This window comes from Nuphar pumila, chromosome 5 (genome assembly GCF_984573655.1).
Source record: "Nuphar pumila chromosome 5, dmNupPumi1.hap1.1, whole genome shotgun sequence".
Taxonomy (NCBI): Eukaryota; Viridiplantae; Streptophyta; class Magnoliopsida; order Nymphaeales; family Nymphaeaceae; genus Nuphar; species Nuphar pumila.
Window position 1 is genome coordinate 115,874,153 of NC_143253.1, and position 144,179 is coordinate 116,018,331.

At 37.8% G+C, this 144,179-nt stretch overlaps 2 protein-coding genes across 4 annotated transcripts; one reads left to right on the forward strand and one right to left on the reverse strand.

Annotated features, from left to right (window-relative positions):
- Positions 1 to 47,273: 47,273 nt before the first annotated feature.
- Positions 47,274 to 61,745, forward strand: LOC149838273 (aldehyde dehydrogenase family 3 member H1-like). 2 transcript variants are annotated; one of them, XM_090006481.1, is made up of 11 exons: positions 47,274 to 47,625; positions 51,417 to 51,485; positions 51,583 to 51,679; positions 58,116 to 58,322; positions 58,935 to 59,050; positions 59,768 to 59,872; positions 59,980 to 60,152; positions 60,231 to 60,321; positions 61,046 to 61,195; positions 61,292 to 61,352; positions 61,429 to 61,667. In XM_090006481.1, exons 1-11 carry the CDS (start codon positions 47,392 to 47,394, stop codon positions 61,455 to 61,457), a joined length of 1,332 nt encoding a protein of 443 aa, XP_089862607.1. In that variant the 5' UTR covers positions 47,274 to 47,391; the 3' UTR covers positions 61,458 to 61,667. The 2 variants fall into 2 exon arrangements, with proteins under 2 accessions (XP_089862607.1, XP_089862606.1); XM_090006480.1 differs by having other exon boundaries at positions 61,292 to 61,745.
- Positions 61,746 to 63,480: 1,735 nt separating this feature from the next.
- LOC149838274 (uncharacterized) lies at positions 63,481 to 107,703 on the reverse strand. Of its 2 annotated transcripts, none has more exons than XM_090006482.1 (4): positions 107,600 to 107,703; positions 105,688 to 106,920; positions 66,934 to 67,008; positions 63,481 to 63,753 (listed from the first exon to the last, which is right to left on the reverse strand). In XM_090006482.1, exons 2-4 carry the CDS (start codon positions 106,585 to 106,587, stop codon positions 63,637 to 63,639), a joined length of 1,092 nt encoding a protein of 363 aa, XP_089862608.1. In that variant the 5' UTR covers positions 106,588 to 106,920; positions 107,600 to 107,703; the 3' UTR covers positions 63,481 to 63,636. The 2 variants fall into 2 exon arrangements, with proteins under 2 accessions (XP_089862608.1, XP_089862609.1); XM_090006483.1 differs by lacking the exon at positions 107,600 to 107,703 and having other exon boundaries at positions 105,688 to 106,216; positions 106,313 to 106,705.
- Positions 107,704 to 144,179: the final 36,476 nt, after the last annotated feature.

Genomic DNA, 144,179 nt, shown 5'->3' on the forward strand with positions numbered 1-144,179 from the left:
ACCAAAAACTTGATTTTTCTCACTCTAGAACCAGCCACACTACCAATTTCGAAATTGAACAAGGCCCATCACCCCTTGGTCTACCTCCCTAGTTAAGGGCTTAGGTTGCATGGGAAGAGCCACAATAAAGAGACCTCGGCCTTCCCAAGCTTTGCACCAAAAACGAGTGTGCAAGCCTAGATTTTGTCAAATGCTAATAACTCCACCAACAGTCCATTTTTGACTTTGGGCTGATCAACATGAATTCAAATGAGGTTCAAGATGGACCACACTAAAGTGGTGCCACCTAGGACCCCCCCCATGAAGACGGATCAAGATCCGGATCCAAATAGGCTATGAATTGGATCCTGCATCAACACCAAGAGAGAAGCGAATTTGCGAAAAAATAAAAACTATCTTTGGACCCCATACACCCTCTAGTACCACAAAAAGATCCTACAGGGTACCAGAACTATCCGAATCCGTAGAATCCGGCTCCTAAAAAAAAATACATGAAATAACTATTGATAAAGTAAAATCCAAAAATATGATTCCGTAATGGAATCAAAGCAATAAAAGGATCACGATGAACATCAACTAACTAGGAGATCCACTAGGACCACGAATGTCCTGCAAGCGTGTGGATCGCTTTGGGTAGCGATGTCCGGAACGGGTCTGAATATTTGGATTGAGATCCAAATCCGCTTCTGTCTCTAGATGCTCTGCATCATCCCCCCCAGGTTCAAAAGGCTTCGTCCTCGAAGTCGACTCCTCCCCTTCAGCATCACCACTGTACCGCTCCAACTGTTTGACGTTGAACACATTCGAAGTTTTGAATTGAGGCGGCAATTGAACCCTGTAAGCATTAGAATTAATGATGTCAGTAACTGCACAAGGACCAATGCGCTTAGGCGCCAACTTACCATGCAACTCAGAAAGTAAACGTTCTTTAGTAAGAGTAACCCATACCAGATCTCCAAGTTCAAACAATACCTGTCGATGCTTCTTATCATAGCTTGTTTTATACTTACTGATGTTGTCTTGAAGATTCAAATGTACTTGTTCATGAATATCTTGCAACAAAGAAACACGATTTTGAACAGAATTTAAAACAGGACCAACAATACGAATAGGAGCTAAGTCAACAGGAGAACATGGATTAAAACCATACAAAATAGTAAAAGGGCTAAATCCAGTAGAACGATTCACAAATTTATTGAAAGCAAATTCAGCTTGTGCAATTATTTGAGTCCATGACATAGGTTTATCATTAATTAAAGCTCGCAACAAATTTCCTAAAGACCGATTAACAACTTCAGTTTGACCATCGGTTTGAGGATGATGGACAGTGCTAAATTGTAGATTGGTTCCTAACTTTTTTCATAATTGACGCCAAAAATGACCTACAAATTTAACATCTCTATCAGAAGTGAAAGTTTTTGGAATGCCATGCAATTTATAGAAATTTTTAAAAAACAAATCCGCAATATAAGATGCATCCATGGTTTTTCTACACGGAATGAAACGAGCCATTTTTGTGTATCGGTCGACGACCACAAAGACAGAATCAAGACCATGAGAGGTCTTAGGTAATCCTAAAACGAAATCCATGGTTATATCTTGCCAAGGTTTTTCAGGAATAGGCAACGGCAAATACAACCCAGCATTTGTGACATTTCCTTTCGCGACATGACATGTATGACATTTTTCCACGAATCTATTCACTTCCTTTCGCATATGGGGCCAAAAATATGTTGAAGACACTAAATGCATTGTCTTGTCTCGACCAAAATGTCCCTCATTATGTATCTCAGAAATCAAACGTTGCCTCAGGGAACAGTCTGGGATACAAAGTAAATTGCCTTTAAATAAAAACCCATCAACCAGTGAGAAATTGTCATGAGGATGACTTGTCACTTCATTAATAATTTTTGAGAAATAGCTATCTGACTCATATAATGACGCAAATTCCTCAAAACCCCAAACAGATGATTTCATGGTAGACAGGAGAATAGTGTTCCTACTTAAGGCATCAGCGACAACATTGTCATTTTCTGCCTTATGTTTCAGAACGAATGTGAACTCTTGCAGATATTCTACCCATTTGGCTCTACGGGCATTCAACTTATACTGACCATTGATGTATTTGAGAGCCTCGTGGTCAGTATGGAGAATAAATTCTCGATGCACCAAATAATGCCTCCAGTGCATTAATGCTCTGACGATAGCATAGAATTCCTTATCATAGGTACTATACTTCAATTTGGCTTCATTCAGTTTCTCACTAAAATAAGCCACAGGTTTACCTTCTTGACTCAACACAGCACCTATACCTACACCGGATGCATCACATGACAACTCGAATGCAAGATTAAAATTAGGTAATACTAATACCGATGTCGAACATAGATAGGATTTCAAACGCTCAAATGATTGTTGAGCCTCCGGATTCCATTGAAAGGTCTTACCTTTAATACAATCGGTCAACGGAGCAGCAATACTACTAAAATGCGGAATGAACCTCCTATAGAAGGAAGCTAACCCATGAAAGCTACGCACGGCAGTAATGGAGTTAGGCACAGGCCAATCTCGAATCGACTCGACTTTCGAAGGGTCAACAGATATACCTGACGTCGAGACCACGTAACCAAAAAATAAAACTTCAGTAGCCCAAAAGACACACTTATCGATAGATGCATAAAATTGTTCCTTTCTGAGGATATCGAAAACTAAACGTAAGTGTTCTAGATGTTCAGGTTCGGTTCGACTATATATGAGAATGTCATCAAAATAAACGACCAGGAATTTACTGATGTAAGGTCGAAAAATTTGATTCATGATTCTCATGAAGGTAGATGGAGCATTGGATAGACCAAATGGCATTACGAGCCATTCATAGAGACCATCACGAGTTTTAAATGCGGTTTTCCATTCATCACCAGGCCTAACTCGTATTTGATGATATCCGCTACGCAAATCTAACTTAGAAAATATCTTTGAACCAGTCAATTGGTCCAACAGATCATCCAATCTCGAAATCGGAAACCTATACTTGATGGTTATCTTATTGATAGCTCGACTATCAATGCACATCCGCCACGTTCCATTCTTCTTGGGAACAAGAAGAGCAGGAACCGCACATGGACTAAGACTTTCACGAATGTGACCCTTAGTCAACAATTCTTCAACCTGTCTACGAAGCTCTTCATACTCCGTAGGACTCATGCGATAATGCGGAGCATGTGGCAATACTGCGCCAGGGTGTAGATCAATATGATGTTGGACTTCCCGCAGATGGGGTAATCCGTCCGGTAATTCATTGGGAAAGACTTCACGGAATTCCTCTAAAAGGGGTGTGACTAGGATCTATGGTGTCAGACTTTGACTCACCACGCGATGAATCAGAATCAACAGAGAACAAGAAGTAACACATGCTAGATTGACTCATAACCTCTTGGAGCTCGTGTCTAGCAATAAAAGCACTTGAAAGTTTAACTTTTGAAGGAGCAAGTTTGGATGAAGTGGGGTGAGAAATTTGAGTGGAAACTGGAGTACGAGAAGATGAAGCAGATGACGAAGATGAAGACAAAGGTGGTAGATCCTTGGATGGCTTTAAATGGATCTTCCGCCCCTCGAATGTGAACGAGTATGAGTTGGATCAACCATTATGAATAACGGAATGGTCATACTGCCATGGTCTTCCAAGTATGATATGACTAGCATCCATGGGAAGCACATCACACCATACTTGATCGAAATAGGTGTTTCCAATCGAAAATTTGACCAAGCATTGCCGGTTGACACGGACATCAACACTCTTTTGGAGCCAAGACATCTGATACGGACGGGGATGAGTCTTACAACTCAAACCTAGCTTAGTCATGGCTTCAACTGAAATGACATTCTCACAGCAACCTGAGTCTATGATGAACCGACACACTTTCCCATTAATGGTGCAAGCAAACTCAAATATGTGAGTTCTTAGCCATCGATCACTCATTTCTTGCCTCGGGGCCAAACAAACTCGCCTCGTGATGAGTGCTTCACCTCGATCAGGTAGCAATATATCCTCTTCCACAAACTCTTCTTCTGGTTCTTCTTCAAAGGATTCAATCTCTGGGTCATAAATGGGATCGAACTCAGGATTGAATTGAAATCCTCTTCTTCATGAATTCCTTTAACGAATAGGGCTTTGCCACGACATTCAATGGACTTATGACCGGGTTTTCCACAAGTATAGCACTTGATGGGAGCGCTCGAACTAGTGGTTCTAATCTGGTTTCCTATTGGACCATTCCGACTCGCAACCCTAGGTAGATTTGAAGCATTGGGGTGACGGTAGGGTGGGACAACTTTTGCACTGGGGACCGTAGGAGCCTGCGCTACGGGTCTAGTCACAGGACTAGGCCTAACCAAGGTCTTTCTCTGGGTAGACCTCTCCCATTGACGTGCCTTTTGATGTGCTTCAGACACAGTCCAGCACTCTACGAAGTTCAACATATCTTGTAATTGGAAGTCCAGTCCTCCAATATACTTTGAAACTAATTGTTCTTCACTCTCACGAATGTCGTTTCGTGCCACAAGATCATGAAATTCTTCGGTGTATTGATCCACCGATCTAGTTCCTTGTTTAAGACTTTGATATTTTTGATATAGCTCACGATGATAGTTTAACGGCAAGAACTAAGCACGAAGCTTTTGCTCCATATGCTACCAACGCTCAATCGGAGCTCGGCCCTTATGTCTGCGTGTCTGCTTGAGCTGACGCCACCAAGCTGCAGCTCGACCCTTTAATTTGAGGGATATTAATCCCACACAACGATCTTCAGGTACCTCCTTAAACTCAAGGATTTCGCGAACTTCGCTAATCCAATCCAGGAATTCCTCGGGAGTTCCAGTTCCCTTAAATCCTGGGATATCAAAACGTAAGCCTGAATCCCAATGGGATCTTCGTGGTTGTAGATTATCTCTTCTTTCTGGACTTCGTCGATGTGACTCAAAGTCATCATCAGAATCATACGATTGGGTTTCTCGATTCTCTCGAGAACTATGCGAACTCCTTTCCTCACGCCGATCGTTAAATCTAACATTCTCGGCCATTTGACGAGTTAAATCTTCAACTCAGCGATTAGCCTTAGCCAGTTGTCTTTGCAAATCTCGCACCTCATATCGATGGTCACGATCATCGTTTCCCCTATTAAAATTAGTTTGACCTCGACCGCCCATTCGACCCACCATGGTGATTGGTACCTAATTTGTTTTTTTAACTTTCCACAACATAGGGAATCGTGTCGGATTGAAAAATCCAACAACCTGCTTTGATACCAAAATGATGCAATGCTACGGTGGACTCGGTACACACCGATCCAAGATCCAAACGCATGCGAAAGCTGAAATGATATAGAGTCCAGACAGAACTCTGAAAACTGATTTTCGGGATCTGTGCGATCTATTTCGACAAAGGAGATCCAAATGAAAGTTGTGCGTGATTCGCACAACTTTCCAACGAATCCAAAAATACTAAATTCGGAGCAAGAACGACCGCTCCACAGACTAGACACCGGGACTGCTAAACAAGTCCAATACAAATTATCAAAATTCAGGGGTAGACTGTTTGAAGGGAATTTTGACCCTTTAAATGTTAGAGTTTGGACAAACTCACAACTGACAAAATGAAGGTCAGATCCAGACCTTTCCAGAACACTAAAGATCGCAATTTTTGGAATTTTCTACAGTCCTTTACTAATTTTTGAATTTCGGAATGATATGAGTTATTGATTCAGAAAATAAAATTCAAAGATTCGACAGTAGCAGAAAAGATCAATAATTTTGAGGCAACTAAGCAACGATTCAATCAAAACCAAAAACATGAAAGTTGTAGGTCTGGATTATAACTTTCCACATAATTAAAAAAATCGAAATTTCATTCAGGGAATCTCCAGATAATCAGAAAATACTGAACACTATTAAGTTGGTTCTGTAGCAGAAATGTAACAGGGGACTTCTGTCAGTCCGACAACTTGACAGACAATTTCAGAGGTTCAAACGGACGCATCTCAGAAACCTTTCAACTACAAAGTTGTATGAAATTGTTTTAGCTTTCCAGGAAGCTAAAAAACACGAAAATCCGTTCAGTATTCAGTCTGATACGGGTGTTTTATCAGAGACTCCTCTGTTATCTCGTAACAGCGTTTTGGTCTTTTTGGTAGTGACCGAGTTCATTCACACACAACAATAATCCGAAAGAACTTAAGACCAAAGAAGACAAATTTTAATATAAAACTCCTCTAAGCATGTATTTGCAACTCTCTAATGATTCAATACAACTTAGCAACAATAAAACATGAACAATCGCAAGCAAATGCGAATCAAAGTAGTAAAGGACAAGAACGAAGAACCAATGTTGATATCCGGGCTGAAATCGATAATGGTCGTCGTTGGGAAGCAACCGATGTCACAAGATAAACCACGAACAGTAGGGATGGATTACCAACCACCACGATCAAACTTAGAACAGCCACCACGAATAGAACCTCTTCACAAGAGCACCTTCCACACAAAAACGAAGTTCGGTTTTTTCTTTCACACCAAGATAGCTTTCTTTTTAGCACCAACCACACCAAAAACTTAATTTTTCTCACTCTAGAACCAGCCACACTACCAATTTCGAAATTGAACAAGGCCCCTCACCCCTTGGTCTACCTCCCTAGTTAAGGGCTTAGGTTGCTTGGGAAGAGCCACAATAAAGAAACCTTGGCCTTCCCAAGCTTTGCACCAAAAACGAGTGTGCAAGCCTAGATTTTGTCAAATGCTAATAACTCTACCAACAATCCATTTTTGACTTTGGGCTGGTCAACATGAATTCAAATGAGGTTCAAGATGGACCACACTAAAGTGGTGCCACCTAGGACCCCCCCCCCCATGAAGATGGATCAAGATCCGAATCCAAATAGGCTGTGAACTGGATCCTGCACCAACACCAAGAGAGAAGCGAATTTGTGAAAAAATAAAAACTACCCTTGGACCCCATACACCCTCTAGTACCACAAAAAGATCTTACAGGGTACCAGAACTATCCGAATCCATAGAATCCGGCTCCTAAAAAAAATAAAAAAAAATACATGAAATAACTATTGATAAAGTAAAATCCAAAAATATGATTCCGTAATGGAATCAAAGCAATAAAAGGATCACGATGAACATCAACTAACTAGGAGATCTACTAGGACCACGAATGTCCTGCAAGCGTGTGGATCGCCTTGGGTAGCGATATCCGGAATAGGTCTGGATATTTGGATTGAGATCCAAATCCGCTTTTGTCTCTAGATGCTCTGCATCAGTTTTGTGTTGCACTCCTTCTTACAGTCTTTACTTTGCCATCGCGCTTTGCGCCCAGGCTCTTGCTTTTGCATGTGTTGTTACTGCCTTGCTATTGCAGATGAGGCTCAGGTTCCCGCTCATTGCATATACTTTTGAGGCATCCTCGTGAAGGATGCAAGAGACATCTACCACTCTCCCTTTTGCGACAAGAATTCAGTCGGGAGCGAGCGATACATCCTCATCTAAGGAGAGAGATATCTCACAAGGATCATGTCTCTTCGTATGCACAATCCTGCAGAGTTAACTTGAGATTTTAGAGAGCTACGCAAAAGCATCAAAGACTGTACAAAGCAAAGCATTTGGAAGGAGATGATTGGCTGGTTCTGTTGAGAAACTTGTATCCCGTCTATCGAGGTCGGTATCGAGTCATGTGAGGCATGTAGATACCCTGATAGCAGATGAGATTCAAGATAATCACATGTCAAATGTTGGCACAAGCTGCTGGCTGTTTCAAAAGATAAAGAATGTCAAAAGTAAAGCTTGAGAAACATTACACCTTTGTGAAATACTCCTATTGAGGTTCTTATTGAGGAACTATACGCCTTTCATTCTAGAGTACTTGTAGTCGTGCACTACACGCTAGTACTGCGATGATTGGATGATACGGTCGTGCGACCTCGAATAATGCTAAATGCACAATGGTGTAATCACATAAAATAGCCTCACATTCGCCTTCACAGGCAAGATGCTCGAGTGATTTAAAGACCACAACATAGGATAGGTCGTTAGTTAAGCAACCCCTAACGCACTCATTCGCTTCTTGTTGTCTCTCAAGGGAGAGGATGCGAAGACATCCTAAAGTAATTGTTAAGATGAGTCTTTTAAGTTAGATCTGATCCTAGGTGAAGGATGATCTGGAGGACGTGGTTGCTTACAATATGGTGGTTTGTATGGATGGCACGCAACAATACAATTTTCTGTCAAATTTCGGTTGTCCTTAATAAACTAGTGCATAAAATCTTGGTTGATGTATATGTGATTCTGTGATATGATGTCTGTTTCAGTAGTTATTTACTTCAGCTTTCCTATTTCCTATTTTTGTTTTCGTGCTTGTTCAGTTCATGAGTTCAACGTTTTGTTGATTTCATGAGTGGTACTCTCTCTCTCTCTCTCTCTCTCTCTCTGCTTAAGTCGAAGACCAAGATGCAGAGTAGTCGCCCTTCCAACTCGCTGAGAGCTAGCTTAGATCCATGACTAGTGGAGGCAAAGCTGCTCGACGACGTGGTGGTCACAGAGGGGTCAACGATACCTGCAAGCGAGGGCTACTTCTAGATCTCCATTTGGGGTGTTAAGAACACATGCATTTGTTTCATCTTCTGCTTCAGTTTTTGGTTCAACCATGGCAGCAACTTCAACTGCAGTATTTTATTCTTGTTTGACATTTGTTTGCACTCGATCGTCTGGGCTATTCAATCTCTTTCATTTTAAGTCACCTATTTTTTACCAGTGGCAAAACATATCGCTACCTTTGGTCAAACTAATCCATTCAATACACCATCAACTGCATCTGTAACAAATATGTTTACCAGCATTTCTACGCCATTCTGCTGGATTTGGTCAAACAACTGTAGGGCATATTGCTATCCTTTTCCTGATTTAAAAAAATCTAGCAAAACCTACAACTTTTTTTTTAAAAATTGTTATTGTTTTTTTTAAGCAAAGAAAAGGATGCTTTTATTGGTTTGCTAGATTTTTCTTAACTTGTTTATTTGAGATGCTTTAGGTTTATCCATTGTCCAGCTTCTCATACTTTTCTATATTTATTTGCAGCCATCACTTTCAACCGGTTCTCTGTGCATTGGACCAGCTCAGATCTCCTTTGGCAACTTTGGTCACACGAAGCTTAAAAAGTAATACACAATCTTCTGTTCAAGTTATAGGGATGCATCTTTCAATCAACCTTTGCAAAATTTTGTTTTCTGTCCTTTTTTGGTGCCAAAATGCTAAAAATTGTATATAGACTATTTGGAATCTGTCAAAAGTTTTTGTTCTTCAGTGCCTTTCGGGCAACAGCAAAACACATTGAGGCAGAGTTCTATGAATAGTTTAAGTTGGCATCCACTTTTGATTACAACTTGTTGGTTCATACATGGTGCCACTGAAATGTCTGTCATGCTGAATCTTGTGGGCCACCGATGGAGTTGCTTGTATCAAAGTGTTGAGGAGGCGATTTTGTTGTTTTTTTGTATTAAAAGCACAACATGAAGCAAGCAGACATGACGATGTTAATCAGCTTGTTTCGGGTTTTAGCCATGAATGACCATGAAGTATGATAGCAGAGCCTTTCAATTTCTTAATTACATAATTTCCAAAAATAAAAAATGTATTGGAGTTGAATCTTATTGCCCTTTTTTCATGATGATATTGCGAGAATCTCAAATGTATGAAGATGCAATTCTTGAAAAGCTTAAAACATTGGTTTTGCTTGTGCAAATTTTTGCATTGAATGAAGTTTTTCTATGCCAAGGGAAACATATTGCTCTCTCTCTCTTTTGGCGTATGTGTTCTTTGTCGGTCTGGGTCCTATGTGTTTTGTTTGCCGGTTTCAACATCGTTGATATCTTTGATTCGTCTCTCTCTCTCTCTCTCTCTCTCTCTCTCTCTCTCTCTCTCTCTCTCTCTCTCTCCAGGGTTACATGTACAGCATGTGCATTCAGCTTGGATGCGGCTGCAAATCAAGCACTATGTAGGAAATGGGTGCATGCATACTGGATATGTATATAATCATCTTCAACCCCTTTGTGAACCCATGTCTTGCTGATTTATTAAGATTTTAGCCGTATTAAAAATTTGTTCACTAAGATTTAGAAGATGGAGGACAAGTGTGTAAGTAATTTCAAATTTTAAATGATGATCTACATTTCTATCTGATTGAGCATTTGAAAGAGGACACGCTTGAGGAACTCAAGATGCCTCTCCTCTTGGAAAATCACCATCGGAACAGCTATGCATTACAAATTGATGTTTTTGTCACTATAGCAATATCAACACCCAACGGCCAGATGAAATTGAAAATTATATGCCCAAGACAACCATCAAACAGTAGTAAAACCAAAGATTTACCTATACATCAAATGCATTTTTTGAAGAATGAAAGAAATGCACACAAGCAGACTTCTGAATAAAATGTGATCTTTTGGCTTGAACATTCTTTCCGAATTTGTTGAATCACGCTCTACAGCAAATTAAAAATGACAAAAATATCACTTGAACCCATCCCCCCCAACGTGCACTTCCCAACAAGCCATATCGCCATCTCCGTTAAAGAAAATAACCATGTACTGATAATGCAAATCAACAAACACTTAATATGTAATATATGGTAAAGCAAGCTCTTCACTGTTAGTCAGCTCCATCATTCATCAACCTGACGTTGAAACTGTTAAATCTACCTCTTGAATAGTGTGATGATGCCTTGATCCATTTAGTTTCGGTTTTCATCGTAACTGCAATTTCACTGTAGCTAATACAACCATCTTATTCTATAAGAAAACTGACATCAAGGTGAAGAAAATAATCATAAGGGAAACTTTACAGGCAAGAACCTGTCAGCTTATGCTTCTCGGAGAATATCACCTGCAACATTGTAATCATATGCTCCAAATAAACACTATTTTTCTCTATTTTCTCTCTTTGACCTTCGAAGATATCACCACGACACACCCACCTCTTTAGCAGGTTGTGTGTTCTACCGTTTTATTGCTCTTTCTACATTCTCCATCTACCTCTCTAAATGTCCCCAAAGAAAAACAAAGCAACGTAACTCGCGTAAGAAAGAGGCAAACACCCCAAACGGGAAGTTGCCGATTTCTAGGGCTTGAATTCTCTTGGGTGAATTACCAAATCGGAGTTCAAGAGGTTGAATGACATTCAGGAAGCTCCAGGATTGAACAATAGTGAACAAATGTTGAGCAAGCAACCTAGGGCCTCTAAACACATCCGAGTTTTCAAGAGGCATCCCAATGCCTTGAACGGGCAGAGTAGTGGTGATGATGTTGCAAAGAAGGGATGTCGGGATGATGATGGCCACTCAAAGAAAGGGAAAATAAATTCTGAGAGCTGTGCTATGAAACCGCTGGCTGGATAAGATACACGCCGTCGGGTAAAAGTTACTGAGGGTTTAGATACTAAGGAATCCACATGTCCGAAAGTAAGCGGAATCGAGTTTTAAAAAACTAAAACATCATATTTTCATTTTCACTGGCATATGCAGCAACCCATACAGCAAAGAAAGAAAAAGAGGAGTGTTACCAGTGTATGTTCCCCCCCCCCCCCGATGATTCACTGAATCCCAAGTCTGTGTTTGGGGCTTTGAATGAGCACCACGTATACAAGCACATGGGGCTCGTATTCCCTTAAGTATCCTTTCTTGTTATTCTTCTCATAAAGTGATGGTTTGAGAAAATGACAAAAATGTCTTTCATTTAAAAAAGAAAAAACAAACAGTTCAAAAAAAGGACAAACATGTCCTCCATCCAGAAAGTCGAGCATGATGTTGACTCTTCAAAGTCTTCTTCTTCTTTCTCCGTTCAAAAAAAGGACAAACATGTCCTTCGTCTAGAAAGTTGAGGATGATGTTAACTCTTCAAACTCTTCTTCTTTTTTCTCCGTTCAAAAAAAGGACAAACATTTCCTCCATCCAGAAAGTTTATGATGGCGTTGACTTTTCAAAGTCTTCTTCTTCTTTCTCCGTTAAACACTGTAAAACCCTCTCTCTCTCTCTCTCTCTAGATAAGAAATCAAGGGAGGCAAAGAGTTCTCCCTGGAGAAGGTCATGAACATCAACCCTCTCTCTCTCTCTCTCTTCTCTCTCTACTTCTGTGCACATCCAACAGACGATCCTACATTGCTTCATCAAACATCGACTGACCTGCACACTGACTGTAGCATCGTTCAACTTGAAGAGTTGTGGAGTCTGATTCAGAGTTTTTACCCTTACAGAAGGGGGGTCTGAGGGCTCCTCCCAGCGTGGATAGCGTCATTAATTCAACTTGATGAGTTATGGAGCCTGATTTAGAGTTTTTACTCTTCAAATTTTTTTGGGGGCCTTCCAACAGCGATTTGTAGTATTTTCAGGTCTTCCCCAAATCGCTATAGCAATTTGTAGTGTCTTCCGCAAATCGCTATAGCAATTTGTGGTGTTATTCAGTAAGCAAATCGCTACCCGAATTAGGACAAACTTGTCAGGGTCATATCTCCCTAACCGAAGGTCATATTCCAAATCCGTAAAAAATTGTGTCTTCGTTATTGAGTCTAGTTTATTTCTGTAAATTTTCAACGATTTCTATTGACATTTCATTCTCCATTTTAACTAAAAACCAGACCTCTATTATTCTGTGTTATTTGAGTTGCACAACACCATTCTCGCTTTACATCCACATCTTGATTCTGGCATGCTCCTTGTTGGATTTTTCATTGATTTCTTTTAACCTTGCTTGGAACAAAAATATGTCTTTCTCACCACGATACCCTGTGCATTTTTTTACCACAACACCCGGAACCCGTGTCGGGGGGAGCCCCCGGACCCCCCTCCTGTAAGGGCAAAAACTCTAAATCAGGCTCCATAACGAATCAAGTTGAACGATGCTACCCACGTTGGGAGGAGCCCCCAAACCATCCTCCTATAAGGGCAAAAACTCTAAATCAAGCTCCACAACGAATCAAGTTGAACGATGCTATCCACGCTGGGAGAAGCCCCCAAACTCTCCTCCTATAATGACAAAAACTCTGAATCAGACTCCACAACTCATAAAGTTGAATGATGCTACCCACGTTGGGAGGAGCCTTCGGACCCCCATTTTGTAAGGGTAAAAACTCTAAATCAGACTCCACAACTCTTCAAGTTGAATGATGCTACCCACTCTGGGAGGAGCCCTCAGACCCCCTTTCTGTAAGGGTAAAAACACTGAATCAGACTCCACAACTCTTCAAGTTGAATGATGCTACCCACGCTGAGAGGAGCCCTCAGACTCCCCTTTCTGTAAGGGTAAAAACTCTGAATCAGACTCCACAACTCTTCAAGTTGAATGATGTTACCCACGTTGGGAGGAGCCCTCAGACTTCCCTTTCTGTAAGGGTAAAAACTCTGAATAAGACTCCACAACTCTTCAAGTTGAATGATGCTACCCACGTTGAGAGGAGCCCCCAGACCCCTCTCTTGTAAGGGTAAAAACTCTGAATCAGGATCTACAACTCATTTAGTTGAATGATGCTACCCACGCTGGGAGGAGCCCCCAAACCCTCCTCCTGTAAGGGTAAAAACTCTGAATCAGGCTCCACAACAGTCAATGTGCAGATCAGTCAGTGCTTGATGGAGCAATGTAGGATCTTCTACTAGATGTGCACAGAAGCAGAAAGAGAAGGGAGAGTGAGAGAGTTGATGTTCATGGCCTCCTCCAGGGGAGATTTCTTTCTCGGATAATCCTGCAGTGCAGGGACTGAGTCTTAAATAATCATTTTCGGGGCACTTAAGTCTTAACAACCACTCCTTTTCAAGAATCTTTATTTTTTTTGACACCAATGGAGGAGAGGGTACTTAAGTCTTTGCAATTGCATCAAACTTCAACGCTAATTAATGCTGACAAACATGGGGATACAAGATGCACATGCTTACATACGTGGTGCTCTTTGGGACCCCCGAACATGAGATGTAGCTAACTGCCCTGTTCGGGAGCGGGAGGGGAACATATAACCTGCTTCGCTTTTCTGCTTCAGGTCCAACTAGCCAGGGACCTACTCAGTTGGAACATTGCTAACTTTTTCTCATGTCTAGGATCCCTACCTAGGTTGAGACTTTGGTGGGATGCTTCCTATAGTCCTCTCTAGAGTGATAATTGTATAATATTTTTATCATTTTGCTCTCTTGTAAATCTATAAACTTATTTTATTTTAATAAAGTTTATTAATAGATTTATTTAAGTTTTATTCTTGGTTCTTCTTCTTGTTCTCTCAAAAAACGTATTTCTTCTTGGCCTCTCTTTCACACATGTCATCAACCTGAAAAAACCATATTTTCTCCTTCCCTTATCATTAAACCCGCATCTACCTCACGCTTCCCTATGCAATCAACCAGGAGAGACGACTCTCTCTCTTCAAAGTTGCATGCTCCTTCTACTTGTGGTGCACGCTTCTCTCTGAAGTCCTGCCTCACGTGCAACTTGTTGGAATATCTTTGGAATGATCAGATGAGAGATCTGGGGGTGAAGATCATTATGGTTGATGCAGATTATCGTTGGTTATGGTTGAATCAATCATGAAGAGCCATGAAGGGTTTAGGCCTTTGTTGTTGAAGGTCCTTCTGGTTGCCTGATTGGCATAGTTCTCTGGAACGATGCTATGATATCACTGTTCAGACCCGAGCTCTGAGGGTGGTAGGGGAGATTTACTTAATCCTTAAGATTCTCTTATGTTTTTCATTAGGCATTTACCAAAGATCAACAAAATCCATCAAACTTGGACATTTTAACTACAATCTTGTAGAGGTAGTCGACAAATCTTGAAACCAACTCCTATTGAAAGCCCCAAGGTGGGTGGGGCCTAGGCTACTAGACGGGCAGTTATGGTTTGATTCTCTTGCCCTCTACGCAAGCCAGTGCGTAGCGTAAGCCCTAAGGGCAAGGGTCCTAGCCTCAAAGTTTTATGTTGTTGGCACAATGATCGTATGTATGACAAGCTGAGCCAGTGCGGCCAGATCTTGGTGTCAGGTGTGGTTTCTTCAGGTTATAAATAAATAAAAAATGCATATTGAAAAAAAAAACTCCTCTCCTTATGACACCTAACCATTTAAAAATCATGGGCGTGGTGCTGGTGAGCAATGGGGTGAACCCATTCTCATACATTACAATATAAGATAGAAGTTAACCAACTTTTTAGTGATGTATCATGGACACTCAAACTCTATTAACAATATTTATGTTAATAATCTAAATGAAAAATTAAACCTTATTTTGTGCATGATCGTGTGGCTTATGAAGTGACCAACACTTTCATGGATTACACTTATCACTATTGCAGTCGATGAATTAGCCACCTCGATTGCCTAAGGGGGAGGGGGAGTAGGGCCTTGGCTGCTATACTGGCAGGTTCTTCGATTCACATACTTTTAAATTATTTTTTGAATCATTAGAATCTGACCTTTGATGACTCTGCTCTGACTTCTGGAAGATAGACCTCGTTCTACTTGTTCTTAGGAAGGATCAATATAAGCTTGCATCTGAGTTTGACTTTCAAAAATCTCATTTAAGTAGTTTGATAGCTCAAAAAAATCTTAAAAAAACACCGTAGTTAGCCTTGCATGTCCTAAACCTAACTCAATTTACAAATCAAAAAAATCGTATATTAATATGTAGATATTGTCATTTTATCGAAACTTGTCAGATCTAGCATTTGGGTCCTGATGCGTAACATTTTTAAAAAAATTACCTAAGCTTGATCCTAGATCTATAAATTATGAAATTTTTATCCTAAAAACGTACATCTGTTAGCTTTCAAACATAATTTACAAATCTCAAAAATTTGTCCAGATCGCTAACACTATAAGAAATCTGAGTTTTACTCGCGCATCCGAGCGATATCGCGAGTGTAAAATGCATTTTATTGGCGCAGAAAGGAGTTGCATCAAAGAAAAGTCTTACACTAGCACCGGGGGAACCCAATTTCTTATAGTATAAGATTTGATCCAATCTTTGAACCATGTTTGGACCCAGAAAATCGAATTGAACCTAGAAATAAATTAATCCCGATCTTAAAAATCTCTAAAAAAATTCTTAAAAAATATTTTTTCATACCTAATACCTCATACTAGACGACCAAACCTAGACTCAGCCTTAAACCCTATCATACCCCTCTGCACCATTTGAACCTCCCACGATACTATAGCATGACATTGTTGTGTGGTAGCTAGTCTAGCACAACATAATCGTGATTCTTGCTAACCCGTGAGGAATTTGGTGGCACCGTTTTTTGTATTGGATTCAAAATTGAATTTCCTAGCCAACTGCTTGAGCTGCAGCCTCAAATTTGGAATGTATTGTGTGCAAAATGAAAAATACTTAAAATTAGACATCCGAGCATAGACGTCAAAAGACTTCAACTCATTGATTACGTAAAGGAGTGTCGCAAATATATACTTCACGGAGGAGCATGAAAGGTGCAAGATAAACAATGCCTTGTGACAATGCAAATTCGCTTAGCGGACGAAAAGAATTGATCTAGACTGGATTATTTATTTTGCAGGTCTTTCATTATTTTTTGAGAGACCATGTGAAGATTGTCAAAAAATAAATCTAGTTGTCCATTATGTGAATCTTGCATCATTCTTCAAAGAAGGCATAGTTGAAGCACAACCCCCCAGTGCCTGTTGTGGGTGCACCAGAACATAACAAGAGCTTGCTTCAATTGTGAGTAGAATGAGTGTTGATTTGACCTTGCCAATTGTTGCCTCTAACGAGCATCAAAACTAGTGAAGGGCATCACCCATTAGACTCGTGCAACCCTACCATGTTATTGTTCTTGTGCACCACCACTTGTAAGCAGGTTGAGATGATTGTGTTTTAGTGTCTTCGTAGAAAAACTACACAATCAATATGCCCCCGTATTGTCGTAGCACCTTGCACTCGTGCACTCCTACATTGCTGCAATGCTTAGTGGCTTGCGCATCCTTGCATTGTCACTATGCCATGTGCTCATGTGTCTCTTGTCACTAATTCTCACCCTATTGTAGTTGCGGGTCATCACTACAGCAAGTTGCTGGTGAGACTACAAATAACTTGATGCACACTATGTGTTGACAGTGACATTTGATAAAAATTATAGACAATTACTTGAGCACCATCTAAGTTGCCACTTAAATGGTTAGTTCACGGCGAAAGAAAAATGTTCTACCTTTGTGTTTAATTCAGGAGAGAAGAAATATGATCAATTATAGCTCAGTTTTTAGACTTCTCGTTTTGAGGTTTAGGCGAGTTTAAGAGAGGTGGATTGTTATGGACTCTTTCTTGCTCAAGGTTTAACCAGCCAAATTCGTCCCTGAGGATCCACCCAAGAGGAGTATAGCCCCGTAGAGACTACACTCGTAGAGACTACGTAGCGGGAGTTTCTTCTTTTATCAGGACTCTCAAAGAAACCCGCTTAGCCTACAGACTTTCTCAGAATAGGACTCTGTCGAGACGCCTCCTCCTGTAATCCTCTCTAAAGTAAGAATTGCATGTATTTTTATTATTTGCCCTCTTGTAAATTTTATAAATAGATGTATCCTTAGTATATTTTAATAAAGTTTATAAATTTATTTAAAGATTTCGTTAAGCTTCGTTCTTAGTTTTTGTTTTTATTCACTGTTCATTGCTCCCAAACAGTCAAACACCGTACTCATTGTTCTTAGTTTAGTTCAATGAAGTTTACTTAAAAATTTCTCCCTCACTTCTTTTTCATATTCATCTTCAACTCCAAGAAAATGCTTTTTCCTCTTTACCTTGTTGACCCTTCGTCCACCTTACGTTTTCTCTCATGATGTGTATCTTTCTTTCTGAAGTCGTATCTCAACTGCACAGCTCGTTCTAATCCGTGGGACCATCCTTCACAAAGCTCGGGTATGTTTGAAAGTTTTAATTTAAAGGCATTTTTGCATTTGAATATCTAAAAGTTTGTGTTTTAAGGCTATTTTGGCATTGGAATCTTGTCCCTTGGATGGATTCTAATCCAACAGAACAGAAAATTGGTGTCAGCATAATCCCCGTCTCTATTAAATGTTATATTATGAGGCCTGCAAAACAACAGAAAGCCGCTCCGACGACTATTGGAAAGAACTCAAGTACCAAGACGGCCTGCTGATATCCCCTCGTCAACCCAAAAACCGACACGGAGATTTGAGAGAGGATCACGTCAAAGGCAGCATCAAAACAGTGAACAAAGTCATTGTGACCCGTTCATTTCAAGAGTTGGGACCCATCCATGTGATGGGCATGGTTTTGGATGCCGTTCATCTTGAGATCAACGTCATCCAGATATGCTAACCCGATCCCATCTCTGGAAATTTATTGGGACGACATGGTTGGTGCAATGTCTATATATGCAATGATTCCACAAGCTACAGCTAGTAGCTACCCTATGGCCGGCAGTCCCCACCTTTACCTAGTGTACAATGTACAGTGGTTCTGTGTGAAGCCATACATTGAATGGCATTTATCATACTCAATTTAGCAAAGAAATCATTTCACTATCAGAGAAACAGGTCCACAGTAAGATGGCGACCTTTTTCTTGTTTTAACTTGAATCATAATGTTGAAACAATGTACTACGGATAAATCCTTTTGCACTCAAATGATGCTCCGGTAATTGGGCTCATGTCAGCTTGTTAAAATAAATATAATAGGGAAAATACGTGGTAGTTATCAACTTAGATCCCATACCACATGACAGTGCATACTCTTGCTTGCATGAGTCTAGCCACAGAATGTTAGATCGATCTAAGTTCCATCCATGTCCTGGTCAAATATAGGTGAAGGGGATGGTCTTTAGCCCACAAAACACATGAATAATTGTGGATTTGCATCCAGTGTAGCAGTCAATTCCGTTCAGCCAAATCTGGATCCAGGAGGATCTAGAATCTATAATGCATATGTAATTTCAACAGGATCAGAACCATTTGCATGCCGTATAGAAAGGGAATCCAATTGAAATGTGCAGTTTAGATTGGGCTTGAGTCACATTGTGACGATATTGTATTGAAGACATACGTTTTGCCCCCATAACAAAGATGACCCGGATCCTGTGAATTAAGCTAGGGTGCAACATGCTCAGTCTAAGCACTTGATGGATCCTTGCAAACTCGCTAGACAAACACCTTCATTCACCTTATGTAACGCTTCAAAATTTAGAACTTGTAAACCTTTTGAAAATGGTTTAAAGGCTAGAAAATTATTTTTCTTTTCAGAGTTTATTTATAAAATCAACGGAAGTATTTCTTTAAAAGAAAAGATGACAAGTCGACAATCTTGAGCACGTTAGCTAAAAGAGCAAAAAGACAAAGGCATAACTTGCAAATATCTAGATGAAAATATTCGTATTATAAATAGTTTTTAAGTTGTACAAAAATTGGATTTTCTTAAGAAATCCGTAACAAAAACCCAAAACGATCAGGACAAGAATTGTGAGTGGTAATAGTGGATGCTGAAGACATCTCGCAATCGCGTCATCGTCTGCTAAGCACCTAATTATCACATGTACCCATAAAATAGGTTAGTTTTGTGAAAAACTAGCAGGTGTAAAAGTAGACAGAAATATCTTAAAGAAGCATAAATAATTAACTATTTGTGATGAGTAACTAAACAGATACTGAACTAACATGAGCAGTTTATTAGCATAAGTGAAAGTCTAACTAGCACATGCTGCATGATGTAACAAAACATTTAATAATGAATTGAGATCGCTGAGCATAAAACACAATTCTATGATTCATCAAGGAGAGTGCACAAGTTACTTTATGTTCCATCATTAACTAGCATGCGGGTACGCGCAGACGCGACTCGTAGAAACAACTGAGACTAGTTCGGGCGTCTATTATTCTATGTATTTTGAATAACCCGAATAGCTAGTTGAGTTCGTTCCTAAGGGGACGGTCGTTAGCCGAGAGAGGATTCCCCAAAGGCGTTCGTGGCTACGGATGCATCATACTTATGCAGAAATTCAAAAGATCTACCACGTAGGATAATATCTGGTAGTCTCATCCCCTAACTCCGATGACTGGGGACACCGAGTCTTTGCTTGTAGAATGGTTGTTAACAACCTGTCCATCGAAGTGTGTGTACCAAACCATCCTCTCTCTTGACAGACAACAAGAAAACGAATGGGTGTGTCCGGAGTTACTTAACCAACGACCCATTCTACATGCTCTGGTCTTTTGACCCAATCGAGCATCTTACCTGTGAAGGCGATAATCAATCAAGCTGTAATGTGGTTTACCAATGTGCTCATAGCACCGGTCGAGGTCGAATGACCGTCTCAACATCTGTTGTATTACTCGCATGCCATCACATGCCATGCATGTCTATGAGCATGTTATGAGGAAGGGTTCTAGGTTCTCAATAGGAGCCTCAACAACATAATTTGTAAAGATAAAATGTCATCATTCTAAACTTTTGAAATGACCAATATCATGTGCCAACTTATGGCATGTGATTTTCTCGAATCTCACATTTGTTATCGTAGTGTCAACATGTAACACTAATTTTGACACTGATAACGATAAACGGTGAATGCAGATTTTGCATGAGAAAATTACGCTCACAAGCTTGCTTGAGTCCTGGATTTTGGAAAAACTCAAGTTGCACTAAAAATACTAAACAAAGTAGAAAAACTACTACTTCTGAATGCCTGATTCAAGATGACCCACTGCGATGCTTCAAAACCAACATTATTTGCAGAACCGTATGTTTGATACAAAAGGACTCCTTTCATCCATCGAGGTTGCAAATTTTAAAGACAGAAAACAGCAAATGCGAAAGCAAAATCCTGGGCGCAAAGCGCGGCGGCAAACATAGAATAAATAATGCGAAAACAAAGGACAAGGATCGTGAAACCGCGTCCTTAAGCTAAAGACAAAAAGTAGAAAATGTGAAAGCAAAAGTCTGAGCGCAAAGCGCGGTGGCAAATTAAAGACAGAAAGCAGGAAATGCGAAAGTAAAGGCTTTGGCGCAAAGCGCGGTGGCAAATTAAAGACAGAAAGCAGGAAATATGAAAGCAAAAGCCTAGGCACAAAGCGCGGCAGCAATTTAAAGACAGAAAGCAGGAAAATGCGTAAATAAAAGACAAGGATTGCAAAACCGCGTCCTTGAGCTAAAAGCATACTTATATACTTATACGTATATAAATATATATTTTTGTTTTTTCGGTCTTTAATTATTTAAGCTAGCTCCAGTTATTTAAGTTCTTGTGCAATTTCCTCTACTTCGGGGTATTGCGAGAAAGAGGTTGTCTGCGAACGTAAGTAATTGTTTATTCGGTTTGCGAGGCACGAACGGGCTCCATTGCGTAAGCTGCAAAGGTACGTTATTAGCATGCATTTAAATAAATAGGGAAAACGACAACAAAGGACTGGGGTCTCGACTTCTTTACAAAACAAGGCAGAGATCAACGGTCCATGCTGACTTGAAACAGAACGGGGTAGGGTCCAATGACCCATGCTACCAAAGGAGACAGGTACAAGGGCCATTGGCCCTTGCCGGATATTTAAAGAAGGGCAGGGGCCATCTGTCCGTGCTGGGTTTTCAAAAAGGGAGACAGAAGTCGAAGGCTCCTGCTTAGTTTTAAAGGAAGGGAAGGGGCCATCGGCCTCTACCAGAAAGAGAAAGGGCAGAGGCCGATGGCCCCTGCCGGAAAAATGAGCAGAAAGAGGGAGCGCAGGGGCCAAAGGCCCCCTGTGGCTTTCAAAAAAGGAAGCAGGGGCCAATGGCCCCTGTCGTTCATGGAGAAAAAGGGCAAGGGCCATCGGCCTCTGCTGGTCTTTAAAAGAGGAGGGAGGGCAGGGGCCAAAGGCCCCTGTCGGGCTTGAGAAAAAATGACAGGGGCCATCGGCCCCTGCTGGATTTTAAAAGAAGAGGGGCAGGGGCCGATAGCCTCTGCCGGAAGGTAAGCAGAGAGAGAGAGACGTAGGGGCCTTTGGCCCCTGCCTTCGGCTATCGGGAAAGGAGAAGCTAGAAGAAGAGGGAAAAGGGGGGAAGAGAAGTGGCGGGAGGGCTTACCTGGGGCTGCCGAAGAGAGGGAGGTTGTCGGACTGCCTCGACGGAGAGGGGATTGCCAGTGTCGGTTCAGCGACGAGAGAGAGAGAGAGAGAGAGAGAGAGAGAGAGAGAGAGAGAGAGAGAGAGAGAGAGAGAGAGAGAGAGAGAGAGAGAGAGAGAGAGAGATGGAGTCAGGGAGGGAGAGCAGAGACAAAGGGGGAGAGACGAGAGAGAGTCGGGGGAGAGACTCAAACGCCTCTCCTCCCCCTCTCTCGCTTCTTTTGTAGAGGCCGCAGGGGGTGGGCGCCCCCCTGTATGCCACCTCTTGCCAGCCTCTGAAAGCTCATTCGATAGGCTGAGGCTGGCTCGTATATGGATCTGGGTCGGGTCTAGACCTGACCTGGGTCTGATTTTTTTTTTTTAACACTGGGTTTTACACCTTACAAAGAACTTCTGAGAATAAAATCTTCCCAAGGTATACATTAGTAAGATCACACAATAAACTCAAAAATGATGTAGATAGAGTCCAGTAGCTGCTAGACAAAATTATCCGACCCTGCAGGAGATGAAAACCTTGTGACATGATAAATAGTGGAGGTCAAGGGTTATGATTTTCTCAAAACATTCACGAATGATTAAAATATTTGTTTGCAAAACAAAATCAGTGTAGCAAAATTAATTTTCATAAACTTATTTCAATATTAATTTGCAATTAATTTCAAATTTCCTCATTGCAACACCATGTGTAGAATAATCTTTTTAACTGGATGTCTGTTTGTTCATGGTTTTATTTCTTTTAGATTACCAAAATTAGCAATAAACGTGGTAAAGATCAATGAGTGGTATACATGCCCATCCTAAAAGATCTTCTTTTGTGTATGTAATCTCTTTGTTTTTTCTTCTTCTTCTTTTGGCTAGGCCAAGGAAAAATCCCTGTCCACACATTGGCAGGCTTCCAATTGGTAAAGCCTTTGAGATTTTCCTACCTGCTATAAAGTATATCTAGTTTGGAACATGCAAAAATGGATGCCCTATGTGGGTTTCTAACTGTGGTCATCCCATGTCAAGTGATAAACCAGGGACAGTTTTCAATCTCTCAAGGGGCTATCCTAGTTTTTTTAAAGCCAAATAGGTACTGCTCCTTTTTCTTTTTATTTATTTATTTTTTTGCAGGATTATTACTTGGAGATAGGGGTGGCAAAACCTGCCACGAGGCGGGTTCGGGTTTGGCTTAAATGGGTTCGTGTCATAAACGGGTCAACCCGCCTAACCCGTTTATTAAACGAGTCGGGTTCGTGTTAGGGGTATGCCAACCCGACTGACCCGTTTAATAAATGGGTTAGGCGGGCAGGTCAACCCGTTTACCCGAACCTAACCCGCCAACTCGATCGTAAACCCGTTTACCCGACCCGACCCGCCTGCCAACCCGTCGACAAGACCCGCCAACCCAACCTGATTGCCACCCCTACTTGGAGCCTTGGAGGTGTTTGGAAATCTAAAGCCAAGGCCCTATTGCTCATGGGACATTTGATTAGCTCAGATCTCATATTCAAAGATCTGATTTGATGTGGGATCTCCAAGCGACCGCATAAGAGTTTACTACAGTCAAGTTTGGTGTTAAATGTGGCGTAGAATTATCATTTTACTTTCAATATCATATTTTAAAAAACGCACCTAAAAAAAGTCTTTGAAGGGTTAACTAGTAAATTAACTCTCTTAGCTTATTTTGGGTTGCTTATAATGTAGGTTAAATGAGTGAGTTTTTTTTTTTATTAACAGTCCAAAAAAGTAGGTGCGTTTTTAAAAAAAATAAAAAAATTAACTATTTTTTTATTAATGCATAAACTTTAGGTGCATTTTTTTGAAAACATCTCTCTCTCTCTCTATATATATATATATATATAGTGGTTGTTTACCATGAATCGGAAGCTGATGTCCCGTCTCTAAAATTAATGTGGCAATAGCCATAAATTAACATGTAAATGTTAAAAATTTGCAAAAAGAAATGTAGCCTTTGAGGGAACTAGCAACACCCAATTTTTATTTTTATTTTGCTTTTTTTATTCAGATGAGCAGCTGGATTGTCTCGTTAGAACAAAGAGCAATCCACAAAACGTGGACAACATCGAGTGCGGCATCATTAATTTCTCGGTCCAAAGTCCAAATCTTACGGCCCACGTGGGAAAATTTACGTTTTATTTCATTTTTCTCATATTAAGTGCTTTTGAAGAGTCAATTACACTTTCACCCTCAACTTTTGTTCTAATCATATATGACTTCCGATATCTTTTCTTGATTACGGAAAGAGCCCTCTTTAAAACCACAAGGGCTCCCGTCTCCGCCCACTCGTTTGGTGGGGATGATTCATGGAAAGTCATCAGGTTAAAGGGCATCATGAGTTCGAAATCCACGGGCGCGAATTCCTAAGTCGAAGCTGAATGATTCACATTAGTAGGTCGTGACCATGGTGCCGCTTAGTAAGGCCCATGCATTTGAGATGAGTAGGGTTCACTATCTCAAATGCAAATGCATGAATATGATAACTTTTGGGTTATCACTATCCAAACTGTTTTTATTTTGAGTTATTTCTATTCAAACTTTTTTCTAATTTAACCACTTTTTTTAGATATGGGAGTCGGTTAAACTAAGAGGTAAATTTTTTTACTTAGCCTAGGCATTCTACAACAACAGAAATAGGGATGGCAGTGGACCGGGGGGAAAGCGGGGCCCGCCTCGCCCCATTTGGACCGGGGATGAAGGGTATGAAACGGGGATGGAGGCGGGGACGAAGGTTAAAATCCATCCCCGTCCGTGGGTGGAGGCGGGGATGGACGTGCACTTTTCCCCGCCCCATCACGATCCCCGCCCCAACCCCGCCCCGACTACTTTTCCCCTCAATATCCCCGCCCCGTCTGATCCCCGTTTGAACCGGGGATGGAGGACATGAAACGGGGATGAAGGCGGGGGTGGAGGATAAAATCCATCCCCGCCAAGGAGGCGAAGCGGGGGTGGAGGATAAAATCTTGAGGCGGGGCGGGGTGGAGACCTTGTCCCCCGCCCCGCCCGGCCCCACTGCCATCCCTAAACAAAAAGAGTTTGAGAAAACAAACTGACCTCTACTATCGCAAGACATCCATATCACTCTCTCTTTATGCACTATCAATCTATATCACCTCTCTAAGTTGTGCGATCATTTATGGCATAATAAAGCATTCAAAAAAGCTCATTTTGTTTATGTAACAGAATATTAAGGATGTTTCCTCATAACCAAAGGCGTAGCTAGAAACAGTTAAAAAAAAATTTTAAGCCCAGCCCTGATTCCATATGAAATAGATTTTTATCCATTTTTGTAGCCCAGCTCAATCCTAGCCCAGCTCTGGCTGCATCAAATAGTTTGATTTGTCCATATGAAATAGATTTTTATTAATAATTGTAGCCATTTTTTATTTTATCTCAACAAAAAAAAATCGGGGGAGCTGCCCCCGAACCTCCGACTATCACACAAATAATTTTTTTTGCTACACCCCTGTTTGCCCCCCCCCCCCTCACATGAATACTAGCTACGCCTCTGCTCAGAACATTACAATAGGGCCATCGATTCCATGATATGGTTAGAACAACACGAAGGGTGTGATAATGGTAAGTTCGTATAACTCCAACCATATTCGCGGTGGTAAGAAGGTGGGCTGAGGGGGAGGAGGTGGAAGAGAGAGGGTGCTGTATGTTTTCCCCGAAACACAAATTCATGTGTTTCTGTGTGTACGGAGGAATATCTTGGGACCCATGATAATTCATATGCCAATGTTGCCCACGATGACTTTATAATAAAATAATATATAAAAAAAGTAGATATGCTTTTGATGAAAATGTCCTCCTGTAAGATAGATATGTGTTGGACAAAAATGTCCTCCTACTCCCCGTATATAGATTTGCATGTTCTGCCTTTGTTTTTAACTTGTCCTACAACACATGGCCGCCTTCTCGTTCCTACCTTGTATTAGATAGAAACTTTTTTCGGGTTCGTTCCTACCTCTTGGAGATAACTATAAATCGAACAATTGGTTCGATCATTGGTGGGCGTCAAAGAGGGATTTGTCAGCCATCTTTTTTTACAGTCTTCTCTTCTTCTTCATTTTCGTTAGGCAGTATAAAAAAAACAATGAAGCACAAACAATCCAACAAGTGCCATTAAAGTGTCGTGAGTACCTTTCCATGTCATCGTATTATTGTTGAAGAACGTATGTCGTCGTGAATGTCATTAAGGCGTTGTTTTGTTATTCCAGGTAGATTTTATCATTTCAACGGTTGGAAACTTAAAGACATTTATAAGACGCTGGGACCTGTTGACAAGAATGCTTGGTTACATATGCGAGCAAGAGCCTCTACCCCATCCGGTATCATCCATTCACTTAGTATATGCAATGTAACACAAATTGAGGTTATAGTAACATGTATATCGATTTGTGAGATATTGTTTCATTTGTAATATATTATGCTGAATTGTCGTATATTGATTTGTAAGATATTATGTGTTTTTTAGTGTCGATTTATGAAATACTGTTTTGGTTGTTGATATCGATTTGTAACATTATGCTGAATTATCGTATATCGATATGTAAGCTATTATGTTTTTTATAGTGATGATTTGTGAGATATTATTTTGTTTGTTAATATTGATCTGTAATATATTATGTTGAATTGTCATATATCGATTTGTAAGATATCATGTGTTTTCTATTGTAGATTTGTGAGATATTGTTTTGTTTGTTAATATCGATTTGTAATATATTATATTGAATTGTCGTATATCGATTTGTAAGATATTATGTATTTTCTATTATCGATTTGTGAGATATTGTTTTGTTTGTTAATATCGATTTGTAATATATTATGCTGAATTGTCGTATATCGATTTGTAAGATATTATGTGTTTTCTAGTGTCGATTTATGAGATATTATTTTGTTTGTTACTATCGATTTGTAATATATTATATTGAATTATCGTATATCGATTTGTACAATATTATGTGTTTTCGAGTATCGATTTATTAGATATGGTGTTGTTTGTTTATATCGATTTGTAAGCTATTATGCTTAACTAATTAATCAGTAGTCGTTGTTATATGTATCTTGAATAAATCATAGTAAACGTATGCGCTGGCTAACGCAAATTGATATTTTGCACATGACAGTGTTGAGCATATCAGCTAGTAGCAGTGAAGATGACGTATCTCAATTATTGGGAAGTCATCGAGCAATGGACATCCGTACTACCGACGCACCTAAAGAATTGAATATATGTACTAATGATGCACATGATAAGAAGGACAAGCATTGGATTCACTCTTTACTTGAATATTCTAGCAGATGAAAAGCAAGTCGATAATAAGGTAGACAATCATGACAGTGCACTTGACAAAGTTGCAGGCACCTTAAGTCTACATGATAGTACACTTGACTTTGTTCCTGTAGAGAGAATGCAGTTTAATAATAAGGAAGTTGCATATAAATTTTACAATGATTATGCCTTAAAACTTGGCTTCAGTATTAGAAGGTATTCTTGGGCAAAAAATGCACAGGGTGTCGTGGTGAGAAAGGCATATGTTTGTTCTAAGCAAGGTTGGAATTGAAGTCAAGTGAAAATTCAACAAGGAGCAAGCTAGATTCAAGATGTGATTGTTCTGCGAGAATAGTGTTAAGAAGACTTTTGAATGGGAAATATGTAGTTCGTACTTTAATCAATGATCATAACCATGAATTAGCCACTTCATTTATAACTCCTATGTTAAGGTCACATCATAAAGTAATTGAAGCACATGCTTCAATTGTTGAAATAGCTTATACCATCGGCATTACACCAAGGAAGACATATAATTTCTGCGTGCACGTAGATGATGGTCGCGAGAATATACCATTCACAACTATGGATCTAAGAAACCACTTGAGAAGGAAGAGCTCAGAAAACATGAAGAATTGAGGAATATGTTCTTTGGTTGATTGCTTAAAAAAAAAATCAAACATTGACCCTGGTTTCTTTAGTGCAATGCAACTGGATGAAGATGGGTATGCTGTGAATATGTTTTGGGCAGATTCAAAGTCAAGAATGAATTATGAATGCTTCAATGATGTGCTTGTTTTTTATACGACAATGAAGATTAATATGGAAGAGTGGCCATTTGCGAAATTTATCAGAGTGAACCATCACTCACGAAGTTGTATATTAGGTGACACTTTTTTTATGACCAGACTAAGGAAACCTTTGAGTGGTTATTTAGAGTATTTACACAGGCAATAAATGATAAACACACTGGAGCTGTATTTACAGATGATGATCATGCAATTGCAGTTTGTAGTGTCTCATGTATGGCCATATGAACATCATCGGCTATGTTTGTGGCATATCTTTCAAAATAAAGCAAAGAACATAAGACACATTTTTAATCAGAAGACAGAGTTTGATAAAAAGTTTAGACAGTGTGTACTTGAGAGCATAGACGAGGTCACCTTTATGTCTGATTGGGAGCAAATGGTTTAGATGTACGACCTTGAAGACTGTGTGTAGTTACAACATTTATATGCAGACAAAGAGAAGTGGGCATTGACATATGAAAGACAATACTTTTGTGCATATATGATAAGCACACAAAAATATGAATCTATGCATGCTACACTGAAAAAAAAAACATTGTATTCATGTTTAACAATGTTTTGTTTCATAGAACAATATGAATTATTTGTAGACGGTCTTGGACAGAATGAGCTTGAACAAAGTCTTAGACAATACTTTGGGCATGAAAATATTGACGCGACCTGCAGATCTGTATACACTAATTGTATTTGAATGAACTAAGAAGGAGGTTATACAGGTAATGAATTGCAACATAGAAGAACGTATGCAATATTGGAATATGCACAAATACCATGTTGTATGGGATGACGAAGAGTATAAAAAAAGGCAAGAAGGACATGTTACGTATAATGTTGACAACATAAAAGTTGAATGTACGTACAAAATGTTTGAATTCAAAGGTATTTTATATTGTCATGCATTAAAGGCACTTAATCAAGAGAAGATACAAGAAATACATGAGTCATATATAATGTGAAGATGGACGAGACAAGCAAAGATTGAACTGCTAGAAACAAATAAAGTCAGTCCATCTAGTGTTGATGAGAAGTGACAGATAGCCTCCTGTTACCAACAACTATGTAGGTCACTTATGTATGTTGCAGATTTGACATAAAAAAGCGAAGAAGCCTATGTATGTATGAGAAACGTGTCAAAGAAATTACCTAAAAAAGTGCAATTAATTTACCATGAGTCCATTGCAGCTCGTGAAGACCAATCTAAGAAAACGGGATTGAACAACGTAGGTAAAAATCACACTTTCCCAGACCCTTGTAAGAAGTTATGTCAAAGCGTAAACATCATCTTCGACAAGTCAAGAGTAAACGTTGTAGATTATGATGAAAATATTCACCTAGCGAAGGGTATCAAAAGGAAACCTACCTCTGCTCGCAGCTGTCGGAGGACAAGGTGTGCACTGAAATTGGTTGGCAAGAAAATGTCTAAAAAACAACCAACTCCTAAGCAACCAAACCCTTTGCATGAACAAGTATGTAATACAGTATATTGCTTCCCATGTAAATTATATTACGTGCAACCTATAAATATCTTACTTGTGTAATTTTCAAAATGCAGCAATATCATACAAATGTGCACTATAATGTTAGAACCTGCAATCCACCCGACGACTTGTTTGAGTGAAACAATGACATGAGTATAACAAGTCTTTTGGTATGTAACAATTTTGGGAGGATGTTAGCATTTCTTGTTAAACTTAATGCAGTGTCTGATATTGTTTTGTTTCATGATAGACTCTATTCAATTCAAAAGCGAGCAACACAACACAGGAATCACGTGTGGATTCTTCAGTTTCAAAATAGTTGTAGCATTTAGCTTTCATATCTTACAAATCGTTGTAATGTTTAGCATTCTATAATTCTTTGTTGTAGTTCTATAATTTTTTATTGTAAATCGATAATTCTTTGTTGGAATTCTATAATGCTTTGTTGTAATGTTATAATTCTTTGTTGTTATTCAACAATATAAATCATACTACAAATATCATAAAAATCGACACTAGAAAATACATAATATCTTACACATCGATATATAGCAATTAAGCATAATATAGTACAAATCGATATACAAAAATTCAACATAATAACTTATAAATCGATATTAACAAACAAAATCAGATTTCACAAATTGATACTCGAAAACACATGATATCTTACAAATCACAAAAGGGATTAGCGATGTATGCAGTGTACAAAGGCTTGTAATGCTTGCCCTTCATCAATGAAAATTCAATAAGCGATTAGAGACGTGTACTGTTCATAAATCGTTGTGATGTTCATTTTACGTGAATCAAAATCGCAAAAGGGATTAGTGATGTATGCAGTGAACAAAGGCTTATAATGTTCGCCCTTCGTTGACATACACATAGCCCATAAAAGCGATAAGAAAATATCGTTGACATAGATATAGCCCGTAAAAGCAAATCGTGATAGCATGTAGCCTTCATACGTCATTGTGTAAATCGCGATGGTACGTGTCATTCAATTAGACAAAGCTCATTGTCTAAAAGACAAACGTCATTGTGTAAATTGCAATGGTATAACGATTTACACAATGACGTCTATGTCGGCCACATCTGAATAAAAATTGCACTGTGCATGAGTACAAATTGTGGTAAAATTGCACGGTCAATGTTTATGCAAATCGAGTATGATTCATAAGAAATTTTTAATCAAATAAAGGTTAAAGTCCTCATTTGAATTAGAATTTTTTTACGCAGTTTTAACTAAGCTGCTAGTAAAAAATCAGGTATGATCCATAAGAAATGGGGTCTCAAACATAAGCCCAAGAAAAAAATTGGTCCGGGGGGCGCTGCTCCCCGAGCCCCCCCCCCCCCCCCCCCCCCTACGCATCGGGGGTGGGAGCCCCCGGACCCCCCTTTTGTAAGAAAAAAAAACTCTGAATCAGGATATGAAATTTGAATTATTTTCATTGAGATTAGTATAATATTACCAGCCATTTGTTATCACTACATAGATGCTTTGGCACATATTAGTTAATAAGAAATTGAGATAGAGAAAACATCTTGTTAAGCAATTCAATGAGCTCTAGAGGAAATCAAAATGAAAGGCACCTTGAGCCAAAAAATACTTTAGATGTTTAAGTTGGCCAAACAAAAGACTAGAAAGTTTTGATGTTCAAGAATAACAAGTTCAAACAGGTTTTCAAACAAAAAAAATAGTATACAAATAAGAGCTTGTGTTGAAACCGTAAACCATAAAAGCATTATGAATCACATGGGAAATAATAATTGCAAAGAACAATAGGAAAGAAAAAGGAAGAGTAAGAAAGCTAAGGTAAAACAATTATTTGATAAGTTAAGGACTTCTTTGTTACTTGGAAAGCCCCCTGAATTTTTCTAGGATGAAAAAGAATTAAATAAACTTCTCAAGGAGCAATATCAGCTCTTAAAATTCCATGCTCATTCCAATTCAAGCTTCACATACCTTAAAATGGTGTGCCTTCACTCCTCTCTAGTACATAATCTGGAAAGAATAAATTGAAAAAGGAAAATCATCTCCACATGCTCCAAAGTGTATAATACAAGAAATAGAAACAAAAAAATGCTTGATGCATCGCTAGCATCACTAAGTACCAATGGAAAATGACAAAGTGTTGCTAAGCCTCAATAAAAAAAAGAACAACTTTCTCTTATAATATGCAAAAGCTTCCTGAAGATGTTGCTTGTTCGAAGCCTACAGAAATATATGAAAGTAAACAGCTTCAGTCATGGGCTTCACAAAAACTTGAAAAATTTTGAATATGGATTTATGCACTAGGCAGAGGGAATAAAAAAGCGCAGTTTTATTTATTTCCCCACCATGATAATTCACTTCTATGACTTACCCCAGTTTTTCTTTTGACCAGGCAAGCTGGGGGACAACCACCAATTTCATTCAAACTAGATGTGTAGAGTCTTATGCCAAGTGAACAAACCATAGTTGACAAAATGAAAAAGAACAATCCTTTTTTTTTCATTTATTTGTAGCACTCCGATATTATTTCCAGAAATATTTTCTCTTTCAAAGGGGACTGGAGGCACCAAAGGAAGAAAATTTTCCAATATGCAAATCATCCAAAGCTAGAAATTGAGGGAAGTATCATTTATGAATGGAACACTTGGGGAAGTAATAGACCTGTAGACACAACGAGCAAACAGAATGATCTAGCAATAAATTCCCAATACGCAAATCACCAAAAAAGAAGAGTTCAACAGTTTTACTAGCATGTGCATTCTTCTCTGATTCAAATTCTTCTTGTAAACTTACTTATCACATAATATTTACCTTATTTTCAGCATTACCTTCAACATCACTTTGTTCATCATTCAGCACATCATCTTTCCTGACAACACTCCATGAATCATGAGGAGAATAAACATGAAGAGAAGAGCCATCAAGAGCCTACAGATACAATAAATACCATGATCATTAAGAATTTTCTTTCCATAAACCAAAAAAGATATGAAAAATCCCATTCTACTTGAATTGTTTATCAATGCATATGTTTTCCACTTCTTCTTTATGGGAGCATAAGAATATAAGTACCTTCAGCTGGTCTAGCCCTTCAACTTTCATCTCAGCTTCATGGATTTGAAAGCAAAAAATATAAGTACTTTGTTCATAGCTAAGAATATTAAAACTAGTGTGTAAGTAATCTTCTCTAACCTGCTCAATCAGATCTATAGCAAGGGCCCCGGGCACAATGACCTCATCATATTGGAATAAATATTCATGAAAGAAAGATTACAAAAGTTAAGGCTAAATATTTAACTAGGTATACATGCACATGCATCACAAGATACACCCATTCATACCTAGCTATCTTGGCAAACTCATCATCTTTTTGCCTTGTATCCTTTATTTGTTTCTGGTGTATAGTGCATATGTACATAATAGAAATGAAGATCATCAACATGTTCATCCATGTTAGCATCAATACATGAGTTCGAAACACCTAATCTTGCTTCATTCCTTCTTTGCAGCCCTTTATTCACAAGATACGAGTAAATTTGCATTCTGAAATATGTATACTCAACAAACCTATTTGAGTTTAATGCCCTTTTAACAAGGGGTGGGGCAGTGTACTTGCAATAGGAACAAGAGAGAAACTGGGGCCTATAACCAGTACAAAATAAATTGAGTTTAATGTCCGACACAAGATTCAGAAACTAAGCATTGATAGCAAGTATAAGCAAATTAAACCATTGTTGACTCAGTGGTCTATAGACTCTATACTAAAGTTTGTTGCACATCAATGCCCCCAAGGTAGCAACCTAAAAATAGAATATACATGCATGAAACCAATTGATCCCAGTAGTCTTAGCCTATGTCTTAAAACTGAGGCATCATTCAAGAATTTTGAGATGCACCAAATAAGACTACACATTAGAGTTAGCTACAGACTTGAAAACTCCACCTACACATAAAGCGACTCAATTAAAATCGGGCCAACCAACTAGTGGATGCCCATGATAGACCATGTTAAACACTCATGTTAAAAAAATGACTGTCTCCTTGCAAAAAATCCCTAAAAAAAACAAGAGCAATTTTAATTCAGACCATGGAATTAGCAGAGCAAGCAAGGAGCTGCAGTGTATTGATTCATCTAAAATGCAACAAAAAAAAAAACTTCTGTATACAGAGTGTTCAGGCATCGAAAATTTTATAACACAATGAACTAATAACGAGAAAGAAAGCATGGAAATCAATTGAAAAAACATATATATTTAGAAAGGAGCAACCAAAAGGGGAATTAGAACAAGTAAGGTTCTTACTTGCACTTTCTCCTTAAACACATTGTTCGCCCCAATCGAAACCTATGAAACACAGAAAAATATGGGGAATCAAGAAGCAAACATCAAAAACAATGAAAACCTTAATTTCAAGAGAAAAAAATGTGAACTGTTGAGAATGCCTTGAAGAACTGGCCTGCTTGACAGCCAGAAGCTTCCTAGAGTCGAGACTCATCCCCATGTAGATGCGCTCGTACGCTCCGCACCCGATGGTCTCCCCTTGCGCCGCATTCTTGTCAAGGAGGCACCTTGGTGGCGACTGCTGCAGTGGGTGTTACGACAATAAAGCCATACATGATACTTCAAGTACAAGGTTTTAATGATGAGCAAGTGAAATCAACTGCATTTCAGCTAAGGCAATGAAGACATTGAAGAATTCGATAAAGAATCTTTGAAGACTAGTGTGCAAATATTAAATTCATAAAAAGTCTTAGATTCTTGTAAGCGCCTTACTTAGAGTGCATATTTAGATTGCATTTCACCTAAAAAGTCTTTAGAAAAACTTTTCTAAAAGAACCCCTCATGAAAATCTTTTTAGAAAACTTTTTTCTTAAATTTTTGTGTTTATTAGTCGACCAATAGACTCACCAGTCGACTAATCTTTTTGCGCCATATTTTCTAAAAAGTCATTTTTGTCAAATTAGTCGACCGAAGGTTTTATCCGTCGACTGGACAAAATGTCTGTTTTCTGGAAAATTAGCAGCAGTCGACTAATGGTTTTATCAGTCGACTGAACAGAACATGTGTTTTCTGAAAAATTAGCAGCAGTCGACTAATGCTTTTATCAGTCGACCGGACAGAATGTATGTTTTTTAAAAGATTTTAGCAGCAGTCGACTGAAAGGTTTTTCAGTCTACTGATGATATTATCAGTCGACTAATTTTATCTCTAGTCGACTAAGTTTCAAAAGTTCAGATTTTCAAACGGCTCGATAAACAGATCAGTCGACCGACGATAACTGACAGTCTACTAATAACTAACTATTAGTCGACTAACTACTGTTCCAGATGACTAATTTTGCAGTTTTTCCTAAAACTTCAAAAAGGCGTGTCTTTTCATTTTTCAAACATTTTGATCATTCAAAATAGATTGTTTTGACACCCTTTCATACCCTCAACATATGGAAACTTTCAATTATAAATATGAGTGCATTTTACACTCAAAATCACTTGCTTTAAATCAAATCTAATTGAGGTACTTCTTGCTTTTCACTCCTATTCATTCAAGTATTTGTTTTCTCACTCACGTGATATTTTTCACTTCAGCTTTTCACTCAAATTCCTTTGAGAGATAGTGAATTCGTGAGTAGAGTATTTCAACAACCTCAAAAGCCAATTGCATCTCATTTGCATTCAAAAGAAAGGCTCATAGGTTGTATTGTAAGTTGTTACTTATTTCAATTTTCTGTAAAAGGAAGGACTCTTTGGTTTAAAGGAGTTGTTTGCTTTCAGTAGGTGTGTTACTGAAAGTGGGACCGGATTTGGTCTGTATGATCTTGTAGTTACACAAGGTTGATAGTGGAAATCTCAAGCAGGTTTTGCTTGGGGATGGATGTAGGTCGGGAAAGACCGAACCAGGATAAAATCTTGTGTTCCTTTGTGTGATTGCTTTTCAAATTGCAAAATCTGTTAATATTTCGCAGACGATTTTTTAAAGCACTATTCACCCCCCCTCTAGTGCCCGTTGCCTCGATCCTACTGCACTTTCATTTGGTATCAAAGCAGGTTTGCTATTTTTTTTTATTTGATCATCATCTAGCATGACAACTACAACATCTCAGCACAAAGAAGAAAGCTTCTCTGTTCGTCCTCCTCTCTTCGACGGAACAAATTATGGATACTGGAAAGTGAGAATGACAATATTCTTGCAATCCATGGATCTCGATATTTGGAGAGTTGTTTCAGAAAAATACCAAACTCCATCAACTGATTTCAGCAAATGGACCGATGAAGAAAAGAAAACGGCTTCACTGAATGCCAAGGCGATGAATGCATTATATTATGTTGTTGACAAGGTAGAGTTCAATCGCATCTCTCAATGCTCTACAGCAAATGAAATCTGACATACTCTTCTCGTGACTCACGAAGGTACGTCAAAGGTAAAGGAATCCAAAATTGCTTCTTTGGTTCATAAATTTGAATTGTTTAAAATGAAGCAAAATGAATCTATATCGGACATGGTAACAAGAATGACCGATATAACTAACACTCTGAAATCCCTTGGAAAAGAATATTCACAAGTGGATTTAGTCAGAAAGATCCTAAGGTGTTTAACTCTTGAATGGGAGAGAAAAATCACTGCTATTGAAGAGGCAAATGATTTAAACACTCTCACTCTTGAAGATTTAGTTGGTAACCTAATGGCATATGAAGTCCAACTTCAAGACAGACAAGAAGAAGAACTCAAGAAGAAATCTCTTGCTTTTAAGGCTACTTCTGACTCAGAAAATTCAGAAGAAGATGAAGATGAAGATGAAAATATTGCCCTCATTACAAGGCAATTCAGAAGATTCATCAAAAAAGGAAGATTTCAAAGAAAGGTAAAGAAAGCAGATTATTTCAATCCCATTGAAGTCAAGTGTTTTAATTGCAAAAAGACTGGACATATCAAGAAAGATTGCCCTCTTCTCAAAATCAAGCCTAAGGACCAATTCAAGAAGAAAAAGGCATTTCAAGCATGTTGGGATGATAGTGACTCCTCTTCCGATGAAGAATCAAATGAAGAAGTCACCAACATGTGTTTTGTAGCACAAGAAGATTCAGTAAGTCAATTCGATTATGATGAGTTATTAGAAGCATTTAATTATTTATATGCTAAATTTAAAAGTCTAAGTTCTAAAAACAAGGAGTTAAAAACTGAAAATTTAACTTTTGACTCTCAAAACAAAGTATTACTTCAAGAGATAGAAGATCTCAAAAAGGAAAACTCTTGCCAAACATTTGAGATAAAAGAAATTGGAATTAGAACCAATCTCTTACAAAAAGAAATAATTAGTCTAAAAGAAAAATCAAATGATCTTCTTTCTATTGTAACCAAATTTACAAATGGAAAAGAGAATCTAGAAAGACTTCTTGGTTCTCAAAGATGCACGGTTAATAAAACCGGATTGGGATATAGCTTCTTTGATACTCAAAATAGACCAAACTATGTGGTGAAAAATCAAAGACAATATTCTCAACCATTTGTTCAAAGAACTAAATTTTCTAGTAGAAATGCATCTAATCATGGAACTTATAATACTTATAAGCCTAGACATGATTATTCTAGAAATGCTAAATCTTTTTATAGAAAGAATATTTATTATCAAAGGAAACCAAAATCCAAATGGATATGGGTTCCTAAGACTAACTCTCATGGACCCGAAAATAGAAAGGGGTCAAATGTTTTGTCTTCTAATTTTGTTGTAGGTACACAAAATAAGAAGCAAATGGATATTGGACAACGGTTGTTCCAAACATATGACTGGAAGGCCGGAGTTATTTTCCACCCTCCAAAATAAGGATGGAGGAACTGTCACCTTTGGTGACAATAACAAGGGAAAAGTAATAAGTATTGGTAATATTGGTAATCCAAAATTTCCCTTGATAGAAAATGTTCTTTTAGTAGATGGTTTAATGCATAATTTATTATCTATTAGTCAATTATGTGATAAAGGTTTTCATGTTTCTTTTGAAAATAATTTATGCTTAATTTCTGATTTTCAATCTAAAAAGATCATTTTTAAAGGTAAAAGAAAGAACAATGTGTATGAACTATATCTAGATGAGTTACCCACTTTTAATGAAAAATGTCTTATTGTTTCAAATGAAATTCAATGGTTATGACACAAGAGACTTGGACATGTTAATTTTAAAATTATTTCCAAGTTATCCAAGAATGATCTTGTAAGAGGCCTACCTAGAATACCATATAAGAAAGATCACTTATGTGATGTTTGCCAAAGGGGTAAACAAATCAAAAGTTCTTTTAAAGCAAAATATATTGTTTCAACAAAACGTCCTCTTGAACTTTTACATTTAGATCTATTTGGACCATCTAGAATTCAAAGTTTGAATAGTAGCAAGTATGCTTTTGTTATAGTAGATGAATATTCTTGATTTACATGGGTGATTTTTCTAAAAAGCAAAAATGATGCTTTTTCTGAATTTTCCAAACTTTGTAGAAGAATTACAAATGAAAAATCTACATCTATAATTAAAATTCGTAGTGATCATGGTGGTGAATTTGAAAATGAATCTTTTTCAAAGTATTGTGATTTACATGGTATATCTCACAACTTTGCTTTTCCTAGAGCGGCTCTACAAAATGGAGTTGTTGAAAGAAAGAATAGAACTTTGCAAGAATGTGGTAGAACCATGCTTCAAGATAAAAATTTACCAAAATACTTTTGGGCTGAAGCAATAAATACAACATGTTATGTTTTAAACTGTGTTCTTATTCGACGAATCTTACATAAAACATGTTTTGAATTGTATTATGATCGTATACCAAAGATCTCATATTTCAAAATTTTTGGTAGTAAATGTTTTTTGTTAAATACCAAAGATAATCTTGATAAGTTTGATTCAAAATCAGATGAATCAATATTTCTTGGATACTCTTTTAAAAGTAAAGCTTATCATATTTTCAATAAAAGAACATCTTGCATCAAAGAATCTTTACATGTTGCATTTGATGAGAATTGTGAGCAGGTTATACCTCTAAGCGAAAGAGAAGAAGTAATACTTCAAGAAGAACCCTTGATAAAAAATACTTCTCAAGAAAATGTTCCTCTTCAACCGGTTTGGAAAAGTGTACGTCCATCCCCGCCTCCACCCCCGGACGGGGATGGATTTTAACCTTCGTCCCCATCTCCATCCCCGTCATCCCCGGTCCAAACGGGGCGAGGCGGGGCAAGGCCCCGCTTTCCCCCGGTCCACTGCCATCCCTAATGATGGTTGTGTTGACGTATCCATAGAGAACCCGATTCGGGCCAAACCGCAAGGACTGTTGCAAACCTCACAATCTAGTTGTAGTAGGATGCTGAATTTCAAAATGTTCTCTTGTTTTAAACCATTTTTTTTATTGTTTAGATTCATTTGGGCCTAGAACTGGCTGCAAAAATCAAGCCTTTGATGCAATCTGACATGAAATATCTGGCCAGACTGTCTTGGACTAAAGTCTGGAAAAATCACAGTACCTCTGATGCAAATCAACATTACAGATGCCAGTTAAAATTTGGTTAGGTTACCATTACGTACAAATGAGTTTTCTTTTGTTTTTTTTTTAGCTGTTTTCATTAAACTACCATTACTGATTCATAATTTAGGAAACTTGAAAACTCAACAGTCAACAATGTGTGATATTTTCTCAGCAAATAGAATCATTTTTTAGTTGAAAAAACATGATTCAAAAGCTTGTTCCTCGCATTTAGATCATACTCAGTCTATTTGTGATGTTTGATTGGATCAACACAATTTGGGCTTATGATTTCTAACTCATTTGGACAGTCAGGTTGACATGATCAAATCTTTTATATATATATATATATATATAAAGAGAGAGAGAGAGAGAGAGAGTAATGGGTAAGTGCTAAATGATATGTGATAAATGGGTTTTTCCCTTCTGATATTTTATTTACAGTTTCGACCTCATAAATGTCTTGGGCATAGCCGATTTATGAGGAATCCACACCTGGATCATGTGTTTTTTATGAAAAAAAAAATGATATTTGGAGCCTCGAAGATTTTGAAATGTTGATTTTTTAATCTTGTAAAAACTCAACCATGTGTCGGAATCGAGCACTTCAAGCGTTGATCCATATAAAATCATTGATCCAGATATGTTTTTTTGACAAATCTGACCATATGAGTATGATATGGTTGAAAACATACTAATAAACTCTTGGGTCAAAGTTTTTTTAACGCTTAGATATGATTTTACAAGGATCCAAAAGTCAAGGGTTCTAAAATTTCTTAAATCATTTATGTTATAAAATCTTACCTGCATATCAAAATACTTTAAGCAAAGAGTAATGACATTGTTTTCAACCATGGATGTCACATCTATACAGTCAATTTGCCAAAAAATATATTTAAGGTACAGATTTTGAAAAAAAGACAAGTGGTGGACCATCACTTCACACATATATATATATGCTAAGAATGACAACCTTTCACTCAAAGAAAAGTCCAAAATTAACAACAGATGATGGTCAACGACGTTCTTTCTCTAACGCTAGAGTTTTATTGTTTATATATATATATATAGAGAGAGAGAGAGAGATTTATTGTTTTTAGCAGGACACGCGGAGCTCTTATGTGTCAATGTTGTCATTACCACATAAACCCTAAGGTATCATTGGGTAGACTGTACATGTAGATGGGCGTTTCTTGATGATGATAATGACGAGCCCATGTTACTAACTTGTTTCTTAAAACAAAGTTATACATGTGAAAATTGGGATTGGACGAGACCCCTTTTCTAACTAATTAGACAGCAAGCTTTTGCCATCATGAGTGTTTTTTTGACAGTAAAAGCTGGGGTTAGGCAGGCCCCTACCAGTAATACAGTCATATGATTCGAACTTGCAACGTCCCAACACAAGGTGACGTGCACTAACTGCTCCTGCTGAGTAACCACAAATGGATTTATCATAGTTTACTTATTTTAAGACATTATAACTAATAAAATTCAACTATAAACATATTTCGATCAGGGTATCTACATCCAAATTGTTAGTTAAGAAGGCATGAATTTTCATTAGTTGAACTATGGTGGACTCATATGTACCATACACATGAGAAGGCATGCTACTTGAAATTGCATGAGGTAAGATTACACCATTTTTTGTTTTTTTAGGACAAATGAGAATTCGTTCATCATCGATGTGGTTTCTCTCTCTCTCCTTGATCGTGTTCAAACCCAGATTAATGTCAGGAAACAAGAGCTTCAATTTTCCAACATGTATGTTCTTTGCGAGAAGGCAGTAGAAGACACGACTCACCTATTTTGGTTTTGCCTGATAGTTCTAGACCTATTATTTCAAACTTGGGGTGCACCGTCTGTTCAAACTCGTTCAAGTTCTGTTATTCGGGACCTCTTGTTTGGTCCTATGAGTTTACAAAACAAAAAAAAGGGAGATTATTGTGGCGGGTATGGTTGTTTTCAGCAAGGTGGGTGATATGGACTGAAAGAAACAATATATTTTTCAGGGGCATCAAATTCAATTTTGGAAGGCTACGTCAGCGGGTTATGTCTGATGTGTATCTGGCTCTTAAATTACATAATAGAGACGGGAGGTTGGATCTACTTGTACTCTGAATTGTGCACAGTCACCATCTAGATGGTGGTTGTCTTACTCTTATGTTCCCCTCTCATCCAATATTCCGTTGGATGTATTTTGGTAATGTTGAATGATAAATGTTCTCTCTCTCTCTCTTTCTCTCTCTCTCTCTCTCTCTCTCTCTCTATATATATATATATATATATATATATATATATATATATATATGAAAGACAAGTTGGGGCTAAGCTGACCCCTACCAGTAATGCAACGATACCATAGGATTTGAACTTGCAATGTCCCAACACAAGGAGACGTGCACTAGCTGCTCCTACCAAACAAGCAGAGCCTCTCTCTCAGAGTGAGAGAGAGAGATTGATAGCTGCTCACACGTTAGGTACTAATTAAATGAGCGTGCTAAATGGGTTTTTCAGTCTTTTTTCGTTTTATTTATAAATTTTGACCATACAGAAGTGATCTATGTACTTGATTTTATAGGGATCAGGAAAAATCAAAGGTCTAGGTATTTGTAAAATTTTTAGGCTCAAAATATTATTTTTTTATCGAAAACACATGATCCAGGTGTGAATTCCTTGTAAATAGACCATGCCCAACACATTTATGGGGTCGGCACTTCAAAAAAAATACCGAAGGGCAGAAAAACCCATTTAGCATGTATCATTTAGCACTTAACCTGTGAGGTGCTACCAATATATATATATATATATGCAGAGAAAAAATAGAGAGTAATTAATGTGCAGCTCCTAAGTAGTCTTATCTTGTAATGTGTCTTAAAAGGCTTTAAAGGGCAAAGTTTTGGTATTTGATTAATCTAAACTCTTACTTAATTGAAGGCAGATATTAGATTAGGCAATTTTCATATTTAAATGTCTATTTAGAGTAACCGCTCATATTGCACCAAAACTTGGGAAAATAGAAAAACAAGGTTTCTGGTAGAATTGGTTCCAAACCATAGTTTTTAGTGAATAAGTAATGATGCATGCAGCTACATATTAGGATTAAGCAAAAATTGTATATGACTATAATTTTTAAAAATCTTTAGGACGGTTTAGGATATAAAGTATTTCGAAGCAACTCGTCACTATAATTGCTGGAATTGGGCCTGCAATGCCTGATAGCAAAAGCCAAACCCGACAAGAAATCATAACCTTAATTTTTATATGTTGCACATTAAAAAAAAATTTTAATTAGAAGTCAAGCCAAACGTGGGTCCGGGTTAAATATTTTTAAATCAAAACAGGGTTCATATACTACTTGGATCTTGTGGATCCTACTCAATTAGCTAATCGAACACATTGCATGAAGCCCAAACCTGAGTCCTATCAAACTGGGTCCGGGGTCGGTCTCAGATCACGTGGACCAGTGGAGCAAATGGTAACAGCAAACCAGTCTCTTGTTCTACTTGTCATGTCAGGCAAATTGCTTTGCACATTTATTGGATCGAGTCTTCAATCTGTTATACACTGCCGGTCCCAAGCCCGGATAAAGGAGGAGGGTTGCGGTAGGCCTGTGACAGCCAGCATAAAAACTTTGTCATATCCTATGAAAATGAACCAATATGAGAATTTCGTTGGGGCGTTCCCTACTGAGCGACGCGCTGTACTCTATAGGCCCGGAGGCAGTGATAAATGTGCAAGGGTTGCTAGGTCGTCGCCCAGAAGCGACGCGTCACACCGGCGCCCGGGTGTGGTGTCAAATAGGCAAGGGTTCCCTCACTTTGTTGGACGGGTGGGGGTAAAGAAGTTAGTCCAAGACCATAAAATTAGGTTAGCCACTTGGAACATAGGGTCTTTAACTGGTAAGTGGGTAGAGTTAGTAGATGTTATGTGTAGGAGAAAGATTGATATTTTATGTCTTCAAGAGACCAAATGGGTAGGTGAGAAAGCTAAAGTGATAGAACCTTGGGGATATAAGATTTGGTATACAGGAATAAATAGGAATAGGAATGGAGTAGGGATTGTTATGAGTCGTCAGTTTATAGATAATGTAGTTGAGGTCCGTAGGAAGGGTGATAGAATTTTACTTATTAAATTAGTATTAGGTACGGATATTATTAATATTATTAGTGTTTATGCACCTCAAGTAGGTTTAGATGATTCCATTAAGCATCAATTTTGGGAAGATTTAGATGGAGTAGTACAAGAGACATCTTATGGAGAAAAGCTTTTCATCGGCGGTGACCTTAATGGACATGTAGGCATTAGTAGGGATGGATTTGAGAATATCCATGGAGGCTATGGTATAGGAGAAAGAAATGAAAGTGGAGAAAGGATTTTAGATTTTTGTTTGTCCTATGATATGATCTTAGCAAACACTTGGTTTAGGAAGAGGGAGTCTCACCTAGTAACATTTAAAAGTGGGGTTAATACGAGTCAGATAGATTTTTTCCTACTTAGAAAGAGAGATAGGGGTTGTTGCATCGATTGTAAGGTTATACCAGGAGAAAGTGTAGCTACACAACATAGAGTCTTAATTTTAGATCTTAGAATTAGACAATGCCGCAAAAGGGATAGACATAGGATAGATCCTAGAATTAAGTGGTGGGCACTGAAAGGAGCTAAACAAGGAATGTTTGTAGAGCAGGTAGTTAAGGAAGTTGATTGGTGTCTCGAGGAGGATTCAGAATCAATGTGGAATAAGATAGCGGGTGGTATGAGAAAAGTAGCTAAGGAGGTATTGGGTGAGTCTAAAGGCGGTGCACCACTAGGTAAGGATACATCATGGTGGAACGAGGATGTCAAATTAGCTATTAAGGTTAAAAGAGAGTGTTATAGAAATCTAAGTAAGAGTCGTGATAGTGAGAATTTGGAGAAGTATATGATAGCAAAGAAGGAAGCTAAAAAAGTTGTTCGAAACGCGAGGGCTAAGGTATATAAGGAGGTTTATGACAAGTTGGATACCAAAGAAGGCGAGAAGGATATTTATAGGCTTGCAAAGATGAGAGATAGGAAATCGAAGGATTTGGGTATGGTTAGATGTATCAAAGATGAAACGCAAAGGGTTTTAGTCAAAGATGAGGAGATTAAGGAGAGATGAAAAGATTATTTTGATAAGCTATTTAATGATAGTCATGCTCAAGATCTTGGAGACTTCTCCATTCCTTTTCATGAGATAAATCGTGACTTCATGCGCAAGATTCAAAAGAAAGAAATTGCAGAGGCTTTGAAGAAAATGAAATCAAGAAGGGCAGTTGGCCCAGATGGTATACCTATCGAGGCTTGGAAATGCTTGGAAGAGAAAGGTTTAGAATGATTGACAAATCTTTTTAACTTGATTTGGTGAACAAATAAGATGCCTAATGAGTGGAGGAAGAGTACTTTGGTGCCTTTATATAAGAATAAGGGTGATATACAAGATTGCACAAACTATCGTGGTATAAAACTCATGAGTCATACTATGAAACTTTGGGAGAGGGTGATTGAGTCTAGGTTGAGGAAGGTTGTCATGATATCGGAGAATCAATTTGGTTTTATGCCTGGAAGATCAACTATGGAAGCTATACATCTTCTTAGACAACTTATTGAAAGATATAGAGAGAGGAACAAATATTTGCATATGGTTTTTATTGATTTAGAGAAGGCATACGATAGAGTACCTAGGGACGTTCTCTGGTGGACAATGATGAAGAAAGGTGTTTCTCTCAAGTACATTAGTATAATTAAAGATATGTATGAAGGAGTAGTAACCAATGTCCGCACTTGTGGAGGGGTGACAACCAATTTTCCGATAACGGTTGGGTTACATCAAGGATCTGCTTTAAGCCCTTTCCTATTTGCGATAGTGATGGATGAGCTTACGAGATCAATTCAAGAAAATGTACCGTGGTGTATGTTGTTTGCTGATGATATTGTTTTGATTGATGAGTCTAGAGCTGAGGTTAATGCTAAGTTAGAATTATGGAGACAGACATTGGAAGCTAGAGGTTTTAAGTTGAGTAAGAGTAAGACTGAATATATGGAATGTCGGTTTAGTAAGCAACGAAGTAGTGATGGGAGTGTAGTGAAGCTTGGTGAGCAAGATATACCGGTGAATGATTATTTCAAATATTTGGGATCCATCATTCAAAAGTATGGAGAAATTGATGGAGATGTAAATCATAGGATAAAGGTTGGGTGGATGAAATGGAAAAGTGCTACTGGAGTGTTGTGCGATCGTAGAATGCCATTGCGGTTGAAGGGAAAGTTTTATAGGACGACTATTAGACCCGCTTTACTATATGGTACGGAATGTTGGGCTGCCAAGAGACATCATATTCAAAAAATGAGTGTAGCTGAGATGCGGATGCTTAGATGGATGTGTGGAAATACAATAAAAGATAAGATTCGAAACGAAGAGATACGTAAGAAGGTAGATGTTGCACCCATTGAAAATAAGATGCGAGAGAATCGTTTACGGTGGTTTGGACATATTCGGCGAAGGCCTAATGATGCTCCAGTTAGAAGGTTGGAGAAATGGGAAAATATATTAGTTAAAAGAGGTCGGGGTAGGCCTAGGAAGACTTGGATGGAGATGATAGGAAAGGATATGAATGCTTTGAACCTCACCAAGGACATGGCGTTGGATAGAAATGATTGGAGGAAAAGGATTCATGTGGAAGACCCAAAATGAATTTCTTTTTTTGGTTCATATCGCTGACCCCAATTGTTTTGGGATGAAGGCGTTGTTGTTGTTGTTGTTGTTGTTAGTCTTCAATCTGTTCCAAGGATTCATTGAATGCATACACCGCTGTGAAGTGTGGAACGTGGACCACCATCATGTCGACCAGGTGCAAATGGATTTGATTTGGTCTGACCTTTCATCCAAATCCAATACATTAATTTCATTTACTTTTGCAATCTGGATCCCGATTTAGATTTCTTACTGAATATTTGTATTTGTATTTGTATTCAGATTATGATCAATCAGTATCCAACACACGTACCCAAACGGTTTGCACCGCTGCTACGAATAATGCACAGGTTGGTTGGTTAAATGGGTCAGAATCGGATCCAGGATGGTAGTTTTGAAATTTTTGGCTGTTCCGGATCCGATTCCATTCTGAATCCCCATGTATTTAGCTGTTCTATATCCGAACCGTTTGCATTTCTATTGGTTACCCCAAAAGGGCATTTTAGTCCTTCAATAATCAAGACCAAGCAGTCACTATTGGTTGCTTAAATGGGTAAGCCCTAGTTGGAAACCGTAATATGATCCAATAATGTTTTCCACAAAAACTCAAAAATTTCAACGACCTCCAGCAAGTGTGGCATGTGCCATAAAATATTTTGGTTCCCTGATTTATTTATTTGCTCCATATTTATTGAGCTTTAGAAAATAAATTAATAAAAAATCTCGTTGTCCTTTTCAGATATAAACGGCCTCTACCTTTCTACAGTCTCAATACGGTCAGGCACAAGTTCAAGAATGACGGATATATCCCATTGGTAGGTTATTTTCACACTCATCATCCAAATTGAGTTTGACTTGGGTGCAACGTTGCAAAATCTTATTGGTAAACCAGTCGAGCCCGAACATGCCCTGTTCAATTCGTTAGTCTCGTTTACCAGCCCTAACTTCAACCAACCATATATTTAGGATCCAATTGAGATTTTCCTTAGAATGTATAACCAAGGAAAAATACATATCCTATTGAACTAAATTAAGTGTGGAAGCTTGTAATTGAGTTTGAACTTGATACACTATGACTTTAAACCTACGGACGAGCACTCAACCGCCCAAGTGAGCCAAGTCAACCCTTCACCAATCTTTGACCAAAGCCATACAACCAACAATGGCATTACTTTCTCCAACACAATTTGGTCATATGCGCTGTGGAATTCAAATCTAAACCCACTTTGGTAATTTTAGTCCTACAAGCAGGGAAATGTGATAGGGACGTTACTTGTGCCAACAGACCAATAATGAAAGCAACAAATAATCCAATAAAATAAGAGGAGAAGGATTTGGTGTGTCACCGACGAGATCCTGTAAAGCCTGCTCACCAGACACACTTTTGCTCTCTGGTCTACTTCTTCTCCCCCCAATCGATATACTTTTCTTGGCTTTTTCCTGTTTGTGAGGGTTGATTGGTTGGTCGTCTTCCCAAAAAACAGAAAATGGCTCTAAACGTGGTTGCACAAGTGTCACCAGCAGCTTTTGATAGGGAGAGATGTGGGTGCTTGGTGACGGAGTTGAGGCAGAGCTTCAACAGTGGCAGGACGAGGAGCTATGAATGGAGGGCTCAGCAGCTCAAGATGATCTTGAAATTCGTCGTGGAGAAGGAGGATCAAATCATTGAGGCCCTGCACCATGACCTCCGCAAGCCCAATTTCGAGAGTCTCGTCGCTGAGGTCTCTCTCTCTCTCTCTAACTAACTAACTAAGGGTTTGTACCATGTTGGTGGATTTTTGTTTTCAGTGGTCTCTCTCTCTCTCTCTCTCTCTCTTTCTAAGGTGTTGACCTATGTTGGTGGCTTTTTATTGCTTTTTGTAATGGTTTTGGTATTAGTTAAACGATTCTGTTTCTGGCTTTTCATTGTGAGAGTAGTGGCTTTGCTTGCTCTTGGTAAGGAGTTCTCTATGTTATTGAGTACGGTCTTGTGTTTTTATCATGTGAAGGTTTCCTAAAGTGTAGTGTTTGTCGTGTTGGTTCATCTTATTTACCTTTTTTAGTGTGTTGGTTCAGCTTATGTACGGATTGGTGAATAGAGCAGGACGGTTTTTTTTAAGTGTTTCTCGTGTCTTTGACCAAGGGTTTTTCTAGACGATGGTTTTATCAGTTTGGTTCAGGTTTTTCATAATTGGTTGAATTGAGGACACGGATTTTGATTGCCGTACTGTTTTTCAAACCAAGTGATTCTTCTATACAATGGCCTTCGTCAAATTTGCTGCAATACTTCTTTTTTTTCGTTTTCTTTTGGTGAATTATGAGGTACCAGAGAAAGAGCTAACAGTTGTTGTTTTTATTTAGTTACCGTGTTTTAATTTTTTTCACTTTACTTTAGTTAGGCTCTGTTTCTTTTTTGTGCTTCTAAGTTTGTGGTTTTTGTTATGCGTGATTGTATATGGGCTCAGTGAGGGTTTTAAAGTTGTTAGCTTAAAAATATATATGTTTTACATTTGTGAATGGGTTAATATGATACCTAAATGGAACAAAAAACTGTTGTGCTTCAATTATTTGTTCATTTAATTAATTCTAGGTGGTGTCTACTGTTTGTTAGATTCATTGTTCTTTGTTGATTCGAGCTTTTGACTTTTATCTTGGACTAAGTTTTGATTAGTGTTATTAAAAACATGCCTCAAGGCGAAAAAAGCACGCATTGCCTCAAGGCGAGGGGCTTTATGCCTTGAGGCGCATGTACAAAGCGCAACATCCCCTAGGCGTGCGCCTCATACGCCTTGAGGCGCACGCCTCGAGGCGAGGCGAGGCGCACCTCAAGCCGAGGGGTACATGCCTTGAATTTTTTAGTCAAATGAGGGTCAAATCCCTCATTTGACCAAAAATTAGGGTTTTTTTATGCAGATTTAACTAAGCTGCTAGTAAAAAGAGCATTTACTACAAGGCAAGAGCAGATACAAGAGATAAAGAAAAGAAAGAATTTATACAAGGCAAGGGCGACAACCCTAAACCTAAACAAATCGGGTCTGATCCATAAGACACCGGGTCTCAAACATAAGCCCAATTTTTTTTTTCTTTCGAAGGGCGCTTCCCCCCTAAGACCCCCCGCAAGGGGCGGCCCCCATGAACCCCCACCCACTGAACGCGCAGCGGGACCTGCGCCGGGGGGAGCCCCCGGACCCCCCTTCCTGCAAGGGCAAAAACTCTGAATCAGGCTCCATAACTCATCAGTTGGACCTATGTTAAAATGAGTGGGTCCAAACCTGAATCCGACTAAGTAATGTTGGTATCAGATCAAGATTCTGGTTTAACTAGATTTTTATAAGAAAAACTATACCCAGATCCGATAAAAATTACATAAACTAGACCCAGTCCATACCTGGCAAAATAATATTTTTAATTATTTTACATTGAAAATTTGAGAATCTTAACCGAAACTCCGGTCAGACCTAGTTTGGTATAAAATTTTATAGACCATACCCAACCCATATAATAATCGGACCTCATGGGTCCAACCTGAATAATTAATCAGAATCCCTTCTTTGCAACCAAACCCTACCACTATAAGATCCAATATGTGTCAGGATCGGGTCATACCCAATCCATTGACACCCTTAGTAGCATATTCACCAATTTGCAGTCTAATAGACACTCAAAGCAACCACGTTAATGAAATCATTGAGATTAGTTGCTTCGTTTCACAGAAAATTAATATCACCTTGTCAACTTGTTCAATGTATTCAATTTCGTAGGAGCAATAATCTCTTCTAGAATGTGATGTTAAACCCTTTTAGTGGCAAAATCAACTCATGCAATTACATGCAGTCACAATATATATATATATATATATATATATATATATATATATATATATATATATATATTAACATTTGGTTGTTAATGCTAATATGCATTTCGTTGTTAATGTTAATTTTTTATTTAATGAATGTTCATATTTTATTTCTTAGATACTTACATAGATCAAGTTGTTGCATTAATGTTATTTCTACATGTTAATCTCATATTTTTTCAGTATTTATTTGAGATTTTTTTATTTCTTGTTGGTTGTTGCATCATCAATAAAGAATTTTTTTTTATTTATAATTTTAGATATTTTTTTATAGTTTTTTTAAGTTTTAAAAAAAAAACCTTTGAGGCTTACGCTTTACGCCTCACCTCAGATTTTGGTGGAGCGCCTCGCTACGCCTCGACGCTTTTCACAACACTGGTTTTGATACATACTGCTATGGCCTTCTAGTATACATTGGTTTATTAAACTTTATTATTCTGATAATTTTAATTTTCTTTTTAGTGTTTATTTTTGGAAGAACAGAGACCCAATGACCTTTTTACTTTAGTGTGTTAAATTCTTGTCTTGGTATTTGTGTTTCTGTTTTTAAATTTCCCAATAAATATTTTACTTGGAGCTGTTGTGGGCATATTCTCAGACTAAATTATGCAAGAAATTATCATAACATCAATTTTTGTAATTTTTTCTCTGACTGTTCAGATTTCTGTTCTTCTTTCAATTTAAATTTAACTAGCTCTTTAATTATGACCTTCTCTTTCTTTCATAATTAACAACTTTTTGAGGTCATTCCTGTTCAAGAGTTTCTTTCAATTATTGAAATAAGTAGCAAAGATATCCAGCACCATTTATAGTTCAATGACTTGTAGATTTCAGGAATTTCTGTTGGCATTTCAGAATAGATCACACAAAATATCATATTTCCTATTTTTATTATTCCTGACTTTGACGTTTTTTTTCAGTTTTAAATTTAACTATTTCTTTTATTATGACCTTTTCTTTCTTTAAATGTTACACCTTTTTGAAGCCATTTTTTTTTCCAAAGTTTTTTTCAGTTATTGGACTAGGCATCAAACCAGAAGTAGTTATAACCTGTATTCAAGTTATCCATGGTACCTAGGAGTCTCTTACATGAATATGAGTGCATCACTAACTGATCATTACATGGGTGTGCTGATCATATTGAAGCACCCATGTTACATAATCAAGGTTACATTCACTTTTTTTAACCCAATTTTATAATTATAGCTCTGGAAAAAGTATCTGAGTCCTGGCTGTTTACTTGAAACATAGGGTTGGCTAATTCCGTACTTGGTGGAATCAATCTCTGTTCATATAACTAACAAGAAAACAAGAAAAACCACACACATCTACATTATTCTTGTGAACAAAAAGGATCTAATCCAGCCAGCAAACATAGTGATGATAAATATGACAAACTAGTTTCTCAAATAAGCAGACACGAATGGCAATGAACATTGATGCTGTTTAAATTGTGTTGTGTTCTTATATCACTTTAAAAGCGTTGTATGCAATCATAGGAGCATGAAACTTTGGTGCCTGTTCCATAATGATATATGTTTGGCACTTGGACTTCAGGCAATATATGGTCATGTAAAACACCAAGCGGCTAAGAGTATGCAGAGATTTTGAGTATAATCTATCAGACAGTTACACCGCTATTTACTTACAAAACATGGTTGGTTCTGCATGCAGATATCTATGTTGAGATCATCATGCGAATTTATTCTCAAGGAATTGAAGAGTTGGATGAAACCAGAAAAGGTATTCAAGTTATTAGTATGAAATATCTAAGCATTTAGTGTTTCCTACTGATATTTCTTCTTTAAGATTCTATCTTAGCGTAATTTTATTTTTTCAGGCACCTGTGTCACTCGCATCTATGCCTGGATCAGCAGAAATCATCTCAGAACCACTAGGAGTTGTTCTGGTTATTTCTGCATGGAATTACCCCTTCCGTAAGTAGAATCTTATGGCCTGTATTTCATCTTTTACGACCCTTCTGTGAAGGCTCTATCATATCCAGTGATCTAAACTGGTTGTATTGTTCTGGTTACAATAGTGATTACAAGTATCTTGTTTATTTTCTCTTTTTCCTTTTGATCGGTCTAAATCTATGCCTATGATGGACTTACAAGAATACAAGGACCTGTTCATGATGCACTTCAGTTTTATTTGAAGTCTTCATCCACTTTGAAATCACTATTAATGGATAATTTGTTTTTCATTTTAAGAATCAGAACTGTTAGTCCAAGGCTCCAACTGTACAATTTCATGCTGAAATTTTATGGGCTACTTTGTTTGATGTTTGGGTTGATTCCTTAAGGTGTTATTGCAGCTGGTTTTACATGTTTCATGTTGATTTTTACTACAAGTTAAATGTTGTAGCTCTCTTTGTTTATTCAATAACAGTCTACAACAACAACAACGACTGCGCCTTCATCCCAAAACAATTAGGGTCGGCGATATGAATCAAAAAAGAAAATCATTCTGGGTCTTCCACATGAATCCTTCTCCTCCAATCATTTCTAGCCAATGTCATGTCCTTGGTGAGGTTCAAAGCATACATATCCTTTCCTATCATCTCCATCCATGCCTTCCTAGGCCTACCCTGACCTCTTTTAACTAATATATTTTCCCATTTCTCCATCCTTCTAATTGGAGCATCATTAGGCCTTCGCCGAATATGTCCAAACCACCGTAAACGATTCTCTCTCATCTTATTTTCAATGGGTGCAACTCCTACCTTCTTACGTATCTCCTCGTTTTGAATCTTATCTTTTACTGTATTTCCACACATCCATCTAAGCATACGCATCTCAGCTACACTCATTTTTTGAATATGATGTCTCTTGGCAGCCCAACATTTTGTACCATATAGTAAAGCAGGCCTAATAATCGTCCTATAAAACAAATTATGATGAACTCTGGGTGAGGTTTCATTGAGAGCTAAGAATCAGAATCTCTCTCTCTCTCTCTCTCTCTCTCTCTCTCTCTCTCTCTCTCTCTCTCTCTCTCTCTCTCTCTTCCATAGTTCCAATATGCCATGCTAAATTAAAATGTGAATTTTGAGGAATTAGTTGTTGTTTGATTGCTAAGTCACAGGGATTCGGCCAACGAGGTGCTGCGGCACCTGGTGCGGTCAACCCGACTCTGAGTGCGGTTAACGCAACCAGGGTAAAAAATATCCAACGTTTGGACTTTAAAAAAAAATGAAGTCCGATAAAAAGGGCTGAGAGGAGGATTAGGGCAATTTTTTTTTTCCCTAATCCTCCCGACCACTCCTTCCAACCTCTCCTCTCGACCTCGACTGTGCGACGACCCAACCCCGATGTCGGCAATGACCTGACGCCGGCAACGACTAGTCTCCCTACCTCGACGTCGGCGACGACCTTGAGCGACATTGTCCGGTACGCATTTTCTCTCTCTCTCTCTCTCTCATTCTCTCCTTCAATCTCTCTCATTTAGATGATGCAAAATCTGTATTTTAAGATGATGCAATTTATAAGGACGGTGGTAAAGAGATTTGGGCCTGTGACTAAGATTTGGTCTTATCGGTAGCTTTTGGGTATGCAAATCAAATGGATTCAGGTCGTTTTTGAGTTAGTAAGCCTTTGAATGTGATTTGAGTGCCTAATATTGAGATTCAAGTGAGTTCTATTGATGGTTTGGGTGTTTTGTATTGGATGGTAACTGGTTCTTTATTCTATAGTCAAGTTTTGGTGTTGTTGGTGTCTTGATATTACTGTAGGTAGTAATAATTGCCTATTGGCACCAATATTGTGATATTTTTGTTGGCATTACCTATTGTAGCATTTTGGGTGGTGACTCTTGTGTAGTTCTTGTGGGTATCAGTTTTGGCTTCCCATTGATAGTGCTTATCCTTGAAGTTTTGCGGTGTTTGCTTGTTGTAACTGTAATTCAATTTTTTGTACATTGTGCTTTGTGCAAGATTTTTGAATATTGTAGTTGGTTGTTTGGTGAGTTATGGAGAAGAAGAAAACCATTCAAATCATTCCCATCAAACTTGATGGCACAAATTATGGTTGTTTGCTTTTTTTTTTGTTAGCTATGTATATCTGTTGTTATGCAAACCTGTATGTGTAGAGGTATATGTGTTTCCTCTAAAAAGCCTGTGTACCTGCATAATTGTCGTTGCATATTTACATACAATTTTTATGATGTATGTGTTTTAATGAAGAGGTACGTGTGTTTTGTTTTTGTTGTGCACATGTATATGTGTTTTGGATGATGTCATGTACATGCAGTTTTTAGTGCCTATGTACATACGGTTTTGGTAACACTTGTAAATGCAGTTTTTAATGCCATGTACATTGTCATGCAGTTTTTATTTAAGAACCCTTTCAGTATTTATTTATACGTACTACTATTATATTTTTTAGAACTTATTGTTTATGTTATTGACCTTGCACTCAATATTTTTAATCTTGATTGTGTGCATAATTGATTTTAATATAACATTTTTTTTTTTTTAGAACAAAAATGTCGCATAAAGGGAAAGGACTTGTGTCATCCTCATCCCCACACGTGAGTTCTGCTGCTAGTGTTGTTGGTAGTTGTAGTGGGAGTGTTGATTCAAGTTCTTTAGCTGCAACATGTGATGATGGGGGGCCACTATGGGAACGTGTAGATAAGCTTGCAAAAACTGAAAGAGGTGGTGGAAACAAGAAATTTTGATGCAAGCTCTGTGAAAGAGATTTTGTTCGGTCTTACATAAGATTTAAGGCTCATTTGTTGAAGATACCAGGACATGACATTTCAGGATGCAGAAGAGTTGATGAGGCAATGCAAAAACAATACAGGAAAATACAAGAGGAATATGAGAAGATGAAGACAATGAGTGATTCTTGTGCAATTAGTGTGCCCTTTTTAAGCCACCAAGAAGATACTAAAAAAGAAAAGAAAAGTGGATGCAGAAGGAAGATGAAGATGAAGAGAAATGATACAAGCAGTATTTAATACATATAAAAGGGAGGAGATTGATAGAAAAGTAGGGATGCATTTTTATTTTAGTTCACTCCCATTTAATGCAGCTAGAAATCCTTATTAGAAGGATTTAGTTACTTCTTTGGCAAATTGTAGTTTGAGTGACTATGTACCTCCAAGCTCATAAAAACTATGAATCACACTTCTTGCAGAAGAGAGGGCAAATGTTGAGAGATTACTAAAGATTAAAAAATATTCATGGGAGCAAAATGGAGTTTTCATTGTTTCTGATGGGTGGACGGATATTCAAAGGCGTCCACTAATCAATTTCATTGCTTCTTCACTTAGTGACCCAGTATTCTTGAAAGCAGTTGATGCATCTGGAGAATATAAAAATGTTGAATATTTGAAGGGGTTGTTTATAGAAGTAATAAAAGAAGTGGGTGATCAAAAAGTAGTACAAATCATCATAGACAACGCTCCAGTTTGTAAAAGTGCAGCATTGAGTTTGGAGAATGAGTATCCTCATATTTTTTGAACTCCCTATGTAGCACACAACTTGAATCTGGCCCTCAAGAGCATCTGCAACCCAAAAAAAGAAGAAAATTCACCAGCATATATTCTATGTTCATGGATTGAGAAATTATAAAAAAATGTCAAAAGCATTAAGAATTTTGTTGTCAACCATCATCATGCTAATGCTATATTTAATAGGCATTCTGACTTGAAATTGTTGAAGGTCACTGAAACATGTTTTGCGTCCATCATTGTGATGTTAAAGAGGATTAAGGAAGTGAAGAATGTTTTGGTTAGCATGGTGATTGATGAAAATTGGACATTTTATCGTGCTGATGATGGCAACGCTCAAGAAATTAAGAAATTCAATAATGAGTTTTGGGACAAAGACATATATTTTCTTCAATTTACGCAACCTAATTGGGAAATGATGAGAGAAGTTGATAAGGATGAGCCCATGCTTCACAAAGTTTATGAAATATGGGATAATATGATTGAAAAAATGCAAGTTATAGTTTTCAAGCATAAAGAATAAAATCCTGCATTGGTTGATTTAAATTTTTTTAATCATATTCATTCAATTTTAGTCAAAAGATGGGATAAGAGTAACACTCATTTGCATTGCATGACAAATTCTCTTAATCCAAAATATTATGCAAAAAAGTAGCTTGGTCGTGTCCCTCCAAATTTAGACCCAGGGCTATCAAGGCATAGAAATATGTGTATGACAAGACTTTATCCAGAATCACATATTTTAAATCAAGTCACACAAGAGTTTGAAAAATTTGCATCTTTGAGATTATATGGACAGACATTACTCGCTAGAAAGAAGGATAATATAGATCATATTACATGGTGGTCAACATTTTGATCAGAAACACCTCTTCTCCAACGTCTTGCATTGAGATTGCTATCCCAACCTGCTAGTTCATCATGTTGTGAAAGAAATTGAAGCACATATTCTCAAATCCACAACATGAAGAGAAACAAACTCACCAACAAGCGTGCATATGATTTAGTATATGTTCATTCAAATCTTCGACTACTTTCGCGAACCAATGATGAATACAGGTACTAATTTGCTCTCTTAATTATTTAACTATTTCTTAGTTTTTTTGTTTAAATATACTTGTATTTAACATTTTCAAATTGGGTTTGTAATGCAGATAAGGATCATTTAAATTTTGGGATGTAAACCCAGAAGAGTGTGACTTAGAGGGAGAGCATGATTTCAACATTACAAACATGGATTTATCTGAGCCTAGTCTTCCTTATGATGCATTTGATGATGAAAAAGACAATTATTAGGATCTATTACCTCATCGTCATATACGTTGTGTAGGATATACTTTGGGTATATAATTATGCATTTTTTGCTTCTTTTGTGAGTATACTATATAATTTAATTCTTTTATGCTTTACTTATTTGATTGTTTTTATAATTGTGGTGTTGGTTTTTATGATCTAGAATAGAATTGTAGATTGTTAATTTGATTTATTGCATGCATGATGATGAATTGATTTGATGATATTGTGATAATTGTTTTTTATTTCATTAGTGTTATTGTTGTTAACTGTTAAAATTAAAATTATATATATATATATATATATATATATATATATATATATATATATATATATATATATATAGTTGCTGCACCCCCCGCACCCAAGTTTTTTGAAAGTGTCGCACCCCCGCACCCGCACTCATGTGACATAGTTTGATTGGAACAAAATGACAGTCATCTTACTAGGAAAGTACAACAACTCCAGGTCAAGCTTTCTGTGAAGGCAATTATGTAGGAAGAAATCAATAAATATTATGATTATCTTTAGGCCCATTTGGGAAACATGCCAATCTTCTGAGTAAATATCAGTTTTGTTCCAAACTGATGGTTATTTAATTCTCTTGTTTCTCATTGTACTAAATATTTATGTAAATTACTCAAGCACGTCATCATGGTTGAGTTCTGTCACAAGATCATCACTTATTAATAATATTAAAAGAGGAATCAGTCCTATAATTATCTATTCGTGAGTCATACCTTGTACACTTTAGGTCCACAACTTACATTTGTTAGCAAATTCCTTCTGTTTTTACTTGCACATGCTTTTTCTCTAGCATTTTATAGTATTCCTGTTGGAGATTATTCTCCTGTTTCTTTCACCAAGAAAAAAAAGCCTCTTACTTTAATACTGCCGCGTTGGTGTCATACAACTACGTCTTCTAGGATTTCAAGCTTGGCAATGTTCTTACCATTAGTGTCCTGAAAGATGAGGGCATGGATGTTCTTAAAGATCAACATCATATGTCCATGTCAACCTTTGGCCTAGAATTGACTTACAAGATGCAAAAGTAGAATCAGATGTCTTGGAGATTGGTTTTTTTGTGAGGTATTCAATGTGACCTCAGGTAGATGGTCTAACATTATATAGGTGTGGTTGATGTTTTGTGTATTCACTCAGAGGCATATTTCTATGCCCTATATTTAGTTTCACACACTTTGTTTCACCTGAGGATGATCACCTTTCATTTGATGAGATTTTGTCATGTAGTTCCTTACTTTCAATGTACCATAGAATGGCAGTGCAGTTCTCTACTCTTGAATGGAGAGTATATCTTAAGAATAGAGTTGTCTCTTACATGAAGAATGCCACTAAATTCCTGCAGTCCTAAAACATTGTCACTGAGTTTTTGTTATGGGACTCTGTTTTCTCAACATTAGGAAACTCTCCGGGAACACGGAGTTAAATTAACATTTCTCTGGTGGTTAATCTGCTTAGGTTTTATCCAAACGAATTTCATGCTCCAAGCATACATTCTGAGATTTTTTGTGTTATTCTCTTACCGCTTTATGAAGCTCATGTAGTGAATCTGGGTCTGCATGTGACAGAAATTAAACCTTCCTAATGGTTGAGGATGTTTTGCAGTGTTATCAATTGATCCCGTCATCGGAGCCATTGCAGCTGGAAATGCTGTAGTTTTAAAACCATCCGAGATTTCACTTGCCACTTCTTCATTGATTGCATCAATGGTATCAGAATATTTGGACAACTCTGCTGTAAGAGTTGTTGAAGGGGCCGTGGAGGAAACTACTGCTCTGCTGGAGCAAAAGTGGGATAAAATATTCTATACAGGTAGAATTGTTTATTTATTTATTTTTCTTTGCAAGCTGGGTTGGGTGGATGGCCAGTGGCCACCACCATAAAACTTATGAATGGATTCATGATATCACCTGTAATCTTAAATTCTTAAAATGCTCTCCCACCCAAATGCTTCAAATAAGCCATCTTGTAGGATTCATTCATCCTCAGGATTAGTTTGGATGACACGTACCAAATGTTGGGTTAGTGGGTTACAATAAACCATGTTTTTGTAGAGTCTAGGTTGTCATAGACCTGGGTTTACCAAAATCTAGAATTTTGAAGTGTTTAAAAGATCTGAGTTTTGAAAAAGCCTGGATTTGGGAAGCCAGTTTTCTGTCACCCAATGGTGCAGAAACTTGGTTATGATGAAAGAAACTGAAAACATGGTTACCCACTGAAGGTTTTCTATGATATCCCAGGTTTTATGAAAACTAAAGTTTCAACTGGAAGCATTTGGTACATTTATATAAACCCTAATGTACAGAATTTATATAGTAAAGGATTACAGTATAAATCATCATGAGACCTAAAAGGCGTTGATTTTGTATAATTTCTGAATCAACTAAATTTTTAATAATTGTTTTGCTACTTGGTTTCATGCAGGCAGTACCAAAGTTGGACGCATAGTGATGTCCGCAGCTGCGAAGCATCTTACACCTGTAGTCTTGGAGCTTGGAGGGAAATGCCCAGTAGTCATTGATTCAAACACCAATCTAAAAGTAATAATTGGGTATTGGAGATCTACACTGTTGGTTAATTACTCATGTTAACAATGAATACTCTCCTTTAAAACCTAATTGGAGTGTTTCAACCAAGGTTGCATTGAGAATATGTATGAAGAATATTATGAATTTACACAAACTAACAAACTTTACTCCTTTCTTTACTAACATTGTGATTTCAGGTTATCAAATTTCTCAATTTCATCTAATACATTATGTTCTTAATATTAAAAATATTTACAAAAATTAGTTTTTAAAATAAATAATTAGAATTTTGAATAACACATGTATTTCAACTTTTATTGAGAAAAAAAAATTCTTATTTAAGGGAAACATGCAAAAAAAATGCAAAATGTGTACCCTAAATAAGGGAAACAAGTTTCCCATGTAAAATATGTAGGTTTTTTAAGTGACGTGAAACAAGTTTCTTACTGGATGGGAAACGGGTTTCCATACATTTTTAGAAGTTTCCCACAAGTTTTGGAAATACTAGGTTTCCAGTTTCAGAAAAAGTTTCCCACGAAACGAGTTTCCAGTGACCCCTGTTTTACCTAGTGAAATTGCTTGTTTTCCAATTCTTGGGGTGTGAGGCCAGTTAAGCACCTAGTTAGGGAGAGCTTCAAATGCCTATTCAGCATGTGCTTTTGATAATTTCCTTAACAAAACTTTGCAGTGTCATTTATTAAGAAGCTGGTTTCTTGACACCTTCTAAAGGTTACCACAAAGCGTGTTGCTGTGGGCAAGTGGGGATGCAATAATGGTCAAGCTTGTATAGCTCCAGATTATGTCATAACAACAAAGTCATTTGCTCCAAAACTGGTACTGTTGCATGTTACATTCTCTTTTGGAGCATGTCTACATTCTCTTTTGGGAAATGTACTTTTATGATACTATTATTATGAAACTTGGTTTTGACTATTTTGCAGATAGAATCTTTTAAACGTACATTGACGTCATTTTATGGGAACAATCCTCTTGAGTCACAAGATCTGTCTCGCATAGTTGATCTCAACCATTTCGAACGCTTAACAAAGTTATTAGATGATGGAAAAGCTTCTAGTAAGATTGTTCTTGGAGGCCAACGAGATGAAATGCGCCTGTAAGTGTGAATTCTTTCCTATTAAATTTGTAGGAAATCATTTGCAATGTTTTTGAAGTTTGTTTTTTTTCACTGTAGAATGATTGCACCAACAATCTTGCTGGATGTTCCAGCAGATGCCTTGATGATGAATGAGGAGATATTTGGCCCCTTGCTTCCCATTATCACAGTGAGTAGCACTACTTTTAGCTACAAAGGAAAGAATAGATACAACTTGTGGAAGATATATAATCATCCCGTTGAGCATATTCAAAAGCATGAAGTGATGTTTATTCATGCAAAAATCATACCCATCTCTTGTTTAATGCCTCGAAATTTCAATATATATGTATGTATTATTGTTACTACTGCATTATCTAGTAGACCCCAACAGATTTGTCAACATTTTTTCAGATATTTTCTGCATCAATGGTAAGAAACATGTTTGGATTGTGTGGTGTGATGCATAAGCATGTTTTTCAAGAGCTTCAAAAACCAATGGTCGATAATGCACCAAATTTCATATCAAAAGATCTGATTTTTACATCAAGACAACTCAATGCAAAACATATTGCGTAATAAATGAATTGTGCTGGAGACTTCTACTATGTCGTTTTGTGCAGATGAAACTCACACTTATGATTTTATGATAGATAGAATTGTACATATATTTTATACAGTTTGCAAAAACAAGTTACATAATCAGTTTGAAATCTTTTGAACAAAAAACCTCCACTTTGCTCGGACATCTAAGGATTGGTTCACTCTTTAAGTGTTACACATGCTTTGTACATTTATTTTCAGTAGTTTTAGGCCTTGCAAACCATCCAAAGGATCAAGTTAGCACTCTTAATATCATGCAGAAGCTGCCTTAACTATGTCATGCTGAAAATCTTTCTGCTATCCATGAGCAGGTAGACAAAATTGAAGATAGCTTTGATGTAATAAATTCACAACCAAAACCACTTGCTGCTTACCTCTTCACAAAGGATAAACAGCTCGAGAAGATGTTTGTGCAGCGAATCTCTGCAGGAGGCATGATTGTCAATGACACGATCCTACATGTAGGTTTGCTTGCTCATATACTTATTAACCAACATTTTGCAATTGAATTATGTTTCTGACCAACTGGTTTGATTGTTGTTTTTGTTGTTGAGCAGCTCACAAATCCCTCATTACCTTTTGGTGGAGTTGGGGACAGTGGGATTGGAGCTTATCATGGTAAGTACTCATTTGATGCCTTTAGTCACAAGAAGCCAGTGTTGCATCGGTGCTTCATTGTGGACTTTTCTGCAAGGTATCCTCCTTACAATGCCAAAAAACTGAAGTTTTTGAGGTCTGTTTTCGTGGGTGACATGATTGGTTTGGTTCTGTCGCTTATCCAATGGAACCGCAAGGGCGATTGAAATACCTCCTGATTGGATGATCTATATATTTGTCTATCATCTTGGTTCTCACCTCCATTCATATTTGTATGACTTAATAGAAGTTTTTAGTTCCTTTCGATTTGTTGTCTTATTCTTAATTCTTATTCAATTTCTTGGCTGAACACTTTCATTTGTAAGAAATTTTCATGGCTATGTTAATGGTGTTACGTAGAGTAGTGATAGACTAGCCAAGAATAGACTTAAAAATCAAGTCTGTGGTTCGATCTGTTGTGCCAAAGCAAGGGCGTTTTGGAAAGAGATTGAAGCTGCTGCGGAGTTGGATATGGCAGTCGACATTTTCCTAGATATGGCAATAGCCATTTTCCTAGTTCATCTGAAAATTTCTGTTTGAACTAAAAAATCGTACTTCATCAGACAAATTTATTCCATTAGCACCAATCAACAAAACCAACACCTTTCCACTTTCATTTGGACTCAGCTGGTTCTTTATTAGGGTGCATTGACTTTGAACGCATATGAAATGGTCTATTTCTTTGTCGTATTGGTGTTGTTGAATAAAGCTCTGCTTGAAACTTGGCAGTAAATCAGCAATCTATAGATTGCCATGTATCAGCCATGTATTGTTAATTTATCAAAAATTTAATAGTTACTTAAGTTAAAAGAGAAACAAATGGGTCTGGAAGAAAATAAAGAAAAAAAACAAATTCTCAAAAGAAGACAAGAAAAAGATCACTTCAGTATAAGAGAATCGAGTAGAGATTATCAGTGTCATGTCCCTTTCTTTGCTTATAGTTAACGTTCGTCTTTCTCTCTCTCTCTCATATAGATCATGATAGATGACAAATTTTATAATTAAGAAGTATGAGAAACCATTTCCATTAATGTGTTCCTAATATAATATTTTAAATGCTTTTAACATGATAACGACCGTTAGGCTGTGTAGCACTAGCATTAGAATATGAAAATTAATGTGTTAATGCAGTGTTAAACAAGTATATCTGTTGACAGGACATATGTTGTACAGTGGACTGTACATGCTATCTAGTTGGCAATCAAGGTGCAAGCTGTAATGGCTCAATCTGACCCCATATATGTGTTTAGTATACTTTGTTGGTGAGAAATTGCACCTTAGAAAGTATTTGTCTTTTCAATGTCAAATTATGTTTTTTGCCATCCTGAAAATTTGGTACATTGTGGGCGGTTGATTCTTTAAACTCTTAAAAGACCTAGACATAATCTAATGATCTCTAAAACTTGGCTTCTGCTAAACAAATGATGTAGATCATATCTGTAGGGTCAAATCCACAAATAATCAGAAAAATAGAAAATATGGCATTTTCTATTAGGCATATAGATTGCACAAAATATATTGTTCTGTCACAGGGATACACCAGTTTGGCTAAACGTCTTTAGTGACATGAATTGGACACGTACTGACATAATTTTAATAGTTTTAATACAATTTAATTATATTCTAATAAAAATGTTTTTTAATATTAAAATATCAAAAAACTATTAGTTGTTTAAAATTTATAAATTATAAATTAAACCCTTGTCATGATCATGTCCTATTTTTGAAAAAAATTATGACCACAGGCCTCGAACTCGTGTCAAGTACTCAACTTGCAAATAATCCAACAAACTAAATAATAATAATTTACTCCGTTTGAGATAAACTTAAACACACACATGCATGCGCGCACAAAGACGCCAAACGTGGTTGGTGACATTTTGCCTACAGTTTGGAAGGTGGAGAAGAAACCCCATATTTAAGGGACAAGAAAGAAGGCCAATTTTAAGAAGGCAATCTGCAGGTTACCATTTAAAAAGACTATCCGTGGTGACTGCTAACAGAGAAAGCGGAAGTCAAAAAGACTTGGATGCATAAAAAGCCTCGAGTTTCATCGGGGTAAATGCCGTCTCAAGGGACCATAAAAAAATAGCGCATGGTTCGGCTACAGTTGGCAAAGAACAATTCATTCATTCCGCCAAAACACAAAGAGCAAAACCACAACTCTGTGACAAGAATTACACATATCTTAAGCTTACTCAACAATGAACTCATGGTCTCGAAAGATACTGCTAGTTCCATGGCCACTGATGCCTCAGTGGCATCTTTATGTAGAGTGTGAGCCACGAGTTCGAGAAGCCCAGATACCAAAAACAAGAAACCAGAATACAAACAAGATTGCCCAATAACGTGCTGGTCCATACTTGATTCTTGGTAACACAGCCTGCAAGATCAAGAAGGTTTCAGACTAAAGGTGGAAATTGACACTTTCTAAAGTCTGGCAAATCAAGAGATGTTAATGGAAGAAAGAAATCATTAAATGCAAACCATAAAATAAGTGAGACCAACATGAGGTTTGTTGTTAACCTAATAAAGTTTAAATGGCAATAGGAAATTCAGTGGTTACCTATGATAATAAAGGAAACGTTTTTATTCACTATGCAAAGTTAATAATAAGCATGCTTTGCAGTAATTAGCATTATTTTTTTCTGAAAAAGAAGAAACTAAAATGAAATGGTTACAAGACTTGAACCAGAAGTAGATAATATAGAGAAAACTGAAAGAAGGGGGATAGAAAAGATGACTATTTGATGTTACAGACCAATTCCAGCAGAACTTATTCATGAAAAATCAAGAGTTCCCGTGACTATTAATAGCACAAAGGAGATGATGCTGCAATTTTGGGTGCAAAATCTCAGTGCTTTTTGAGTCTGCTAGAATATTCTAAAATTATTTTCTCACCAAATGAGCCACCAGGCCTAATACGTCCACCATCACAAAAAAAAAGTACCATCTTCCTATTGTCTTCTCTTGGCCCAAGGTGCCAAAATCAATTTTCTAATGAGGGTGTTTAGTGAGGAACATAACTGGCGATCCTGTAAAGAGAACCGGAGAAAGTCTTTGAGTGAAAGGACAACTCCAAAATAGATGGGAACTTTCTTCTTCTGCTAAGAGATAGGGGCATTAACTGGCTGCAACAAATCCCTGCTATTCTAATAGAGCTGTTTTAAGGTGGTCCAGAGAAACCAACCATCAAAAGTATCAACCCTTACGGATACGTCCTTGACCCAAAATGTCTAGGAGGAAAAGAATTGTGGCCTGAAGTTGATGATGCTTCATAGCATGAAGCTGCCGGAGAACCTGTCGCATGGACATCGCTACAGGACATGGGATACACTTTTTTTTGTACTCTTATTGAAAATCTTATACAAGAGGACACAAAATGGAAGAAAATTGGACTATTATTGTGAAGAGATGAGAACCTACCAGAGCTGCACCAAATTAAGGAGTCTAAGCCTTCAAATTGGATGCCGATTTTATATGTCCATCATTCTCAACCAATCATCCAGCTCTTGGTCAAAACTAATGCAAATGGATGGTCCCAAGGAACTTCTAAAAGCCAAGGGTCTTGCCAAAAGAATACAAACCTGCCACCACCAAGCCTGGCATAATTCTCATGTACCGAAGTTTAGATATTTTACCCAAATTGTCTAATGAGTTGATTCCTTCCAATTACATGGCCAACCATTAAACCAAGTATGGTCTTTATCCGCTTTGCCCACCAACCATTTTCATATGCAACTGCCACAACCATTTAATGATGAAATCCCATATACAGCCTCAATTCCTTGACCGTTACTGTTTCCAAGATGCAAGACCTGAACCTCCTTACTCCATGATGCCCTTCCAAGGAACAAAAGCATTTGGTTGAGCCTCAAGGCCATTTCTTATGACTGGTCCAGCTAAACCTCCTGACTCCCTTCCAAGGAACATTCCTACAGTATCCGGTGAGCCTCTTCTCTGTCTTCTTAGGAACGAATCTTTGGCCATTTCTCATGACTAGTCCTAGTTATCAAAAGTTTTGGGCAAAGTAACGGCTGGAGGATGAAGACATTGGGCATGGATTGATGCACAGTGTATGACGCAGCATTGAGCAATTTCCCATGGATGAATTGATTAGCTTGGTTGAAGCAGTAACTCAATCTCGTTGGCTAATTCTAAATAGATCTAGGGTTATATGAGCTAGAGTGAGCTACCTAATTGGTCTCTAAGTGCGCTAGGGTAAAATCATTGGAAATTCACCTTTCTTTTGAAGGATTTAAGGTCCAAACATGATGGGATAATGTTTCCACGAATTCTTCAAGATTTTAATAATTAAAAAGAAGTTAGAAGAACCACCAAAAGAAGTTAAGATTTTGTTAACTTATTGCCAACAAAATAAAACTTGTTAATAAAAATTAACTTAAACTAAAAAAGTCAATCTGCTGTTAATGAAGGACTCCAACAGTTGTTTTTTTTAGCTATATCTCAACACCTTGATATTAGATTAGAGTGATCTTTTAAGGGTTAGAAGGCTAATAACTTGAACTTTCATTCCTCTTTTAGGTATTTTCAAAGTGAAAATTGCACCCAAAGTGAGAGTACACTATTTTGAACCTCAGATGCGCTGTTTGAGAAGAATTGTCTATGGACGTAATTCTCAAAAACCAATTGGTCAAAATTGGGTGTCTATCGGGTGATACCGAGTCCAATAAGTAGAAATACTATTAGCTTTAATGGGAGAAATGTACAGGGGATAGACTGAGTCTGACCCAAATCCCGCCATACTTGATACCCCATTTTGGACCTGGATCAAACAAGAACCAAAACATGTAATTCCTGAATCCCACCTAGAACTGGAGTAGATAATACCCACATTGAAAAATTAAGGTTGGATATGGATTGGACCTAGGTTGGAACAGATACTGATTTGCATCCCTAGATGGCAGAGTCAAAGGAACATAGTTAGAATAAAGAACTCACGAGGCCATTCTTGTAGATGGGATAAGGCATGAAAATGATAATCATTACATTTATGTAAAAATTTTCAAACATTTCAATTTCTTATCCAAAATTGCACAGTGGATATAATATACTTCTCTGGCATATTACAAATAGTCAAAAGTTTCATACACAGGTCTAAGATTACTCAGATAATGAATAGCCCATAGTTATATCTACAGAGCTTCAGTTTCGTTCATTTTCAATCTTGCATTCAAAAACATGTGTGGGCACATATACACAATATTAGGGATGGGCAACAGGTTGGGTGACCTTTGGCCAGGATTTTGGACCACGTCCTGGCCCATAAATCAGTAGGCTGACACAGGCCTCGCCACAGTGGGCTGGGTATTCAGCCACAGTCTAGACTGAAACAGACCTAGGCCTGGCTCATCAAATTGATGGGCCAAGCTTGACTGGGCTGGCCTGCTGCCAAGCCCTAACACACATACATGTGCATGTGATGTAAACAAATCTGGAATCACATGCACATGTTTAAATATAAGAAGGCAGCCTAAATGAACTGTTCATCACTCAAGAAATCGACCAAAGACAAATGGAAGCATCATCTTTTTCTACTTACAAATCGAAGGAACACCACCACTGTCAAAGCACAAAGGCCTCCAAGAAGAATATGGAGACCGCTTCTAGCAGTCCTCTGTCCAAAACAATGTTGTTAAGAACACATCAGTGATCAGACCATACAAATATTCATCAAAGGTAAAGACATTAAGTCCTTAATGAAAGAGCATGTCCTTTACAAATCCCTTATCATTTTTACTATGGAGGAAGGGAAGCAAAGAATTAAGAGATGAGAAAGATTGAACAAATAAAAACCAATCATAATCCAGCCATAGATCTGAAATGCCATAAAAATGACTATGAAGTGGTAGGATTAGAAGTTATTAAACTTATACAAGCAATTAGATCCCTGTTGATAGCAAACTATCTGCCAAAAAATAGTAGAATCCATCAAATTTAGATAGCCTCCAGCATAAATTTCCTAACTTATGATAGAAATTATGTGATATGCAGTAAAAATACTTCTATGTCCTGGACACGTGAGTGCTTCGATTTCCAAATTACTATTCTTATAATACAGTCAGGCACAAACAGCAATATATGTTGTGAAGCCCTTCAGCAAACCAGGAAACATGTATAGAAAAGATGTAAAAGCACAAAGCTATTCCTAGATATGTATGATAAACTTACCTGAATATATGCTTATCAGTCGTTCTACAGAAAATCAGCATCCAGTGCAAACTAGCAACTTTTCACCTCTATTCAGAATCATAGTAAGATGTAATTTTTAATGATTACCAGGGTTAATTTGATTATGGGCTTAACCAGAATCCGAACCAAAGTTTATTAAGAACTATGTAAAGGGGAAGTCATGACCATATAGGAGAACAATTTGATGGAATCAACTTTAACGCCTCCAGATGGTTGATGTTTATGGGGAAAAAAAAGGAAAAAATCTTCAATGACTAGAACTAAAAAATCCTAGAGATGAATTCCAGGCACTCTTAGATTGCATGTGTGTTTCTCATCATTATCTGTGACAAATACAAGATTGACAAGACATCATTATGCACAACCATAACAGTGTTGCACATGCAATAAACAAGAAGTTTATCAACGACAAACTGGTACCACAACCAGAAACTTATCTAAAAAAGGTTTAGATTATTTTTATAAAGGGGGTAATCACCTGATTTTTTTTTTCCAAAAGTAAAGAACATGCTTCACAAGAAAATGGTGTCTGCAACAATCAAACATAAGTGCTGTTTTGTTCCAACATGAAATTTCTAATATAGTTCCATAACTAAAACAATATCCTAATTTTGTGGTCCTTCTTGATTCCACCATTATGACCTCTAAGAACACCTTTAAGATATCTTAGTTTCCACAATTAGGAAATGAGTTGCAAATAAAGGTTCATGTCATAAGATATTTTGTGGACTGTGTTTACACCTCTTGCCAATGACAGTGTCAGCCAGTATTTCGTGGGCTATGTGTTTACACCTCTTAGGCTCTCACCAATGGCAATGTCAAGTCTAAGGGCATAGATATCATCAGGGGTGTGGGTAGGTGAGATCTCGGTTTGAACTACACTACCGTCTGTTTCTCAATGACTCACCTTGCTTTTCAGTAAAATACCTATGGCAGTTAGACATCCTTAGATGGAAGAAGGTTTCGCATTACTCATGTCAACATTCATGGAACAGACAGACATTCCCGCTGGTTGTTGCTCTCTCTTCATACTACACTTTCCATGTGCCAAAGAAGAGAAAATGTCATGTGCCAACCTATGTCACACAGACACTCCACATGTGGTGGTGCCATACCCATGTCGATATGGGTACGGTACTGTAAAATTGTCTTCAATGAGACAATACACATACAAGCACTAAATCCTCACAAGAGATGTGCACAAAGGCACTCAAAGAACACTTGCACTAATATGCACAAAGGCATAAAACAATACGAACATGCACAAAGGCATGAAATGCCACAATATATTAGAAGAAAAAGAAGAGCTTGAGCTCTCAAGCTTAAAAAAATACAAGGGGAAGTCCCCTATTTATACACCACAAGAGGAGCCACCTAGGGGGCTCCCAAAGGAGTCGTTGGGAGCCCCCAACAGTCACATTTGTGACCGTTGGAGGCTCCCCAATGACTCTTTGGGGAGACTTCCCTAGGTGGCACGACCTAAAAAAAAAGAAAAAGAAAAGAAAATAAAAAAATAAAAGAATATAAAAAATACAATCATATTCCTAGTGGAATATGCGTAAAACAAAAAATTACAGAAATACCCTTTTCGGGTAATTAAGAGAATATATATATATATATACACGTACATTAAGGATTACATTTTAACACCCCCCCTCAAACTTATGGTGCGATAACCGCAAGTTTGCCAAGAAGAAAATTAAATCTAGGCAAACAAAGAGCCTTAGTGAAGAAATCAACCAGTTGGTATTCAGACGTCACATACGGGAGATCAATGACCTTCTTTAAGTATTCTTCCCGAACATAGTGACAATCCATCTCTATATGCTTCGTGCGTTTGTGAAAGGTATGATTCTTGGCAATATATATTGCACTTTTGTTGTCACAGCATAACTTTGTTGGCTCTTTAATATAGACTCTCATGTCTTCTAGAAGTCGCTGAATCCATACAATTTCCATGGTTGTGGATGCCATGGCTCGATATTCAGCTTCAGTGGAGGACAAAGAGACCTTTTGTTACTTATTGCACCTCCAAGAAACCAACGATTCTCCTAAGAAAACACAGAAACCAGTGATAGACTGACGGTTAGTCGGGTCACCTCCTCAATCAGAGTCAGTATAAGCAATTAAATTTAATTCTGAAGATGAGGACAAAAATACTCCCTTATTTGTTGTTCCCTTTAAGTATCTCATGATGATGCGAAGAACTGCACTCATGTGAACGGATATAGGAGCATGTTGGAACTGACTGGTAATGTGGATCGCATGTGATATATCAGGCCTGGTGATGCTAAAATATATTAGTGAACCTACCAGTTGCCTGTAAAGAGTGGGATATGTCAGCGGAATCCCGTCATCAATCTTCATTTTTAAGCCCACTATTTCAGAAGTTTCACAAATTTTGTCATCTGAAATTCCTGATCTATCAATAATCTCACAAGCAAGTTTAGTTTGAAATAAAAAATAACCACATTGAGAGTAAGCAACCTCAATCCCTAAGAAATATGTCAAAAAACCTAAGTCTGACATTTCAAATTTCGAAGTCAAGACGGATTTAACGTTCTTGACTCCTTTGACATCATCACCTATTATTAACATATCATCAACATATAATAATAATATGACAATACCTGCATCGGATTTTCTGGTAAATAAGGCAGTATCTGTATAACACAAAAAAAAACCATTTTCTAACATTACATTGTTAAATCTGTCGTACCAGGCTTTGGGAGCCTGTTTGAATCCATAAAAAGCATTCCGAAGACGAAGAACTTTATCTTTAGAAATTTTCATAACTGGTGGAGCATCCATATAAACTTCTTCATTAAAATCACCATTTAAAAAGGCATTTTTAACATCCATTTGAAAAATATTTTATTTTTTAATAGACGCAATGGTGATAAGACATCTAACTGTAACCATCCGTGCTACGGGTGCAAATGTCTCTTTATAATCAATTTCATATTCTTGACCATACCCTTTCGCGACTAAGCAAACTTTGTACATTTCCAGAGATCCATCGCTCTTAGTCTTAACTTTAAACATCCAACGATAACCTATAGTTTTCTTTCCAGAAGGTAGAGTTTGAAATTCCCATGTGTTAGCTTTTCTAAGAGCTTTGAGTTCATTTTTCATAGCTTCTTGTCATTCGACACAGTTTTTGGCTTCCTCAATATTTCTTGGTTCAAAATAAGAATGAATGGCACTAAGACAAGCTCTATATTTAGGTGAAAAAGAATTAAAAGAGACAAATCTTGTTGGAGGCTTCCTATTTCTTTCAAATCGTCTCGGATCATGTATGAGAATAAAATCACTATATTGCTCAATTGCACTTCTGAAAGTATTTTTATCTCTACGAATAGGTTATTCGGTCATTTGTTGTTTTGTCTTCTTGAGTACTAGGTGAGTTAAGATCATTAATATCTATTTCATTGTCATTATCATGGTTTGATGATATTTTATCATCACTAGACATATCATCATTACTGGATAATAGGTCAAATAAGAAAGAATAGTCGACATTTTTGTGATAAGAATTATTCCTTTCAAAACCACTCTCATTTTCCAAAAACATCACATTTCTTGAAACATATAACTTATCATTTTTAAAATCGTAACAGCGAAAGCCTTTTTGAGTCTCGGAACATCCAAGAAAGGCACATGGAATGTGAAAGTTTATCATTCTTATCTATAAGAACAACACATTTGCAACCAAAAATTCATAATTTGTTATAATTTGGTTCCCTTTTATATAGTGTTTCAAAAGGAGAGATTTTACCTAAATTTCTAGATGGTAAACGATTGATAAGATAGACAGATGCAAGAGCCACTTCGGCCCAAAAGTTTTTTGAAATATTTTGAGCTATAAAAAGAGTTTGACTGGTTTCAATGATATGTCTATGTTTTCTTTCGACCAACCCATTTTGTTGAGGGGTTTTAGAACATGACCTTTGATGAACAATACCACTATCTTCAAGATACTTCTTAAATTCATTTGAGAGATACTTTCCTCCGAAATCAGTTCTAAATATTTTTAAGTCACTATTAAACTGATTTTTGATCATTACATGAAATGATTTAAAGCATGAAAAAACTTCATGCTTATGTATAAGAAAATATATCCAAGAGTACCTAGAAAAATCATCCACAAAAATCACATAATAGACAAACCCTCCTTTTGAAACTACAGGTGTCGGTCCCCAAACATCCGAATGAACAATTTCGAAAGGTTTAGAAGTAAACATGGATCTTTGTTCAAAAGAGATACTTCTCAATTTTTCAAGAATGCAATCATTACAAGAGAATGTATCTTTACAAAAAAATTTAGCAAAATGTAAATAACATAACTTGGTGGCCCAAAAATTCTTTGGAACATTTCTAGATACTAGAAGGGTTCTAGTGGTTTCAATAATGTGTCTATTCTTTCTTTCGGCAAGACCATTTTGTTGAGGGGTATATGGACACGATTTTTGGTGTACAATCCCATTTAAATCAAGATAACTTTTAAATTCTTTTGACACAAATTCTCCCCCAGAATCATTTCTAAAAATTTGAATATTGGTTTTAAATTGATTTTGTATATAACTATGAATTTTTTTAAAACAATCAAATACTTTCGATTTGTGTTTTAAAAAGAATATCTAAGAGTGTCTACTATAATCGTCCACAAACACAACATAATAAGAAACATCACATTTAGATACGATCGGTGCAGGACCCCATACATCTGAATGCACTAGTTCAAATGAATTCTTAGTTATAAGATGTCTTGTTCCAAAAGGTAAAGACTTCATTTTGTCAAGAATGTAATCTTCACATACAAAATGTTTCCTTTTACAAATTGAGAGAAATGGAAATAATTGTAGTTTGGTCACACTAAGGTGTCCTAGTCTTTTGTGCTAAATTTCTACATATTTTTTTCCACAAAATTATAAAAAAATTGTTTTGGCAATTCAAGATTGTCCATAACATAGAGGTCTCCTCTTCTATGGCCTTGCCCAATCGGCTTCCCGGACTGGAGATCCTGTATTAGACAATCATTAGATGAAAAAACTATTTTACAACCATAGCCTGCAATTTGAGAAACCGATAGGAGATTTAAATTTAATTTTGGTACTACTCTAATATTTGGTATGTGAAATATAGGTGTTTTTTGATAAATACCAAAACTTTTGATTTTTAAAGAGGTGTCATCGGCAGTGGAAACACAAGAATCATTTGAGTTAGATTTGCATTCGGACAGTATTGACTCATTAGGGGTCATATGAAATGAAGCACCGGAATCTAAGATCCACGAGGTCTTACCATGATTGTCACTTGTTGATACGGCCGCTCCCGAATAAGGAGATTGAGCTTTAAACATAGGTTGCAATGCCTCCATCAATTGAGCTAAGGAGAGTGAACCAATGCATTTGGAGTCGTCCACTTCACTCCTTTCAACCGAGGCCACCCTTCTTTCTTCTTTATAATCATCCTTCATTGTTTTGGGACAAAAATGTTTGATGTGTCCCGGTTCATAACAATGGTAGCAAATAATTTTTTCACCTTTCTTTGTCTCATGAACACCCCTCTTTTCATAGTTGTTGGGGTTTCTACCATTCTCATTTCTTACAAAATGAGGTGGTTTATAACTCTTCGTATGATTTTCGGGCTTTGACATAGCAAGCACGGATTCTTCATCCTTAGAAGTGGATGGATTTTTCAACCTATTCTCTTCCATAGTTAATTCTTCAAGTGTCTCAACTATGGAAGGAACTCCTCCTCTATGAAGAAGAGCGGACTTAGTTCCTTCAAATTTAGACCTAAGCCCATTTATGAATTGATAAAAATGTTTCGCTTTCATTTGATTTTCGCAGGTTCAACATCTTGTGGGCAATGCCACTTTGGCTCAAGAAGAGTCAATTCATCCCAAAGGAGAGATAGAGCGTTGTAGTACTCTTTTATGCTCATCTCTCCTTGAGTCATAGTCCTCACTTTATTTTGGACATTACGTATATGCGCAATATCCTTAAGACTATACATGCCTTTAAGGTATTTTCAAGCATCACTAGCGAAGTCAAACTTCGCCAAACTAGAACATTTATGGATGTCCACACTATTGATGAGTCATCCAATAATTTTGGAGTGACCCATCCTCCATTTCTTCCACCTTTTCTCATATTCGAAAACGGGTTTAGCCATTTCCTCTCCTTGAAGTGCAACTTCTTTTCCATTCTCCAACTTTGTAAGGATGAGTTTTGGCTCTTTGTCGGAGCCGTCAACCAACCCCCAAAGCCTATTTTCCCATATTTTATGTTTTACTATGGATGCCCACATCACATAGTTGGTGTCATTTAAGCGTATGGGAACGGAGACAATCACTTCCCTCTCATTCTCCATTTACAATGAACGGAAAGGAAAAGCAAGAGAAGATGGGAAAAAAGAGATAAACAAAAAAAAATGTGATACAAGAATTTTTTGGAGATGGCCCGCTTCCCGATGCCACAACTGAAATTTCCCCAAGTCCACGATCCTCCTTTTGATCATGATCTTCTTTCTAACAAACGTTCTTTGGAACAACACCAAAGCTCTGATACCATGTAATGAAATGGATGGAATCCGATACACATGCAAGAACATGTAATAACAAACTTTCAATCAAGTTGAATGCTTGATTGAATCACTGAAATACCCACACAAGGGTCTTCCAATAATTGATATTGTATAAATTCACTCATAAGAGTGTTAGAGATTACAAGGCCTTTTAGGCCAATTTATAGAGCAAGGCACCATTGGGGGCAGTCCAAGGTGACGGTTGGGCTGCTCCCAACGGTCAACAGTCACTTAGAGTTGCTCCCAATGTTACAGAAATTGAAAAAGCTGCAAAAGCTGAAAATAAAAAGAAATAAACAGAAAAAAGAAATAAGGACTGTCAGCGCCTATTGGGCTGATGCCTATTACAGTGAAAGTCGAAATACCCTTGATGGGTATTTCGGTTTACAACACTTTAAATATACATATATGTATATGTAATTTTGTATTTTAACATACATATACATACACATATGTATATGCATATCTTACATATTTTAACAGAGATGACCAAGTCTTTTGTGTCAAACATTTATATCTTTATGTTGGACAACATTACAAAAAGAAGTTTTAGGAACTTGAAGAGAGTCCATATAATATAAGTCTCCCTTTCTAGAGTCTTCTCCAATCAATTTCCTGGATCGGCGATCCTGTATTAAGTATTTATCAGAAGAAAATTTAATATCACATCCATGGTCCGAGACTTGAGAAACAGATAGAAGGTTCAAGTTTAATTTTAGTATAAATCTAATTTTAGGAATGAAAAAGTTTTGAGTTTCAAAATTCCCAACTCCTTTAATTTCAAGAGAAGTCCCATCCGCAGTAGAAACAAAAGATGGAGAACTATTTTTTGAATATTCGAAAAGAGAATACATGTTTGGAGACATATGAAAAGATGCACCTGAATCCAAAAGCCAAGAAGTTTTACCTGAAGGAGAGAAGGAAGACACGACAACTCCCGAGATGGCTCCCTTGAGAAGAGGTTGAAGAGCCTCCACAATTTGGTCTAGAGAAAGAGCTCCACTTGAAGAGGTCTCCTCCTTTTGCGGCTAAGTGGTGGTCATGGCTAACAACTTCTTCCACTTGGGACAAACGGGTTTGATATGCCCCGGTTCTTTACAAATATGACAAATAATTTTGCTATAATCATTTTTTCCACCTTATCCACCATTTTCTCCTTGATTTTGATTTTTAAAATGAGGATGACGATAGGTTCCTAAATTGTTTCCGGGTCTAGACACTGCATTGACTCCATCGTTATCATCAGAATTTGATGGAACCACAAGCACATTAGATCCTTGCTTACTTATTCCCAAACGGGTTTCTTCCCCACTTAATTTGGTGAGAACATCCTCAAGAGAAGGAGTGAAAGAAGACAAAAGAAAAGGCATTATTTGCTCAAATTCGGGCCTTAGCCCATTCAAAAAATTGAAGAATCGATCTTCTTCTAATTGTTTGTGACAATGTTCAATCGCCTCTCCACTCCATTTTGGTTTGAGCATAATAAGCTCATCCCAAATAGAAAAAAGTTCGACGAAATATTCTCTAATGGTCATTTCACCTTGAAGAAGAGTTAGGGCCTTCTCTTGAAGATAATATTTATGGGACAGGTCCCTAGAAGTATACATTTTCTCAAGATAAGATTCGGAACGAAGAGATACGTAAGAAGGTAGGTGTTGCACCCATTGAAAATAAGATGCGAGAGAATCGTTTACGGTGGTTTGGACATATTCGGCGAAGGCCTAATGATGCTCCAGTTAGAAGGTTGGAGAAATGGGAAAATATATTAGTTAAAAGAGGTCGGGGTAGGCCTAGGAAGACTTGGATGGAGATGATAGGAAAGGATATGAATGCTTTGAACCTCACCGAGGACATGGCGTTGGATAGAAATGATTGGAGGAAAATGATTCATGTGGAAGACCCAAAATGAATTTCTTTTTTGGTTCATATCGCTGACCCCAATTGTTTTGGGATGAAGGCGTAGTTGTTGTTGTTGTTGTTGTATTCCCATGCTTGAGAAACTTTTTTAAATTTGATAATATTCGCATTGATTTTGGTCTTAACTGAAGAAAAAATCCAAGACAATATTTTGAAATTCTTCATTTCCCATTCATCATGCTTTTTGAATTTTCCTCAAGGGCTTTGGTTCTTTTCTCTCCTTCAAGGATCTTAATTTCACCTTTTTCCATCAAGGTGATTTTTTGTTCCGGTTCCGGGATTGTGCCTTGCACGTACCCCCAAAGACCTTTCTCTTTTATGTGAGCCTTCATGTTTCCGGCCCAAACATGATAGTTGGAGTCATTGAGTTTAAATCCAAGAGAGAAATGAGACTCTTTTTCACCCATTAGAGAGGAAAGATGAAAGAAGAAATATGTACCACAATAAGATTTTTAAGTCTTACATGTCGTAAGGCCCTTCTAAAATAATGAAGAAAAGCCCCCACTTTAATCTCCAAGAAGCCAAAGGCATGTTTTTCAAGGCACCCGAAAAACGAAGAAACACACGATCTTCAATCTTTAACCAAGCTCTGATACCATGTAAATTTGTCTTCAATGAGAAAATACGCATACAAGCACTAAATCCTCATAAGAGATGTACACAAAGGCACTTAAAGAACACTTGCATTAATATGCACAAAGGCATAAAACAATACGAACATGCACAAAGGCATGTAATGCCACAATATATTAGAAGAAAAAGAAGAGCCTGAGCTCACAAGCTTAAAGAAATACAAGGGGAAGTCCTCTATTTATACACCACAAGAGAAGCCACCTAAGGGGGGCTCCCAAAGGAGTCGTTGGGAGCCCCCAACGGTCACATTTGTGACCGTTGAAGGCTCCCCAATGACTCTTTGGGGAGCCTTCCCTAGGTGGCACGACCTACGAAAAAAAATAGAAGAATAGAATATGCGTAAAATAGAAAATTACAAAAATACTCTTTTCGGGTAATTAATAGAAAATATATACATATATATATACACGTATATTAAGGATTACATTTTAACAGGTACCGCACGTCGTGCGGGTACACCGTGGGTCGGGTCCAACCCTGACCCAGTCAAAAAAAAAATTTGTGGTGCTTGACCTGTGATCAAAGGGGTGAAACTATTTTGGTCCACCCTCAACAAGATAAACCCACCTTCAACAAAAGCACAAATGCTCACAACAACTGTATTAAAAACACATTACCCACAACCCACAAATGAGAAGGCTCAAGAGAAATAATAATCTTTATTTAATTCACATAAAATGCTTAAAAAGCATTGATACAATGAGAGGGGAATCACCCCTATTTATATACGATAGAGAGAAAGAAATGAGCCTTGAAAAGGCGCAAATAGAGTTGTTGGAGCTAGTCCAACAGTTCTATTTGTAGTCGTTGGATCCAACGGCTCTTAAACTAGTCAACAACAAAGTGTTGACTAGTTCGAGTCTAGTTCAAAATGAACTAGACAAACTAAAAGACAAAAATAAAAGAAAAGAAAAGGAAATATATATATATATATATACTTTTTAACACTCCCCCCTCAAACTTACTTACGGCACAATGATCAAAAGTTTGTCTAAGAGAAAATGAAATCTATGAGCGACAAGAGGTTTGGTGAAAAAATCTCTTCATCGGTATTCTGATATAACATAAGGCAGATCAATAGTCTCATGTAGATACTTCTCTCTAACGTAGTGACAATCCATTTCGATATGTTTGGTGTGTTCATGAAATATTCGGCCATGGCTATGTAGATCGCACTCTTATTGTCAGAGCAGATGCGTGATGCTTTTGTCACTGCAACTCCCATGTCAACTAGCAGTCTTCTGAGCCAAACTACCTCCGTGGTTTTGGTGGCCATGGCTCGGTATTCAATTTCAGTTGACAAAAGAGAGACCGTCTGCATCTTGCATCACCACGAAATCAAGAATTCACCTAAGAAAACACAAAAAACTAATGGTTGAGTGTCTGTCAGCATCAATATAAGCAATTAAATCTAATGAACATGAAGCAAACAAGGAGGCCTCATGAAAATGAAGACTTAATATATCTAATAATATGCAAAACTGCTCCCATGTGAACACGAGTGTCCTGCAATTGATTATTTGTGTGTACAATGTGTGTTATATTAGGTCCAGTAATTGAGAGGTATGAGAGTGATCCAATAAGTTGTTTGTAAGGAGTGAGATCGTCAAGAGGTTCTCCATCGTCAATTCACATTTTGGTGTTGACTCTTTTATCATTTATGATTCCGGACCTGAAAACAATATCAAAAGAAAATTTAGATTGAGATAATAAATATCCTCTAGGGGAATAAGCAACTTCAATTCCTAAAAAATATCTCAATAAACCGAAATAAGTCATTTTAAAATCTTTTTTTAAGAAGTTTTTTAATGTTTTCAACTTCATGTTTGTTTCTTCCGGTGATGATCATATCATCCACATAAAGGAGAAGAATAATAATACATGTATCAGAAATCTTAACAAATAAAGCAGTGTCAGTCAGGCAAGTTCTGAATCCAATATCGAGCATAACATGACTAAACCTATCATACTAGGCTTTTGGTGCCTGTTTAAGACCATAAAGAGTTTTTTTCTAAATGAAGAGCTTTACCCTTAGGAATACTTATAGCAGGTGGTGCCTCTGTATATACTTCTTCAACTAAGTTTCTATTGAGAAAAACATTTTTGACATCCATTTGAAATATAAGTCATTTTTTAATAGATGCTAAGTTTATTAAGGTCCTAACTGTGGTCATCCTAGTAACTGAAGCAAAAGTTTCTTCTTCATAATCTATGACATACTCTTGAGAATATCCCTTGGCAACTAATCTGATTTTATATCTTTCAAGAGTTTCATCACTCTTGGTTTTAACTTTATATACCCACCTACAACCTATAAGTTTCTTTCCTTGTGGAATGTTTGGAATAGTCCAAGTGTTAGCTTTTTCTAAGGCTTTTAATTTTACTCTCATGGTTTCTACCCATTCAACATGTTCCTTAACTTAGAGCATAGGACGAAGGTTCTACATACAAGTATATTAATGCAATGAATGCCTTATTGTTGAGAGAAAAAGATTCGTAGAGCACAAATTTAACTGGAGGTTTAGAGACTCTAGATGACCTTCAGGTTTGTACTTCTTAATATTTTTCTAGTGCACATGGAAGATTGTGAACCTTATACTTGTAGTATTGCAAACAATTGGTGTCCCTATGAGTTTGCCCTTCATTAATTATATTATGTTTTGTATCTATGACATCTTGACCATTATCAAGGTGCTTCAACCCAAAAAAAAAATTATATTTGGTTTGCTATTAATAAGGTCTTAGTAGTTTCCATAATGTGTTTATATTTTCGTTCTGCCAAACCATTTTGTTCTAGTGTGTGAGGACAAGATCTTTTGATGTGTGATGTCATATAAATTGAGATAATCCTTAAATTCTTTTGACAAAAATTCTTCTCCTGAATTGATACGAAAAATGAAAATATCATTTTGAAACTTATTTTTAACCAATTTGTGAAATGTTTGAAAATGTAAAAAACCTCAGATTTATGTTTAAGTAAATCCAAGATTGCCTAGAGAAACCGTCAACAAAAATTATATAATATGTGTATTCGTCTTTTGATATGACTGGTGTTGGACCCCAAACATCCGAATGTATTAACTCAAGTAGCCTAGAGGAAACAAAAGTTTTATCATAATCTCTTCATTTTATCAAGAATACAGTCTTTACAAGCAAAATTTTCAAAATTATAAAATTTTTCTAAACTTGGAAAATGTTGGATCTTGGATATATCAGGATGACCAAGTCTTTTGTGCCACAGATCCAAGTCTAATTTTTGAACACTATAACAAAAAATATTCTTGGGAAATTCTAAAAAATCCATATAATAAAGACCTCGATCTTGTACCCAACAACCATCATAAGAGAAGGAGATGTTACATCCATAATCAGATATTTGAGAGACAGATAAAATATTTAAATTTAATTTTAGAATATATCTACCTTTTGGGATAAAAAAAATTTGGAGTTTTGAATTTTTTTGCAATTTCCTATTCCTTTTATTTCAAGAGATATACCATCGGTTGTGAAAACATTTGATACAATTGAGTTGTTATGACATTCGGACAAAATATTACTATTTGAGGTCATATGAAAAGAAGCACCTGAGTTAAGAAGCCAAGGAGATTTAACGGGATTGGAAAATGATGAAACAACGGCTCTGATTGGGGCTTCAGTTAAGAAAGATGCTCTTTTAAGACAAGGTTGAAGTATTTCCATTAGTTGCGCTATAGATATGGGTGCATCTTGATTGCTTTGGTCTTTTGACTCTTGCGATTAGCCGACCAAAGTTAACTTTTTTTATTTTTTTTCTTTAGTTTAGGGCATTGAGGTCTATATTGTCTCAGTTCATGGCAATGGTAACAAATTACTCTTTTTGCCATAATCATTGCCTTGTCTTCCAAAATGAGGCAGTATATATGTATCGATACAAATGTTAACACCCCCCCTTCAAACTTTACAGGGAGATGATGGAAAGTTTGTCAAAGAGAAACAAGAAGCGGGGAGTAGAAAGCGCTTTAGTAAAAAAGTCTGCAAGCTGATATTCAGATGTGACATATGGCAGTGTAACTGTCCCACGAAGATACTTGTCACGAACATAGTGACAGTCTATTTCTATATGTTTGGTCCGCTCATGGAAGGTGTGATTGTTGGCAATATAGATGGCACTTTTGTTGTCACAACAAAGCTTCGAGGCGCCAAAAATTCTAGCTCCCATATCTTGAAGAAGACTTCGAAGCCACACAAGTTTCATTGTAGTAGTTGTCATAGCCCGATACTCAGCCTCAGTAGAAGATAACGAGACTTTCTGCTGTTTCTTGCATCTCCAAGCAATTAGAGAATCTCTTAAAAAAATACAAAAATCAGTAGTTGAGATTCTGTCATTTGGATTTCCTCCCCAGTCAGCATCAGTATAAGCAAACAAATTTAATGAAGAGAGTGAGGATAGAAATAGCCATTTAGTTAGAGTGTTTTTTATGTAGCGAATGATCCAAAGAACGACACTCATATGCATAGTTGTAGGAGCATGCTAAAATTGGCTAGCAAAGTGAACAGCGTGAGCGATGTCAGGTCTGGTGATAGTTAGATATGTGAGAGATCCAATGAGTTGCCTGTAGGGTGTAGGATCTTCCAGTAGAACCCCATCCTCCAACCGTAGTTTAGCATTGATAACCTCTGGAGTCTCTACCTTTTTATCATCTGAAATTCCAGATTTGAAACATATATCTGTAGCAAGCTTCACCTATGATAATATATACCCTCGGAGAGAATATGCAACTTTAATGCCAAGAAAATATCTAAGAAAACCTAAATCAGACATATCAAAATTATCTTTTAACATATTTTTAACATTAATGATACTTATTTCATCATTGCCTGTGATGATCATATCATCAACATAAAGTAAGAGAATTACTATACTATTACCTGCACTTTTAACAAAGAGAGCAGTGTTAGTATAACATGAACGAAATCCCAACTTAATCACGATAGCACTAAATCTATCATACCAAGCCTTAGGGGCTTGTTTAAGACCATATAAAGCTTTTAATAGTTTAAGAGTTTGACCTTGTTCAATAGTAATTCCAGGCGGAGGATCCATATAAACTTCTTCATTTAATTGGCTATTAAGAAAGACATTTTTGACATCTAATTGGAATATAGGTCATTTCTTAGATGATGCTACAACAATTAGGGTTCTAACATTAGTCATTCGAGCTACTAGGGCAAAAGTCTCCTCATAGTCAATGTCATATTCTTCTGAGTATCCCTTAGCTATTAATCTTGCTTTATAGCGTTCTAAGGGACCATCACTTTTTGTCTTAACTTTGTAAACCCAATGACATCCAATAGCTTTTTTATTTGGAGGAAGTTGAAGTATTTCTCAAGTTTTAGCCTTTTTTAAAGCATCTAGTTCTACCCTCATTGCTTCAATCCAATGTGGTATATTCTTTGCTTGATTGTAATGCGAGAGCTCATAGAAGGAATGTAAGGCTATTAAACAAGCTCTATAATTAGGTGAGAGAGATTCATATGAGACAAACCTATTAGGTGGAATTGATTCTCTAGAGGATCGCCTAAGGGAAGTTTCTTCTAAAGGTTCGTTAAGTTGCGAGAATTTTTCTAAAGCACTAATAGGTTTTTCTTGCTCACGTCGGGTGTAAACATGAAGATTGTCACTATGAGTTGGTGGTACTTCAATATTATGTGTATCTTCTAATATTTCTGAATGACTTAAAGAGTCATTATTTATATCTTCTAAAAGATCATTTAGAAACATATATTCAATTTCATTTTGTTTGTGTAATACTTCAAATCCGTTCTCATCTTCTAAAAAGGTCACATCTTTTGAGACATATAACTTATTGTTTTTATAATCAAAACATCTATAGCCCTTTTGATTTTCACCATATCCTAAAAATACACATTCAATTGCCTTTGGTGATAATTTATCTCTTTTATGTAAGAGAACAAAGCATTTACATCAAAAAATACGAAGACGATTGAAATTGGGAGTTATTTTAAAAAGTTTCTCATAAGGAGAGATGCTATTTAATTTTGAGAACGACATTCAATTGATTAAATGGAGGTTAACACGGCTTCGGCACAAAAAATTTTAGGAATATTTTTAGAAATAAGTAATGATCTAGTGGTTTCTAAAATGTGCCTATGTTTTCTTTTCGCTAGACCATTTTGTTGAGGAGTTCTTGGGCATGATCTTTGATGACAAATGCTATGTTGTTTTAAATATGTTTGAAATTCATTTGACAAATATTCTCCACTGGAGTCAGATCTAAGAATGGATATATGACTTTGAAATTGGTTTTGAATTTTAAAATAGTTAAAGACTTTCGATTTAAGATTAAAAAATAGATTCATACATATCTAGTGTAATCATCGATAAACATCACATAATATGAATAACCACCTTTAGATAGAACCGAAGATGGTCCCCACACATCCAAATGCACCAATTCAAAAGGTCTTGTTGAAATAAAAGTTTTCGTAGAAAATTGAATGGACTTCATTTTTCCAAAAATGCAATCTTTGCAATTGATATCTTTTTCTTTACAAAATTTGTTTCTAAAAGAAAAAGGATACATTTTAGAATAACTTGGATGTCCAAGTCTTTTATGCCAAGTTTCAATACTTTTATCTTGGACATAGAGTGTCAAGTGATCCATATAGTAAAGATCTTCCTTTCTATGGCCTTGCCCAATCCGCTTCCCGGACCGAAGATCCTGCACAAAGCACCCTTGAGATAAGAAAGATATTTCACATCCATCCATGATCGGTAATTTGGGAAACGGAAAAATGGTTGAGATTTAGTTTAGGAACTATTCTTACTTTTAGAAAAAAGAAATTTTGAAAATTTTTAGGATCTAAAGTTCCAATGCCATTTATTTTGAGAAAAGTTCCATCTGCCGTAGAGACATAAGATATTTTTGAATTGGTGCATACATTGGTTAAAGCACTTTCATGGGGAGTGATGTGAAAAGAAGCTCCGGAATCTAAAATCCAAGAATATGTACCGAGAGGTGACGAAGAAGCAATGGCGACATTGGAAGTGGAGGAAATAGCCTTTAAGATTTGTTGGAGAGCCATGAATATTTGACCAAGTGTGTCCTTGAGATCCACGCTTTTGCCTTCATCTTCTTTAGTGGAGGATTCCTTAACGGAAGCCACCTTAGGCTTGAAAGTCCCATTCAATTTTGGGCATGCGGGTTTGATATGTCCCAGCTCATAACAATGATGACATATAATCATCTTCCTTCCACAATTCCCTTGCTTTCCAAAATGGGGAGGTTTGTAGGTCTTAACATGATTGTCGGATTTAGATACGGCAAGAACTTCATCCACACTTTTACTCATGCCATGCCGAGTCTCTTCTTGAATAATTTTGGCAATGGCATCCTCTAATGGAGGAAGAGTGGATCTATGAAAGAGTGAGGATCTTATTCAAATTCGGAACGAAGCCCAAATAAAAATTGAAACAATCTATCTTGTTCCATTTGTTTTTTTCTAAGCTCCATATCCTCCATAGTCACCCATTTAGGCTCTAAAAGAGCCAATTTATCCCACAAAGAGTTTAGAGCACTATAGTAATCTTGGATGCTCATATCCCCTTGTTTCGTAGTCCTAACTTTCTCTTGCAAAAAATAAGCTCTTGCAATATCTTTTTGGGTATACATACCCTTTATAAAAAACCAAGCTTCATTGGCTCGGCGAAATTTTGCAATATTTGCACATACCTTGAGTTTCACGTTGTTCATAAACCATGCTAGGATTTTTGCATGGTTGTTTTCCCAATCTTCCATTTGTCGTTGATGGTCTTCAATTGCTTTGAGGGGAGCATCTCCCTCAAGAGCTTTTTCTTGACCTCCTTCATTCTTGGTGAGCTCAAGTTGAGGTTTCGGAACAGACCCCATTACATAACCCCAAAGTTTTTTTCTCGTGAGGTTATTCTCCATTGCGGATTCCCACATCATGTAATTTTTGCCATTTAGCTTGAATGATAGGTCGATTTTGGCCTCCATTGCTCCAATAAGTATAAGAATAAAGAGGAGAGAGTCACGACTTCACCTTAAAGAGTCGAGTGGCTCTGATACCATGTAATAAAGTATGTGAAAGAATCAAGAATGCAAATGCATTCACAATGTCCAACAATGGACTTGGCACAAAGGCACACAAAGAGGCAATCCACGAAGGAATAATACAAAGAGGCCTTACAAGAAGGCTATACATAAAAAGATACACTCTTTTTATTAAAGGATGAGCTCTCAAGAACAAGGGGGAGTACCCCTTTTTATACACACAAGGGACCACAAGGGGGCTCCCAATAGAGTCGTTGGGGGCCCCAATGACTCTATGGTGGGCCCCCCTATGTGGCTTAAAATAAAAAATTAAAAAAGAAAAGAAGAAAAGAAAATACATACCCTTATCGGGTATTATGTGAAAAGACCATAATACCCCTATAAGGTATTATGGTGTACAAGGAATATATATATATATAAATATATATATACAAATGTTAACAGGCCTATAGGTGTTCATATAATTCCCCGGTCTAGATACGGTTAGAACGGAATCATCTTCATTCTTTGGAGTATGCTTTTTTAGCCTATTTCTCCTTCATAGTTAATTCCTCAATAGTGTCAACAATAGAGAAAACTTTTTCTCTATTTAGAAGGGTTGATTTGTTGGTTTCAAGTTCTGGCCTCAAACCATTCACAAATTGGTAAAAGTGTTTCATATCAAGTTGTTTTTTGACGAATATCTTCGGGACAATGTCACTTTGGCTCAAGAAGAGTACACTCTTCTCAAAGTTCGAACTCATTATAGTATTATCTAATACTTTTGTCACCTTGGGTCATAGTTCGCACCTTGTTTTGTAGATTGCACACATGTGCAATATCTTTAAGGGAATATTATTCTCTAATACTTTTGTCACCTTGGGTCATAGTTCGCATTTGTCTTGTAGATTGCACACATGTACAATATCTTTAAGGAAATACATATTTTTAAGGTATTTCAAAGTCTTATTGGCATGCTCAAACTTTGCAAGCCTAGAGCATTTCTTGATATCTACATTATTAATTAGCCAATACATGATCTTGGCATGCCTCATCCTCCATTCTTTTCATTTTTTCTTAGATGTGTCTAATGCCTTAGTTTTCTCTTTTTCTCTCTTTCTGTGAGAGGTACCGCTTTCTCATTTTCTATTTTTGTGAGGATTAGTTTTGGTTCTGAATCGGAACCATCTATTAACCTCTACAATCCCTTTCCCCAAATGTGGTGCTTCATAATTGAAGCCCACATTACATAATTGGTATCATTTAGTTTTATAAGCATGATGGTGACTTTATCAATGTCATCCATTCTGACAAGGGTGAGAAGGGTGAGAGAGAAAGAAGACGAGAGAAAAAGAAAGAAGAGGAAAGAAGAAAAAAAATGAGGAAAAAGGAGAAAGAACAAGAGCACAATCACGAATCCACAATCTTTGAGCAGAGTCAATGATCTCTTTGAGCCAACAAACCACTCCTTTCTTCAACTATGTAAGCACAAGAATACTTGAATCACCGAAAAAGAGAAGAGGCAACTTCTTGTTTTAATGGCACGGAAGTCCAAGCAACAACTTTCCAAGATCCAAGAGCTTCAACAAGCTCTGATACCATATAATGAAATGAAGACTTTCAACAAAAGTACAAATGCTTACAAGTGTCTATTAAAGACACATTAACCACAACCCATAAAAGGACACAAATGAAAAGACTGAAAAGTAAAATAATAATCTTTATTTAATTCACATAAAATGCTTAAAAATCATTGATACAATGAAAAGGGAATCACCCTTTTTTATACACATGAGAGAGGAAGAAATGAGACTTAAAGAGGCTCAAATAGAGTCGTTGGAGCTAGTCCAACAGCTCTATTTGTAGACGTTGGACTAGCTCCAATGGGTCTTAAACTAGTCAACAACAAAGTGTTGACTAGTTTGAGTCTCGTTTAAAATGAACTAGATAAACTAAAAGAGAAAAAGAAAAAGGAAAAATATATAAATATTCATATATTATATATATAATACGTGTACATATATTGGTATGTACACAGTATATATACACTTTTTAAGAGTCTCCCCCCTTCCCCCCCACGACTTGGTACGCCCTTTCTCTCACTCTCTTGTTCTCCACAACCGTACCCATGTGACATAGGTGCCAATGAAGTGGGTAGGATTAGGAATGAAGAGAAGTCGTGGACATATGAATGAATGAATCAGAAGAATGTTGTGGGTGGGTTTTAGTGGGCACAAGCTGATGGCGGGGCAAAAAGGATCCTCCGAACAACTTGATGAACTGCATTAAGTGTGCTTTCATGGCATCTTTGAGTTTATATTTGTAATGTCCCTAAAAAATCCAACATTTTTAAAACTTTCCCAAACCTAAAATTTTGAGAAAAATTTGAAACTTTTTATTTATTATAAAAATTCACATGGTTCTCGAAAGTAATATGCCAACAAGTTCGTCTATAGCCACATTCCAACCATTTCAAATACTAGATGGCCTACATGAGCGCAAGCGTGAGTGTATATTAGCCTCCCAGTATCAAATCCAATACGGAATCATCTATAAATACAACTCGATTGGGGTTATTACTTTAAGGATTCTCACACGTGGATAAATGCAGAAGTTGAAATTTATTTAAAGTTTAAGACAATTGAGGAGTTATGTAAAGATTTAAAGTTTTCAAACCATAAGCATAACCATTGTAGAAATGAAATAACAGAATTCAAAAATCTTCTCATTCCAAAATATTACAATTCTTGAAATGTAAAGATCCAGACAAAAGTTAAATTGTTACAAGTTTATAACCATAAAAAATTGTTTGGGTCCTCCAAAAATCGTAATAGGTAAGAATGGAGTCTTCATCCACGCAACAACCCGCTCTTCGCTTCAATCCTCCACGAGGTTATCAGTAGTATTATAGGGCATCAACCACTTACCCATAGGAAACCAAAACTAAACTTGGAGAATACAATCAAGTTGTAATGGTACCACCAAACTGTGATTCCCATTATTTTAAAATGAAAGTCAAGGGGATCCACAACAACAGATGCACTTAACATTCAACCACAATTATCATCATCCATTGCATAGCATTCACAATTGCGTAAATTTTAAGCATAAAACTCAAACTCACATTGCTTCTCATTTATAATATTACACATCATATTCATTCAGATTCATGCTAGGTATTCGCATAAATGATCGAGAATTCACAATTTATAGCATGCTTCAAAGGAAAGTAAAACACAGTAGTTCATAAAAATGTAAACTTTCACTTCCTTTATCTTCAAAAAAGCATACTCATATCCAACTCATGATTATGATATGCATTATCTAAATTATTAAATCTAATGTTCAATCTTAGAACATTTATATACTTTTGCATTCAGATATAAATATATGGAACAAACCCTAATTCGACCTTTCCCGTATGTCTCACATACAGCAAGCACCTCACGTGCAACAGCCAAGCTCGTGGCTTGTATAAACGGTCAATCACATGACCAACATAAACATTTCTTTTTCATTCACATGTAACAATTCATATGCAATAATCACGCAAACCTTAGTAGTCTCCACATGTTCACATCTATATGTTTATGCATGATAGCAGTGATTCTAAAAATCTAATTAATTGTTTCTCTTGTTTATTTAGACTCATCTCGTACAAAAGAGGGTTCTATGTATTTTATTTACCCTCCTATGGCTTAACTGGTTCTTTTTCGAGCGATTTAACCCTACAATGCAATGGTTGGGAGAATGGACCCGTGATACCAGGTTTTGGCCTACGCCAAACCAAAATCGCTGGCGAAAAATCAAGCATACATCCCTAACTCTGTAGAGTTGTGGTACTACCACCTAGGACTCATTGGTAGACCTATCCCCTAACCTCCGTAAGATGAGAACAAGAGGCACCTTCAGCCCTAAAAAACTCAACATGTCCCACAAAGCCTGTACCGCCCTTCCTTCTCCCGGGAGGACAAGAGATCGAGATGGACCCAGCCATCTTAGAGAATCTGACTTCATCGGCGCCTCAAATTGACCCATAATCTAGGGTTATCTTTATTATTAAGTTATAGGTCAAAGCCAAATATTATTATCTCACAGGATAACCCTCTCATGCCCTAATACATGATATCAACAGTTCATGCCCTCTCGCATGACTAAAATAGTCTACGCTATATGCATGACTTAAACTTACATGCTCTCATGCATGTACATGACATAATCATTTTCACTTTCATGCATGATCCTATCATGTCATGATTTATTTTATACATGTTCTCATGCATGATTCATTTCTAACATGCTTTCATGTATGATTTAATTTCAACACGCTTTATGTATGATTCTCCCATATGTATTACTATGCATGAACATGTCATAGATAATTCAATTTTTTATGCATAATACATGTCACATCATAATTAACACACAAATATGATATGCACTAACACGCATTCATATTCACACATATGATACAAGCTTCAGATACATGATATGCTTCACTTAATTATTAATTCACATAATTATTCAATATGATCATGTCAAACACATCCATTTATGCACGATATTTTACATAATGCATATTCAAAACATGTACCTGCACCAAACACACTCCATATTCCACTAACTATAATCATGACGTGAATGATCTTCGAACTACAAAAATAAGATCACTTCTATCCACATACATTCAAACTATGCTCAGTATGATCTCCGAACTACAATCACGACAGTACTAGATATCTACAACTAGGTGAGTGTGAGCATATAACGGTATGGCATACAAGCACTTTTATCCCCATACATTTAAATCATACTCAGCATGATCTCCGAAATACAAAAATAAGATCACTTTTATTCATATACATTCAAATCATGCCCAGCATGATCTCTGGACTACAGTCACAAAAGTCCTAGATATCTATAACTAAGTGAATGTGTGAGCAAGAAAATGTTGCATACAATAAAATAAATGTAGTGTGTGATGCAATTGCACCACTTACTTACCACGGGTATTTACCCGATTTGCATTCTTTTGTATTGCATTCATTGCGCATGGCATTTCTAACCATAAGCGATACTTAGCAATAAGTATCATTTATCATTCTCTCTTTTTTTACCTACAAATCAATTAACACCGTGCAATATATTTACCTCTAAGCATTATCTACTATTACAACTAAACTACTAATTTAATCTAAGTTCATTCCAATTGCGAATATGAACTCAGCTACGCAATAATTCATACTCGACATAGTACTGAAATACATTAGATTGATATCAAATAACAAAAATTTACATTCTACGAATTTAGTTTAGGGATCCTACCTTTGCAATGCGATGAAAAATATAGCGAGACTCGAAAACTTGAAAGTCTCGCGAAAATTACAACCTATTTGCCACGTAGACAAAACATCGAACACTTTGTGCGCGACATGCGACACCAAGCGAAAAACACCGGAACGGGTCATCTAGTCGTCCTCTCACTGTGAGAGAGAGTTATAGTGCTGCACAGACAACAATAAATTTTATCGAAATACGCTTTTGCACACGAGCGACAAAAATCAAAACGTAAATCGGCAACCCTCCACCAAGAAACTAACAAGTCCAAAACAAGATTGGACAGCTGTGTGGAGCATCTCCACAGGTTGCACGTGTTAAGATATATATACATGGACCCTCCACCAAGCTTGAACTTAGCACATGAGAAAACTCTTCGGGTACGCAAAGCCGTGTATGGCCTAAAACAAGCTCTCAAAGTTTGGTATGATAGGTTCAGTAAAGCGATGACACAACTTCATTTTAAATCTTGTTTTACTGACACTGCGTTGTTTGTTAAGTCTTTCAATGTAGGGATGGTGATCTTACTACTTTATGTAGATGACATGATAATCACAGAAGGTGATACGCAGGGAGTTAATCATATCAAAGATGTGTTTAAAGCCAACTTTGATATGACATATCTTAGTTTTTTGCATTATTTTCTTCAAATAGAAGTTGCCTACTCACCTCGTGGTTGTTTTTTGTCATAGACTAAATATGCAGTAGAGATCATTGAACGACCAGGACTCTCGGATGAAAAACAAGTTGATACTCCAGAGGTCATAAATGCCAAAATGAAGAAAGATGATGGCAAGCTTCTACAAGATCCAACTCCCTACAGACAAATGATTGGAGCTTTGTCTTATCTTTATATTACTCGTCCTGATATATCTCATGCTATTCATTCTGTTAGTCAATTTCAGCATGCTCTCACTACAGTGCATATGAGTATTGCAATGAGAATTGTTAGATATATTAAGAAATCCATTAATCATAGATTATTTTTATCATCATCTTCCTCATTAAAGGTCATTGCATATTCTGATTCTGATTGGGGAGGGGATGTAAATGATAGATACTCAATCACTGGTTTACGTGTGTTTTTGGGTGATTCCCTAATTTCATGGCATTGTAAGAAACAACAGAAAGTGTCACCTTCCTCCACTAAAGTTGAGTATCGTGTTATGGCAACGACTACATCTGAGTTAGTATGGTTGCGGCAACTACTAGAGGACCTGGGAATTCACATTGCAGAACCCTCCAGACTATGAGCGTGGTCTACATTGCAAGCAATCATGCATTTCATGAGAGAACAAAACATATTGAAATGGATTGTTATTATGTTCGTGAAGAATTTCTGAAGAAGACCATCACATTGCCTTATGTTCCCTCAGAGTACCAACTTGCGGACTTCTTCACTAAAGCGCTTCTGTCACCTCGATTTCATTTTCTACTTGGCAAACTCTTGGTTGTCCCACCATGAGTTTGAGGGAGGGTGTTAAGATATATATATATATATATATATATATATATATATATATCTTAGTAAACTGAAATACCCATCAAGGGTATTTCAGTCTTTTCATTATAATAGGTGTCAGCCCATTAGGGGCTGATATTTTTTTTTTGTATTTTATTTTGTTCTTTTCACTTTTTATTTTTTGTCTTTATTTAAGACTGATGGGACAGCTCCATATAGCTGTTGGAGCTGCCCCAACAGCCTTATGGAGCTGCACCCTCTTGGCTCCTTGTGTATTATAAATTGGCCTCTTGTGGCCTTGTATCTTTAACTCATTTTTTAGTGTCTCTATGCAATAACAAATTTGTTAGACCCTTGTGTGGGTTGTTTGATGATTCAATCAAATATTCTACTTGATTGAAAGTGTGTTTTTGCATGTTTATTGGATTCAATCCATTTCATTTCAGCACACTGTTCAATGCATCACCCAGTGATGGCACAAAAAATGAGGTACCCAATTCCCCAAAAAAATTATATTCTCTTGAGAATCAAATCCAAAACTAGAAAAACACAGGGAAATGTTGGTAAAGCGAAGGGTACCCCTGCTGTCATGCGACAACAGCCCTGCACAATTCCCGATGCTGGGAATCAGGCAAACAAACTGAGGCATTAACGGTAACGAAAACTGGCTATCAATCGTTTGAACAACAAAGAAAGTCGGTAATCTAAATTGGAAAACGATCAATAACATGTACCTTAGCACACGAAATTGCGTAAAAATCCAAATCAGCTGGGCATGGATCCCTATGTAGGGGAACACGCAAAAATGTCAAGAATAACCCTAGTTAGGGTCATATGGCTAAGGCAAAAATCCAAAGAAAAATTATACGAAAAATGGGAAAAACTAACCGGTTGGGGTTGTTTCTGGTAAGGGAATGGTCCGGCTACCTGTGGTGGCTTGAGTTCTGCCAAGAACAAGGAAAACCAACCAAAGAAAAAAAAAGAGGAAACGATCAATAGAGCATGTTTCACTGATCAGAAAAAAAATAATTTAAATGAAGTGCAGCAACTCACAAGGGTTCACTGGCGTCTGCAGTTAAGCCGCAATAGAGAGCTAGGTCGTCGGCTGCTCAGGGAGGGGTGAAGTCAGGTGGTTCTGCGACTCCTGATGTCGGTGTCGATGAGTCGTGCAAAAGGTGGCTGGGCAACAAAAAAAAATAAGGGATCCGTCGATTTCTGCAATGGCTGCCCAACAAAGGAGAACGAGAGGGGGAGAAGAAATGAGGAAGGAGGAATTTGGGGATGGACTCACCAAACAAATCCTCATGGTCGACGAAAACTCCAGCAGTGGCTGGATCGTGACTCCCGACAGTTGGCACTCGAACAGGAGGAAGAAGGGGTAAATCCAGGCGGCGGCGATGGGGATCACAGTGGTGGCGATTGTTAAAATATGTAATCTCATATAATATCTCATATGTAATCTCATAGACATGTAATGTTTTATCTCCTTTCTAGTTAGGATTTTTCGTTTAATTAATTCTAGTTAAAATACAACTAGAATTAGCCAAACCAGTCCATCATTGGACTGATTTGGCCTTTACCTTTTTGACTAGTCAAAAAGGCACCTTTTTGACTAGTCAAAAAGGCACCTTTTTGACCAAGTCAAAAAGGTAAATCCAAAAAGAGCTGTTGGACTCCCCAACAGCTCTATTAGAGCAGTTGAAGAGTCCAATAGCTCTCTTAAGGCTTCTCTCTACCTCTCTATAAATATGGAGTTATTCCCCTTGTAAAGACTTACTCTTGTTTTGGGTTTTTATCTCAAATCAATAAAATTGTTTATTTTTCATTTTTATACCCGTTTCGGGTTGTGTGTATTCTTAAGTTCTCTTTGTGAACCTTTGTGGTTCTTATGGTGTATTTGTGAGAATTTGTTGAGAGACATTTGTTGTAGCGTATTTTTCACTTTCTTACATGGTATCAGAGCAAGAGCAAGGTCGATGGACGTGTATTGGGAAGCGTGCCATGCAACTACTCTTCAAGAAAGTGAAGTCTCTTTGAAGGAGTGCTCGTGTGTAGCCTTGAAGGGCGTGGAAGGCTACTTATTTTCGATCTTTGTGGTTAAAATATTCCTCTTCCCACTTGCTTTTCTTCTTCCCCTCTCATTCCCAAGCTTGTAAAATGGATGACAATGATAATGTCACCATTAAGTCCATAAAACTCAACGATTCAAACTATGTAACATGGGCTTCAATCATGAAGCATCTTATTTGGGGAAAGGGTCTATGGGGCTTAGTTGATGGAACCGATAAGGAACCTAAACTAACGCTCACTAAAGAAGAAGGTGGAAGAGAAGTACCTCTTTCGGAGGTGGAAAAAACTAAGGCCATCTCCACATATGAAAAGGAATGGAAAAAATGGAGAATGGGTCACGCCAAGATCATGTCTTGGCTAATTTCTAGTGTAGACATAAAGAAGTGTTCAAGTCTCGCAAAATTTGAACATGCTAATGATGTGTGGGAATATCTTAAGAGAATGTATTCTCTTAAAGATATTGCTCATATATGTAACTTACAAGAAAAGGTTCGGAATATGGTTCAAGGAGAGAGAAGTATTAGAGAATACTACAATAGCTTATCTGAACTATGGGAAGAGTTGGCTCTTCTTGAACCAAAGTGGCATTGTCCACAAGACATTGTGCTTCGCCAAAATCAAGTAAATGCGGAGCATTTTTTTCAATTTATAAATGGGTTGAGACCCGAATTTGAATCAACCAAGTTCGCTCTTCTACATCGGGGAAATGTTCCCTCTATTGAAGATACCATTGAAGAGCTAAGTATGAAAGAAAATAGACTCAAGAAACGAGTCGACAAAAGCGATGATGATACAGTTTTAGCTGTATCTAGACCAGGTAATCACATTCGCACATACAAACCTCCACATATTGGGAGAATAAACAATGAAAGGCAAGGAGGCGATTTTGAAAGGAGAAAAGTTATTTGTTATTACTGTCATGAACCCGGACATGTTAAAACTTACTGTCCAAAGTTGAAAAAATCTTATGAGAAGAAGGTAGTTGTTAAATTAAAAGAATCAAATGAGACATCCATTAGAAACATGTCCCTGTCTCAGCTGGTGGAGGCTCTACAACCTCTTCTTAAAGGAACTGCTCCCTCAGCTGGAGTTGCGATATCTTCTGTTGGCACCTCCGATCCAGGTAAACCCCTATGGCTTCTTGACTCTGGTGCTTCTTTTCACATGACACCAAATTTAAAATTATTGTCGCATTGTTATGACTCAAGTGGATCGAGTGTTTTTACTGCGGATGGAACATCCCTTGAGATAAAAGGAATAGGAAATTTCGAAAATAACTCTCAAAACTCAAAAGGATTTTTGTGTTCCAAAGATTAGATATATCCCCAAACTTAATCTAAATCTCTTATCTGTTTCTCAATTAACTGATCATGGGTGTAATGTTTTCTTTTCTTCTCATGATTGTCAAGTACAGGATCACCAGTCAGGGAAGCTGATTGGAGAAGGCCATAGAGAAGGAGACTTATATTACATGGATTTTTTGGAATTACCCAAGAAAACATTATGCTGCAATGTTCAAAAAGTAGGCTTGGATCTTTTACACCAAAGATTTGGTCACCCTTGTATATCCAAGCTTCAGTACTTTCCAAACATGGAAAAAATTTGTAATTTTGAAACTTTCACTTGTGAAAAAAGTATTCTTGGAAAAATGAAACGACTAGCATTTCAAGAAAGAACTTTTGTCTCCACTCGACCACTTGAATTAATTCACTCTGATGTTTGGGGTCCTGCACCAGTTACATCAAAAGGTGGGTTTTTATACTATGTAATTTTCGTGGATGACTTTACACGATATACCTGGATTTACTTTTTCAAACACAAATTTGAAGTGTTCTCTTTTTTTCAAATATTTCATAATATGGTCAAAAATCAATTTAAGAATGATATTTCAATATTTCGCACTGATTCAGAGGGAGAATTTTTATCAACTGAATTTAAAGAATATTTGAACTCACATGGAATTTCACACCAAAAATCTTGTCCCTATACCCCTCAACAAAATGGGTTAGCTGAGAGAAAACACAGACACATTATAGAAACAACTAGAACACTACTTATCACACATCAAGTTCCTAAAGTTTTTTGGGTCTAAGCTATTTTAATTGTTGTGTATCTTATTAATAGGATGCCCTTATCCTCAATAAAGAATATTTCTCCTACTGAAAAGCCTTATAAACAAAAACCTGATTATTCTAGACTGAGGGTGTTTGGGTGCAAGTGCTTTGTTTTTACAGATAAGAATGATAAATTCTCTCCCTGTGCTATACCTTGTACTTTTTTAGGATATGCAAATAATAAAAAAGGATACAGATGTTTTGACCCTAAAAACAACAAGTTATACGTTTCAAGGAATGTATCCTTTCTAGAAAATGAAAATTTTTTTGAAAACAAAAATTCTACTGAAATAGATGAGTATTCCTTCTTGTTGGATCTAGTTCCAAAGGATAGTGAAAGAGAAATTGATCTAGATGATCAGATGGATGTGATTGATTCTGATCCTCATAGAAATAGTCAAGATTGTATTCAATACTCTAGACGAGGAAATTTAGAAAGACAGTGTGCCCTGGATAAATACACAAGGGAACATGAATCTGCCTCTTCATCTAGAAAATCCACTAGGATCTCGAGGGTTCCTGCAAAGTTTGTGTCATATCAGTCTTTTTCACCAAAACATCAAGCCTTTATTGCTCTAATTCATTCCTATGAAGAACCTCCCAGTTATGATATAGCCAAGGATCAACCAGAATGGGTCAAGGCTATGAAAGTCGAATTAGAAGCCTTAGAAAAAGCAAATACTTGGACCATTCAAGACCATCCTCCAAACAACAAGAAACCTATTGGTTGTCGCTGGGTGTACAAGGTGAAAACCAAGAGTGATGGCACTCTTGAAAGATTCAAGGCCCGGTTGGTGGCAAAAGGCTATTCCCAAAAATATGGAATAGACTATGAAGAGACCTTTGCCCCAGTAGCTAGAATGACCACTGTTAGAATCCTAATAGCTCTTGCATCAATAAATGGATGGCATATCTTTCAAATGGATGTTAAAAATGCTTTTCTAAATGGAACTTTAGCTGAAGAAGTATACATGGACCCACCACCAGGAATGAATATACCTAAAGGGAAAACACTTCGCCTAAATAAGGCTTTATATGGTCTCAAGCAAGCTCCAAAAGCTTGGTATGATAAGTTTAGTAAGATTATGCTTGATTTTGGTCTTCGATTTTGTCTTACTGACACAGCTTTGTTTGTTAAGAATTCTGATGCAGGTATTATCATCCTTCTACTCTATGTTGACGACATGATCATCACTGGAAGTGATAAACAGGGAGTTTATGATATTAAAAAATTTCTCAAAACACATTTTGAAATGAGTGATTTGGGTTTTTTGAAATATTTTCTTGGTATAGAAGTTGCCTACTCACCTAGAGGTTACTTGCTAACTCAATCTAAGTTTGCATTAGATATTGTTGCCCGGTCAGGTATTTTAGATGAAAGACATGTTGATACTCCTGAGATTGTGAATGTCAAAATGAAGATTGATGATGGAGAGCCACTCAAGAATCCGACTCCGTATAGGCAACTTGTTGGGGCTCTATCGTATCTATCTATCACAAGACCTGACATTACACATGCGGTCCATACAGCCAGTCGATTTCAACATGCTCCAACTTCTGTTCATATGGGAGCAGTTTTGCGTATTATTAGATATATCAAAAATTCTATTTCTCGAGGATTATTTTTATCCGCTTCCTCTAACTTAGAATTGCTTGCTTATATTGATGCAGATTGGGGTGGTGATCCAAATGACCGCCACTCAACTACAGGTTTTTGTGTCTTTTTGGGAGAATCCTTGGTGTCTGGGCGATGTAAGAAGCAACAAAAGGTCTCTCTCTCATCAACTGAAGCTGAATATAGGGCAATGACTAAAACTACTATGAAATTAGTTTGGCTTCGACGTCTACTTTCCGATATGGGAGTTGAAAGTCCAAAAGCATGAAATCTGTGTTGTGACAACAAGAGCTCTATCTATATTGCAAGCAATCGGACATTTCATGAACGCACCAAGCATATAGAAATGGATTGCCATTATGTTCGAGAGGAATTTTTGCGTGGCACCATCAATCTTCCCTATGTTGCTTCAGAATATCAGCTGGCCGATTTCTTCACCAAGCCTTTCGCTGCTCCTAGGTTTCACTTTCTCTTAGGCAAACTTTCGGTTATCCAACCGTAAGTTTGAGGGGGAGTATTAAAATATGTAATCTCATATAATATCTCATATGTAATCTCATAGACATGTAATGTTTTATCTCCTTTCTAGTTAGGATTTTTCGTTTAATTAATTCTAGTTAAAATACAACTAGAATTAGCCAAACCAGTCCATCATTGGACTGATTTGACCTTTACCTTTTTTACTAGTCAAAAAGGTACCTTTTTGACCAAGTCAAAAAGGTAAATCCAAAAAGAGTTGTTGGACTCCCCAACAGCTCTATTAGAGTCGTTGGAGAGTCCAATAGCTCTCTTAAGGCTTCTCTCTACCTCTCTATAAATATGGGGTTATTCCCCTTGTAAAGACTTACTCTTGTTTTGGGTTTTTATCTCAAATCAATAAAATTGTTTATTTTTCATTTTTATACTCGTTTCGGGTTGTGTGTATTCTTAAGTTCTCTTTGTGAACCTTTGTGGTTCTTATGGTGTATTTGTGAGAACTTGTTGAGAGACATTTGTTGTAGCGTATTTTTCACTTTCTTACAGTGACCTCCGGTCGGTGCCTGAACGGGGAAGAGAAGAGGGAGAAGGGAGGGGAAAGAAGGAGAAGAGAGGTAGAGGGTTGTAGGGGAGGAGAGGGGACTCAGGCGGCGGTTGAGGAAAATGAGAAACGAAGGGAGTTTTCGGTCGAGCGCAAAAGAGGGAGAAAAGAGGCAGGGTCGGGTACCCTAGTGGGCCCCACCCATACCGGCTTTTCATATGTGTGCAAAAATCAAAACCAGGTCAGTGTTTGGATCCAAAAATAAAATAAAACAAAAAAGTACAAAATAAAATACATATATATTTTGTCCAAACTAAGTAAACACAAAAGATCAAATTTATTCACAATATTGTCTAAACTAAATCTTATAATTAGTTGAAATTTTATTTATTATTTAAAACCCTTAAAAATCTACATTTGGATCGATCTCTTTGTATCTTAAATCTTCGAAGTATGTTTAGAACCTCTAATTCCTATTAAATTATTTAATTTGGCAATATTTAAAATAACCAATATATACCTCAAAATTAAATGGTTGATTAACTATTATGTGATCGAAATACCCTTCTATCAAATTTCTTTCGAAAATCACCAAAATGCATCTAGTTGCATTCAAAAGACATTTAAAAAACCTAGATGAGTTTGTGGCCCTCAAACAATTAATTTTCATGATCGTTTGAATATTTTAACAATATTTTATCTACAAAAATTCTTGAAATGACCATTTTACCCTTCTTGGTCAGAAAAATATAATTAAACATATAAAATACCTAAAATTGATGTTTAAAAGATAGAAGCATATTTTTAACTCAAAGATAAGTCTAATCCTTTATTTATTTAATATTTCAAAAATTTATAGGTTTTACAATATTAGATCATGAGTGTAATTCATCATTAATTTGTAATGAAAAAGTAGAACAATTTGTTTCCCCTCTTAATATTGGAATCACAATGACAGATCGTGTTACTGAGAACAAATAAAAGCATGTTACTTGCATAGTTGGAAGAGAAAATAGCATGATTGCCTCTGCTACCATGAAAACTTGCTAAGAAACATTTTTGTACTGAATTGAATATCGTTCAATTCAAGCACACCTTAGCCACCCTCCCACTCAAGTATTTAGGACTACCACTCACTGAAAAAAGGATCCCCACATCACTTTGGCAACAGGTACTTGACAAAGTTTCCTCGAAGCTTCATCCTTGGAAGGCACAGTCTTCCCTTTGTGGGACGGGTTATTTTGATCGAGCACACCTTATGCTCTATTCCTTCTTACATGTCAGTTTATAATATGCCTAGTAAAGTCAAAGTTCAACTTGAAAAAACAATCCAACACTTTCTTTGGAGTGGGTTGCTTGATCAATGTAAAATCTCTCTTGTTATTTGGGATGTGGTTACTCTTCCTACAGATCATGGAGGGTTAGGAATCCCAAAGCTTCACCTTAAGAATACATCTCTTCTATATAAATGGTGGGGGGCCTCCTTAAAGAGGATCAAGCAGCAACTTGGACCACATTCTTGAAATCTAAGTATGGGTTGCAGGGTCCCATCCAAGAGTGGCCAATGCATTCATCCAGAAGGAAGGTACCGTCTTTGTGGAAGAACTAGGTGAAAGTTTGGAGCACCTTTTTTGACAGAATCCAAGTCGATGATGCTAGCAATGGGGGTGGTATAATTTGGGTATGTTCAAAGGATCAATCTTTTAAAGTTGCTTCATGTTATCTATCTATGACCCGGCCCGGCGTATCCCCCTTTTTGGATGACTGTTTTGTCAAAATGTATATATATATATACATATATATATATATTGTAATGCCCACTAGAAGTAATTTGGTCTTTTCATCATTTTATAAATATTCATGTTCATTAGGGACATTTTTTGTATTTTTATATTTTATATTTTTCTTTTCTTTTTTGGTTTGTGAAAGGGGTAAAAAGGGGATCCCTTAAGAGTTGTTGGGACCCTCCCCAACAGTCACAAATGTGACCATTGGGGAGCTCCCCTTGGCCCCCCTCTTGTGGTGCATATAAAGGGTACTTCTCCCCCATTATTCTTAATGCTTGTTCAAGCATTTCAATAAAGGCTCCTATATTATTTCAAGTTCTCTTCTCCCTTATGTTTTTTGTTTGCCCTTTGTGGCATATTGTATCTTGTCCATTAGAGTCATTGTGCTTATGTGATTGTTCCTTCTTGTAGTTACTTTGTGACATTGTTTTTGTCACTTATATTTCCTTTCAAGGTATCAAAGCCACTAGGTATTGGAAGCACTCTTGGGACTTCTCTTTCTTATGTTTGAGTGTTATTAAGCTTAGTACTCTTGTTTTTCTTCAACTCTCACGTAATGGCTGACAAAGATGCAAAGATCGACTTTTCATTCAAATTAAATGAGACCAACTATAGAATGTGGACGGCCTTTATGAAAAACAACCTCAAAGGTAAGAAACTTTGAGAATATGTATGTGAAACCGTTTTGAAACCAAAATTGAAGCTCACCAAGAAGGAAGGGAATGAAGAAAAATCTTTGGGTGATGAAGAAAAGGCCAAAGCTATTCAAGAATACCAATCTAAAGTTAAAGATTGAGAAAGTGAGCATGTCAAAATATTGGTATGGTTTATGAATAATGTGAAACTCAAGATTTGTGCTAATCTAGCCAAATTTAAAAAAGCAAATGAAGCATGGTTCATTACACTCAAAAAGACCTTGCTAGACATTTTCTTTTACAAGAAAAAATAAGAAGGGGATATGAGTATTATAGACTATTATAGTACTTTATCCCTTTATGGGATGAACTTGCTCTCCTTGAACCACAATGGGAAGGAAACATTGTTGGCATGAGGCAAGAGCAAATGGAGAGAGAGAGAGATTTTTTTAATTTATTCAGGGGCTTCGTCCCGAATTTGAACAACTAAGAGAATCCCTTCTTCGTAGGGCTTCTACTCCTCTTAATGAAATCCTTGACGACTTATGCCAAGAAGAAACTCAATTGGCTCTTAAAAAAGGCTTTGATGAGGTCCATGCGGTATCTAGACCGGAAAATAACATGAGAACATATAAACCTCCTCATTTTTTAAATAATAACAATGGTAAAAGAATAAAAATTGTTTGTCACCATTGTAATGAATCGGGTCATCTTAGACCCAATTGTCTTAAGCTTAAAAGGAAAGTGACTTCCGTTGGAGATAATCCAAGCAATTCAGGTAAAGAATCATGTGAATACTCGGTGAGAGGGAAATGAACATCAAAATGCTTTTGATATATATTCTGAAGACATTTCTTTAGAAGATCAAGTTGAAGAATCCCTACCTAGGCAATCTTTTAGGAATGGTAGACCTCCTCAAAATTTGTGTCGTCATATGAATCTTTTTCCCAAAATTATAAAACTTGTTTAATGATGATCCATTCCTATCATGAGTCTTCTAACTTTAAAGAAGCTAAGCAACATCCACATTGGATAAGCACTCAACAATGCTAACGCTTGGACAATTGTAGGTCTCTCTTTAGGAAAAAAAGACTATTGGACGTAAATGGGTTTATAAAATTAAAACTAAGAGTGATAGAACATTAGAAAGATACAAAGCTAGGTTAGTTGTTAAAAGGTACGTACAAGAATATGGAATTGATTATGAGGAAACCTTTGCTTCCGTTGCTAGGATGACTAGTGTAAGAACCTTAATAGCCTTAGCGTTTATTAAACAATGGTCTATCTATCAATTAGACGTCAAAAATGTATTTTTAAATGAGAACCTTTGGGAAGAAATCTATATGGATCTTGAGATTATGAAAGGAAAAATTCTTTATATTGATACTGTTCTTTTTGTTAAGTATGCAGGTGATCACATAATTGTTTTATTGTTATATGTTGATGACATGATCATCACTGAGAATGATAAAAAATGCATTGAGTTTATTAAAAATATTCTTAAAAACAATTTTGATATGTCTGACCTTGGATTTCTAAGGTATTTTTTAAGGATCAAAGTTGCATATTCTCTTCGGGGATATGTTCTTTCTCAAATAAAGTTTGCATCAGATATTATAGTTAAGTCTGACTTCACTGACGGAAAAAAAAGTGAAGACTCCAGAAGTAATCAACGCTAAGATGAAAGCCGATGATAAAACTCTCTTAGAAGATCCCACTCCTTATCGTCAATTGATTGGATCACTAATATATTTGTCTATTACCAAGACAGATATTGCTCATGTTGTTCACATGAGAAGTCAATTTCAAAATGCTCCTACTATTATTCACATGGTTGTCGTCATGCAAATTATCAGATATTTGAAGGAATCCATAACCAAAGGACTATTCTTATCTTCTTCTTTATCTCCTAATTTAATTACTTATACTTACTCTGATTGGGGTGGTAACCCCAATAATCATATCGCTACAACAAGTTATTGTGTTTTTCTTGGAGAATCATTAATCTCTTAGAAATGTAAGAAACAACAGAAGGTGTCTCTATCTTCCACGAAAGCTGAGTATAGGGCGATGGCCACAACTACTACTAAACTTGTCTAATTGAGAAGTATGCTCAAAGATATGAGATTCATTATCTTTATCCCTCTGTAGTTGTGTTGCGACAATGAGTGTCATCTACATTGCTAGCAATCACACCTTCCATGAACGAACAAAGCACATTGAGATAGACTGTCATTATGTTTGAGATGAATTTTTACGGGGCACCATTCAACTACCATATGTCACTTCAGAGTATCAACTAGCAGATTTCTTCACCAAAGCCTTACTATCATCCTGTTTCTACTTTCTCCTAAACAAACTCTCAGTGATCTCACCGTCAGTTTAAGGGAGGGTGTTAAACTATGTCACAGGGATTCGGCTAGCAGGGTGTCGCACCCGCGTCGATGCGACTCGACGCGGATGCGGGTGCGGTCAACCCGGCCCTGGGTGTGTTGACCGCACCCAGGGTCATTTTTTTGGATTTTTTTTTTAAAAAAAAAAATGCCCTATGAAATGGGCTGCGGAATTTAAAAAAAAAATTTGGGTTGCTCAGCCCCCTGTCGACCAACTCCTCACAAAGGAGAAGAAAAGGAGGGGAGGGTTTTTCACCTCGAAAGGCCGCAGCAACGGGGCCATCGAGGTTGCTCGCTGACGACGGCGATCATCGGGAACCACGGCAACCATAGCAGAGAGGGGACAGCGACGGTGCTGTCGTCGGCAGTTGTAAACGTCAGGTGGCCGGAAGAAACGAGACTGTCGATGTAACAGGGAGAGAGGCTCAGTAGAAGGGAAGCCGACTTTCCCGGCGTCGGGGTTCTGGCGCAGCCGATCGCCAGTCAGGAGGTCGTCGTTGATGTCGCAGGTGGCCGCCGAGAGGTCTGCCGAACTCAGAGAGGGGGAGGCGAAGAGGCTCGGAGGTCGGCAACGACGAGGGACACATGCGGCGAAGGTGGGGGATCACCGGAGCTTGGAGGTTGTCGTCGGCTTCGATCACCGACGTCCTGCGACACAGAGGACGGAGAGGGGGGGTGCTTGCGTCGTCGGGGGGTCTGCCGGACTGAGAGAGGAGGCAAACAGGTGGCCGGCAGCGAGTCGCCAGCGCTCGGTGGCCGCAGGGAGGAGCGAGAGGAGAACAGGCGAGGAGAGAGAAGAGGCAAGGGTTTTTGCCCCTCGCCCGAGACACCAGCGTTGGCTTCGAGAACCCGGGTCCGGGTTAGGCTCCGGGCCCGACACAGCGGACCAAACCCCGACACGTGTAGGGCACGTGTCTGGCACGAGTCTGACACGTTTTTTTTTTTTTTTGGGGGGGGGGGGGGGGGCATTACACATGGACCTTAACGGCTACCATACATTCATACATATACACTATACATGATATATATATATATATTTACATTTTTGCCCCTGCTGCACCCCTGCACCCGGGTTTTTTGGAAGTGTCGAATCCCCGCACCCGCACCCATGTGACATAGGTGTTAAAATATATAGATGTTATCTATATATAATCTTTTGTAATGCCCACTAAGGGCAATTTGGTCTTTTCATCATTTTGTAAATACTCATATCCATTAAGGATATTTTTGTATTTTTTATATATTTTTTCTTTTTTTTCTTTTTTGGTTTGTTAAAAGGGTAAAAAGGGGATCCCTTAAGAGTCATTGGGGAGCTCCCACCCTTGGCCCTCTCTTGTGGTGTATATAAAGGGGACTTCTCCCCCATTATTCTTAATGCTTGTTCAAGCATTTCAATAAAGGCTCCGATATTTCAAGTTCTCTTCTCCCTTGTGTGTTTTTTGTTTGCCTGTTGTGGCATATTGTATTTTGTCCATTAGAGACATTGTGCTTATGTGATTGTGCCTTCTTGTAGGTTGTGACATTGTTTTTGCCACTTGTATTTACTTTTATGTTTCTAGTGTCATGGCCCTCTCCTCTGTTCCCAAACCTTTGTTTGGCTTCTCGCTCTGGATCGGATACCCACCCAGTCAAACTTGAGAAGATGGCATTTTCAGCTTGCCTCCTTTTTCTCTCAGCTGAAGAGATCAGTCTTCATATATTTTGGGAGTGTCAGTTCTTCCAGAATCTTCTCAAATCAGCCTGGAATCTACCTCAGTTTGAGGTAAGGAATGAATCGTGGCTGTGGGACCTGTTACTCAACACAAGGAAGTGCTTGCCTGGATGTCGCTGGATGTATATCTGGCGATGCTGGATCTTCACAGCTTGGTGAGAAGTTTGGAAGGAAAGGAACACACAAACTTTCTCCAATGCTGTTTCCTCTCTGGCTATCATCTCTCGTCACGTACTATAAGATGTATTTCTGATGGTAGGAAAGAAATGGGGCTTTTCTAATTGTCAATGGCTCCACCCCTTGTTCAGGAACTCTCTGAATCTCTTTGTCTTTCTTCAGGTCGAACTCTCGACGACCTGATTGGTTACTTTGTACCCATAAGTTTTGAAGGTTAATGAAATCTTTTTCTTCCCTCTCAACAAAAAAAAAGTATTGATCAATAAAGTTCAAGGTCAAAAGAACAAATCTGCGTGAGAACAGATGAGCATTTGTGCACTCTACAAATGGCCAACGTTCCAAAAATGGTAGCAGCAAGCAGAAAAGCTTTAATGATATAACTAAACTAACAAATGCAAGGATTAGCGAAATGGTAACAGAATGGAATAAAAATCAAAAGATAATAAAATTCGACCACCTGCAGACCTTCTGGAGTCAAATGAACAAGTCAAACACCATAAGGACTCAACCGCGTGATATAGGGAAAAAAAAGGGTGATTATGATACGTATAACAGGCACTGATCTGAATGCCACATAAAACAATGTATACCTTTCCAACACGAGGTGCAAGCAACCACGCTAGAGTAACTGTGAGCAGTCCAGTGGCAACAAGTATCCCTGTACCTTCTACAGCCCATTTGGTGGTAAGATTCTCATTGGGGGTAGCATCCTCAGCAGGGGCAGTGGAAGCTTGATCAGTAGCACCTTGTGACATTGTTGTGAAATGATTTTGTGGATTAAACCACAAAGAGATCTCAGTGAGCCTTAGTCTTCGAATTGAAGCAACAGCATCAGGATCCACACCAGGATTTGCCTGAACATGTGCAGGAGTAAGATCTCCAGCAGCAGTTCTCTCTCTTAAAGCTTCACAATCTTTTAAAGAGGCCATGACCTTCTGGAAGTCTGCGGTCCTGACCTTTGTTGCTACACTTCCGCAAATTTCACAGACAGTGGATCCATGGTTTATGAACCACCTTAAGGCACAAGCATAATGCACAAGAGCAAGATCACTCTTGCATGAACATCCAAGATTGATCAATGCATCTTGATAGTGGTATGTCCCTGCTTCTAAATCAGCACTACAGATAAACATCTCGCAGTCAGGGCTTACAAATTTCACAAAACCAGTCTCCTTTTCACACTCTTTAGGTTTATCAGTACTACCACAAGCATACCTCACTGGATCCGTGTCATCTGAACTGCTTTCCTTACTAATTTGTGAATCAACGTCTAGCGGTGGAATGATATCCAGGAAAATCAATGCAGCATCTCCCCTTCTATCAGGCTCTGCGCAATGACAAACACGGCAAATTTCCAATAAGCATTCCTTCTCTGCACCTTCATAAGAAGTAGATGTGATCTGATCCTTTTCAACTTCAGAAACTGAAGGTGTTTTATCATCCTGAACCCCACAATCACTGGACTGCACATGTTCTTCTTGAACACCCATTATGATATGATTATATTAACTTAACCTCTGAATTTATCTTATTCCAATGTAAACGTTTCAGCATCAATAGCAAAACACTTTCCAAAGAAGGTAATTCTTGAACAGGCTAGAGTTGCTGTAACGCCACGGCAAGATCAGATTCGATGGGTAAAGCACAAAGAAGCAACTCAAGACCTAAACAGTAAAGACCAAGGAGAAGTAACTCCACCAAACAGGCTTGATGCACAAGGCGTTTCATTATAGCTGAGAAATCGACTGCTTATCAAACTGTTACTGGAACTAAAACTTCCGGTAGGGATCCAAACTAGACCAACGTGGGATAGCAACCAGTCTCTGCTACACGGCAAACCAGTACCAAAACTAGAATGAGGAGACACATTTACAAGATCTAGAAAGATTGATAAGGTTAAGATATTGACATCCACTCCACTTCACCCCACCACACACACACACACAGCAATTCTTTCTAATATGATTCAAAAAACTTGAAGAGTCACATCAGCCTTAGAAATCCAATTGAATTCCAAGACAAAGATAGTTCAAATTCTCGCACAAAATTCATACAACCCAATCAATCCAACAACTTGAGTAGAAAAAGCAGCAATGATTATGACTATACCACATGAAAAATATGGACGACGACAGCACATTCTACGGTCCATCGGCCCCAGATATACACCAAGAAAACATTAAAAACCTCAGGTTTTCTCCCACTACTCTCAGAAACAACCAAGAAAAACGAAAACCAACGATTCAAAAACTCATTGTTTCGCATGCCAGAACCACAAATAGTGACCACCAACATCGTCAAAAAACAATTTGGGAAACTGCCCACATCAACAAAACGTGAAAATGATAGCTTTTTCACTCCAATCTTGTAAAGAACACACAAGATGCCCACTAATTGAAGCTCATTCCTTCGCATCCCAGAACCAACACTAATGTCTCCCAAAACTTTCCAACAACACCGGAAAAGGGTATGAACCAAGAAAGAAGGGGTGAGGAAACCAACCTGTAAATCATCCATGGTGCCGAAATTCAAGTGGTAAATAGGCACATAATCTATAGAAATTCAGTTGGGTACATAGGTTAAAGGAAAGGGAAACAAGGTGCCCCATTGTACATCTGAACATGAACATCGTTAACATTTTGGCACGCAGAATCTTGTGTAAAGTCACGTCAAGAAGACAAGAGACTGTGACACGTTAACATCACCTTTGCTTTTCTTTATTAGTGAAAACTATCTACTTTTCATTAAGAGCAGATAACCATCATGCTAAATAGTCTCCATTTGGATTGGATATCTGATCTATCTGGATCCATTTTTTGCTGTGTTTGGTGATCACGCACGAGAAAGAATAAATGGTTCGATTTGAAGTTATATATATGGTTTATAAAAATATGGAAGCATTTAAGTTGCAAAAAGAATCTGAACGTATTTCAAGTCATTTCATGTGTAAAATTGAGCTGTTAAGAAAGGAAGGAAATTGTAATTGTATTGTGGAAGTTTGGAACGGGTGACTTACTCAAACCCTACTTTTCTATCATATTATATTAGAATAAATCACATATAATATTGAGTTTGGTAAATAATACTAACAACTTGCTGATGCCAATCTACAAACTTTAATTTAAAATTTTGTCCATAATTGCATCCTGCCAGGTATACAAAACAGTGGAGATACTACAATCAATAAAAGGAAAGGAAAAGTTGGAGGTGATTTTATGGAAGAACTTTTCATTATGCTCCACTCCACATGGGGTGGAGTTATCAGTCAGGTAGGACGCTCCCCACGTTCCACAAACGCACCCTTAATAATCAGACTCGGATTTGGTTTAAGTTTTTTTAACTTACTCGGACGGATATCCAATTTGAACAGGCATCCGAGTCCGATGTATTTAATCAAATTTGGCATTACCTTTTCTCCATTCTGAGTATGAATCTGCATCCAACTTTGGTTAACTAATATTCAATTAATGGAATATGGTATTGATCACATCCGATCCGAATCAATTTTAAAAGTGTCAACCCTTTAGATATGCTATTTTATATGAAATTAAAGCAAACATGTAAAAAAAACAAGCTTGGACAGCTGCCTCAGACTATGGGGCCACTATGCCAATTATTTGAACCGTCAATCTGGGGAAGCAACCACTATATCAACGGTGGGACCCATATGCGGTGCAAAAGCATATGACCCACATGTGAGTCACATGTATTGTTTCTCCTCTTTAGTCTTTTCCTGTTCTTAGACTGCTTTCCTCAAAGTGCCCATATTCCTTTCCTTGGTAAAAAGGCTGATAACTTGAAGATTGGCTAGGTTTGGGCTGAAATCATGCTTTACCAAGATCAACTTAGGGGTGTCGAGAGCTCGGACCTTGTCCAAACCTGGTGGGCTGGGTCCGAACCTATGTCAGAAACAGATATGAACATAGGTCCAACTGAGCCAACCAAAGGCAAAACCATACCTGTGTGTTATAGCAATAGTTTTTATTACTTTTACATTAGAAATTTGTAAATATTGAAGCTTGGGTTGAACCCAGGCCTGGTATGAAATTTCATATATCATACCCGGCTTCATATGCTAATTGAACCTTCTGGGTCTGACCCGTTTCTGGGTCTGACCCGAATATCTAATCAGACTTATTTCTTCATTACCACGGCCAGATCCAGTATTGGTCAGAATCAGGTCATACCAAACGCATTGACACCTCTAAGAACCACCCTTGGGCACCAAGTCTAATAAGACCAAACCTAGTCAGACAGGCTTGACCTACTCAAGTTGTAAAAGCAAGCGAAAGTTCAATCGGTTCTGGGACTTGTCTGATGTCTGATCACCCATGATGGGCCCTACGGCTTCTGTCATTCTAAATTGGGCTAATAGATTTGTAACTTGATCAAGACTTAGGAGTTGTTGCACCTTAATTAAGTGGTTTGTATGTAGCTTTAATGGTGCTTTGACCAAGTTGGTGTGTTCAGAAACTGGAATGAAAAGAAACTAGGGTGTGTTTGAATCCCTTAGATCTTGAGAGTAAGATTCGATATAAATGAAATTCTCAAAGCAGATCTGTAATTTCCTTGGACACCTGCCACATCAGAGCGAACCCCACACCAGCTCGAAACCTCATGTCTGAATTCTAACGCATTCAAATGCAACTTTAGGGTTTCTTAGCAAAGGACTTGCTTGCCTTAGATAGGCTCTATTAGTCATAATGTTTTTTTTTTATTACTACTTACAAATGAGAGGATCCCAAAGGGGTTTGGTGCAGTGGAAGGGGGCCTAGCCACTAGACGGGTTTGGTTTCATTCCCATGAGTGTTAGCCCCTTTCATTAATGAGAAAAGAGTAAGCCTTGCTCGGCCGAGATCAAGGGGTGCGCTATGGGTTTACACCATCCAGACAGCGACCGTAAGTACGTCAGGCTTAGTAAGCATGATTAGGTCTCTGATTTCAAGGATGATTTGCTGCTTTCCTCGACCTGCATTAAAAAAAAAAAAAAAAAACTTCAAATAAGGGGACAAGCATTGTGTGTTGGCTATGTAAGATGCAAGATGAATAGGACAGGTCAAGGCTTGAGAATCGTCTGTTTCAAAGATAGTGCCAACTTTACTGCTTCTCACTAGACCTTTCTTTTTTTATGAGGAAGAAGCAGGGAGCCTCACATGGCCTTTCTTATGAACCTTGTTTTATTAGAAACAAAAAAAAAATCTGAATGGTATCTAGTTCTTTACAATATATATTTTTGGGACATATTGTTGGGTTTTTTAGATCGAGGGAGTGCACAATGAAAGAGGAGAAGCATAAAAAAGAAGAGAGAAGAGAATGACTCAATTGAAAAAATGGTCACTATTAAGGGAGATTGCTCGTACCATGACTTAGAGTGTATGCGCATGTATGAAATTTAACCTTCTTTGGTGTAGCCATTTCATTTCAAATTTAATAAAATTTTAATATATTTTAATGCATTTTCAATGCATATGTTTGTGTTTCTCATGAGTTACAAGCCTATTTATAGTTTTTTTTATTCTCTTTATGAGCCTTTGTAGGCATATTTGATCAATTATCTAGATCTAACATCTCTCACTTGGTCATACAAGTCGAACAAGCATATTATATCATAATACAACACTTCATAATAAAACATGCCCCAAATAAACCTGTATAATTATTTTGGTTATATAAATATCTAAGTTTGATGTTTTTATCGTATGTTATGGGTTATTTTTTTATATAGTTATGTAGGTTTTTCATCATTCGGTTTTCACAGTTCTCGTATAGTATGTGTACTTTAATTTAATGTTTTTTACTCATGCAATGGGTTATTTCTTACATAATCATATAGTATTTTTATCACATGTACATTGATTCTTTTTACATGTAATATGAATTTAGTCATGTCATCATCTTTTCATGCACTTATTCTGCATAACTATATGAGTTTTTTATCATGTTATAATTTAAATTATAACTCTTAATGTGCAATACCATTTTCAAACAAATACATCATATTGTAGATTTCATTTTTTAGTTGGTAATGACATTCTTATGGCTCTTCCATAATCATATTATAAGACATCCTCATGTACTAACAACCTTATACAAAATTCACATGCACACTAATTGAGTACTATAAATTTTTATTAACTCATAAATTCATAATAAATTATGATTTGCCAAACATGACAAATGCTTAAACTTTTCAAAAATTTCACCATAGTCAATAACTGCATCATCATCACATGCAACATGTTTTAACTCTCATCAAGTTAACCATCACTTGATCATTTTAGATCGATATATCCAGATCCAAATAGTCATAAATATGATTATTTAAAATATAAATACAACTATGTTACATACCATACATAAAGCTTCTAAAGTATAAAAATATTCCTTCATGAATTCATACAAACAAATCATATGAAGAATGATTTATGATGATATCATCTTATGTAAATAAATATTCACATGTATGTACAAATAATAATTTTGCTCTCTCAATATGTGCATTAAGATATCGCAAACTAAAAACAGTATGCACTAGGAATGAAGTCATTATATCTATATTTAATTTGAATATACACCATATCCAAAATCAATGTGAGTTATCTATTTTTATCTTATTACCATTTGGATATACCAAACATGATAAGATCATTATTGCTCAAAACTTTAATCTTATCAAATATGATAATAAGCAACAAATTTCAAGCATGCCAACATATAAGATCTATTAACATATCCAAACAAAAAAATATATCCAAATTCATTGTATTTATATGAGTTCATATCCAAAAATCACTTGAGATATTATCATCAACTCTAACATGATCTATAGAGAAAAATTGGATCTACATGCAAGTTTAAGCAAAACCATAGGTTATAAGATTTGACTGTAGTCCAAATTTATATCCATAAGTTTCAAATTCAAATGGATTCATACAACATATTCAGTATTATACTTTTATGAATTCATTTATGGATTCATACAATAAGAGGACCTAATAAGAAACTACCCAAAGTTTACATGCATCAAACCATACATAGTTCTACATAACCAAGTTAAATAAACTTGAATGCTATTATACTAATTTGAAACTACAATAAATCCATATGTAATAGCAACAAATAAGCTTATCCATAAGCACATGCAATGCAATCATATAAAATGTTCTTGAATATCATAGTGTCACTATGGATCCAACTCATATGTATCATGTATGGATTACATTCAAACCATAACTAGGTTCATATCCAATATGTTCATTGAATCCAATGGTGTTTTTTAAATCCAAACTCATTCAACTGGATCTATTTAGATGTATTCAAGTTCAAGCATATTCAATATTTTTTACTGGATCCAACATGTCTATAGAATACTACCAGTTCTAACTTAATTCACCATGCTCCAATGCCAACTTTATTGATCCAATAGTATATGGTTCAATCCAACTTGATCCATCATGAAAACTGGACTAGTATTAGGTCATACTAAATCCATACATTAATAAGATCCAAATATAAATAAATTATAAAGCATATCAAAGCAATATGCAAACACACAACACATTTATGGATCGCATACAACTAATATAGATGAATGCTAAAAAGATTCAAACTTTTACATATCAGGATAGAGATCTAATCCAGATTATAACTAAGTTTATAAAACAAACAATGAGTTTTTGGGTCATAAACTAAATAACAAAATTCTAATCTGTGTATATTACCTTAACCAAATATCAAACTCATGAAATAATCAACGATCCAAATAAAATAGATCTAAACCTATCTTTGTCAAAAAATAAAGCATTGAGGTTATTTAGCAAATAAAAAATTAAACACTTTTCTACAATATCAAAAAAGTTAGAAGATTTACCTTGAAACAAAATTTTCAAAACTTGCAAGTTCAGGTTGTTTTTAGCAAATTCAAAAAGTTTGGGGGTTATTTAAAAAGAAAATTTTTATAACTATGTCTCGGGTATTTTTCATAGAATAGGCTTATTTCTAAAATTTCATAAAAAGAGCTCCTGTCAGAATAAACCAGAGGTAGAGGTGGCAATCAGGCCGGGTTGACGGGTCAGCATACCTCAACACGAACCCGACCCATTTATTAAATGGGTAGGCTATGGCAAACACGAACCTGACCCATTTATTAAATGGGTAACCCGACACAACACGGTTAACCCGTTTAATAAATGGGTCGGGTCGGGTCGGGTAAACGGGTTGGTGGGTTAGCGGGCGGGTTGGCGGGTCGGGTTCAGGTAAATGGGTTGGCGGGCGGGTTGGGTTGAGTAAACGGGTTGGCGGGCGGGTCGGGGTCAGGTAAACGGGTTGGCGGGCGGGTTGGAGGGTCAGGTTTGGGTAAACGGGTTGACCCGCCTGCCTAACTTCTCCTCCCAACCAAAACCCTAACCCCTAGGGAGAGCAAAAATGGGGTGGTAGTTCTCCATAAGGAAGGGTGATGCGCCGCAGTCCAAGGACGGCAAGGGGAAGGAAGGGCGGAAAATAGAGAAGCTGGCAACGGACGCAGATGAATGGTGCCATGGTGGTGTCGAGGCCTGACGTTGTTACCCTCTTCGAGTTCGGCTCCGTCGTCGCCTCCAACGACATGATCACACTCACCGGCTACTGCCCCGTCTCTAACGAGCTCGAGGCGTGCCGGTGGGAGATTCTGTCTTATGCGGGGTCGAACGCTTCACAGTTTCAGGTGGTCTTCTGAATGGTCGGTGTCACTTCGGGGTGGGTTTTCCATCCTCTGTTTGGTTCTGTACTCTTTTATATGGAGGAGATGTTTGTTCGTTCGTCGCGACTTTATCAAGCTCATCTTATATTCTTTTGGTTGAAATTTTATAAGAACGTTAAGCTTTTTATAAAAGAAAGGCTTCTTGTGTTCTTTTCTTTCTGTTGGTTTTTTTTCTTTTGTTTCTTGAGGCATTTATTAAACGGGTCAGCCGGGTTGGCGAGTTGGTATACCCCTAACACGAACCCGACCCGTTTAATAAGCAAGTTAGGCGGGTTGACCCGTTTACGACATGAACCGGTTTAAGCCAAACTCGAACCCGGCTAAGAAGCCAAGCCGGTTGGCAGGTCATGTTAGATTTTGCCACCCCTAAGGTCTAGAGGGTTCTAAAAAGAATAATGAGAATTTATATGGACTACATCAATAAAACATGCATTAGATAATATTTTAAATGGAAAAATGACTAGGTAGGGTTCTCGACTCGACCCTTCTCCTCTTCGCTCATTCCTAGTGTTTTTTTCTTTTTCGACGATGGGTTGTCCTGCCGACGAAGGTGGTTCGGTGGCAGTGCCTTGCTCAAGCGATGGAGGATGAGGTTCCAAACGAACGAGATGGAAGAGGGGTTTTCTCTGGCGAGAAGGGGTTTTCTGATGACTATTGTCTGGATGCAAGGATGCCATTTTTCGTCAAGGGGTTCTGGCGGTCTCCGATTCTCGCCCTTCACTCTTCTCTCTCTTCCTACCTCTTTTCTTGTTTTTGTTTTGTTTTTTTGAGTCTCTGCGCGTACCAGTAAGTGGCTAGGATAACAATGATGGGTTTTTAGGATTGAGAGTGTATACTATGATACTAATGTTGGGTTTTTAGGATCGAGAGCGTGCACAGTGAAGGAGGAGAACCAGAGAAAAAAAGAGAAGAAAATGACTGAATTTGAAAAATAACCTCTTGTTCGTACGACTCGCTATCGGAGTATGTGCAAGGATGAAATTTAATCTCACTTGGTGCAGTTGTTTCATCCCAAATTTATTATATTTTTAATATATTTAAATGTATTTAAATGCATTTATTTTTGTTTCTCATGAGTTACGAGCCTACCATTTTTTGGTTTCTTGCATTCTCTTTGTGGCCCCTATAGCCGCATTGGATCCATTACCTAGATCCAACACTTGGTTGGATTGTTGGAGAGTTGCACCTCAGAAAGTTGATCCTCATATCTAACTTTTACCGAAAGTGTGTTTGCTGATCAAGTGATTAGGCTTATCCCCATATCATAATAAGGCTTCACCCACCGTCCATAACTGTCATCTCTACGATCAATTGCAGCAACTAGTTGAGCTCACTATAAAAGGTGATCGGTGACGTCATCAGCCCCAGGCCACTGATTGCTACAATGGACGGTGATGGACAGTGATGATGTCTTATCACCAGCGGATGGTGATGAGGCTTATAACCTGATCTGCTTACTGAAAGCTGGACCAAGAACTAGACTTCCAATCAACTGCATTTTTCAACCGTCTGGTCATGAAAAGTAACAAATACGTTTGCAACATCTAAGAAAGATGAAATCCAGCAAGTGGCAACTCTTTGAATGCAAACTGTAAATTTTTATCATCCCAAACATGTCACATCATTCTACAAAATCCATTGGATATTTTCCTTTACAGACAATGACCTAGATTAGGGGTGGCAAAACCTGACACGACCCGGGAACCCGCCTCTTAGGCGGGTTCGGGTTGGGCTTAAGCCAACCTGTTTTAATAAACGGGTTGACCCGCCTAACCTGTTTATTAAACGGGTCGGGTTTGGGTTGGGGGTATGCCAACCCGCCAACCCGGCTGACCCGTTTAATAAATGGGTTAGGCGGGCGGGTCAACCCGCCGACCTGTCCGCCAACCCGTTTTCCCGACCCAACCCTTTTATTAAACGGGTTGGCGGGTCATGTTGGGTTACCCGTGTATTAAATGGGTCGGGTTAGTGTTTGCCACAGCCGACCCGTTTAATAAACGGGTCGGGTTCGGGTTGAGGTATGCTGACCCGCCAACCCGACCCTATGGCCACCCCTAACCTAGATGGCCCTCGCTTTTATTAAAAACACCATTGCTAACCGAAAATTAGAGAATATAACGAAGATGGCCAATTTAATGTTTATTTGAAACTTTTGCCCTTTATCACTTGCAAATTTAAGTGTCTGATTTCTGGAACGACTGCTCATAACCCTATTTAGTTTGCTTGAGGCCACTACAGCACATTTCCTAATTCAAAATTGAAATCCATTATTGATGGACATTCCTCTTCAAATGTAGGGTATAACTTTGGGTCTGCTTGAGTCCTCAATGGATTGCCTATATATATATATATATATTGCAACCTTTGTATTAGTTTTCTTCCTAACACCATACCTTTGGTAGGTCTTTCAGAAAATGTCAAAAATGAATCTATTTCTCATGTGCTCTCCTCTAAATGAAGAGGTTTAGCTACGATTGTTAAGGGTGTAAAACTCCCACTCCTTGATTTGGTACACAGTTTCCAAAGAAGTTGCAAGAACCAATTTGTAGGTGAGAAGCAAGTGTTCCATGTAGGGGTGGCAATCGGGTCGGGTTGGCGTGTCAGCATACCTCAACCCGAACCCGACCCGTTTATTAAATGGGTCGGCTGTGGCAAACACTAACCCGACCCATTTAATAAACGGGTAACCCGACATGACCCGCCAACCCGTTTAATAAATGGGTTGGGTCAGGAAAACGGGTTGGTGGGTTAGCGGGTCGGGTTGGTGGGCGGGTTGGCGGGTTGGCGGACGGGTCGGTGGGTTGGGTTAGCGGGTTGACCCACCCGCCTAACCCGTTTATTAAACGGGTCAGCCAGTTTGGCGGGTTGGCATACCCCAACCCGAACCCGACCCGTTTAATAAATGGGTTAGGCGGGTCGACCCGTTTATTAAGCAGGTTGGCTTAAGCCCAACCCAAACCCGCCTAAGAGGCGGGTTGGCGGGTCGTGTCAGGTTTTGCCACCCCTAGTTCCATGATATGCCCTTGTGTGTGAATTGCATAAAAGACTAAAAGATACCATATTTGCTTGGGTACACTTTTTTCAACCGTTTTCCTAACTGTTTTTCAAAAAAAGAAAAGGAACAATTCCCTTAGCAAGAGAGGCACATTTTCAGTATTAGAGAAACTTGAGTACCACATTGGGATAAAATGGAAAGCGGACCCTATAAAACCCGCAATCTCACCCAGCTTTTACAATCACAAAACCCACCACACTGTGCGTCCCACTTGTACTGAGCTACAGTACAGTGGGGTGGGTGTTGTGGTTGTAAACAATCTCACCCAGTGCTTTACAGGATCCGCTCTCCATAAAATGAGCATCCCATTTTTCGAAACTGTGATTCTCCTAATACTTTAAAATTATGCAGTTTACTTTGAAGGAATGCTTCTTACAAAACATGCTATTGTAGCCCTATATGGCTCGATAATATATTTAAGTCCTCAATTTAATTATAACTGTTAGAAAAAAAAAAACGTTTTAGAATGTATATTTCCTTTTGAAAAGAGCAACTCTCAAGTATGATGCAGAACAAGCATCCTTAAGCATTAGAAAGGAATAAAGTAGTCGAAATAGAAGGTTAACCTGAAAATATGCAACTCTTCTTGCCAATGTCGTACCACAGTCTGTTGTTAAATTGAATAATTTAAGACAGTTGAAATCATTAAATGAATTATTTTTAGAAGTCAAACTTTAGCTTAAGCTATTATTTTCAATTTTGATATTTATGTGTAATAGGTTTAATCGATCAAAAAGTTTTCTATAGGAGATATAGAAATTCTTTTATGATATACACATCTTATTATTGTTGAGACATTTAGTGTAGCGATAAAGATGCAAACAAGTTGATCATCGTCAGTCAACCAATATAGGTACAAACATTAGGGACAAACCTAGCTTGACTATCCTTGAAAAAAAAAAAAGTGCAATAACCACTAGCTAGCTTGGTTATCTTTAAACAAAAAAAGTGCATGAAGTTGATAGTTTTGCCACTTCTATGAAGATGGAAAAAATAATATCTTTGCTCTCTCTCTCCCTCTCTCTCTCCCCCGATTTGCTGTGGGGGCCTCAACCAGTTCGTCATTGCAACAAATGGTGAATTATTTGGTGAACTTGGCTTCTCTCGTCATGGTGGGCCGTATGGACGACTCACAACAACGTTATTTTTGGGCATATTCCGGCAGTGTTCAACAAAATGGTGAACCTTATTTTGGCGGACGTATACGCCATTCTCTGCATCAACATCCCTGATCTGCAACACCATCTGCCTCCAAGGACCATTCATGATCCAGGGTGATGCTCGTCGACTAACTGTATTTGTTTCTTGTTTTTTTTTTCCTTCTCCCCTTTCATCTATCCTTTTCTTTTTTTCCTTATTTTTGGGGCTCCTTGGCATGTCTTGGGCCCGTGTTTGGTTATCCGGTAGGTTCAATGTTGGTTGAACCTGTTTTTCGTATCGTAATGTTGATGGTTATAGTTCGTTTCTCTCTCTCTCTCTCTCTCTCTCTCTCCACCCAGCATTAATAATTCTTTAAAAATGAAAACGTGAATGCATGAAATTAAGAAATGAAGTTTCAATAGCAACAGGAAGAAAAGCCCATTTAGAGAACTCATTCTAAAAAATGCACTCATACAATAGCGCTTTCAGGAATTAGGAGTTTATAGAAACTGAAAATTTAAAAGTTAAACCCTAAGCATAAACCACGGGCACACACATGCACACACAAAACGCAACAGAGAGAGAGAGAGAGAGATTTGAACATTTTCTATAAAATGAGCAATGGGTAAAGAGAGATGCGCAGCGCCTAGCCAAACTTATCTACTAATATGTCCTAAACAACTTCAAAAGGCACCCTTTTAGGTGTTATTGAAACTTTCAGATATGTTCTACATTACTTGGCAAAAACATGCATTAGGTGAGTGCCTAGAAAGATAAAAAAAAATGAAGGCATTCGTGGGTTCAAATTGGCTGAATGAATCTCGCATCTAAGAGATTCAGTTAGAGAGTACCATTCCCTAGAGTGTAGCTAATATTTCTCCCACACACAAATTTTCTCCTTTCACTTGAGCCTAAAAGAATCTTGCTTCCCATTTTCGTTCTCAAAGAAATTGTTTTGCTTCATTTTTTTTTCTTAGAAACCTTGATCCGAAGGTCAGTTGAAAAGTAGTGTCTCAGCCCAATTTTCAGGCACAACTTTGCCATCATTCAACATGATTGAAACCTTAAATAGTGTCAACCCAACAACACACATGAAAGTCTCAGATTGGGTCCAAGCCTAATCTCAAGCTTGGCTAAGTGCCCAACTTAGCCCACTCAGGTGTTTGCTCCTATCTCTACGAGCATAAGCATTTAGGTTCAAGAAGTTGCAAGAGTCAACTGTACGTACAATTTAGTTAGGAAATCATACTTGTAAGTTGTATCACTGAATAATGGAGTAGATGTTGGATTTTGACTTAAAACTAATTAATTTTTTCTTATAATTTTTTAATTTTCTTAAGTTTGTGGGTATTATGTTCTCTACAAAAGTTTAGTTTCATATTGAAAGTTGTAAGAGCTTTTATAGGTGAGTTATGCCTTAAAGGGCAAGGCCCTCAAAGGCATTAGATCATGGGTTTGTGCATCTCTTGGACTTGAACTTATCTTTTTAGTACTTAAGACAAATTTAGTTCTCAAGTCTAAAACCAACTGCTTTTTCACCTGCTCTCTTTCAAGGCTGCCTAAGGTCCTACTCAAGATCCATACCCAGTGTGACCTATATCCATATCCATTTTGACCTAAGATCCAATTATATCCAAATTTGTTTGTTGTTTGGATTCATACTTAATATTCATATTCAAGTGCAGTTTGGATTCATTCTTAAGATCCAGATGAGGTTGCTGTTCAGATCTATATTCACTTGCAGTCATGATTCATACCCATATCCAAACCCAGGATTTATACCCAATTCAAGCCTAGATCAGAATTTATAGATAAAATGGAAAAAAAAACTAAAAAACCCATTTAGTACCTAACTTGTGAGCAACTACCAATCAATATATATATATATATATATATATATATATATATATATATATATATATATATATATATATATATATAAGGTGGTTTTATACCATGATGACAACCCACCAAATGGCAGATCTAACAGTAAGGATATATTTTGCATGCTTTATTTATTATGTTAGAAAGTCTTGTTATGTTTAATACATCATAAGATTATATTTTTTAGACAATGAAAATCCACAGCTCATAATTCATGAAAATAAGGGTGGTTTAAAAATGATATAAAACGTCATATTTCATTCAACTTTAACACATGAAAATAATAAAGGTTCTTTACAAATTGGTCCCCACCTTATTGGCAATTTGCAAATAGTTCCTGCCTTTTGCCATTTTGCAAATGGGTCCTCGCCTTTTTCGCGGTTAGTGCAAAAAATAGTCCTGTTTGAATGGCATCAAACTAACCACGGTCAGATTTCGTGGAAAATGATCATCTACCAGACTACCCCTGTCCCTAGCGTTCTACACTCAAGTTATCGCTAACCCCCCACACCCAAGTTTTTCCCTAACCCTCTCTCTCTCTCACAACAGACCACCATTCAACAAGAAGGTTCCAGTAAATGGGGTTGTTGAAGATGGGATTTCACTTGACCAGTAACGAGAAGGTTTCCCAATGCAATTTCAGCTGACCCAATAAATTGGACGACATCAAAATTTTCAAACGAATTTTTGAATTGTTTAAGAAAGAGAAAAGTTTCTAACTTAAAATAATAAAATAACAAGTTTAATGTATCTTATAAATGCCTCAAGATTTAGAATTAATATAAATTTGCTACTTGTTTACACATGCAATATTTAGTAGAGAACACTATTTTTTTCACCTTTTTGTTTGTAGATCTAACCTTATAGATGTGATCTACATAGTTTTTTTTACTAGAAAACAGGTTCTATCACGTTTTTGTAGCATTTTAGTTGATTTTCCAAGAGCTTCAAAAATCAACAGCCCACAATGTATCAAAGTTTCATGATTAAAAAAAAAGTGGTATTTTTACATCAAAATAAGATTATCCAAAGTGTGATCCTTAGCTAACATACTATATTGAACACATCTATAATGTTAGATTAAGTGGATGCAACTTGGACCAATAATTGTTTAATTAGACTCGACATTTAGTAGACAGTAGCAAATATATATCGATTTTAAATAAACATAACTTTAGAATCCATCCCAGGATTATCTCATTTTTCAAATTCGTCATTTACATTTTGTTTTGTTTTCACAATAGTTTTTTTTTTTGGATTTATAACCCGAAAAAACCGCAGCCGGCATGAAGACCTGGTCGCGCAGGCTCAGCCTGCCATACCTATGGTCATCATGCCGGCAGCGTAAAACTCCGAGGCTAGGACCCCTGGCCCTGGGGCCTATGCTACGCGTTGGCTTGTGCAGAGGAGCAACGTGAATCGAACCTTGATGACTGTCGGTCTATGCCAACCACCCTTGGGTCTTTTCACAATATCCTTGAAAGTGGATATCTCATTTCACCAAGGGATGATGGTTCACTTTAGCACACTTGACGGTATTTTATGTGAGGATATTTCCCGGATGGTCCATCAAAAAATAAGGACAAATACGAGAAACACAGTAAGGTAGGGACTTATTTATACATGACTCATAAGTCAGGAACAATTATGAAAAAAAAAACAATCAACAATATGTGGTCTTTCTTAAATAAGTGACTGCTCTGCATGAATCGATTCAAGCTTTAAAACTTTGATCTGAAATCCAACAATTCTTAATTTTTCTTCATCAACAGTTATTGGTATGTGGATGCATATATCTATCAAAAGCACAAAACAATTGTTGCTAAGGGCCAAAACAAGAGTTATTGTCACTAATTTTTATTTGGATCCAGACAAGAACAAAACATGCCAACGTGGGTTGTTAACCTGTGTAAACTGTGAAGAAGTCAAATATTCTCTTTTCTATATTTTAAAGAATACATTCATCATTACATATAGACGTGGGTTCTTGTTGATAGGTATCCACGTATCCTGATAAAAGGGAAAGTTAACAAAGATAGGATAATATACAACAATGAAATCCCGTCATCTTCGGATTCTCAATCAGCAAGATATACAAAATCTTAACACTCCCCCTCAAACTGGTGCATACAAGTCACATACATCGAGTTTGCCAACCAGATTGACAAGCTGTTCTTTTCCCATAGCTTTCGTAAACAGATCAGCTTTCTTGGATTGTATGTAAGCAGTTTGAATTACTCCTTGAATCTTTTCTCGGACAAGATGACAATCAATGTCTATGTGCTTAGTTGTCTCGTGGAAGACAGGATTTGCCGCTATTTGTAATGCAGCTTGATTGTCACAAAATAGTTGTATTGATTTTTCTGAATTCACCTGCAAATCTTCAAACAGACCCCTTAACCACACGGCCTCACAAACTGCATTTGCCATTGCTCTGTACTCGGCTTCAGCAAAAGAGCGAGAAATCGTAGCTTGCCTTATTGTCTTCCACGATATAGGACTATTTCCAAGAAAACTACAATAACCTGAGACAAATCTTCGGGTGTCAGAACAATTAGCCCAGTCAGAGTCAAAAAATATCTTCAACTCAAGATTGTTATTACTGCTCAATAAAATTCCTTGGCCTGGATTCTTTTTTAGGTATCTCACTACTCTTAATGCAGCATTCCAATGAGGAACGCGAGGAGCATGCATGAACATGCTTAACATATGAACAGAAAATAGCATATCTGGTCTTGAGATAGTTAGATAAATCAACCTTCCCACAAGACGTCGATATTTTTAAGGATCTTTGATGGGCTCTCCATGATTGTCTGATAGGGACAAATTTTGTTCCATTGGAAAATCAACAGGTCTTGCTTCTAACAATCCTACTTCATCAAGAATTTCAAGAGCATATTTGCGTTGAGATACAAATATACCCTTTTTTGAGCGCACAATTTCGAGTCCAAGAAAGTATTTTAACATACCAAGATCCTTCATATGGAATTGCCGATTTAAGTGCTCCTTAAGGTGACAAATAATAGCCTCATCATTTCCTGCTACTATTAAATCATCCACATAAACTGGTATTGCAGTGAACTTGATTCCTTGTTTTTTTATGAATAACGAATAATCAGATTGTGATTGGCGAAAACCAAATGCCTTCAGGGCCTGTGAGAATTTTGCAAACCAATTTCGTGGGGCTTTCTTAAGCCCATATAAGGACTTATTTAGTTTGCAGACCAAGTTCTCCTCCTTTCGAACAAAGCTCTGAGGAAGAGCCATGTAGACCTCCTCATTTAAGTCTCCATGCAAAAAGGCATTATGAACATCCATTTGATGCAAAGTCCACCCTTTAATAGCGGCAATAGCTAATAGACAATGAACAGTAACAAGTTTAGCCACTGGAGCAAAAGTTTTGTGATAATCTAGTCCCTCCTGATGTGCGTACCCTTTCGCTACTAAACGTGCTTTATAGCGTTTAACTGAGCCATCAGACTTATACTTCATCTTATATACCCATTTACGATCAATGGGCTTAGCTCCTTGAGGCAAAGTGGTGACAATCCAAGTATGGTTCTCTTCTAATGCCTTGATTTTAGACTCCATGGTTCTTCGCCAATTGGAATCAAGAACAGCTTGAGCAAAAGTTTGAGGTTCCAAAATATGAGAAATAGCAGCATAAAAGACTTGATAGAAAGGTGAGAATTGAGCAAAAGACACACACTTGGAAAGAGGAAAACGAGTGCTATGAGTAGTACCTGTCAATGATGTTGACACGGAAGTTGGTGAACATAGAGCGGCGAAACAATAAAAATCTTTTAATTTTCTAGATGGATAACGGATACGAGCGGAGCGACGAATCTGAACAGGTATGGATGGATCATGACTAGGTGCAGGATCAGGTGTGTGTTCAGTGAGCTCAGGAGATGAGTCAAAGTCAGGTGAAGGATCGGATGATGGAGAGATGGTGGCTAAAGGAGTGACTAAAGGTGATTCATTTGCATCTAAATCTTGTATTGGTAAAGGAAGAACTGAACCATCCGTTTGAGACTGAAAGTTTTGAAAAGGAAAACTTTGTTCTTTGAACACTATATCTCGACTTGTAAAAAGTTTTCCTTCTTCAAGATCATAAACAAGATAACCTTTTTGACCAAAAGGATAGCCTAAAAAAATACACTTTTTTGCACGAGAATGAAATTTGGAACTAGAATTTAAAATAGTGGCAAAACATAAGCACCCAAACACACGTAAATGAGAAAATTTTGGTTTTCTTTGGAAGAGACGTTCATAAGGAGCCTGTCCATTTAAATGAGGAGTGGGTGTTCTATTTATTAGATACACGGTTGTTTTAATACATTCTCCCCAAAATTTCAAAGGTAGGTGAGCTTGAAATCTTAAAGCTCGTGCAATTTGGAGAAGATGCCTGTGTTTTCGCTCAACTACACCATTTTGTTGAAGCGTATCAACACACGTGTGTTGATGATGTATTCCTGTTTTAGATAAAAAATCTATGATGTTATAGGAAAAAATTCAGCTCCATTATCTGACCGAATACTCTTAACATAACATGAAAATTGAGTTCGAACCATATTGATAAAATCTTGCAATAAATATTTGGTTTCGTGTTTGTGTCACATCAGATATTCATGAAAATAGTGTGCCCCACACATGGAAGATTAAGAGTATGCACCCCAAATATCACAATGAATAAGTTCAAAAGGTGCATTAGTTGAAATATCACTTGTTGAAAACAGGGACCTTGTTTGTTTAGACATTTGACAAATTTCACATAAACAAAATTTATTCATGAAAATAGAAGAATCGTACTTAGAAAATAGACTATTCCTAGACAGTGACGAATGACCAAGACGCCAATGCCAAAGACTAAACTTAGATGCATGATTTGATGCAGCAAGATGTGAGGAAATGTAGGAAGGCAAGAGATAAAGTCCAGCTCTTTGTTCATCCACTCCAATCGTCGTCATCTTGACATGGTCCTGTATAACACAATGGTTAGAGTAAAAGGTAACATAGCATGAGGAATCTCAAATTAATTTATTGACTGGAAGTAAATTGTATTTGAATGAAGGAACAAACTAGACATTTTTCAAGATGATATTAGAAGAAAGAGCACAAGATACACGATGAGTGGCAGAGACAAATGACCCATTTGGGAGATGAATAGGGGTTAAATACTCGTGACATGATGTTGGATCCATCAAATTTAAAGATGACACCATATGCTCACTAGCTTTAGTGTCGATAATCCAAGAACTTTGAGTGTTGAAAGGAGTACCTGCCAAGTTGATTGAAGGTAGAGAGGATTGTTCATTGAGAAGAGCCAATATCTTGTGATATTGGTCTAAAGTTAAGGCTGGAGCCACATTAGAAGGACTGCCCTTGGACGTATCACCATCTTGACCTTTGGTAGTTGACCCCATGATGGATGTATTTATCGAAGGTATATTCAATTTGTATAGACGATGACTGGGAGGAAAGCCATGTAGCTCATAGCAACGCTCTTTTGAATGTCCTGGTTTGTGACAATGTGCACATACAAATTTTTGACGTTGAGGTTGTTTTCCTTTGGCATGATGATGATCAGAATCAAATGACTGTTCTTGAGTCATAAATGCCACACGGCTAGAGGCTGGTTGTGTATGAGCTTCCCGTTGTTTTTCTTCCTGCAAAACTAATGCATGTACTTTGGCAATAGATGGAAGTGGCTCCATTAGAAGAATTTGCCCACGATTAGCATTATACGAATCATTCAGTCCCATGAGGAACTAGATGACTTTTTCTTGATGTTGATATTCTACTAAGGTTTTCATTGCCCCACAAGAACATGTAGGCAAAGGCAGATATGACATCAACTCATCCCAATGGGACTTAAGCTTGGTAAAGTAAGAAGCAACAGACGAAGAATCTTGAGTCATTCTATAAATAATACTACATATTTGAAATACACGTGGGGCACAACTCTGAGAGAACCTTTCCTTCAAATCTTGCCATACTTTATGTGTTGTTTCGACATAAATCACACTCTCAGCCAGCTCCTTAGAAAGAGAGCTAAGAATCCAAGAAAGAACCATATGATTACATCTGATCCACAAAGAATGATCAGATGATGATGGGACCGATTGAGTAATGGACCCATCCACAAAACCGATTTTGTTTTCGGTACTCAAAGCCATCACCATGGCTCGATTCCAGGTGTCGTAGTTCTCTCCTGTCAGTGGTTGAGAAATTAACACAACATCTGGGTTATCCGAATGGTGCAAAAAATAAGGACTACTTGCCTCATGAGATGTGATCGAACCTAAGACAGAAGAGTCTCCTTGTGACGATGATCCCTGACATGAAGAAGCAACCACAACATCGTTTAATCAACACAACACAATAAAAGCTTTGAGCTTTGATCACACAATAGCTGACGCAATAAAATCTTTGGGATTTGATCACACAATAGTTGGTTGAACCAACAGAAGACAAAGCTGATGACGAGCCTTACGCACAGGGCTTTGATACCATGTTAACCTGTGTAAACTGTGATGAAGTCAAATATTCTCTTTTCTATATTTTAAAGAATACATTCATCATTACATATAGACGTGGGTTCTTGTTGATAGGTATTCACGTATCCTGATAAAAGGGAAAGTTAACAAAGATAGGATAATATACAACAATGAAATTCCGTCATCTTCGGATTCTCAATCAGCAAGATATACGGAATCTTAACATGGTTCTGACTTGTTGGATCCACATGCATGTTATGTCCAGCCCATTGGCACTACTATCTCTATAATTATGAAAAAAGAAAACCAATCAACAATATGTGGTATTTCCTAAATAAGTGACTATACTGCATGAATCGATTCAAACTTTAAAACTATGATCTGAAATCCAACAATTCTTAAATTTTCTTCATCAATAATTATGGGTACATGGATGCATATATCTATCAAAAGCACAAAATAATTGTTGCTAAAAGCTAAAACAAGAGTTATTGTCACTAATTACTCTCTTAGATTTCTCACAAAATCCAACTTGACCATGGAAGATGTAGGATAAAGACAAACTAGTATTTGGTTGCATTTCGGTTGTTCCTTTCAAAAAACATAATTTAGAGTCACTTTCTAATTTGCTTGAGACTCAGAATCGCGTGGGGTCTAATGTGATTTTAAATCTCAGACAAATTAGAAAGTGACTCTCATTTGAAAAGGCAAATGAGATTCACTTTCTCACCGCTCAACTTTTTATGTTAGGTTGCTTATACAAATCACATTCACTTTCTCATTTAAATGAGAAAGTAAATCAGAATGATCCAACCGAACGTGTGTAGTTCTCAAGTAAATTTGAAAGGGCTCCCCTTAGAGAAACAAATCATTTGCCAACATTTTAGTGAAAGAAAAATGTATTTGATGCCCATAAGGGCTCTGCTCATCTGATAGTTAGTAGGGGTGACTTGTGAATGTCACCAACTAACTTTCTGAAAATATTTGTAGGCTTCGAATCGCTTCACAACTACGGTAGAAGAAAATGATGCAAGGAAGGTGTGGCAAAAGATGACTGCCAATCGATTTGCAGACATGTTGCACACTATGAAGACTGCAGCAAAAAAAGCATCTGGCGTAATAGATGATCCACTACAGTGGAAGGGTCATGGCCCTATTACTATCAGGAGAGATTATTGGGATGAAATGTGCGATAAGTGGGCGGGAGATGCATTTCAAAATTGCTCTGCGAAGGCTGCACAAAATCGAGCGAAAATGCCCGAAGCCCATCTACACACAGGTGGATCTAAGACATTTGGGAGCCACCTAAAGAAAATGGTAACTCGTCAATATATAATATTAATTTTATAAGTATTGTTGTAAACTTGTGAACTAAATCTTTTGTCCTTTAACTTCGCAGGAAGTAGAAAAAAGAGGCATTGTACCATATAAGGACGTGTTTGTTGAAACACATAAACACATAAAGAGATCAAATTGTCATCCTTCATGTGGTTTCGAAATAGAAGGGATCAAACCACCTGAGTTCCAATTTAATAATTCGTCCCTGTAGCGATCGGGCCAATTCACGTTCCTGCCCCCACCACTATTCATCTTCATTCTCACTTCCAAAGGCTTATTTGGGATAGACTGCCCCAAGCCAGATTGTAGAAGAACTCGACTACCTTGTTGCAACTCGGCTTCAAAATTGCAGAATAGCCACAAATCGCGATAAGACAATCTAGCAGCCTCCGCAACAACGTCTTTATCATCATCCTCTCCATCTCCATAAGGTCCCCACAAAACCTGTACATTGGTAATTCTTTTTAATAACGAATGACAAATATATTAACATTTATTTACGCATGATATGGCAACAACAATATGTACTACGAAAGACAATCCTACAGCGATGGATACTTAAGAATGCTGGACATTACAACGATTTATAATACTTAATGGTAAATGTTGACGCGATTGTAAACAATTTTAGAACATTTACCTCATTTAGTTGCAGCCCATCTAAAATGGACTTAGCATTATAAACTGCGACGTTTATTCTAGCCCAATGACCGATCTTTGGAAAACCACAAATCGGAGGGCCACAACGAGGACGCAATGGGATAATATGTTCCAACGCCCAAGCCTAACAAAAACAATATTATTAGTAACACCACAACCTGCAATGAGATTGTTCTACAATTACTAAGTATGTAATCAACAAATACCTGAACAAATGGCCAAAATCCACCAACTGTTTTCGTACCGTTACTCGCATGGTGGAGTTGACTGTACAAGTGTGCGGGCATAGCGGCACCCCAGGCATAGTTGTCGATTTCGTCTAAGTCTGCCAGGTACTGCAGCCACATGGAACTTATTCTCGAACCAGAACAATAGGAAAATAATGTAAGACCAAAAAAATATAGAAGGAAGCCGCGCAACTCTTGGTCAGCTATTACAGATGCACAAGTAGCTGAGTGGCCTTCCCATTTATTACGAAAAAATGAGACCTTCATTAATGTGGAATTTATTCCACCAGAAATACATTGACTCCATTCGTCCATCGACATTCCTAACAGGGCCGTGCATTTCTCCCTTGCGTTATAGTTTGAATGCCGTAACAGGACAGCACTGCCATCGCACTTAAGGCCAATGATCCTCGCCACATCTTCTAGAGTCATGGTGATCTCAAAAGAATCAAACTGGAATGTGTTCATCTTATCATTCCATTTATTTACCAGGTGGGTCATGGTATTCCAGCAAGTTTCAAAATATTGCTGGTCCAAAAGGCCACCGAAGTGCATATTTCGTAATCAGTCTTTCTGATATGCACTCAGCTGACCATACCACGACAGAACTACAGGCCATTGACACCGACCTCCGAGCTTTTCACCTGGTGCTCTACTTCTCCTGTGAACTCCCTGTAACACAAAATAACATATTATTCCTACCAATTGTAATTTAGTTTCATTTGTACTTATAAATACTATTCTACTAACCGCTATAAATAATATTGGTTGCAGACATACTATCACAGTAATCACTATACAAATTAATACCTAACACAGTAATCGCTATACCAAAATCGCTAAACATGTTATTAAATCTTCACAGACAGAACGAATATATTTACCTTGGTCGCTATTTTCTCCTGTTTTCCATCCAACCTGAGACTTTCTGGTGGGTCCACTGCCTCCAATTGCATTTCAATCTCCATCTTTACCGGCTCCACCATCGCATGCCTTTCTCTCGCCTTCCTTTTCTCGCCCTCCTTCTCCATCCTTTCTCTATCCTTCCTTTTCTCATCCTCCTTCTCCTTCCTTTCTCTCTCCCTTTTCTCCTCCTCATTCTTTTGCTTCCTTTCTCTCTCCCTATTCTCCTCCTCCTTCATTTCTCTCTCCCTTTTCTCCTCCTTCTTCTGCTTCCTTTCTCTCTCCCTTTTCTCCTCTTTCTTCCTCTGTTTCCTTTCCCTCTCCCTTTTCTCCTCCTGCATCCTTTCTCTCTCCTTTTTCGCCTCCTCCTCCTTCTCCTTCCTTTCTCTCTGCTTTTTCTCCTCATCCTTCTGCTTCATTTCTCTCTCCCTTTTCGCCTCTTCCTCCTGCTTCTTCCTTAACCTTTCCTGCTTCTTCCTTTCTCTTTCCTTTTCTTCCTCCTCCTTCTCCTTCTGTCGCCTTTCTTTCTCTTCCAGTTCTTGTTTCCTTCTTTCCTGAATTTTTTCCTCCTGCTTCTTCCTTTTTCTTTCCTTTTCTTCTTCCTCCTCCTTCTCCTTCCGTTGCCTTTCCTTCTTTTCCTCATTCTCCTTCTCCTGCCTTTGCATTTTCTTAGCTTCCTCAAACTCCTTCTCCCTCATTCGCCTTTTCTTTTCTTCCTCATACTAAAGAATATTATGTTCTTTCTTTTCCTCCTCCTTATTCATTTGCCTTTGCCTCTCCTCCTCCTTCTTCAGTAGCCATGCCTTGTTAAACATTGCACTGCGCTCCAAGTCTCTCCTCTTACATTGTGCCGCAGTTTCAGCCACTAAATAGCTAACATAACTTTGAAACTCCTCCGCATTCTTCTTCATCTTTTCCCTCTCTCGTGCGTCAATCCTCCGCCTTCTATTTATATTCTCATCAATATTTCTTGCATTTGCCTTCTCTTCGTCATCCTTGTTATGCATCTTTCGTAATTCAGAGTTCTTCCTTTGGTCCGCAGCCTCGATATCTGATGGATAATCCTCCGCATAATACGATTCCAAGGCTTTTTCCCTGTCGCCATCGTTCTCAATCTTAAGTATATTTTGGTATCTTTCAAAAACATTAGATAGATGAGACTGGCGGATCACTTCTCTAATAGACAACCCATAGAACGACGGGGTATCTCTAATCTGATGAGGCGCAGACATTGCTAACCTGCACAACATATTACACGATCATCATGATTAGAAATCGTCGAAATATTTGGGTTCATAAGAAACAAATCGTTGTATAAGAAGCAATCTTCAGATTGAAGAAAGAAACCTTACACGAAACTCACCGAAACAATGAGAATTTGGATATTCCAACTGTAGAGTAAGCAGTGGTAACAACTAATACGCAACAGAAGGTGGTTATTATGTTGCGGTTGCGCGTAAGACGGAAACAGATGCTCTGAAACAGAGGGAAATGATGCTCCGACGACTCCAGATGAAAGAAACGAATCTCCGGTAGAGTGCTTAGAGCGAGAATGGATTGTTTTGAACTATTTGAATCCTACAACATAACGCTTGCTACATACGCAAACTCTGCGGGCCGTTTTGGCGCGATAACGATGGAGGGCAGTTTTGTCCTTTTCACGAACCGACGGTTGAGTTTTCTAGAAGGAGGGCATTTATGTCCGTTCGAGGAAGATGAAGCAAATGGTAGTAAAGGGTACTTAAGTCTTTGTTGCAGCACCAAATTACGATGTAGTATGATGCGGACGGTTATCGGGAACCATGCCGGTCTCGATCGTATACGTGGCGCTATTTGGAACCCCCGAACATGAGATCTCAGTACCGGCCCTGTTCGGGGGGGGGGGACATATAACCTGCTTTGATTAACGAACGTCTCCTCCCGCATCACGCGGTTCGAAACCCTTCACGTATGGAGAACATCGTGAGAGGTACGCAGACTCGGGCTTTGACGCGGACCAGGATGAGCTCAGCTTGTGTCTATGACCAGGCTAAGACTTGACCCAGCAGACCGAGCCATTTGAGTGCAGTCAGTCTAATGGTTTTAGCGTTGACCAGCTTTGGTTTGTTGATGGACTTAAGTGTGCGGCTACAACTTGACCAAGTCACTCGACCCGTCCAGCCTTTTAGTCGTTCCAGTTTCTCACGGGAGAAGAGCCACACGTACTTGAGGCAAGTGTGAGGTGCCGAGGCAAAAAATGCGGGACACAGATGGGGAAGAAGATGGTTCGTTTGCCGGTGGCCGGAGCCATGTTTTCCGGCATCTCCCTCGTGGGTTTGATCTTTGTGGCGGGGCTCCGACTCGAAGGGTGAGGCGACTGGGGCGGTTTTGCAGCGGAGACGAGGGAGATTGAGGTGGTGGAGGGGATGAGGAGGGAGTGGGAGGAGGTTTACGGCAGGTTGTCCGGGGACGAGGAGGTTTTCCGGCGTCCGTCCGAGACCTCGTGCTTCTTGTGGGTGGAGCGGTACGCCACCCTCGCCTCTCACCCCGCCATTATTTCGGTCGGTAATCGGTCTTTTTCTCTCAGTTATTTATTTAATTACTTGTTTACCCTTGGTCTTTGAGTCATGGACGGAAACGCGCTTCCCGTACATAAGAATATGAGACTCTACCGACAGGCGAGATCGAGAGCGAGAACTCAATGGCCATGTCAATGGTTTGGGCGTTTGGGTTCGGTTTGGATATGGGTAATAACCAATTAACAAGATTCAGATCTGGATCCCGAATTGATGGGAGACCTTTTACCGGATCCAAATGCAGTTAGCTTCGTACTAACCTTTGGGTAAGGTTTGGTCTGGGGCAAATTGGATTACTAATGCCAATCTTACAATCATTTATTCGGTTATGACCTGTATACGAACTGAATCTAGATGGGGAGAACCTACCCGGGTTACTTGGGAAATAAAAAAGGGCACGAATTAACCGGCTCTTAGTTGGGTTTGAGGTTAGACCCATATTTGGTTTATAAACACCCAAACCAGTTCACTTAATAATCGGATATCATGGATCCAATCCTATTAGCATTTGGGGCCCATACTTTTTGGTTAAAGTGATTTTTAGTGGTTTGGATCCAGTTTAACACCCATCAAGAGTAGGGCTGGTAAACTAACGGATCAGCTTGTGACTTGGCTCGGTTCGGCTAGTCACCAACTTGTTTGTGATTGGTTCATATAGTTGTCAAGCCGAACCAACCACGAGCAGCTTGTTTAGCTTAAACGAGACGAGACGAGCCCGAACACAGGGTGTTCAGCTTGGCTTAACTCTGGAGAGCTCGTATAAATAAAAATATATATTATAATAATATATATTTTAAGTGCAATATATAAAAAAAAGATGCATATATATATAAAGAGAATAATGCATAGAAAACATATACATAAAAGTATGAACTATTAAGTGCAATATATAAATTATATATTTAAGTGTAATACATTAAAAAAAAAGCATGTATAAAATAACACGGATTTTTTTTATACGAGCCAGCTCATGTTCGGCTTGGCTCATTCAAGAATGCTCCTTGCTTGAGCTCAGCTCAGCTAAACATGAACACAATCCCATTAACGAGCTCAAACCACTGGTAAACAAGCCGAGGCCGAACATGCCCTCTTCAGCTCGTTTGGCTAGCTTACCCTCCCTACTCAAGATGATGACCCATTCTGATTTGAATTGGATCCTATTGGGCCGGGTTTTGGTGATCGGTTCAGAACCACAAGATTTGAGTATCACATGGACGTGGGTCTGGTTTATAATTTTCCTAACCTGGGTTTCAAGAAATTTTCAGAGTAAATTATGCAAAGAAAATAAAGATTTTTCTGGGTCTGTTTTTTCTTTCCTTTTTTTCCTGCCTACATACAGACCTGGATATTGCCCAGACCCGGGGACCTAAAGTTGGAACTGGTTCGGGACAGGTCGGATCCGTTGACAGCCCCACCCTTGCTGTGCTACTTTTCGTATACAAATCTGCTTGGAACTATTTTCCAGAAGGAAAAATCTTTAGGGCCATTTGATTTCAAGGAAAACGTATTCATAATGTTTATCCAATATGCCTACCATTCATGGGCAATCAAACGGCCCAAAACTTTTTGCTGAGACATTTTTTCTGGAAGAAAGTGTTGGACCTTTTAACTATGACATTTTTATTAAAGCTATTGTAATGCACGCTTGTTGTAAGTTTAAAAAAAAACTCTGATAAGTTTTGGACGGAAAAAAAATGTAGATCCCATGCACTTTTCCATTTTAAAAGCTTTTGTGACTTTGGTGATTGCGTTTAGGGATGCACAACGAGCCGAAGCTTGAACAAAGGTTTAAGCTCGGTACACATAAATGAGTTGAGCTTGAACAGGTAGTTCAGCTCGGTTAGGCTCGATAAACCTGATTGAGCTCATTTCACATAGTTATATAAAGAAATTAGATTTTATATATGTATATTCTTTTTTTTTTTGTTACTTGAACACGAAAACAGGTTTTATTTTAGTGGGTTAGTCTTTGGACTCTCTTTTGAAGGTGGCCTGGGTTTAAATCCTGCCACCTACATTTCTTTTAAAAACTTTTGACACAAATTTTAAAAAACTTTGAAAATGTTTTTATAAATGTGTCCAGCTCGAGCAACCAAGCTTGAACAGCCAGTTTTCCTTTTCGAGCCAAACTTGGCTGGTGTGCATCCCTAATTGCATCAGCATCTTTTAACAAACGAGAAAACTGTGTCAATGACACTTTTCCCCATAGACAATTGAACTGGGAAAAGTTGTTAGACCCCATGATGTCGGAATCTTTTTTCGGAGAAAGTTATTTTAAAAGGCATTTTTTGTAGAAATCAAATTGTGAAGCATTTGTGATGTAGAGCCGAGTACTTAACAAAGTATTCCCCGCACTAGATGGCGCAGGTGTCCTCCTGGGGTGGGGGCCTACCGGCCCCAAGTATGGGGTTGGGCCAAGAGAGATCCATATAGGTCTTCTATCCAAGGTTGTTAAATGCGATGAGGCGAAGCGAGAGCTTCATGATCAAAATAATAAAATATATAATATTAATAAAATAATGAAAATTTTAAATAAAAACTACTAATAAATAATAAATGACAGTATAAAATAAATTGTATCCTCACAAGATCAATTAAGTTCCAAATCCTCATAGTGAACGGACCGGTGTTGGTGTGGTTGCAGGGGTGTTGGGCCATCAATGGGGCGTGGGAACGGAGGAGGCTACGAGCAACGCGCCCTGGTGCACATGGGCCTGGCTTCAGCATCAGCGTTGATGGTGGAGAGTGCGACCTTCCCCATTGACATCACCAAGACGAGGATGCAACTCCTTCTCTCGGGTGGGCGGGTGTGCTCCATGTGTTGTAGGAGATCGTGAGGCTGGAGGGTCCCCTCGGCCTCTACCGGGGGTGGTCCCTCGCCGTGGTTCGCCACCTCCTCTACACCCCCATCCGGATCGTCACCTACGAGCGCCTCAGGGATTCCCCCCTCCACAAAGCCCTCGTCGGAGGCATCTTCGGCATCGTAGGTGAGGTTTTTCATTCCCTCCTCCCGCCCGCTATGGCAATAAGTGGGCCACCATCGCTCGCATCCTCTCCGGCCGCACAGACAACGCCATCAAGAACCACTAGAACTCCATCCTCAAGCACAAGTGCTCCACTGCAACCCTCCGGCCAAGCGATCCAACAGCTCCGGCGGTGCCAGCCCCTCTTCCGCCGCCGCCGGCGTCCTCTGTCTCAGTTCGAGCAGCCCGTCGAGCTTCGATTTGAGAGACTCCAAACATGATGCGCACCCCTTAGAAGCGAAGCGCGTTTCGACTTGAGGTGTGCGCTTCACATGAGTGAAGCGTGCGTTTCAAGCCTGAAACGCTTCACTGCAATGCCTCAATACCTTGAGCGTGTGCTTCGCCTCTGAGGTGTACACTTCAGGTATTGAGATGTACACCTCTCACAACACTGCTTCTATCCACTAACCACCATCTTACAGGACGATGGGCCCAACACCAATGCATGTGTCCCTATTCTATTGGGGTCAAGTACTTCATAAATACTTGACCTCATGTATTGGATCTAGGGGTAGCAAAATCTGACCCGACCCGCCAACCAGTTTCTTAGCCGGGTTAGGGTTTGGCTTAAACAGGTTGGTGTCGTAAACGGGTCGACCCACCTAATCCATTTATTAAACGGGTCATGTTTGTGTTAGGGGTATGCCAACCCGTTTGACCTGTTTAATAAACGGGTTAGGCGGGCGGGTCCACCCGTTTACATGAGCCCGTCAACCTGCAACCCGAGTCCCGCCAAATACACGAATATGAATCCTATTATGGTAATCGGGTCCCATCACCAAGATCGGTCGGTCGATGACAGCCCCGCCGGAACCCTAATCCCCCACCCGAAGTTGACAATGGCGTGCTTCCTCACCGGAAAGGCGCTCCTCGCACGGATCTCGACACCAGAGAATAGGCCGTTGATCACGCCAGCAAATGATCTCGATGCCACCGTCGATCCGTCGCGCTGCTCGGCCGCGACCACTCCTCCGTTCTTGCAGAACCCTAGCCGGAGACGATCGGCTGATCCTCTGCCGCCATTCTCCTCCAAGAGGTCATTTACCTCCAAACCCTTGGTCGTCTTTCGGTCAGAGAAGGCGTTGGGATCATCAAAAAATTCGATCGGCGGCGATCTGGCCGTCTTCTTGATGGAGAAATCACGGGCCCGAGGGTTGAACTGGACGGAGAACTTGGGGTCGCGGCCGCCACAGAGGAGGTCGAACTCGGCGCTCATGGAGAGCGGGGAAGCCGAAGGGGTCGATGCCGATCTTGACGACGAGGCGTAAGGCGTTGGAGGGGTCATTGGGGCGATACGAGAGGTGGACAGAGGGACCGGCATCGAAGGCGGTTGCGAGGCTCATGCAGAGCTCGACGATGGAATCTTCGTCCGAGACCCGTTTGTTAAACGGGTTAACCGTGTTGTGTCGAGTTACCCGTTTAATAAATGGGTCATGTTCATGTTTGCCACATCCGATCCGTTTAATAAATGGGTCGTGTTCGTGTTGATGTATGCTGACCCGCCGACCCAACCTGCCGACCCGATTGCCACCCCTAATTGGATCTGCTCTCTATGGTACATAGTTATCAAAAATGGGCATCAAGGCACAAGTAGTGTGCCTCGCTCCTTTAGGCAATGGTAAATAGTGCACCAAAGAAAAAAAAAGAAAAAAGTAATAAAATAAAATAAAATAAAACAAAGAGAAAGAAAACTATTTATATTTATAATTTTTTTAGAAGAAGAAAAAATGTTAATTTCATTATTTATTTTGCAATTTTATGTTTCTTATTGATTGTTATTTATTAATAAAATATTTTTATTATTTATTTATATTTATAGATATTTTAAAAGGGTTTTTTAAAGTTAAAGAAAATAAATTCTGAGGCTTACGCGTTATGCCTCATTTCAGTTTTTGGTGAAGCGCTAAGCTATGCCACAACGCTTTTCACAACATTGCTATGGTAAGTGATCACGTAATTACATGACTCATGTTTGTCCATAAATGCCCATTGCCAATGTGATTGTACACTGCTGCTGCACTTAATCACCTACCATCAGCTGGCCTCACAGACAGTTTTTACCTTGTGCAGCACACACTAAAAAGTATGCAATCATATCGCCCCTGATCCTCCCTCGTTGCCAATGAAACTTATTCCAAACATTTGTCTTATAAATGCGCAGGTGGCATTTGTTCAGGACGGGGTTCAACTCTGAGTGCATGTTTGATACGTGGGACACACCCATGTAGGGACATACTGGTTCCTACCCGGGTGCTGTCCCACATTTGATAAGCAGTGTGTGTGGTGTTCAAACAACACAAAGAGTGTCCTGTGCAAGCGCTTTGCAAAGCATTGCACAGGACATGTCAGCCGCACCCCTAGGGACGTGACTGGCAAGTCCAAGACAAATACCACGGGTTCTGCCTGCATGGAGTTTGTCTCGGGATGCAAACACACCCAAGTCCTACAGTTTTCTTTTGAAAACACAATGTGCAAGGAAGCAAGAGTCATGTGTGTCCCCATGTGATGGCACATTTCAAATGTGAGACACCCGCGCTTTGTCATCATGGCAGGTTTTGTCCAATGTTGCAAGAATGCTTAACTTGTTCGTGCTAAATCATTGAAAATGAGAGAATCTAAAACTTGATGTGGAAGCGTACTTAAATCTATTGGTGCTTCGGTAGATCTTTTACGGGTATGATATTCTAGAACTTCTATATGTGGCTTTGCTTTCTTCTCTAACGAGGGACAATTTTCTTTTTTGATGATGATGAAAAGCCTAAAGAGAATAGTTACTATATATGGTTTGGGAACCATAACCTAATTATAATTATCTTAAGGTTTATTTTTAATTTAGCCCATTATAAAATTGATAGATAAAAGCACATAAGGTCTCTACACATATACCATATAAGATATCATATGACCCAACCTTATGTGATCACTTTATATGGGCCTTAACCTTAGACAACATATAATGTGTGATTAAACATCATGTAAACTCACACGATTTATCTAATAATCTCCCACTTGGGCCACATATGTCACCTTACAATCACGCATTATAACCTTATGAGCTTAACAATACTGTCTTACCAAATGACATCTCTAACAATCTGGTTCGTTGATCATGTCAACATAGAACCAAAGCGGTCTTTATTACAAATATCGTAATTGAACCCATCAATGATCACATATATTGACATAACCAAACGACATGGATTAAGTATGGATATAAAGCATGAAAATTACAAGTAATGTGATCCAAACATGCTTACTTTCAACTGGTCCTCCCTTAATCTTTAGTGAAATCACAATAAATAAGTAAAGAACGAAACTGAAACTTAAACTTTATATTGAAGTGGTAAAATGAAACTTTATTATATCATAGAACATTCAAATACAAACTCCCACTAAACCAACATATCATTAAATGATAAAACACCCATTTGAGCAATATGCTCGTGAAAGACTTCTGGTGGCAAACCTTTGGTAAGCGGATCCGCAATCATGGAGTTTGTGCCAATATGTTTTATCGATATCTGACCATTTTGTACTATTTCTTTAACAGCAAGGAAGTTGATGCCAATATACTTTGACTTCGATGGGCTCTTGTTGTTGTTGGAATATAGAATTATCTAATTATTATTACAAAATAACTTTAGTGGTCTCTCAACATTATCCAAAATATGTAATGCTGTGACAAAGTTATATAATCATATTCTATGATTGGATGCCTCATAATAGGCTATGAACTCTGATGCCATAATTCAAGAAGCAATGACTGTCTGCTTGGCATTCCTTAAAAAAATAGCTCTCTCGACTAACAAAAAAACGTAACCTCACATGAATCTGTGACTGTCTTGGCATCCAGTAAAGTCAAAATAAGAATACTCAATGATCTCCTACTGATCTGACTTCTATATGTGAGCATGTAACATTTTGTTCTTTGCAAGTATCGCATAATCCGTTTGGCTGCTTTTTAATGATCCATACCTGGGTTACTAAGATATTTGTCTAACATCCCAACAATGTATGCTATATCTGAATGTGTACACACCTGAGCATATATAAGACTCCCCATAAGAGATGCATAGAAAATCTTTTTCATGTCCTTAACTTCGAACTGGTGCTCGAAGCCTTGAGCGAGATTAAACTTATCTCCCTTAGCAACATGGGTGTCACCTGGTTTACAAACCTTTATGCCAAATCTATCTAGAATCCTTTCGATATAGATCTTTTGCAATAACCCAAGAATACCCTGAGAATGATTTCAATGTATCTAGATCCCTAATACAAAAGAGGCATCACGAAGATATTTTATTTTAATTTTCTTTATCAGAAATCTCTTGGTTTCATGCAATATACCTATATCATTACTGACAAGTAATATGTCATCGACATATAAAATCAGGAAAATATATTTACCCCACTAAACTTATGATATATGCATTCATCAACCACATTCATCTCAAAACCAAATGAGAGGACAACTTGATAAAATTTATGATATCATTGACGAAAAGCTTCCTTAAGTCCATAGATGGATTTTTTTAATTTGCAAACCATTTTCTTTGCATCACCTGAGACAAAATATTCTGATTACACTATAAATATTGTCTCATCAATGCCACCATTAAGGAATACAGTCATTACATCTATCTGATGCATCTCTAAATTATAATAAGCTACAAGTGCCATCATAATTCTAAATGAGTGTTTCGTAGAAACTGGAGAGAAAGTCTCTGTATAGTCAATGCCTACCCTTTGAATAAACCTTTTTGTAATAAGGCGGGCCTTATATCTTTTCATTACTCATTGAATCCCTCTTTGTTTTAAATATCTATTTGCAACCATTGGATTTTACACCTTTAGGTAATGGGTCAAGATCTCACATGTCATTGCCCTTCATGGATTTAATCTCCTCATGCATAACATCTATTTACTTTTGAGAGTTAGAACTGTGTATAGCTTAATGGAAGTTGATTGGATCATCCTCCCTTAAGCCAGTAGCACTCTCATGTTCTTTGAGAAAAACAATATAATCATCTAGAATTGCCTTTCTCTTCTCTCTAGTAGATTTCCTTAATGACACTTGTTCTTGAGGTGTTTCTTGAAGTTATTGAGTTTGTTCTCCAAGAGTAAAAGCTTTATTTTGGATAGAGAGATATAAAGCATTGTCTTATTCTAGATTTGTGAGAACAATGTCAAGAATAAAAATCTCATCATTGTCAATCACAACTGTAGGAAGAGAAACACATTCTTCTTCAATATAAATGTCTTTTAGCTTATCATTCCCCCCAAACTCAACATCCTCAAAGAAACAAGTATTTTTCGTTTCAAAAAATGACTTATTCAAAGGGCCATAAAATTTATAACCCCTAGATCTTTTAGAATACTCAACAAAATAGCAGCTAACTGTTCTTTAATCCAGTTTCTTTTCATGTAGCCTATAAGGCTTAGCCTTAGTTGGACATCTTCAAATATGAAAATATTTCATACTAGGTTTTTTCCTATCGACATTTCATATGGGGTCTTGGTTACTGCTTTAGATGGTACCATGTTCAATACATCAGCTGCAGTTTATAATCCCTCTCCCTAGAGGGACTCTACTAAGGTAGAATGAGAAATCATATTGCTTACCATATCTTTTAAGGTCTTGTTTCGTCTCTCAGCAACACCATTCATACTAGAAGTGCTTAACATGGTATATTGAGGGATGATACAATATTTCTTTAGGAATTTAGTAAAGGGCCCTGGACGTTGTTCACCTGATCCATCATATCTATCATAGTATTCACCACCATGGTCAGATCTGACAGCCTTAATCCTTTTGCCAATTTGGTTTTCAACTTCAGCCTTAAATGATTTTAATACATCCAAAGATTGAGACTTTTCATGAATTAAATATAGGTACCCATAACGAAAATAGTCATCTATGAACATAATAAAATATTGTTGATCATTCTAAGAAGCCGTAGGAAATGACCCACAAATATGTATGAATTAGTTCCAAGACGTATGTTGTTTTTTTGGCACCTAATTTTCTTATGTTTGTTCATTTTTCTTTTATACACTCAACACAAACCTAAAAGTCAGTGAAATTAATGAAATCAAGAATTTCACTTGTTACGAGCCTTTCAATTCTTTGTTTAGAAATGTGACCTAAGGGCTTGTGCCATAATAAAGTAGAATTCTCATTTGTTAATTTTTGTTTCATACTACAAGAACTTGAATGCAATATTTCATTATATGAGGCAACAATATTAAGTAAATATAGGTTATCAACCATAGATAAAGAACCGGTTCCAATAAGATTTAAATCAAAAGACAATTTAAATTGACTATTTTTAAATAAACAAGAATAACAAAATTTGTCTAATACGAAAATAGAAACCAAATTCTGTCTAAAAGACTGTACAATGTATGTTTCTTTCAAATCCAAATAACTATCAGTCTTTAACAGTAACCTAAATGTCTCGATTGCCTCAACTTTAACTGATTTGTCATCGCCTACATAGATAAATCTTTTAGCATCAATTGACGTTCAACAACTTAGGCAACCCTTTCTTTTCATGCCAAGCATGATATTTGGTACAGTCTCTCTTCATGTGACCCTCCCCTTTGCAAAAAAAAAAATAACTGGACTTTGGATCCTGATGTCTTTTCTATTTCTTCTGCGATTGAGGGTCCACTGCAGCTTCCTTATTCCTTTTCTTTTTCTTAAATTTGTCCTTGGAAGTTATTGTCAAGTGAGCACTTTCTATCTTTTTTTGATTCATCCTTTTCTCTTCTTACATACAGTAGGAAATGAGCTCGTTAAGAGTTCATTTGTTCTTCTAGCAATTATAACTGACTGTATTATGCAAGAAGAGATATCAAAACTAAGTGTACGAGTAAGTCCTGAAACAACTCTAATTTTAGTGCCTTTAGTTTCAAAGCAAAATGAGACATTTTCATAATGTACTCCCTGATGTTTCATTTTCCTTTATCCCTCATTGAAACAAGACTCGAAAGAAGAGTACTTATCTCAGCCTTTTCATTTTTAGCAAAACATTTTTCAATTTTATCAAGAAACCTCTTGGCATTAACCTCTTCAGATATAATGCCCTTGAAGAATTCTGGAATTGCACGTTTCATGATTATAAGACTCATGTGATTGAATTGATTTCACTGCTCAAAGTTTCTTTTATCCTCAGCGGAACTCTTATTTATAAGAGCAGGTGGTTGATCATCTCAAAGTGAAAGATCCAAATCTATATATCCGAGAACAATTATAACGTTTTCTTTTCAATTTTTGAAGTTAGAACTACTCAAAACATGAATCAAATTTATATTTGTAAATATCATAGAAGCAGAAGTATTAACTGAATTAAGAACAAAATAAGCTCACAATTAACATACATTTTCACATGTATTTTAACATAAAATAACATATTTAAATTGTGGTAAACTTCATTACAAGATACCCAGCGCAACATTGACATTTAGTCTTTGGACAAAAATGTTAACTTATAAGTAGTACTCTTATTATAGTAATCAAACATGGATAATTAATCATATCAAACAACGAGCCTTTCTTTGGACCGACTCGTTATTCACATGAAAAATAGTACAATTATCCTATATTTATTACTAAAAAATATATATTTGAGCTTAACCAAATAGTAATTTTCCTTTGGGTCAATCACTATTTGCATGAACCCCAAATATATAAACATCTTAATATTAAATGAGTCAATCTACACAAGAGAGGTTACTTTGGTAATATATTATTTCAATCAACTCAATTAGAATATCAGACCCTTATTTTGAAAAGAATATCATAGTTCAAATATTTAAATACATATGGAAAAAAATAAAATATAACCATAATCCATATAGGGTCAAAAAGTAACCAAAGTCGACCCTCTAAAGGGACCCATAATGCATACTTAATGGCCCTAAATTCAATAATAAAAGTCCTTAGAAATTTTTTTATTTTTATTATGAGTTTTAAGGCACATGCGAGGGTCAAAATAGGCCTGACCCATCACAGGTCAGATCCGAATGCACCATAGCTAGGTATGGGGCTGCGCCATTGGGTCGGGTCTGACCAGACCTAACCCGCACAGTGGCACTGTCTGACTCGGTTCAGTCCCCGCAACTAAATGGAGACTGAAACGAGTCAGCTGCCCCCCTCCCTGAATGAAACCTAAGTCGACCTGGCTCCGGCTGGAGGTCTAACCCAGCTCGGGTCGCTGGTGAAGGCTATACCCAGCATGATGCAGGATCGAACCGGTCCCAGACTCAGTCGGCTGAAGGTCGAACTAGCCCTGGTTCGGTAGACTGAAGGTCGAACCAGCCTGAAGCTAACGATCGAACTACCCTAGCTCGACTGAGTCAGCTAATGGGCGTCAAACCGTTCTGGAATGTCATATCGCCTGAAGGTTGACCCACCCCAGGTCGAGGGTTGAATCAATCAATCACTACTGCAAACCAAAAGAACTGTCCTGGGTCACCGGATCGACTGTAAGCCTAAATGGCCCCGACAGACAGTAACCCAATATAAAAAGGCTTTCGATTGCCATTGTTTTGAATACATCCGGTGATGGTGACTGGGGTGAGCCAGACCTCCCCCCCCCGACATCATCGTTGGACACGACCGGCCCTGTATGGTCACTGGCGATGGCTAGGGCAAACTGTATGCCCAGATCATCATCAATTTTCTACTGGCCGGCCGCGATCCTCTAAATCTGGTGAGCCGAGCAGCCGACCTCCCATCCGATGTTTCGATCTAAACGACGACAACCTTCATCCGATGAATAGAAAAGGGATGAATCCCTTTTTGTTCGACAATCAGAGCAGGTGACAGCCCATCCAGTCGGATGGGACGGTGAACGCCCCCCCCCCCCCCGTTCGGTCATCGTCTGTCGTTCAGTTAGAGAGTAAGAGAGAGGGTCGACTCATCTCCCTTGCTGGTTTTGGCAATCCAAAAAAGTGAAGGGCTGAATGGCCCTCCCTTCCGTTCTCTCTGGTGTCGCAAAAAAGGGAGGGTCGAACAGCCCTCCCTCCCATCCGGGTGCTACCGAATGGCTCAAG

Excerpts from the sequence above, each read along its gene's own strand:
- LOC149838273 (XM_090006480.1), top strand. The coding sequence starts at position 47,392 with ATGGCTCTAAACGTGGTTGCACAAGTGTCACCAGCAGCTTTTGATAGG. Across the intron at positions 58,323-58,934 it reads GGATAAAATATTCTATACAG|GCAGTACCAAAGTTGGACGC; the intron begins GTAGAATTGTTT and ends GGTTTCATGCAG. Across the intron at positions 60,153-60,230 it reads CAACGAGATGAAATGCGCCT|AATGATTGCACCAACAATCT; the intron begins GTAAGTGTGAAT and ends TTTTCACTGTAG.
- LOC149838274 (XM_090006482.1), bottom strand. The coding sequence starts at position 106,587 with ATGGGTGTTCAAGAAGAACATGTGCAGTCCAGTGATTGTGGGGTTCAG. Across the intron at positions 67,009-105,687 it reads TTGCACCTCGTGTTGGAAAG|AGGACTGCTAGAAGCGGTCT; the intron begins GTATACATTGTT and ends TGTTTTGGACAG. Across the intron at positions 63,754-66,933 it reads TGGTGGTGTTCCTTCGATTT|GCTGTGTTACCAAGAATCAA; the intron begins GTAAGTAGAAAA and ends TTGATCTTGCAG.